Raw genomic sequence first — 103,234 nt, forward strand, 5'->3', positions numbered from 1 at the left:
TATGAGGCGCAGCTTCAATGAATGGCCTATTTTGTAATTTTTTTCATACATTGGGCGCACCGCTTTATAAGACGCAATCTACAATGCATCCATTAGATGGAGCTATGCTCAAGGAAACACCAACAGAACGATCAGATGTCAGTAAAACTTATTTAATAAAGCAGCGACACAGTTCACTTAACCAAGAGCAAGTTATAACATTGACTTGTTAACGTTGAACTCTCTTGCCGCTACTCTATTTCCATGTTCTGCGTAACCGATCGCCTTCAATTTGAACTCTGCGTTGTCAGCATGTCTCGAGCAAGGAGCCATTTTGGGGTCGAAAAATTACCGTAATGACTACACACAAGGCGCGTCGGATTTTAAGGAGCGCTGTGAGCTTTTAAGAAAATGGAAGGCTTTTACGTCCGCTTTTTAATGTGTAAAATACAGTATTTAAATCGCTGCAAAGTCAAATATCTTACAGGAATCAGGCCTTTAACGAATGTGGATATAAATCATATCACGTATCGAATATGTTCCAATGAGAGTGCGGCGTAAATCGACAGAAGGGTGATAATAGTTTGAGAGTTTTCATTAAAATGTGCTCCAAATGTGCTCCATACGAGGTGGCTTCATCGTAAAAATAAGAAAGATAGCAAAAGAACGATGGTGTCATATGGATGTGATCCGCCTTTATATTAATAAGGGGAAGAGTCAGGCTCAAGCCAAACCAAACTCTACTTGACATTTTATTTTTGTATTACTGTTTACTGAATGTGCACCTTTGTTGTCAAGATTCAAAGGGAGCCCTATTTTCTGACATGCTTAGCAGAGGAAAACGAAATCCTTCGCGGGTGCTGTGCAGACTCCGCTCGCTGACCTACTACACACGGCATCCCAGCAAGGCAGGAAATAGCCAGCATTTCTGCAAGGTTTGAACAAAGAAACCAGTGTCAGAGTTGACCTTGGTCCCTCCCTCCAACACCGCTATTTCAAGAAGAGAGTGAAAGGACTAGCTTGGAAAGAGAAACATCAGGATAGCGTGAAATGGCACCACAAAGTGTTTAAGGTCAGCTTGTGGAGGATGTGTTAAGATGGTTGGCGGTTGTACAACATCGCACACATTTAAGAGAGGTCCACAATGGCTCCGGAGGATGTTATATGGCGCTATATGTCAATCGAATAGCTAGCAAGCGAAGACACACACATACACACTATTATGGCTTGAGATGATGTTTCTGTGCTCATAGTCCAAGCTGCATGGACACGTCATTCATTCGTCTATCATACCCTTGAAGGAAATGTTCAGCTCTTCTTCGTTGAAGTGCACTACATACAATGTGAAGTAAAATCTTGTGTATTTGTAACATTCTCAAGAAAATATAATCACATGTAGTGGTTCACATATGTACACATATGATTGTCCTTGCAAGGGACAGGTGATGAGTCCAGGGTGTAGTGCACGGGATATGCGTCCCCTTTTGTGGGATTTTATGCAAAAAGCATTACACTGCAATTTTTGTATTTTGAGGTCAGGTTTCAAAAATACTGAGTGTGTTTTCCATGCTAATTATTATTATTGTTATTTTTGCTAATGAAAGAACATGGCTTTTTGGATAAATACTATTTAATTCTTGTATACAGCTTGGGACCACTATTTTTATCTTACAGTACCAACGTATAGAGAACACTTTTCCATTTAGTGACATATTACTGACAAATATTACTGTTATGTCACCGTACAACTGTTTGTATTTAAAATTTAAATGTTTTGAACATTTTGTCATTTTGCCCTTCCTTCATTATCCAGTTACTGCAAGCGAGATGGGATGTTATTCTCCAAACTTCACAGAGAGGAATATTATTCCCAAAGATTCATCTGTTGAGTAGATACAGGCAGTATTTGTTGACATATTTCTACTTGAATACAAAGATAGGCGCAATGGAAGAAAGCCAAAGTGAGCGGGGAGGGGAAACATAAGCTTTAAAGCAACAGAAGTGCAAAAAGGTACAAAATAACATTTTTCCAAAATTGTATCGTGGGGGCGGGGCAAGTTTATGATGATCCGCAATGGCTGACCGACATCTGGCCGCGCTGCACCGGTTAACATTGCACCACGACGGCTCTGAATGTTGTTACTTGATATGAATGAACCGAGACCTTTGAGGACAGACGTCTGAGTGGTGGTAAAGTGATCTCTCTTGATACTGCATGTCTGATCACGGATATTTAACAGCTGCACGTCTGTAGCTGCTTCAAACGGGGTCGGGTGATATCTTCTATAAACCCTGGAGAGATGGGGCGAGATAAATTTCGTTGGTTTCATTTGTGCGGGATCTAATAGTAACTTAACATACACACATTTTGGGATAATAATAAAGCTGTCGTCCGACACCCGGTCAGCTGAGGCTGCGCGTTGCCACTTTATCAGGTGAGATCATGTCTAGACCACATGTCAGACGCAAGACCACCAGAGCTTGGGAGAAGATATGCATGCACTCTGTGGCAAGTTCTCAAAGTGCACCATCCATGAAAGTGCAGAGCACTTGTAGCGAGACAACAAAAAGCTCATGTTCCAAAGTGCACTACAGACATCTCAATAGACCAAGACAACAAGAAAGAAAACTTAAACATCATTGCACTGATCTCCATGTTGCTACCTTACTTGTTTGTTTACGTGGCAACGGCATTTTGGAAACACGAATGTATAAATATATGTATAAAAAAAAACAGTTTGACATGGTGTGGCTATTTTATGGATTTGCACCTGTGTGCGGGTGCGTCTGGCAACGTCCTCCCTGCAATAAGTAGGCATTCATTTGTATCTGCACTGCCTGCATTCAGCTGACTGAATGATTTAATGGTTAATATACACAGTAGCTTCTGGCTGTGATGGATATTCATAATTCATTCCCACATCCCATGCATGTAAATCTTGATGACATGAACACATGATCCAAATAAATAAAATGACAAGCTCCTAAAGACCGTTTGTGCGTGGCTCACGCAGGGAGCTCGCACCTTCACAAATGATTCTGTCATTTGTATGCAGCTGCGACATTTTTCCTTTTGCCTGGAACCACAATTGAAACCAGAGCTCCACTGTCTCTGAGTTGCCTGTCACCGCTGCCTGACGCCCCTCCAGACAGACGACCCCACCCGCCCCCTCCTGACCAAAGCGCCCCCCCCCCACACTGACCCTTGCTCACCTCTGACTCTCAGCGAATCAATGCCCTGAGTGAAGAAAGCAGCTAGAGGCAGCTCCAGTGTCTCATTCCCTGCTGAGGTGAACCGTGGCGGCACAAGCAGCCCTTTAAAAAGATACCTTGAACCTATAAAATATGGCTTTGCTTTCTAATCTCGTTATGTTTGTCTTCTGAATCCGAAGCTATATGGCATAAGAACCAAGTATGGCCACAATCTGGAATAAGATTGACCACTGAGCTGGATGTCATCCATCCAAAGAATAAAGCGCTTTCTGCCTTGAACGTTGCCCTTCCACTGACTTCATTTTTACAAACACACACTCAAGGCTAAGTGTTTTTTTAAGCATTTTACAAAACGCTGGCAGTCCGATGCCGTGAGACGGCTCGTTCATGCTCTCCAGCCAGAGAGGAAGGACGTAAATCTCCAGATTTATTCCCAAAGTGGACAGGCTTAAATAATAAATACTGTCGGGCTAAATTAAGTGCACCTCTCAGGACCTGTCATATGCGGATAAAAGCTTTGTGAATCTTTTTTCTAAAACACACACACACACACACACACGATCACTTAGTGTAACTGAAGATGGCTGAGAGCTTATAAAACTGTTACTCCCCCCCACCCCCAAAAAGAGGAGTGGTAGGCCCGGTGGGGGACAGAAACACTGTCTGGACAGAACCGTACCAATAGATCGTGTGCAGGTGGAGCTGCAAATAACTGTTATGAGTATAGTACACGGTATGATCGTGATGCTTTTGTGACATTTTATTTTCTCATTATTTTATATGGTACAAAACATGTATTGATAATATAATTAAATCGAATGGAAAGAATTGAACAGAGTGTGCGTCACGATTAATTTATTCGGCCCAGCCCCTGGTGAATGGCGAATGAATATTTACTGACGCCGAGAATTAGTACCTGTCTCACAGTATCAGACAAAATACAGTCTTATCTATTTTATAAAGTCTTATATTGATCTGAGGAGATCTTACAGACGTGCCTAATGTAAAGTACATGCCGTGCATTATAATATCATCGATGAGAATGATAAGTTGGTAAGTTGACATAAATTTTACAGGTAAAGAAGACGGCAAATGGGGAAGAATACTCAAGTCTCTTGTGTCGCCACCCTCACACCTCAAGAGTGTCAGTGGCCTGGCTCAGGTGTCACCTCTCGGTTGACAGGTAAAGTGCTGTGATTAGTTCTGCTTGGGGAGACAAAAAGAGAGGAGGAGCTTTGTACGACTGAGGGGCAGGTTTGTGTGTGTGTGTGTGTGTGTGTGTGTGTGTGTGTGTGTGTTTGTGGAGAACTATTAGAATGTATAACATGACGAACATGGAGAAAGCTCAACATCGTGGATGTTGCACTGTTTTGGTCTTAGGTAAGAGGTGGAGCAACAATGTCCTCCACTTCAAAAGTGGAACTCAATGACATCATCATCCAAAAAAGATGCTGAGGGATAATGAGAAAGTCAAATGAAAACATTGAGCGCATACTCTTGGCATCCTTGCGTTGTAATGGGTAGAGTATTGCCAATTAGCGGCTTTTTAGCTTAAAAACAAGAAGAGAACATAACCATTACATAATCATTACATTTCCATAACCATTTCAAAAGATGGGGAAATGTACTGTAAAATGTAATGCATAAAACATAAGCACATCCATCATTTTCTGATCCGCTGATCCTCACAAGGGTCGCGGGGCGTGTTGGAGCCTATCCCAGCTGTATTCGGGCAGTAGACAGAGGGACACCCTGAACCGGTTGCCAGCCAATCGCAGGGCACAAATTGATGAGCAACCATCCACGCTCACACTCACGCCTCGGGACAATTTTAATATATCTATAACATAATTATATTCATGTATTCCATTCACCTACCATGCATGTTTTTGAAATGTGGGAGGAAACCGGAGTACCCGGAGAAAACCCACGCAGGCACGGGAAGAACATGCAAACCCCACACAGGAAGGCTGCAGTCAGAATCGAACCCTGCACCCGCTGCACTGTGAGGCGTCTGTGCTAACCAGTCCACCACCAGGCCGCCCACATAAGCACATATAAACACAAATTTTATATAAACATTTCAAAAAAATAAGTGTAGACAATTATAAAATACAAAGAGAACTAAAGATTTAATATTCACTAGTTATAGTTTTGTAATATTTGCAAGATTCAAAGGATTATGTATGTATATGTCCCACTCCATTATAGTCCCTAAAATAAAATGTTTGCAAAAGTCATTAGTTGGCACTAGGGTGTAGCTACATACTGAAACCCGATGTCTCCTCACACATTGGTAAGTGATGCATTGAAAAAGTCAACTTGCATTGCTGCTGCGTTGGTCTTCCCGTTAGAAAGCAGTGACAAGCATTGCGCCGTGATGGGCGTGGCCAGTGAGGTCATCCTTCCGCCTTGGCGGCCCTACAAAGGTGAATCATGCGAATGACGTTGGCCGACTGCCGCGGGCCTTGTTAGCAAACTCCGCGGTGGCAATCCGATGCCTCTGAAAGCCTCCTACACACATTCCAGCCATCCACAGCACCACCGGGGGTACAAATGAGCAGAAGATGGAGTGCGGCGGTTATGTTTTAAGATGACATTTGATATGCACCTAACGTACCTCATACGCATTCATACTGTGCTCTCGTGGCACTCATTCAAGCTTGTCGAACATCGTGGCTCAGGAACTGGAGGGTGGCCGACTCCAGTCCCTCAAGGGGTCTCATAAATGTTCTTGTTATGAATGCTTTCACAGCAACGAAGCCTGAAGGTTTTGTCCTAACACTGACTCCTATTTGTAACAGTTCATAATTTCTTCAAGCTTGACTAGGCCTCTGTTTCACCGTACCATACGCCATACAAAGTTTTCTCATATGTGATTGGGAGATCGCGTTATGGTCAAGATCAAGAAAAGCCTACTAGAACCACTAGAATTTATTTGAGCTTCATCAGAGAGACTATAAAGGTGCCAGGTGTGTGTTGACTCCTGTTTTACGTGAGTTTGAATGTGATTAGTTAATTTCTGAACAAAAGAAGAGCTCTACATGAACAAAGTTTTGAAAGGCTCGAGATTGGGCTCATATTTTTTAACATCACAAAAATCTTAACCGGGGTGTGTAGACTTTTGTTTCCATAGGTATGGGCGATTCAAATCTATAGTCCAGATTTTCCCTTTTGTGTTTTAACACTTGGAATACCATCAAATTCACTAAAAGAACCAAATACGCCAGGCTATTTTTGTTTAGGTTTCTCATCCTGAACATAATCGGAATGTTGGACTTCTCAAAAACGGAATCACTTTTAAGGAAGACACACAGGGCCTATAGAAATGCTTCTCAGCGATATAACTGTGGAAATAATAATGATTCTGAGGGATTTAAATTTGTAACTTTCCATGGTCTTTAAAATATCCACAGTCTGACTCAGGTTCTGGCCTCCTCACACAACCTGACTGTTTTCTTTAACTGGTCTCTACGATACAACCAAGCTCTTTTCCACAAGTGGATTTCAATCCAAAGTCCGTAACCTCCCGCTGGAAAAGGTTAGCGAGCCGGTGGATTTTTTAGCTATTACAGTATTTTTTTTTTCCAAGCGTTCCCTGGAACCTCCGGGACACGATGGAGGGTCAATAGGTGTCAAGGCAATTCCAAGTCTCAAGCATTTTTTGGCCATGATATAAAGTCAGCCCTCAAGTGTTACCTGCTAAACATCTCCACATAGGCCTATAAAACGGCCCCATGAGTCTTGCTCCAATAATCCAATAAAATCAAAACGGCAGACATATAACAAGAAGGTAGCTAGCTTTGGCACGGGAAGGTGTCGGGGCACAGCTCGGGTTCGGGTCAGCGAGGACACGGATGAGGTTCTGAAAGCACTCACAGATCCGAGTGCAGCTCCCCTGCTACGACTCGGCCGCCGTTCTGTCTGAGGCTGCTGTAAAGATGTCACCGCAGCTTTTATTCTTACGGTCACCTTCCCAAAGGCGCTGGGCCACATCTGCACGGCTGGACTCTCCACGGAGGCAAACTCTGCGGCTGAGATTTGTTCTGGATGGTGACACAGGGATGTGGGAGGTCGGGAAATGCAGCGGAAAATGAGGGACTAGTCAGCAATCCTTGATCTGTGTTCTTGTTGATTTCTTTTCTTTTTTTTTTTAGAATTAATTTTGTTTCAGTTTGTGCCACCTTTTTTTGTGCAACCTTTTCATCTCCGCCTGTACTTGTTTCAATCAATCAGCTTCCTCCAGCTACTTATGTTTTTTTTCTGGGTGTGCCTCGTTGTCTCGTCAATGAGCTTATATTTCGTGTTGTGCTGTCTTTTATATCATGTAGCCTTTGTCAACATGTTTTCCCAGTTGGCCTCAGTGTTGAAGGTTAATTTCTCCCATATTTCTTTTAATCATTGTGTGATTATTATTATTTTTCTTTCTTTTTTTTTAAAATCATGCTGTCGTCTTTTGTTTTGCCTTCTTCAACCTTCCCGTGCTTGGGTTTCCCACATCAAAACCACGAAAACCCAAATCCATGCCATTACTCAACTACTTCCTCCTGTGATAACAGAACTAATTACAACTATGAGAACAGCAAACTCGAAAGTCATTCCTCATGTCACAGCTCCAAACACAAAATACAGTATTTGCATTCTCACATTCACTCCCAGATGGCTGCAATTTGCCGTGCGAGGTGATGAGCTGACTATGGGGAGCCATTGAGGCTTATAGTCTCTGGCCTCAGGGCACTTTGACAAATTACGTGAGGAATTGTTTATGTCAGTGATTTATCAACAACGAAAAAGAACCGAGCCCCAGTTTTTCCTTTTGAAGTAATCCCCTAAAGTCTAACTCAGTAGCTTAGCATTCGCTGTCTCATCTGAAAGGGTGGGCGGGTGGAGGGCGGCGCTCACATGTTTCTATTGTGTTATAGTGAGGGTGGTGTCCATCTCAACGTTCCTTGCCCTAAAAAGTTATGTCAATAAAGTATATTTTATGTTACACAAAGGCTCAAAAGAAGCATTTTGGAGTTTACATTTTGGTCAGGTTCTTGCAAATGTGATGGCTGAGGAAATGAACCGAAGCTTAGACATGTTGAACGCACGCAAGAATGAATCGCGAAAAGTGAAATCTTATTCACTACTTCACCCGTTGAATTTACACACCAAAGAGTCTGAACTGAATAATTTGATGAATTGTGGAATTGTCAGTCAATCCTCTCCTGAAAACAAAAGCAGTTCCAGGTTGGCATGCAACGTTTCTTCAGCCCTGACCAAGTGACGTATTTTTCAGTGCATGAGTGAACACTGTCTTAAATCCATATTTGACTTTGCAGCTCGTGACTTGTTTGCCGTGCGCTAAAAGCGCAACAATGTCGCACAATATGCAATATATTCAAACTTCTCGATGTGACCAATAACTATGGCATCTCTAAATTAGACTGAAGACACCTTGCGGCTCCATCTGACAAAGAGGCTCCAGCCTTGCTGTGACGTGGCCTCACTAATGGTGTTATCAGGTTTCTGTTGACTACAAAATTTGTCCGCCAGATAAAGGAACAAAGAACACCGGGAGCTTTGAAGTGGCCAAATGGTGCCAAGTGTGGTGAGAAGAGTGTCTCCCGGTGACCAGTTGTTGCTGCGAGGCCACCAAAAGGTACGAGCAAAGTCCTCCTCTGCAGAATCACACTGCAGTTCTCCTCAGCGATCTTTTGACTTGTTCCTAACCTTGCAGGGGTGCCATTGAGTGAGTTTTGAGGAGGTGGTATTCCAAACCCCGAAAACACAAACATTTGCATGAGGGTGTGGGTTCTTGAAACAAATAGTCGGTTTTAGGTTACGTTGAGTTCCCCGACAAAGTAGACGAAAACAACCAGAAGCGTGTTGAGATACAAGTTAAATTTGTTTCGTGGCCAAACTCAAAACGCTTGTATCTCAAATCATCTTTTCCCATTGAAATAAATGAAAATGCCCTTATTCCGTTCCGTAAGGGATTTGGCGCCTTGCTCCATGGCAGCAATACGTGTTTTTTCTGTCCCATGACTGGTCTCTACCATGTCTTTTATGGACTGCTGCTGCGTAATATCAAAAGATCATGTTGCAGTCAAACATGGGGATCCAAAAAGTACACTAAATCGTGATTACCCGACCCATCGATTCATATTCTGTCCTGCATATCTCATTGTGGTATCAGGTAAGATGGAGCCTATTCTGACTAAACTTGGGTACAGCAAGGATTGTTCACCAGCCAATCATAGGGCGCAATTTCACATTCACACCTATGGACAATTTCGGAAACCTAACATTCATGTTTTTGGAATGTGAGAAGAAGGCAGAGTATTCATGAAAAACCCACACAAGCATCATGATGCAAACTTCACTCAGCAGTGCTCAGATTCAAACCCAGAACCCGTAGACTGTCAAATAGACTTGCTAACCCCTACACTGTCCTGCCTGTGATTACCCTCTGGAAGAGCAATTCAACATTGGTTATTTTTTTTTTTTACTAAGAAGTAGTAAGACATTGACTTGAAGACCAAATGAGCCAATGTGGACGACATTGTGTGATTCTTCTTGACATATTTTTATTGATTCGATTGTGTTCCTGTTAAAATGTTTCGAAACCGTGGCGGCCGAGGCCCGGACATGTGTAGCCGTTAAATCAGCTTTGTCATAACAGTTACGTATCAGCCAGGTTACCACCTTTCACTGACGCGCAACTGTCTGCCCTTATCGCAGTTCCTCAGAAATTCTGTGGTCATGAGTGACGTGCTACCACCATAACGGACGCCATCAAAACAAAGAGCAAGGGAGAGGAAGTGAAAAAAAAAGCGAAGTAAAGATGTAATCAAACCGCATGAATTTCCCCATTTTCTGTTCTGCTTGACAATCAAGATGTAGCTATTATGACCTATGCATCATATTGCGGCTTTAGCGCCACATCTGGCTTGAGTGCACAAATCAGACATAAATAAAGACATTTTAAGGAGGTTATCGGGGGTATTTGGCTTGATGATGATCCGTGCGCCTCCAGGTGGGACTGCAGCATGTGACATCACTCCGTCTGCATGCTTGAGCAGATTACAAATCCTATGAGGTGCAAAAAGATCTGTATCAGCGGTGGCTTTCAGGGATTCGGGTTTCAGACGTGCCCGAGCGCCGGGAGACACGCCGCCACGCTGCATTGGCTGCGATGTGGGAAATGGGTTGCAGCTTGGAAATTCAGGGGGGTTGAAAAAGAGAGCGGGGATGACATACAGTCAATGCACTACTGTACTGTCCTGCTGCAGTGACAAAATACTCTTAAAGCTTTCTTTTTTTGGAAGTGCTTGCATTTAGATGATTTTTTTTCTTTTTCAAGTGGACCTAAAAAATGACTGGCAATGAGGTATAGGACAGTTTTCCCAGTCTTTATTCAACCTGTTTTAAATAGAGAAAAGTCTCATGGCACACCACCTAACAAAAAAATGCACCCACGCCGTGTAAAATCTAAGATAAGATAAGATATCCTTTATTTGTCCCACACTGGGGAAATGTACAAAATTTAAAGTACAAAATAGGCCTGATTAATTAAGCACAAAGCTGATATTATCGCAGGGGATCATCATTTGTTTGGTTGTCTGAATCATAACAGCATTGATAGTAAAGCTTCAACCATTTAAGAATGTTTACAGCAGGGGTCTCCAATTTGCGGCCTAGGGCCTCTTTGCGGCCTGAAGGATGGTATTTTGTGGCCCCACATTTTTTGGTTTTTGCTGTGTGATTATCCTGAATGTTTTGTGTGTGTGTGTGTAGCCCAGGCTCATGACAGCTGTGGTTAAAACGTAATTCTGAAGTGACCCCAAGTGCAAGGAAAGGGTTTGACAGTAATTATTCTGCGTGTCGCAATCTTTAAAGATAGCAGCTATTGATAAATTTACAGGCGAACTCGCCATGTTGACGTGCTACCACAAACCCCTCAAGCATGGAAAAATGACCAAAATATGTAATAAACTCAACTCAACTCAACTGTATTTATAGAGAACTTTCAAACAGCCATCGCTGCATACAAAGTGCTGTACATGGAGCAATTAACATATACAAAAAACAGCAAAGCAAATCAGTAATAAAGACGGTAGAAAGCACCGAACAGCAAAACCATGAACAAATCTAAGTCATGCTGAGTCAAATGCCAAAGAATACAAGTGAGTATAATGTATAATTTATAATAAAGTATAAATTCCATTCATTGGGTCGAATGTATTTATCATAGGGGGGGGGGGGGGGGGGCTTTACATTTGAAATGCTTAAATTGTGGCTGACTTTTATGACCAACAGACTTCTTCCCAGGCAGATTTGTGCTCCTTGAGGGGAGTTCCAGTCTTTCATGCAACATTAATTTACTTATCTAGTGATGTTTTTGCAACCTACCATGTCATCTTTTAAGTCTGACTATGTGAGGACTCACAGAGAGAAGAATGAAATGTCATAGTCACCCTCCGAAGTTCTCTCCACCCATTCGCCTCACTGCGTTGTGATGCAGCGCAGACTCACTGTACACGGCACTGCACTGTGCCGACAGGAAATCTCCCCACACTCATACGAGCCTGGACAAGAACATAAGAGTCATTCATTGGGTAATATGTGAGCAAGAAAAATAAAACAAAATGTGACCGGCGGCTGTTGGAAACTCATTGCGTTGTTTACCTCGCGCCAGTCTGGTCATACGTTGTAATGTTGGAAGTATGACACCAGAAAAGCTCAGCTTGCAATGTCAAGACATAAACCCCATCGAGCATTCATTTTACCTGCAAAAGAGGAAACTGAAAGGTGTCACCCCCGGAAACAAACAAATGAAGGAGGTTGCAGTGCGAAGCCTAGGTTGAAATGTTTCGCAAAAAAATACAAAAGGTTAGTGACGTTAAGTGTCCCACAAATTCTATGCAGTTTTGCAAGAAAATGATTAAGAAATTAAATATTCAGGATCTGTCACTTTAGTATGCTTTAAGTATGTGTGCTCAACATACAACAACAAGCTCAATGCTCAACTAAAAATCAATTCCAGATGAAATTATAATGGTTTGTTGCCATATGAAATGATATAAAGCAAACATAAAACATATGATTATACAGTACTGTATATAGCCTGTAAATTTAAAATATGTTTTTGTCTCTGCTCTGGTCCAGATCCACAGGCACACACTCGGCACTCAACCTCAAATTATGCAACACGCGTTTAGAAGTAATTGTTTATTCAGAGACATGAACATGAAATTGCCTCAAACTCTCAGAGGAGTTTGTTGGATGCTTATCTAATAACATATGAAAGATCTGTTTTATCAAGTGATTCAAAACAGAGGAGCAGATTCAATATGCGCATGTTTAATTTCCAAAACATATTTCATAAGCAAACACCAGGAATGGAGGATATTGCTGAGCAACACAGGAAATGCCGCCTGAGTCAGAACCATTTCCTGCACGTTGATCCTGATGATCAACACCTCAAGGGACCCAAAGCAAAACTCTGTTTGCTTAGTGTAGCACCCCCTCTGCTGGACGCATGTGACAATGACATCAAGAACAAAGAATTACGCTTTTGAAACGACTATGAGGATCCAGGTTTGTGGTGCAATGCAGCAGATGCACTGTCAAATGCAAATAGGCCTCCATTCCCACCGTGTCAACAACTCCAACCTAGCATTTTTTGTGCATTTGACAAAAGTTAGTGCAGGTCTGCTTACCTTTTTGCATTGATGTCGTGTTTCTCCTTGCATCCATTGTAAAAATGAATGGTGATTGCGCTAAACCACGAGTGGAGATAGCAGGTAACAAAATGGACTTGTTTGTTCAATTTCACACTTGATGGATGGACAGAAACTCCCAACTATACATAGTTTGTACATACAAACAATTAAAGAGCACGCGTTCCAAAATATATCCTCTTTAGGTCATATATGGAGTATTGAAACATATACTGAATTGCAAAATCTTTTGTAGCTGTTCCAAACAAAACAAAACAAAAAATTTGTGTTACACATTACAACTAAAACCACATCTGACCACCTTTGGCCATCAGGACCTGCTCATTCAAAAGGTGAACAACACACACAGACACACACACACACAAATGCAGTAACGCACGACAGATCATGATTTTTGCGGGTATTAAAGGAAGATGTGTTCTTTGACGTTTCCGTGGTAACAAACAACAATGAACTGATTGTCATCAGCGGCAAACAACAGTCTCAGTCAGGTAAAGGTTCAAAATAAAGACGCTCAAGCGGCAAGAGGACTCATCGATGAATTTAAGATGACTCATTGTGAAATATTCAAGAAGAAAAAGTGAAATGAGGAAAAGAACAAAATCAGGAAAATGTTGCTGCTCACCAGATTGACGAAAACTGTGAGGGTAATTGTATTACCCCTGGCAAGGGTGAAAGTGCAAGTTGCATTGCTTTCCTTATAAAGCGAGGACTCCTTGTACAGTCCGCATGCATCGGGGCCAAATGCTGTTGTGTGTGTGTGTGTGTGTGTGTGTGTGTGTGTGTGTGCATGCGTGTATATGATTTTCACAGTCATGGCCCAACCTGAAAATGAATTTGACACCAACCAGTGTGCATGTTTTGGGGGATATGGGATGAAATTGGAATATGTCAGAAATCAGGTCTGCCCATAAATCGCACGTTTTTTTCAAAGTTTTTGCCAGACCCACTTTTAGGTCCAGGATTTCTGGTAAACTTACACAAGAACCAGGGTCCCACACAAAAAAGTAAAAAAAAAAACAAAAAAAAAACAACAACAAAAAACAGCACTACTTAGGGGAACTGATTTTCGGCCATTTCAATCGGTCTGCCTTGCAGACACTAAAACTAATATTATTATATAAAAACTGCCCATATGGGTCATCAATGCTACAGCAGTTCAGGCAAAAACAAAAACAACTCAACACAGAGTAGTAGTCCTTGTCACAGGCTACCTCACCATCGTCCCATATGTTTAACAATCATCATACATGCTTCAAACACACCATGATGGCCAAACAATCACTCAAGATGCAGTCTTCAGCAATGTGCTAGTGTCACCGCTGCAGTATGTCCAAATGAGTGACACGCTCAGAAGGGGGTGGTGGGTGTGGTAGGTTGAGGATGTGTGTGTGTGTGGGTGTGTTTAAGAAGACCCGTCGCTCCAGTGTGTGGTCCATTCCTTTTTATGAACGCCAGATTTCTCTGTCTGGAACTGTGGCCGCTCCTGGCGAGGGATCTTCACCGCGTGGTACTGAGGCAGTTTGTCTTTGAGATGGGCCCGTTGGAAGAAACCACACTGGGGACACAGTCACAAAGGAAACAGGATGAAATACACACAATTAACAGACTCAATAATAATAATAATAATAATGCATTTTATTTAAAAGCGCCTTTCATGCCACCCAAGGACACTGTACAGACAATAAGAAAATACAATGTAAAAATTAGTAAACGAGATATTATATAAAAACAGGACATAAAATCATAAAATCATAAAAACATAGGAAATGGAAGAGCTATGTGTTGTAGGCAATCCTGAACAGGTGTGTTTTTAGACGGGACTTGAAAGTGGAAAGAGGTGTGCAGTTTTGGAGGTCCGGAGGTAGGTTGTTCCAGAGCTTTGGAGCAGCGTGACTGAAGGCTCTGGCTCCCATGGTGCTCAGTCGGGCAGGGGGCACTGACAGGCGGAGGGAGGACGAGGATCTGAGGGAGCGAGAGGGGATATGCACCTGGAGAAGGTCGGATAGGTAAGGAGGGGCCAGGTTGTGGATGGCCATATATGTATATAGAAGCAGTTTGTAATTGATGCGATGTTGAACAGGGAGCCAGTGAAGCTGTTGGAGAACGGGGGTGATGTGCTGCTGGGAAGATGTTTTTGTGATGATGCGAGCAGAGGCGTTTTGGACCAGCTGGATTTTATGAAGGGACTTTTGAGGTAGGCCGAAGAGGAGAGCGTTGCAGTAATCAAGGCGGGATGTGACAAGACTGTGGACAAGAATAGCAGTGGTGCGGGGGGTGAGGGAAGGGCGAAGTCTGGTAATATTGCGGAGGTGGAAATAAGCAGTGCGGGTGATGGTGTTGATATGCGAGTGGAAGGTGAGCATGCTATCCAGGATGACACCCAGACTCTTAACCTGGGGGGAGAGGGACACTAGGGAGCTGTCAATGTTGAAGGAAAAACTGTTTACTTTGGATAAAGTGGATTTGGTGCCAAGAAGGAGGACTTCAGTTTTATTAGTATTTAATTTAAGAAAGTTTGTTGTGAACCATGTTTTGAGTTCGGAGAGGCAAGAGGTGAGGGAGGGGGGTGGGAGTATGGAGTTTGGCTTGCAGGAGAGGTAGAGCTGGGTGTCATCAGCAAAGCAGTGAAAGTGGATATTAAATTTGCGGAGGATATGGCCAAGAGGCAGGAGGTAGATGATGAAGAGAAGGGGACCTAGGACAGATCCCTGTGGTACACCTGTGGTGACTGGGGAGGGCTTTGAGGTGAAGGATTTGAGCTGGACAAACTGAGTGCGGCCAGTGAGGTAGGAGTGGAACCAACTGAGAGGAGTGTGGGAGAGACCAATGGAGGAGAGTCTATTGAGGAGGATAGGGTGAGAGATTGTGTCAAAGGCAGCGCTCAAGTCTAAGAGGATGAGGATGGAGACTAAACCGGAATCAGATGCTATGAGGAGATCATTCACAATACGGATTAGGGCAGTCTCTGTGCTGTGGCGGGGGCGGAAACCGTCAATGAGCTGACGTGTTATTTCGCAGAGTGGCAGTTAAGGGAAGTTGGTTTTCCACGTCATTTAAAAAAATCTCCATTCCGAACGAGCCACACTGACCAACAATGGAAGAGAATTAAATTTTACTCTGGTGGAAATGGCAAATAGCATTTTTTTTTAATTAGCAGAGAGGTGATGATTGTGGAGTATAATACTGCAGCGTCCAATGTACGGTATCCTGAGCATGTGTGTTTATATACGGTACAATACAACAGCGTTCAGAGAAAAGTCAAAGCAAGTGTGCAAGCTTGCATTAGCATGTGTTTGTCATTTCGAGCTGCTAATCCTTTAATCTTACATGGAGACACGAAAACAGACTGCTGCAGCAAAGTGGAGACTATGGAGCACAACACTGCAGTGTCTGGCATGCTGTGCATCACTCCACATGTTGCCTATTTACAAATCACACACCTCCATCTTCCTCTTCCCTTACTCGACCACCTCACTGTATTTCCTCCTGCCAGAGCACCCCCTACAGGCCCCTGCTATCACTGCCACAGTCCCCCTCCTGCTGTCATCTACCCCATTCAATCCATCATCAAAGCCAGACTCCTCCGCCTCTACAATATCCATCTATCCATTTTCTAATCCGCTTATCCTCACAAGGGTCGCGGGAATGCTGTAGCCTATCCCAGCTGACTTCAGGCAGTAGGCGGCATACAACCTAAACAGATTGCCAGTCAATCATAGGGCATATTATTATTATTTTCCTAAAGCAACAGTGGAAGTTGGCTTCTCTGTTTATTTTTGTCCTCTGTCTCATGTTAAAATAATGTGATGGCAAGCAACCAGACTCTTGCAGCAAAGTTGAGACTGTGGAGTATAATACTGCAGTGACTAGAAAATAAAGGTGTGTTTATTTTTTGTCATTTCTAGACACAACGTGTAAACTTGTAGTCCCCATAGACTAATTTTGGAGGAGTCTGTTTTTCACGCCACATTGTACACATCAGTATGAATGAAAGACATGAACAAAAAACTGAAAATAGAGGAGGCTGTGGGCAGAGAAGACCTGCTGCTTTAAAAACTAGTGACTGTGGCGTATAATACTGCGGCATCCAAGTAACCGCATTAAACGCATCGATTGGAACAAGACAGAATAACAAACAATGACAATGGAGGAGACCGAGGAAAGCAGAATTTCATCCAAGAGGAGACTCTGGGCAGAAAATGGAGAAAATGGAATACTTATTGTTATTCCACACACTAACATGTCAACGTGCTCTGAGGAAACACTCCAAGCACCCGTTGGTTGTGTTACATACCCACACAATGACACGTGGAAGTAAAACAATAATTTAGTTGTGATGCGTGTGTGACAAGCCAAGCAAGTGTGTGGCACAAGTGCAGACAATCCACTGCGACACACAGCATGGCAAGCGTCTCGAAAGCTGGCGGCTGAAGCTGGACGTGTGGTGTTCACAGGATGAAATAAATTTACAGTAAAAAAAAAAAGAAAAAATAGTTAGTCTTTAAGTATTTTTAAATAGGATTCAAATGTGGATTCAAATGCGGATGCATGTATTACATTGTGGATTAACTATTTAAAATGTATTTTAATGTAATTTTATACATATACAAAACGATTAATTGGCAAATTCATACAGTTGAAATAATAACAGTAATATAATGACAGTTTGGGGTTCTTTTTTTCATTTTCATTTCTCCACACCTCATCTGAATAATTGAAGTTATTCAGAAATTTAAAAAAAAGAGGATTAAACTTTCGATTCACATGTGGATCTTTATATTAAATTGTGCACAAATTAAATAATTGTCATATGACCTGAAATAACTTGATTTGTGATTTCTGGTATTTATCAGGGCTCCAGACTGCTCCAGAATGAGAAATTTAAACTTTCATCTAGTCGCGTCTGTTCATGCAGTAAATTTGCTGTTTAAAAAAAAAAAAAGATTTTTTTTTTAACCCTTTCAGGCACAGCGATTACTACAGTGGAAAGTTTATCATGTTTTCAGGTTACATAAAGGGGTTAAAATTTAAGAAACACATTTAATAACTATGAAGTCAATAAGGTCATTGTTTATTGATAGATGCTGCAAAAAATAGGATTATAATTTGAATTCGGCTCCATGTATTAAATTCTGCATTCATTCATGATTGAGAAACAGCACTGCATCAAACCGAGAGCTGTTTCAAATATTTGTCTTACCACAAAGTAAAGAATATACTATTTTAGAGGTGAGAATGTTTGATACATCACTTAATATCTTTATTGATGTCATCCTTGTGAACACCAGGCCACCGTACACGCCGGCGGACGTGAGCTAAAAGCAACCGTGTGGCGGCCATCTTTACCGCTTTGAGGGAGACAGATGGAGGGGAGAGAGCGGACCCGACTGAAATGTATTCTCATTACAGTTCCGAGGCCTGCTTCTCCACCTCCGAGGGCTGGACGCCCAAATGGGCGCGGTAATACTCCGTGTCATAGTGTTGGCGCCTCTCGCTGCGCTTGAAGAAGCCACACTGAGGTTCGAAAGAAGGAGGTGAAAGAGAACAAGGAAAAAGTTCAGCAGTGAAAAGAGGACAAACTGTCACGTTTTCACCAACCAACCAACCAAAATGTTTTGTAACTATCAAAACCATCAAATGATCTTTTGGACACTCTTCAGCTGCAAATTTGATAAAGTGGAATGACGGCTTTGAATAGTTATGAGGGAAGTATATGATGATGTCATTACCCGCCACAGTATGCAGACCAGCAGGGTGAGCAGAAGGATGCCTGCCAGGATGGCGATGAGAATGATCCACCAGGGGATTGAGTATTGATCCACTAGACCGGGCTCGGGATAGATCATCACCGGAACCTATACACAACATAAAGACCAACTCGGATTGGACATCTCGGTCAGAGGTGATAATTCTGAAAAGAGCCAGCAACATCGAAATGGGACACCCTGTGGGTTTTTTTCTTTTTTGGGGGGGTGCTTAAACGTACATAACATTAACCCTTTCATGCACCAATAATGATAACCTGTAACCTTATACATGTGAACATGATAGGCTGTCCACTGGAGTAACCGCTGTCCCTGAAAGGGTTAAGGATTTAAATTAAAGTTTTAATGTGTCATTCACCCCCAAAGACATATTTTCATGTCTCTTCAGAATCCACACATTCTTTCTTTATTTTTTTTGCAAGATCCCCCCCCCCCCCTCCCCACCCATGTCGGTTTGTGTGTACATAAAACTTCTTGGTGCAGTATTTATTTGAACCGATGCATGATTATAGACGTTACCTGTGCTGCAGCATCCCTGAGGAGCAGATGTTTGATGGTGGATTTGACGGTGATTTCTGCTCTGACCAGCAGCTCCAGAGCGCTAACAGTCGGGAACTCCTGCAAACACATGGCAGGTGGGGGGCACTCGTATCATGAAAGAGCGAAGTGCCGAATTGATACGGGTTCTTGGCTGCCAAAACATCCCTGTAACTTGTACCTCGATGAAAGTGCTGTTCCACAGCCTGCCATGGATCTTGAGCACCGCCTGTCCGGAGAACCTGTGGAGGGGGCACTGCAAGAGCACGCAATGTGCTGACCCCAGGAGACAATCCTGTCGCACCAACAAAAAATAAATAAAATCAATAATCGCACGGCGCATTCTACAAACACTTAAAAGTCACCCAAATTGGGGTGAGATAGTCCAAGGTCCAGCATCGTATTTTTTGTGTGCTGTAATGATTTACAGTATTCTTCCTCTCACCAGCTTGAGTGACTTGCGTCTCTCGGAAGCAGCCACAGCCGGAGCGGTTCGTTTCACGCTGCCACTGCTCGTCTCTTGGCCTTCGAGATCCAGGTGGGAGCGGCGAACTCGCCCAGCCTGGTGACAAGCCGAGCAGACAAACAACACGAACACGAAAGCTTTCATGACATGACCAAACCTTTAAGTAGGAGTTTAGTTTGTCCTGTGCAGAAGTCCATTTTAATGAACAGTTTGGCAAATAGTGAGCGAATCTACAAAAAGATGATGCGACCTGTTTATGGAATTGATGTTCTCAGTCAAACTAAACATAAATAAATATAATCATTTTTGGTGCATTTAAATTGAATTTCCCCCTGGCTTAATCCAACATATAATAGAAAACTAGTCACAGTGTTAAAATCTTTTAAGCAATAAATATTTGAACACAAAGGGGAAAATGGCTCAACACAGACAGACAATATCACAATACGCTAAGTCATATATTCTTTATCCCCTGCCAAAAACAACAACATAATATTATTGAAATGTATTAAGCCACGGAGATAACAAGAACATAATGGGGCCGATTCTTGGTTTGACTGTATGACTGTATTTTATTTTCCTGCCACCTGGTGGCTAAGGCGGGCAAAGCAGAAGGAGCCGCACAAAGAATTGAATTGAACTGAGGGATAAAATCATTTTGCACAAATTTGAATTATTAACGTTACATTTTAATGTTATACTTTTGTTCAATGTGTTTTGAAAGTACAACTTTATAAAGAACGCCATCCATTGAACCATTTTCTATTGCGCTTGTCCTCATTAGGATTGTGGGTGAGCTGCAGCCTCGCCCAGTTGGCTTTGTGTGAAAGGTGGGATACACCCCTGAATGGTTGCCAGCCAATCGCGAGGCATGTAATCGCCTCTTTCTCTCTTATCACACTCACCGTTTGATTGACAAGCTGCGCAGGTGAGGGACCATGCAGACTCAAAGGGTTCATCGCTTCCGCCGGAGTACAGTGGGATGCCAAATTGCCATCGAAGTTCATGCTGACTGGGTACAGGAGCCACTTGCCATTGGCTAGCTCATAGGGCCACATAATATTGAGGAAAGCGGAGCCAAGCGTTTGCAGAGCTTGTCCGGGATTGGCCACCTGGTTGAGGGGGGTGGGGGGGGGGGGGGACATGTCATCTCAGCAAATCTTTTAATCACACACCATAGGACAGTAATAGAACTGTTCTGTACATTTGAACTAACTTGTCAAAATTGACATTTTTGAAATCTTTCAAACTGAAATTGCAACGTCGCTGATGTAACAGCCAATCAAAAATGTGCATGAGGTTTCACCCACAATTTTTTTTTCAACTTAAGTGAGCCATTCAAATGCACTACATGCCGTATGCATTACACATAAACACTTTCCCCTTTTGTGGCGACCCTCTTCTTTCTTGACAATCGCACCATGACTTTATGGTTCAATAACAGTAATACAGTAGCCTACAATATACTGTGTGTGAAGCCTGATAACCCGATACACAAAGTCACAGCTTTCACATCATATGCAGATGATTGAAAATCACATCACACCAGCCAGACTTCAGGCGGACGTGGTCTATATTTTCAGACCACGTCTTAAAGTGGAAATGCCGACGTTCCTCACCACAAACTCAAAGTCCACCGGGCTGCCGACGTCCTCCAGACTGCTCATGGCGCTCTCACCCTTAACAGCACCGCTGAAGAATAGCTGGTGAGGACGAGCCAGCCTGCAGTAACACACAATCACATCAGCAGTAGGGACAGCTTGGCACACGCAAACATACCTTGGCATAGCTGAAACATGTTCATTGAGTTTATTTCAGCAAATAATAATGCAATATTCTTTCTCTATGGTTACCTGACACCATTCTACCCACAATATTATCTTTATAAAAGCAGTTGATTTTTGTTCCGTATCATCTCTTGTGTTGGATCTCATGAAACTGAAAGGGTGTACCTAATATTGTAGCCGGTGAGTGGACAGTAAAATGTTACTTACCCACTGACAGACAGAGGGAGCTCTATTACAACTTTGGCCACTGCCGTGATTGGTGCCAGGTCAGGCTGCTCGCTGATGCTGTGGACCAATCATGAATACAAATCATAAAATAATTATCGCCGTCAGTGTACTGTGTCGCCATTTTGAAAACGTATCAAGAGTCCAAAAAAGGTACTTGCGTAGTCAGCTGGAGCTCGGCGGTCAACTCAGTGGTTTCAATGGTGATGTTCGCCGTGCTCAAGTTGATGGTGAATTTTAACTAAAAAAATTATTCGAACAGATGGATTCTTATTAGATGATACATTATTAATACATATTTATTCTACATTAGGAGTTTGTGTGGATATAATGGTATTGTTCTGTTGAATGAGATGTTTTTAAACTCTTTATTATTATTATTATTATTATTATTATTATTACTACAAAAATATTTTTAAATAATATATAATACTCAAAGTGAATATTGCATGTCATCACATTGAAAGACATTTTGGAACAAATCTACAATAAAACCACTATTATACTATTCTAATATACAGTACATTACGACAACAAAAATACAGGGTGTATGTTTATTCCTTTATTTATTTTTATTGCTAGTTAATTAGTCAGTCAGTCATACAGTTAGTTAATTAGTTATTTTACAAAACTGAACTTGAATGATTGAAAGTATTTTCCTTTTTTTCCCTTCCAGCTAACCAGAAATCACTTCAATCATATTGAGCAGTGATTTAAATTTATATATACAGTATATATAGTACTAACTTTTAACCATTTTGCAGAATTTTTCAGCCCCCAAGGGAACACTCATGAAAGACATTAAATTTACTTGTTAATTAAAGACAATCATAATCACATATTCAATCCAAATGGGGGCTCACCTTGGTGTTTCTTTTCACGGGATTCCCCAGGTCACATTCCACGTCGGAGCCATTCTGGTTGGCTTGACACCTCATCTAAAAGCAAGTCAACAAAATCAGCAAAAGTTTGAAAAAATATCGAAACATACCGCATCATGTTGAACGTGTGTTGTGACGGCTGCCCAAAGCACCTGAGCAGGCACCCTGGAGCCAGCGTAGGACAGCGTTTTCGGAAAAGAGACCAGCAGCTGAGCGGCGTGGGCGTCATCGCCGTCCTCCTCGGGGCGTAATGGGTCAGAGGGCATGTTGGTGACGGTGATCTCCAACACCACCACGCGCTGGTCCGACAAGGAGAACACCTGCACGTCGTCCTCGTCCCTGAGACGCACAGTCAGGGTGAAGATTAACGGCAACTTGGACCGAGCAAAGACGGCTCCAGAGTGGCAAGGCCCATTCATATTTGGGCTACCAGTTGCTAGGTAGCAGTCAACACCATCCACACTATCTACTCTCACGCATGCATGTTTTGTACCGACACACTAACCTTGGCAGGGGGGTGAACAGGTCAGAGGTGAGAGGCCGCGTTCCAAAGCGGTAGCTCAGCTTCATGTTGCTCTGGCATATTTTGTCCTGGCCGCATCCCTCGCGCAGGAAGTTCACCTTCAAGTAGGGAAGAAGCCACGGTGGTGAGTAGATAGTGAAAGTGCAAATTCAATAAATCACTCCAGACCTGTACTGCTCCAAGTATGACTTTTAATAGTAAATTGATTGCGTAGAGTGGTCGTAGTAAATTAATAAAGCTGACAGACCTCCGAGTGCAGCGTGTTGGAAGGTGACACGTTGAGCACAGGACCCAGTTTCTCCAGCCTGTTGGCTGAGTGTCTGCGCGGGGGCACGGGTTTGATGGTGTGGGTGATGGCCAATGAGATTGGCCGCAGTTTGTCCCTGATGTTCTCCTGCATGGAGGGAGGAGTTCGTAAATGTTTCGAAATCACAATGACAGCACTAGTGGTCACTGCAAATGTTGCGACGATTATCCGTGTCATCAACTGTCATTGTAACAGGGCCCTTTAGCTTCAATCGTTGACTCGATGACTGATTGAATAAAGGTTGAAATGAAAACCCTTCACACTCCCATTCATACCATTACTGAGTGGGAACTGAACATGGATTAGAAAACTGATGGATGGTTGACTCTTTTCAAATGGCCGACATACACATAATACTATGAAATGTTGCGTTGTGCTAACCAGCATGCCGGTCCTCAAGTTAAATCTTACTGACATGAAGTTGGAAAGTAGCGGTGGTGCATGCCGGGTGTTTCTGACGATGCAGATCCACCTCCTCCGTCTGCATGTACTCTGGCTCCAGGGAGCTCCGGCCCAAGAAGTTTACACGGTGGGGGAGGCCCAGCTTCCTGCGCTCCGAATCGGCTTCAAAGCGTACCACCAGGGCTTGAAGGCGCATGGTGCGCAGCGAGGGGGAGGGATTTACATGCGGTAAGGGTATCAGGATTAACATTATCAGTTAGACACTTGATTTTTTTACTCACTTATATGTGGTGAGTAGTGCACTGGGTGGGCTGCATAGACAAAGCAGGCCTTGACCTCGATGCTAAAATGGAAGAGTGGCAGGGGAGATCAAACAGATCAGCAAACACACGAGAAGCTAAAGTTATATTATTGCTCCGAAATACTCTTACCAAACTCCATCTCGGCCCTTACAGTTAGGCTGGGCCAGATCAATGTATTGTGGGTCAATAGATATTTCCCGAATCACGTGAATGACTGGGTGAGACCTTTGCGGACAAAAAGGAACGATAAGAGGAATGTGAAAAGAAGACTCGCCAAATTCGCTTTTTGTACCTGAAGAGCACCACTGAATTATTAAGCGAGCCCACGGCGAGGTCTGGATAGTGGTTCTCATCCACATCCAAGCCACCTGAGATGGAGTATCCAAAACGCCTCACTTCAAAGTCTCGGCCATCCAGCACCTAAATAGTCACAGGGAATACACAATGACCTGTTTACTTCCACTCCTTAAAAAAAAATTTTTTTTACATCTTTGAAAAAAATAAAATTCTCACCTGAGCGGGTTTGGTTTCAATTCCTGCATCCGAGCCTCGATAGATGAACACCTTGCCGTCCCCGTCGAACGGAGCTCCAACAGCGATGTCTGGACCAGGGTTATAACAGTTATGAGTTTTTCATTCGAGTTATTTTTTTCCTTTCATTTTGACTTTTGCTTTTTAAATTCAGTTGGTTTTATTTAGTTTTTACAGCAGGAGGTTATTTTTGGAACGTAACCCCCGTGATAAATGAGGAACCACGGAATAGCAAAAATTAAATAAATACATTTTAAGCGTGTGTATGATATTAATTGACAAAGATGAACGCCGAGGATATTGTCACTATAATTATATTTAGTTTTGGTTCATTTTATAAACATAGCATGTCATTTCAGATAATTGCATTGTTTTAAAATATTTTTTTGTTTTTATCTTATTTCTTTTTTTTTTAAGTTTAGTTTTTTGTTTTTTTTCTTTGGTTAGCTTACATTGACTAATATTCGTGGTCTGCACTTCCCTTTATGCAAGTCACTGTTTTTCTGGGGATTTTTTTTCAAGTATAAAGATGGGTTCTCAAACTTTTTGGGTTCAGGGAACTTTGCAGGGGGACATTTTTCCAAGGACCCCCTCAGAAATCCAACAGCAATTAAACATAACTACCACATACGACTCCAAAATGCTCTTGTCTGTAAAAAGGGGCCTGTTTTTGAGTAATCGTAATTGTACAATAACAAATTTATAGGTATAGAGAAAAAAAAACTTGTAAAGTTGTAAACATACAGTTATATAGGTTAGGTAGCAGTAATTGTTTTAATATGTTTCACGCAGTTTTGACAAACATTTCACGAAAGGACTCTGGCATGTGTCGCGTCTTGACACAAATAAAAAAGTCAAGCCAGTTAGAAGGAAATTATTGAACGCATACAACTCTTGATTCAGTTTTAAAAGGACACTTGGTCATTTGCAGGAACGCAATGTTTTATGCTGTGATAAAAAAATTTAAAAAACAGTCATGCTTGTCTGAAAATACAAGAGCGTAAATTCAACATAAGACTCTGAATGCATTTCTGCGTACCCCGACGACGTTTGACTCTCACCTCCATATCCGTCCTGGTCCAGATCGCCGATGTTGTTGACCGTCATGCCAAACATGGAGTCATACGTCCCATTGAGACGGATGGGCCGGGCCTGATCGTCCCAGTGACCGAAGGGGTTCAGGTATACGTAGACAGCACCGCCGATCTCTGCCTTACGGTCAAAGAAATTGGGCGCTCCCACAATCAGGTCAGTCCAGCTAAGGAGAGGAACAATTATTAAATAACCCTTCAAGACACGGTTATGGAGTAGCATTGATCACCTAGTTTCCATCAAGGAGTTTGGTTCATTTTGGTTCCATACTTGAATCTCAGTCTGGGTTTGTTTTTCAAGGCTTTTGTGTAGAACCTCACTGTCATATTGTCATGCTATGACACTTTTGTCATGCTTTATTGTTCTCAGATAGTCACCTGTATTTATTTAGCATCAGAGTTTTCCACATCCCAGCCTTAAACTTCCTGAAATGAACCGTCACATTTGGTGGAAATTGAAGTACGGAAGAGACCCGCATCTACTCTCTCTCCTCACCCATCATTGTTGAGATCAGTGGTCGCCACGGAGTAGCCGAAGGAAGATGCCAGCTCCTCTCCCCAGAAAATGTGCTCGGGCACCAGCCGGTAAACGTTGTCCTTGCGTAGCAGCACCACGGCCCCCGTGTGATTTGCCCGTGGTGCACCCGCCACAAAGGTCAACTCCCCAAGGCTCATTATTCCCATGGCCGAGTCGACAGAGAAGCCTGGCCAAGGAGGCGAAAGGGGGGTAGTTAGACTCAGGCCTTAGTAGTATTGACCATGGGGGGGCTGCTCTATTCTCATCTTCTGACTAATGAAATGTATGCCTAAAGTGACTATTGATTTTATGCCCAACCCCAGATGGGGCTTGCAAGTGCTCGTCGGTCCGCCAGTATGTGGGGTGATCTATGGAGCTTTTCAGCTCATGTCTCGTGAGGTCTGCATCGCTTATTTTTAGTGAAGGCATGTAAACCTTGTGACGAGACATTAACCAGATTTACAGCCTTGAGCAAGGATTCCTAAACTGAGGCGAGTACTCTCTGGGGCATTTGTGACATTAATGGTCTAATGATGACACATATGGACCCCCCCCCCCCCCCCGTTGCATGCCCCCCATAATTATGGGCTTTGTTTTGTTGACGGGGTGCTCCAACTTTTGCTCCAACTGTGGCGCACCCACATGGTGGATGGGCTACAGTGACAATACAATAATAACTCAATTAGTTTTGTGTGTGTGTGTGTGTGTGTGTGTGTGTGTGTATACAGTGTAGAAGTACGATTGTAGCAGGTGTCAAAGAGTAAGTGTGGTGTGTTTGGGTCAAAACAACAACAACAACAACAACAAAAACAGATCATTAACTATCTAAACAGAAGCAGGCACATGCATTTGTTGCAACATGCTAGGGGAGTGAGTGACAAAAGTGGGGATGGTCTGCCTCACACTTAACATGTGGTTTAGAAAAACAAAAAAAAGGAGGCGACAAGGCCAGGACAAACATCGAGCAGCTCTAAAGACAGCAGGTGAAGAATGTCTGCAGTGTAAAACATAAAAGCGGGGTCAGAGGGGCCACTTTGGCCACACATAGTGTTTACAAGTTCAAACACAAATTATCGGTAATAGAAACTAGATCCACTTGGGAGACGGTAAGCAATAATAATCAAATAAGATACAAATAAAACATTGTTTCTGATATTTTAGTCAAAGCGGTTTTTCTGAGCATATAGTATTTAATTGCACATATACTGTAATTGTTACATTTCCAAATGATTCACTATATTTTTTTTACAAAAAATGCTTTTTTTTTTTAAATTCCAAACATGTTCAGTTTAGGTCATTTTACTCTCAGAATTGTTTAAAAAAAAACATTCCAATTTATTTAAATTCTTCACGATTAACTTTTCTTACTAAACTCTCCTAAGAACAGACTTTGTTCCTCGGGGATGCAGTTGTGTCATTTCATCTTGTTAGGATCAATGGAGGTCATGTGAGTTATTTAAAAAAAAAAATCAAGGCTAAAATGTCACATGGGAATTAGTGTTGTCAAGGGAACGGCAAAATAAGGAGTGGGGCGAAAGGATGAACAGGCCTGGAAGGTATGTGAATTAAGAGATTTACGGGAGATCCACGCAGTCACTGAGACGAGAGAACGCCGCAATCCAATGTTAACGATGAAAAGGTCCCGTTAAGTCAACAATGGGTCATTAAGCTTAAACACGACATAGGCAAAAAATACCTCAAAAGAAGGTGATGCACTTAAAAAACACCCGATAGATCAACCCTTGTTAGTAAGCACACTAAAAAAAGACAACACAGATTTGGAAAACGCAGACTTGAGATGACAAAGACCTACAGACACAAGAGACAAACTCACTGTGGCTCCAAGAGACAACCACCCAGTGATGGTGGAATGCAGCCAATGCTGTTGAACCCTCCTGATTCAAATGATCAGGATCATGATTAGGCTTCTGCAGAGCTTACTGATGAGCTGATCATTTGAATCAGTTGTGTTGGAGGAAGGAAATATCCAAAACAGGAAAGATGATCGCCCTCGAGAATAGAGTGTTGCCCACACCCGGTGTAGTGGTTCATTCATGTGACTTCAGCATTGAACATGGGCTTCATTTTCTCAACTTCGTCTGGATAGATCGAATCAGACATGATGAGTGGAATAGAAATGAACGAATGGATGGTTACAACTTTGATTTTTTTGGGGGTGGTTGTCTCTTAACAGTAAAAGGGACAAAGTCCAACACAGATCAAAATCCGGACTGCAGAGAGGATTAACACCAAGAAGAAGAAAATTGATTTTAGGGCTACTTCTATGTCAGAAAAGGCCAATCAGGTCCAAAGAACAACACATCACACCTACAAACCTAAGTAGCTATTATGCGTTACATCCTCAAAGGCTGTGGGCTTCTTGGAGGGCTCCAGAGTTTTGTACAGCAGTGCGTCTTCAACTGGGCTAGCCATGAACAAGAGCCCTATGGCCCAAGACAGGAAAGGAAAGGAGGTAGAGGGACCAGTGCAGGTAGGGTGACAGGGTGGTGAAATGTGAGGGAGGTAAGGCGGGTGATGGAGAGGTAGGGTGAAAAAGAAAGGGGGAGAGGAGGGTGCAGGTGAGACAAGCTGTGATCGATTGATGCTGTGTTTGGTGGGTGGGTGGGTGGCAGCAGTTTTCTCTTGCAGAAACCTCCTCGGCTCGAGTGACAGCACTCCGGGTTCAGAGTGTACCCTGACGTCTCAAGGCCGTCATCGGATCATTTGGAACCAAATATAATTTCCAGTCCAGAAATTCCAGACACCAAATCCCAGCCATGAATGAGTTGAAAATCTCAAGGTTTCTGGCCATGAATAACCCCGCAGGAATAGATGGGGTCACTGCTCGAGTTGCAGCCTGGGGCTATATCTGAGAGCTGGTGGGGGTACAGTCTGAGCCCTGGTCGCCGTTCTCCACCAGACCCTCGCTTCCGCTCCAGCAGTGAGCAGGGAGGGCGACTCCTACCCAGGTAACTGTGGTAGGGCACAGGGATGAGCCGGGCATTAAGCTGTTTCTGATCCGCCACCTCGTAGGGTCCGTCATCATAGAAACCAAGGTCGAGCAGCATCTGATTAAGCAGCTGCACGCGCATTTCACCTGAAATGGAAACGTGTGAGGCCACAACATAGCCATAAGAAACATTTGTACCCTCCCAACACACTGGTGGTATAACCATCTTGACGACGACACTTCAGACAAGCACAAAATGGAACATACTTTGACTTGTACTATTCTGCAGTATTCGTCCTCTGTGCTGCTGCTCTGGGTCCAATTATAAGATCGTATCATCAGTCAATTTATTTTTGATCATGTGATTCTGTTAAATAGTGGAAAGCTGACCATAGACTGTGTGTTAGAATGGGGCGTACAGAGAATGATGGCTATCTGGCAACTGGCCATATAGCCAGATGGATATCCAGTCAGAAATTCTGGGGTGATCTTGTAACAGTTCAATCAAAATTACGACTAGATGAAAGTAGCGTATCGGGCGTCTGTCATCATAAGTGCATTGGAATCGGCTCCTGCTCACCTTGTAACCCTGAATATGATAAGTAGTAGAAAAAGGGTGGCTGGATGGATCTGATTCTGAAGACCCTCGTCACAATCAAACTACTGTATATGAGATCACTTCGTAGCTGTGAGGAAAATCATTTGCAGATGGTGTGAGATAGAAAAAGAAATCAGGGACATGGAGAAGACCTCAGAGATGTGCCCTGAGACTTTTTCCTTACCTGCGCAAAGTGAATGCACGTAATGCTAAAATTGCGAGAACGGTCCTTGGATGGAAGACTGAGGACAAGTTTACTTTCCAGTTGGCATTTTGTGGGTCAAGAAAACCCAACCATTTTATATTTACTACAGCAAGAACTTTGGTTTGATGGGAGACTTCTGACATTTCCTCTTTGCAATTGGCAGATGGTTTGTCATCCGCATGACTAATTGTCATCAACATTTATTAACAGCACTGAAAATTTTGAAATAAGTTGTCAGTTTACCATCTTGACCATTTCCTGTAAGTTTTTTTCTCGTGTACATTTACCGACTAAACAAGGAGAAAGAGTCTGCAAAAGTTCAATTTCAACGCGTTCATAGCGGCATCTTCATTCCTACAGGCCACCGTACCTTTCCAGTTGTACGTGCCCGGGGCCCCAAACAGGATGAAGTTGTTGTCTGGGGTGAAACTGACGGAAAGACCCTGCTGACAGAAGCCAAACTGCTCGTGACCCTGCGGCCGACCCTCACAGAACTTCCATTCTCCTCCGTCTAGGTCGTCTCGCTCCGTCAGGTCTTCACTCAGGACGTAGCAGCGTCCAATGGGATCGCGCGTCTCGGAGGGTTGGTGCACACGCTGCCTGAGCTCGTACAGGTGAGCGCAGGTCTGCGGAGAGATAGTAACCAACCTTTGTGCTATGACAGAACATGGTTTTTAAATCAAGAGATCCTGACATGACCTTGCTTATTTGACATTAAAGTTGTACTTGACTTGACTTGACTTACCACCACCTTCCCTCCAATGCCTTGGCTCTTGACAGTAACTCCCAGCCACTGGTTGTCTTTGTTCTCTTTATTTAGACTCACTGAAGGAGAAGAATAGGAAACAAGATGAAAAATGAGTCCCGGATCTGGTCCTAGTGGCAAGGTGGCCCATATGCCTCAAATTTCTAAAACATGCCCCTTTAGGTTAATGGAACCAGGAATGTTATTTGTTACTTTGATATTGTTTCACTCTATCAAATGTGACTCAATGGAATTATGTGCACACTTGAAAATGAATCAAAACTTACCTTCACCATCAATGTCCACCCTCTCACAGTCATATTCCTCAGGCGTGATAGGACACTTGAACAAAGCACCCGGTCGACTACCGCGCAACAAACCCTGGCCGGCAGCCTGTGGCGCCCCCACCAGGATCCTAAAGCAACACAAATTTAAGAGTCACTATGATGGATGATCTCAGGATGAATTGATCCACGTATCGAGGATGAATCCAATCGACAAATGTTGGTCAGTCTACAGATCAGTCATTAGACGTAGCACCACCAGTAAATGTGTGAGATCTAAGGATTATTCAAGGAATCATTGACACTGATATTTTGACCTCTGTTTGATTGTGTACGGTACATTTAATACTCCAATCCCGAACAGAATCACGTCAGTCACAGGACAACATGCAGAAACTAAAAGTGCAACCTGCACTAGTAGGAGATAGAAAACATGGTTTCACATTATCTTGACTGCGGTACAGCTCTGCGTGGGCTCTATCTCGTTTGCTTTGGTTCTCAACACTCGGCCAACACGATGTGAAGGCGAGCAAAAGCCTTTATTCTCACTGAGCTGGGTGCTGATATTTGGGGGGGTGGCAGAGGCGCTGCCCTCTGCCTTATTAGGAGCGCAGATTCTTAGGCTTGCCGGCTATTTTAAAAACTGAATGTTGGGCCACATTCCAGCCAACGCTGTCAGCCATGGCGGATGCATGGAAGCAAGTCGTCAAGACACAGATGGGAAGTGTGGGGGTGGGGGGGGGGGAGTAGGGAAAGTAATGAGGGAAAGTTAAAATAGGACAAGTAAAAATAGTTAGCCTCAAGGATCATCTTTTGTTTTCGGCTTAGTCAAGCATGTGTGACTAAATTGCTCTCTTCGGTCAGAATATGGTTCCGTAGTAAATGAGTAAATTTAAAATGTAACAGTTAATGAACAATTCATTTTGATCTGACATTTCACAAACTACATTTATGTTGAGTTTCCACAGTAATTTGTTACGATGATAGCATTAGCAAGTTAGCCTTTCACGGTAGTTTTGGTAAGCAATAGAGTTTCAGTGGGCTGAACAGTTAACGCTTTAATGTCCATGTGTCCATGTGTCAACAATTGTGTACAACGAATGAAGATCATTGCAGCAGCCGTACTACTTATTTTTTTCCGACCGAATCCGCCTGAAGGAGGCATCTATTTTTATGTGCCTAACATTGATATAATTCCACAATTCCATGTAGGGCAGCCTTTCGCACACCGTTATTCTTCAATGTTCAACTATGAGTTAAAGTCTCGTTGTCATTTTCAATTGCCAGCTCATCTTTCAGCAAACCCACGACATGCACTACGAAGCTTTGTGAGATTTATCTGTGTGTGTGTGTGTGTGTGTGCGCGCGCACATGTGTGTGTATTAGTGGTGTAACATAAATACAATTAACCCCACTCCCACCACCACACACACACACACACACACACATTGTTGACATGGCCACACTGTACTGTAGACTGCCGTCATGAGACCCTGAGATCATATTCGGCAGTTGGGTTTTATTTGGAAAAAACAGCATTAACTGTCCACATTACATAGCAGAAAATTCAGCATATGACAATTAATCCACTAAGGGATTAGATAAATACCTGCGCTAGGTACCCATTCTTATGGAATCGTGCAGACAAGCTGAATGCTCACTCATTTCGCCTGAAAGTAGTTCATGCACAGGTCAAACTAACCAAAAATGGCCATATCCTTTGTCTGCTCACTGACAGAGTGTGATGTGTTCCTTTTTTTTGTTGCCCGGATAACAGCAAAAATGACATTTCTCATCATTTTTCATAATATGACGACTACCAGTATTTTCTACCTAGTCATTAGTAGTTGTTGGTGTTTATAAATAAAAGCTGGTTGGCAATCACCCATTGATAACAGTCCTCTCATTGGCTGAGGTGGGGTTTTTTTCAACATTTTCAAAATAAAACTTCACAATTAAAGTTATGTCCAAACATGAATTATTTTCCATTTACAGAACAGTAATCATTTATTCTACAAAAAAATTGAAATGTGAGAATGCATAATGGCAAATCTAAAATTGTATTTCAAAAAAAATCATGTTGTTTTTTTTTACTGTACGAGAGTAAAGTGTCATTGCACATCCACTACAGTAGGTGACATAAAACAGAACATTTGTGACATCTGGTGTGGCATACACACCGAGTCAACATTGTTGTTATGCTATAGAACAGTACCACAGGTATCAACTGAACAGCTGCTAATAATGCTTTGTTATCATTTACCAGATTGGAAGACAAACACTGTGCACCGATAACAAGATTTGTCACCTAAATTAAATTGGTGTTAAACCGATGAAGACCAGACTATGACCAAACATATTCATTGACCCTAACCCTTACGCACCCAGTGCAGTCCAAGGAGTCACATCTGTGCACACAACAGAGTTCAACATCACTTGCCTTTGCATACATACTCTAAATGTACCTATAATTATGATTTTGCTCAAATGGACGGACACAGGGAATGGTTATATATATCGTAAACATTTAACCCAGGGTCCAATAATAATGAGGGGAGCTCAGAGGTGCCTGTGTTGAGCACATTTGTCCATCGGTGTTAAGTAGCAACCAGTTCTTTCACTAAAAGTCAGCTGGGGATGAGGATAAGTGGCAGAAAATGGCTGGATGGGTACCTTATTTCTATCAGCACAAACTCTCCGATATCTTTTCCAACCATAATATTCCACGATTGAACCGTGGACAACCATCCGATTTTGTGAAACATTAGTTGCACACTCAACATTTTCTCCAGGATTTCAGATTGATGAACCACCAAATCTCTTCTCCCACACTTAACATGTTGGGTGGACAACATACTTTGGAAGGCAGCTTTGGAGAATCAGCAGGGGGGCGAGGGACTCATCCTCTTATTGTCCCGAGCTAAGACTGTGACCTCTGATCTGGATACACAAACACACATTTGCAAAAGGCCAACACGGGCAGCCGCGCAGACATTACTATGTGCCTGAATCTTTCTCCACACGTGTGCATAGCTGACAGCTAAAATCTACCTACCCTAACTGTCTAAACGAGGGCTTAGTATCCGGACCACCGCCTGTCTTTAAAACGATCGTTTTCGGGGAAATCTCGCTATGGAAAGCAACAGCTGAGAATGAGGTGCTCTGAATCATGATTTGTGCCACCATGAGCCAAAGAAGGAGAGCATAGCTAATGCATAAAAAAAAGTGGGGAAAGAGAGTGACAGAGACAGCTGGCAGTCCATGCGAAAACCCCTTCGGGACGCTGCGGTTCAGTGCCAGGGGAGGTGATTCAACACAATGATTTGTTTCAAAGGAAGTTTTAGAAAGAAAAAAAAAAAACAATTGAGCCACCTGCAAAATTCCCTCTGAAATTGTGTCTCATGATCCAGATATTGATTGCAGTACCATTGGGAAACTTTGTTGAGATTTGAAGACAAACAGTTCCAGAAATGATGGATGCCAGCCCTCCATTTTCTAGACTCCTTTACCTGCTCGGAGTTATGGGTGAGCTGGTGTCTATCTAAGCTGTTGGGGCAAAGGTCAAATACCCTGCCTAACCTGGTGGTGTAAAATTCAGAGTGAAAAAATTTGAATCGTTTTGTTTTTAAGTAAATAGGATTTTTTTTTCACTGCATTCACTTTATATTACAGCCCTAATATGTGCCATGCTAAAATCGTTTGCTTTTTTCGGTACCGCATGAGACAAGTGAGCCGTCCTTGTGTCACATACATCTTGAACTAGCCTCTCACCCCTCACCAGCTGGCCCTCTATTGATCAACATGCGAATGACGATTTCCAACGCGCAACTAATTGGCCCTTTAGGAACATATTCACATCTGTTCTGGAAGATCCATTGCCATTCTCCTCCTTATTAATCAATTGATCCATCCATTTACAAGTTTACCTACTGGGACTGTAAAATATACTGGTAGGCAAGTCCTGGGCATACGATGGATGACAGCTATCCATCTATATATTTTTGATCCACAGTAAGAGAAAAAAATTCCAAAAGGAACATTTATTCTTACTTGGACTGCAAGACAAACCCGTCAAATAAAATGGTTTAATATCCTGGTTGATTCGTGACAGCTACTGTATCGAGATGCTATCATCTGATTGATTCAACCGCAAGCATGCGCGCACACACACGCGCGCGCACGCCTTTAATCAAAAGGTGAGGTGGCTTATTCATCCCCACGGCTCCTGTTTGTGTTCGACCCTCCCCCACGTTAGGAGAACATGACTGCCAGGGTCGACCTCTTGCTTTCTCCTCAAACAACCTTCATGACACTTGAATAATTAAACACTAAAAACAAACGTGTCTCGACGTGGAAAGGATGCCGTGTTTTCCTGCTCTCAGTGCGGCTGAAGTTGTGTTTTTCTTGCTGACGGTGCACATTGTCCCCGCTCTCACTCGGCTAATATTCCTGAAAGCTTTCAGGCCTGGCACCAACGCTTCCCGCCGAGCTTTTGTCCGGGTCATGGCAGACCGGTGGATTGCTAAATGGACAGCCAGCGAAGGCTGTTCATGGTGGGAGTCTAATAAATCCTTACTCCTTGTAGGTAAGCAGTGAGAAAAACGGGGGACTTGGATGCGCTGCCAAGGCTTTCACGTGAATGGGCTGCAGGAGATTTAATGACAAGAGTTACTGTAGACAGATCATGAATTGAGTTTGGCGATGGGGGAGAAAGTGGGAGAGGCCATTCTTAACCCATGACGGAGGAAGGCTAAGAGGTGAGGGGCCTTCTTTTATTGTGCCTTTGTGATGCAAATCAACAAGTCCGTTTTGTGTGTGACAGAATGGTGCAGGGACATTGTGACATACATTTAAAGGGATGTCAAACTCATTCTAATCACAGGCCATATTGTAGTTATGGTTTCCTTCGGAGGGCTGTTATGACTCTAACACCATATAAATGTATAATGGCCTCATCAATTGAATATAGAAGTTAATATAGTTTTAATTCCTTCTGTCATTTTTCTCCAACAATTTATAACCCCACTGTCATCCGTCGGGATGATGCCGAGAGTTGGAAATGACTTCCTTGAATACAAAAGCTGACCTAAAGGGTTCAGAGGATAAAGAGGAAGAGCAATAGATGTCTTTGAAGGCCGCATAGGCGAAACAGCACTGATGATTTGTGAGCCGCAGAAAGACACTGCATTACCCGTGCTGGATTTTCAACTAAACACTGAGGCAGGAAAAAGGATGTAGCACTTCCATTGGATTGGGTCCAGCATATAAACTGATGTGGTGGCAGTGCGCCAAACACATCGACGAAGAAGGCTACATGCTTTGGCAACATGGATGGATAACACCAGTAAAACGTGAGTGCTTCATACAGAGTGGAAGTGCTTGATTGCATTAAATGAAAGCAAGACTGCCACACCACTGCAGTTGGAACATTACAGCTACATGACTTTCATCAATTACGTTAAACACAGGGGCAGTTTGGTGGCTTCGTGATTAGCACGTCTGCCGCACAGTTCTGAGATTTGGGCCTTCCGTTGAGGAGTTTGCGTGATTTCACCAAGTACCTGGAGGTGTGAATGGGATGCGGTATCTGCAGACGATGCACCATTTTTATTTTAAATGGAATAAATTATTTATTGGTTACTTTTAATTTATCCAATCTTTATTTTTAATTTTTGCTCTCGTTTTCCTGGACGATCTACAGTACGTCCCTACACTCACCCATAGTCACAAGATGTGGTTCATGACCGATACAAGTGGCTGAAATGAGTTTCCTCCACAGGGTGCCTGGGCACTCCCTGAGAGATACCGGTAGGTTGAGAAGAGTCGAGCCACTGCTCCTCCACATTGAAAAGAGCCACATGAGGAGGCTCAGGCATCTAGTCAGATTGCCTCCTAGATGCTTCTGCACACGTCCGATGGGGAGGACGCCACTGAGAATACTCAAATCACGCTGGCAAATGTCTCCTGGCTGGCCTAGGAAGATCTCGTGATTCCTCAGGAAGAGCTGGATGAAGTGGATGGGGGTAGGGAAGTCTGGGCTATAAAATGTTATCATTTTTTAAATTGTGATTTCTTTTTTTTTCCAATTACAGGTATATATTTTTTCATTTTAAAATATTGTCATTTTTATTTTATATTTAAATATTTATTGTGTATTTTAAAATATGCATTGACGTGATTTTAAGATATGTGTATTTTATTTGTAATTATTTTGATCTTTTGTTTTTTTCATTCATTTTCCATTTTTATTTTAAATTTGAAGTTATAATCAGTATTTTTACTTTAAATTAATTTTTATTTTTATCTGAATATTTTAAAATATATCTTCAACTGTATTTATTTTTATTTTTTGTTTTGTTTATTGTAGTGGCTGTATTTTGTTCACAAATGTTTTCAATTTGATATAGTTCTTCATTTGCAAATATATTTTACTTTATCTTTGTTTTCATTTTTTAAGAAGATGAATTTTATTCCTATTTCCTTAATCGGCACCTTCCTTTGTGAAAATGAGACTCTTGATCCAGTTTGTGTTGAAAATCAGAAAAGGTCCGATGTTGAATTTGCTGTTGTGAGTGACAGCTGGGGGCTTGAACACGAGGAGTTTCCTGTCTTCCCCATGTGCTCAACTATTAGTGGAAGCACTTGTCATTTCAGTATAAATAGCAGATGCACACATAACTCCCACTCGAATGCCCCCGTCGTCTGTCTGACAGTAGTGGCAGCAGCAGCAGATTGTTAAACTGCTTTGAGATGCCAGCAGCCCTCCGCATCCAAGTCCAAGTAACAGAAGCAAGTGCTTGTGCGCACACTGAATAGATTGTGTGTGGCGCGGCACAAAGACACTACAGTAGCTCACTGCACCAACCGCAAGAAGCCGGGCATCAGCGTGGGCTTCAAGATGCCTTCTGCTGATGGCCGTCTTTCACAAAGCTGCTTTGATTTTTAGAAACCGTCTTTGTGCCTCCAATTAATGATGCTCCCGTCTGCACGGAAACTAAGAACACCTTATTTTCACTTCACCAGTGACGGGGTGTGTACACGTGAGGCCACAGCATTTGATGCTTAGGATTTGCAGTTTTATAAGCATATGTGTGCGAACGCCTAATCTAGGAGTTCTGTGTTTTCCAGACTTTTTTCTTCATTGGTGTACAGGATGTATTCAAGGGACTGGCACTATTTCAGGAAATACAGTCTATCTAATAAAGGATTGGTTGGTTTTCTGTGAGGTTGTAAGTTTTTCGTAACTTTGTGTTACTGCTTACATCAGGGCCAAGTAGGTACTGGGAGTTTCTGTGAAAAAAAATCTTGCTATGTGACACTGACTTTTCAATGCTCATTCATGCTATCTGCAAGTCTGGAGTGCAACAGCACTGATCTGGCAGGACTTTTCGAGTGTCAGACAGGAATGTTTCGGGTTGTATTGGATCGTATGAACAGAATGAAGTGTCTGGAACTTCAAAGGAGTTATCATCATATCACAATCAGCAATTGCAATGCAGTGCAGTGTGACCTCAGGCAAGAGTCACACACAAAAAGCTCTGCCGCATTCAAAGAGCAGATGCATCACTATAGCATCTGATTACAACAGTTCGGGGCAAGATGTCTCATCATGGCACATTTTAGAATGCGTCATCTGAACCGCTTAATGGAAATGTATTATTCATACAGGAGAGTCAGTTTCCTTGCATTTGTTTGATGAATAATAAAGGTTGCTTTCAGGATCAAATCTATTCAGCTGATGCTGAGGTTGTGATATTGATATCTTCATTTCTGGGAATTGGACCCATAATGCGGCATGTACCTTTGATATGTTTACTTTTAGGCCATTCTGTTTTGAGATATTGCACCTTTTGTAAACTTTTTCCAACATGCAAATGCCTTATTCCTACTAACCCCACATTTCATTTTAATCATGCATCAAATATTTTTTATGTTTACAGACTAAGTAGGGGAAGGGCGACAATGTGTGTGTTATTATAGCATCCCTCCATTACATTTTTAATGTACTTTTAACTGTACTCACAGTTTAGGAATCCTTGTTTTACTCTAATCATTACACAAGGACTTGGCGATCCCACCAGCAAAACTTAGTAGGAAGTCTCAAACTTGACCTTTCCAACAAAAATGGTGTATGCTGTCTTCTCCACATAATAAATCACGTAACACTTTTAATATATTTGGACGTTATTTAGTCGTAGTAGTAATTAGTAGTGTGCGTGTGTGTGTGTGTGTGTGCCATGCATGTGTGTGTGTGTTTGCCTATGTATGTGTGTGCATGCGTGTATGAATGTACATACAATACATCCTCACTTCTGATTCGAAATTCAAATGATCTCCATCACCTTTTGTCTGTTTTGTAACACTCTCTGACAAATACTATGATCAACCACAAGCTGATTATAATGGTTGCATTTCCATATCTAGCGCTACAATCTATTGGCCATAAGTTAATATTTGTGTTTGTTTGCGTGTTTGTTTTCACTTTCACAGCTAAACAATCACACCAGAATTGGCCGAGACTATTGTCCACCAACTACGATAAAAAATAAATAAATAAAGACAAATTTTAAAATGCCGTAAACGGCGCTGAAATGGTAAATGGCACTTACAAAGTGCTTTCATCTACACCATGTTAAAGAAAGTAAAAGTGGTAGCTGAAATTGAGGTTGATACGGGCAAAGTAAAAAATAAAATTGCTGATTAATTAATTAAGGTATTGATTTATTTTTTTGGGGTTAAACAGAACAATAATTTATAATGCTTACTTTTTGTTGTTGTTTTTATATCTATTATTGTAATAATATTCCACTCCAGGTAAATAGAATTGGATCCATTCATTTGTGTACCAAATATTGTGACCATTGAGAGTAAACATGTAGTCGAGCGTTGCCATCCAACAATATTTAGCTGAAAATATCAGCTAGTCGTCCATACATAGCGATGGAGTGATGTTATGAGCACCCACGTTTCCACACCATCCATGCCATCGCTTTCTTGACTATCTTCAGGTCTCTCCTCAGCGCAGCAATCTGACACTTTTGGCTCAAGTCACTTTTTAAATAAGACAGAGCCATGCTGCTGCACTGTATATGTACAGAATTACTTTTTACACAGTGGCTTTGCAGCTGATGTCACAGCGTTAGTCTGAGCAGGCGGCAGCGTGACTGCGGTGCGGCTAAAGCGGGCAGTTGACAGTTAAAAATGGCGGAATAGTTTTATTAGCGTGGTGCTGTCTACTGTAGAGAGGCCTTTATTTGTTCAGATAAATTCTCTGGACCACATGCGCCCACACTTTTTCAGCATGTGAGCTACTTATAAAATGATCAAGTCCAAATTAACTATCTATCTATCTATCGATCCATCTATTTATTTATTTGTGTATTTATTTGAATTACATTTAAAATTCCTAATATGTGCGGTATATGTTGATGTACCTTGCATAACTGCATGATCCCATACATATACACGGTGACATGCAACAGATGTAAGACTGATTGCTCTGTATGTCAAATTTCACATCGGATGATAGGCGGGAGTCTAACATTTTTTGTTTCCCTTCATGATGCTTCAATAAGAGAAGAATTGCTTTTAGCCATGTCTGTCACCTTTTGTTTTGTTTGTTTTTGACAGTGCATGCTGGTTGTGTAACTCCCTCTTCTCGAATCAAAAAGAAGGAAGAGCACATAAATGGGTACAGTTAGGATCTGCATACTTAAAATCAATACAGCGCTTAATAGCTTGTCATAATCATTTCTCTGCACATATGCGCATAAGTCCCACTCAGTTGCTGCTTGGCAGTGCTTCTAAAGTGAAAAAAAGACCACAGGATGAGATTGTACAAACAGCTGGAGTGGAGTGAGGGCCTGATTTTAGAGAAAGTATACGTCAATTCTTGGATGGAGGAATACTGATGATAATCAATAAACCTGAAAGACGTGTTTAATGAAACGATCTCTAACGTCTGCTGATTCATCACATGCTCCCACCCGCCCTTGACTTCCCGTTCACTCCATTAGCTGAATGCACAGCGTACATTCAAGTCATGCACCCATTTGAATTACGGGTATCCCGACAATCGTTGGGCACAACGATGCGACAACACCAATCCAGTGGCAGAATTTTTATTCTCCACTTGGTGTTGCAGCAACAAAGTATGCAACACGATGTACGAATCTCCCCAGATACAGAGTGTTGGTGAATATTTAAGTTTTTGGGGCCAAGTGGTGAGAGTTCTACATTCCATGGAGAGTAATCAAACATCAAACTTGGCTGCCAAGATCCGCCCAAACTCACAACTTTGGCTCTTAAACAATATCCCTCTTTCGAGTACAGTAGACCCCCTTGGAAAATGCTTAATGATGGTTCATCAGATTTTTCACAACTACTTTTTGAGGGTAATATACAATGCTTTTATAATGGGTGTGCCTAGCCCTTGTGAATAACAGGGGTCCACTGTACAGTGATTGCCAATTACTGTGCACTACCTGGTAAACTATCCAATTTCAATTCATTGTTCTGAAAATTATTGATTCCCTCCAAGTAATGCATCCGTGTTGATTCATCTATGCCAGAGACATACCTGTATAGTGACACAAACTGCGTAACCGCCTGTTGCCATGCATACGTCAGAATGATAGCTTTATGGTTTTCTTAGATTAATACATGAGTAACGTGAGATAAGATCATCTTAAGTCATATACAGTACATAACTTTGTTTTTTTAATGTAAAATATTTTTCCATGGCTTGATTAAACATTGGGAAACACTGGTCTACTCTGCCCAGTGAGGCCTGACTGATTAATCGGCCAGCCTATTTAATCTGCCAATATTATTTTAGTTTTTAAATTTGAAAAGTTTTTATTTTATTTAAAATTAGCAGAAAAATGAAGATTTTTTTGCCTTTTTTTTTTTGCATGTGAACACATGAAACCAGAAGATAAAGATAATCACATGTAAACATTCCACCCACCTCCCAAAAAAATCTGAAAAACATTGGCCATTTTTTGCCGATGTTTCTCTCTGCTCTAAAGTTGAACAAATGCTGAAGGACAAAGTATTGTAAAGCAGTCAAATGTTTTGCCTGTAATTCATATCTTTATTGCTGGCACCAAAAAGTCATTTTATTTATGATATCTTATTAATTAATTAATTAATTAATCATACCATTCATCAGTTATCAGCATTTTATTCTGCCAATTTTTAGCCATAAGGCTAAAAAAAAAAAATCAATTTCAGTCAATCCCTAAAACCCAGTCGTGCACACAGCATGTATTTTTCTTCATTTGATCTTTAGTTTGACAGCATATTTAACTAGGAGTGGCATTAATTATCTTTTTGTCCACTATCAGGAAATGTGCTGAATTCAGTTGGGTTCTTTTTTTTCCACAAGTTAAAGCAAAAAAACAAAAAATAAACAATCAGCCACAAGATGGTGAATATCTCATGAAACTCATGTCACTCAAATTTCAAGGGTCCAATGTACTTTTATAGATTAAATGGATCATGTTTGTGACTGGGGCGGCCCGGCGGTCGACTGGTTCGCACTCGAAAGCAATGGAACACTCTAAATTGTCCCTAGATGTGATTGTGAGCGTGGATGGTTGTTCCTCTATGTGTGCCCTGTGATTGGCTGGCAACCAGTTCAGAGTGTACCCCGCCTATTGCCCGAAGACAGCTGGGATTAGGCTGCAAAATGCATGTGACCCTTGTGAGGATCCACGGATTGGAAAATAGATGGGTTGATGGATATTTGTGACTGTATTTTAACGATGTAAAACACTTTTTGTGATAACTGGTGAAAGGGAAGAGGCAAAAATGTTTCCCTACACGATTGTAACAGGTGCACACAGAAGTTGCAAACTCACCAGCTCTGAGGTTCTGGGGTGAGCTGCTGGTGGAGAGCGAGAGAGAAACCAAAAAAGGTCCCTCGGTCCCCCAGCTTGTGCAGCGTGTGAGTAGTATCCAGGTTGAAAGCCCCCACGTGGTTGAGTAGAGTCAGCAGAGCCCACAGGAGACCCATCCTGGCCCTCAGGTGTCCACCCAGGGCCGCTTCTGCCATGCTGAAGTTTCAAAAGCAGAATTAGAAGAAGATCTCCAAGTGATTCCGAGGAGGAAATCCTGATCTTGCGGCGGGAAATCCTCTTGTTGTGGCTTTTTGGTGCAGTCTGTGAAGCGGGGGGGTGGCAGCCTGGGCTCAATGTGCTCCCGTTGGCTACCAGAGTGCAAGTGTGCAGTCCATGCCTCCTCCCCTCTCCTGCTCCTCTGTGCACCCGGGGGAGACGAGGGACGACAAGTGCCTTGAATAGCCCCACTCACTCCTCCCCCCTCCATCCTTAGACACACACACACACACGCACACACACACGCACGTTCTCAGCTGACAGCAACACTCAAAGGACCGCTGCCAAAATACCAGGCAAGGTTGTCAAGGTACTTGGGAGCTATTGAATAGAGACAGAGTGGGTGAAAAAAAAATAAATATATAAAAATACACCAGACAGTTTTATTTATCTGCTGGGTTCACACAGTCCAAAAGACTTCAGTTTTTAGATGCCACTCATTGAAATGCATGGAAAGATGCAGTTGGACTGTCGGGAAATGTATGTGTACTTGAGGCGTTTTAAAACTTATTTTAATTTGTTTGTTTTTAATTGAAATGTCAAACATTTCTTCGTCATATTTTTTGTAATAGTACCTGTAGGTCAGCAGTGTTTCATGTTTTACTTCTTCATTGCGATAATGACATTTTTATTGTAGTTCCATGCTTGATCACGGCTAGGCTTTAGACTGTATTGTGGCGCTTTTGAGATTTATTCCAGCAACACGCACATTAAAATGAGTGAAAATTTTCACAAGAAAAATAGCACACTCATGAGAAAAATCGCACTATATAATATTAGACTTTATAAAAACATACTGTAACCATATAAATATAATGCCAATAAATCAAACTGTTTTTGATTTAATTAACATTAATCTGTCATGTAACCAACTTTAAAAAGAATGTTTTATTGTTAGCGTGGGTAACAGATTTATTTCATAAAAGAATAATTAAATATAGAATGAAATAAAATACGAAACTTCAAAGCACTTACATTTATTTATTTTTTTCCCGATTCATCCATTTTCCATGCCACTTATTCACTCTAGCCTAACAGTTAAGATGGAGCCTCTATTAGCCTATAATAGATGTGATAATTATTTGTGTTTTAAGTTTGTTCAACATTCGATTCCAAAATGATCCAGGAACAAAACAAACAAAACAGAAAAAGGATACATGAAAACTGCTGGCAACTAAATAATCTGTATCATTTTGACGCAGCATACACACCATGAAACAAGATGGGGATTTTGTTTTAATTGAGATCATTCCTTCACATAATCAGTTGGTGGATTCTATCCAAAATTAACTGGAATGTCCCACCCATCAGCCAAAAAAATATCTATGTTTATACTGTACAGTAACTAAGAAACGGCGAACAGGAAGTAGCGCGCACGCATCCACACACACGCGCACACAATGGAGGGACAATCTGGACTAGATTAGAGAGTCCACATTGAGCCACAAAAAGTTGGACGTTTTGCAGTTTCTGTGAGAAGACAAAACGGTGGGAAAGGTCTATCCACACGTTGTTGACTTTTGAAACTAGTTTACATGCCAGCCGTGTGTTGTCAGCTGCAGTTGGACCACCTGTGTGCAGCTGTCACCTCAACTGTTGCATGCAATAAACCGTCACATTTGTGACATATTAGATGAGGATTAACGTGCTCGTCGCAAGTTACCTTCACACTTTGCGCTGTTCGATGAGACGAAAACAGAGTGATAGCCAGCAGGAGGCTTCAAAAAAATCTAACTTTACTGTTGTATTTTTCTGCAATCATTCTATTTCTGTTTTTTTTTTTTTTTTACTGGTGGGGTGGGTGTACCGGTATATCTTATTCTAACATGTAAAAAAAGTTTAATTTAATTTTTTTTAAAAATCCCCTTTCAGACTGTGTGGGAAAGTTCTGTGTAAGACAACTTGGAGAGAGGGAACCAACGAATCCACTTGGGAGTTTGCTCCCACACACAAACCATGCTTGTGAGATGCGCTGTGGCCCGCGTAAAACATTTTTTCAACAATCCAGATGGTGTTTTACAGGATATTCTTAACTTTCCCAACAATGTTATCGTAAATTTAAATTTGTTCTTTAGTTAGGTTCTCACCTTCACTGAATGTAGAGGGGGAGCAAAGAGAGGGAGGATTAATTGTTGACTTCACGCATCCCAAAAAAGTTGTCTACTCACCATTAATGTGACGTAGCCAGACGCCATGCTTGGGAAGCGACGCTCATCACATTCCAGTCTTCTGCTTTTTATGTGACAATGACTATTTGTCGTTTTCGTCATCTTGTATTGATGGCCACACCAAAGGCCGACTGTTCTATGGTGGTATGATCATATATTTTACCCTCTTTTGCTGTCACTGCTACGTCTCAGATCAGGAATGTCAAAAAAATGAATGCCGTTCTGTGGTTATGAAAACAGCTTTAGTAAAGCTCATTTGTTTATTTTCTAAATAATAGATATTTTTAAAGTATATGCTTTTTTTTAATGGAATAGATTTTTTATATACAGTATATTGTCTAAAAATTCACAGTACAAACAGTACATATTTAATATTTTAAAATTGAAATGTAAATGTAAATTAAGAAGAAAAATAATTTGATTTGTTCAAATGGTCAAATATGTGTTACTTTCCACATTTACTAGTGATACATTGAATGGGAAATTGGCTGTACTGTGTTACATGTTCTTCCAAAAAAAAAAAGATTAAATGCCTGAATATAAACAAAAATAACTACCGGTAATGTTTGTTTTTACATGAACTAAGTAAGCAATGTAAAGTGTAAGTAAAAGCACATACGGTTTAATTAATACATATTTAACAATTATACATTATAGTGCCATTATCTTCCTGATTTCAACGAAGTATTATCGGTTGTGGATTACTCTTTGTAACACGGGTTGAATTATGACTTGGAGGTAACACCACATTTTTTGATGAAAAAGGCCATAGTAGGCCACAGGATAGAACAGAGCAATCTTGGATGTGAGGAAAGACCCGCTCCACATGGCGCATGATAGCAGTATCCTGATGTGAAGGCTCATTAGAAGTCAGAGCATCATCTCAAGGAGAGAGCTTATTTTAGACCTCAAACAGGCAGCACATATGGGCAGGGTCATTTTTCCTGTTTTAGCCAGCCTTCCCATCCATAGTCAGCACTATTACTGTATGGATTTATTGACTCAAAAGGGGTAAGGGTGGGGGCGGGGGGGCTGTAAAAGGGTGTGGTGCTTCGTACTACGGGATTAAATCCAAGTACATCCATGCTGACTCTTTAACGACACTTCCCTGAAGGAGGCTGAGCTGAATGCAGCTGTTTTCCCACACTTGGATGTGCATTTTGGGATGTCGAGGAGGGAGGAAAAGTAGCACGTTAATCATAAGATGTCACCTTGTCAAAATGTGACAACAAAAGTGGATCAAGTCCAAATAAACATCCGAGTGCTCCTCTGCTGTTGACTTGAGGACTTGATGATTTATACTTTGGGAAACAAAAGGGAATGTGACATCATTATTAAATGACTTTCTTTCCTGTATCCGTTTGCATCTTGCAGCCTGTGTGCTCAAAGTTTAAGAACAGTGAGCTCTAGTGGTCAATTGATGTTATTGCAGGCATTTCGAGTCGGCAGGCGGTGTGGAACAAGAAACCCTCTTTCCCATATTTGCAAACATAACATTTTGACCAGCATTTTGTTCTTCTTTAATTGAAGCTTAAACAGTGCATAGTTGCAGAATAAATATTTACACTTGTGTTACGTCATTTTCATAATAGTATGCTTGTAGTTGGATTTTATCAATCTTAACATGTCCACTCTGTCGTGGTAAAATATAAATTACCGGTATGTAAACTTTCATGAATTCCAAATATATTGGGTAAAACGTAGACAGCCAGTTGGCTAGCGGGATTTCCCAAGTATTGTCCTTTGCTTTGGGATGGATGAAACACGTTTAAAGATACATGTAATCTAATTTACGACTGCATTTATTCACAATTGCTTCTCCCGTTTGCTCTGCGTACTTAGCTGCCCCTGGAAATGTATTGCAACACCAAATGATTCCACGTGCTAAAGACAAGCGCGCGCCTTTCCAAGTGTGTGATTTAGGGGTTGAAACCATACGCAGGGTTGTAGGGAGGTTGCGAATGTTCATCTAGATGTGGCGGTGGACCACCTGGAGGGTACGCTGGAGGAGCTAAAACAAATAGATCACATCACATAACATAATGATGAAAATGCAAATCTACAAATCAAGGAAAGGGTGAATATTGGCATTTAAAAATATATATATTACTGCAATAAACTGTGGGAAGGTGTGCATACATTATAATTTCACACATACTAAACATGAACAAACTCCTGATTCATTTTTAACAATTACAAAGAGTACAAAAATATCTTTGTAAAATGAGCCAGAGTCTGAATCACAAAGACATGATTAAAATCTTGTTACAAATCAAAATAAGAACTTACCGGCTTCCATGTATGGCTGCGGGCCCACCGGTGCCGTGGGCATGGCGTGGCCTCCGTAATGAGGCGGGACAGGTACGGGCTGGTAGTTGGGATGGTATGGCGGATGGTGAGGCGGGGAGGCCGGCTGATTGGGTGCGACGATATAGGTAGTTGTCACATCTATCCAAAGTGAGATTAGTTAGTGCACAGATGTCTAACTCAAGGCCCGGGGGCCAGATCCAGCCTGCCAGGTCATTTTATGTGGCCCACGAACGCAAATCGTGTCTGTCAACTTGCTAAAATATGTACCGAAATTTGAAATTGTCATGTGTTAAAAAAAAAAAAAAAAAAAAGACATTGAGGTTTTGCAACAATTTTGTTACCCAGTTTACACTCACTTGAATAATTGAACAAACTATTATAAATGACTTAACTGATTTCGAAACTAATAATCTATTAATTTGTTGTGTACAAGCAATAATTTTGTGGTTTCACTGTCATAACGGCCCTCCGATGGAAGACGTAACTCCAAATTGGCCCGCTACTAAAATGAGTTTGACACCCCTGAGTTAGTGAATGAGTTTTTTTAGTTAGTGGGCGTCATGTGTGCTGTCATGTGGCCATGAAACACAGTGATTCTAAACATGTAAGTGTTCTGCGAAAGCTTGAACAATTTAACCCCGTTTCATTTTGACCCAAACTGCTATTTGCAACAAATAATGTATCTTGGTCAGCGGCATGTAATGGCAGGCAGAATAATGAAAATGCTCTCTCATAAAACAGATTATATGTGAAAAACCCGGTAATTCGATTAGGGGTGTGTAGACTTTTTATGTCCACCTTACATACTTTTTAAGATTTTTTTTGGTGGTGAAATGTGAGCATTTTTTATCGTGTCAAATTGTGTGCCTTTGCTCAATAACGATTGAGGAACAGGAGATAAAGAAAGTGTCTCACTTGGATGCCGCCGTGAGGTGCGTGGTTTCCTGCACTTTTTGTACAGAAAGCAGCATGGAGCCACAAAGCAGGTGATGAGCCCCACGCAGAAGATAATGGGAATGACTGCTCCGAGAATGCTGACCAAAAGTATGGGGGACCTGAAGTGTTTCTCAAAGCGAGGCCTGCGTAGATGAACCAGTAGTAGTCGTCACCAGAAGAATTGTCAGAAACCCTCTGATGTCGAGGTTGCCAGAATGAAGCGATTTTTTTCCCGCTAAAACCATGTTGCTCGGTCAAACTGTCATGCCTCAAAAATCTTTAGTACTGGACACAAACTGTTCTGCCTTTTGTTCAAAGACAGCCGAGATAAAATTCCGCCGATTCTGAAAAGGATACGTGGAAAATGGTCAGAGGGATGGATAAATATCATGTCATATCGCAGAGCCTCCATCAGGATTAACTTAATAATAATCGCGAAAAAGAAATAATAGAATACCGTCATGTTTTTGTTTTTTTTTTGTCCTAATATTCATTCGTAAAAAGGCTAATTCCTTTTTCTTTTTTTTAATGGAGTATTATCAACAGATGGGAGGCGCCATTGCTCTAGTTGGCAGGGTGGATGTCTTGCAGTGGCGCCATATGTCAAGTCAAGTTAAGTGTCTTCATATAGCCCTTCATTACAAAAGAGTATCAAAGGGCTTCACGTGCCCACAGTTGACAAATATTAGCAACATTCTCGGATCTGAACCGCCAGGAGGGCAAGGAAGAGATGAGGATAAGCAGCATAGAAAACAGATTTGTGTATTGAAGCAATATTAAGGCCTTTATTTGGAAAATATTTTGAGAAGATTTCTGGACACCCTGCATACAAGTGTAAAAATACGTTTTTGTTTATTCATCTATTTTCTCCCGCTTATCCTGTTCAAGGTGAGTAGGAAGTCTTCCACTTGACTTTGGGCAAGAACTGGGCACACCCTAGACTAGTCCATGGACAAAAATTTACACCTATGAGCAATTCAGTCTTCACTGAACATAAAGAAAGGAAACAAAACCAACAACAATGAAAAAGCAATACATGCAGAGTTGATCCTTGAACTCTCATCCGCAATTTATGAGGTTTGTTACAATTTTTGACCCGTTTCCCAAAACAAATTTTCACGACTGTCCAACTTTAGAGGTTAAAATACCCAGAGAACAATATATTTTTGGCATTACCTGTCATCGCAGAGCTCTTGACTTAGCTGCCTTGTCTTTTCAGTGCAGCAGTATTTATTGCTGCAGGTTCCACAGCAATAAATGTCGCCGCACTGGAGATCACCACGACGAATGCCACTGTCGTCCCAGTAGCTGGAACAGCCGTCCGCTGTAAGACAAGGCGAGACATATTGGGAGCACAAAATAGCATACTGTTGCTTTCACCTCCATAATGAGACACATATCTGAAAGGCCTCAAGAAATATACACCAAAAAGACACTGTAACTCACCCCACGTAGACGGTAGAAAGATTACACAGGACCCGAAAATTACAATGGACAAAACAGCCGACACCATAACTGCGAAAACACGTAAACTGACTTTTACCACATGTTGTTTGTGTGTGTGTGTGTGTGTGCGCGTGTGTGTGCGCGCGCGTCCCACCCAGCAGCTAAGTCACCCAGCAGCATTCCTGCTGAGAACCTGCTCGGTGCAATTAATGCACTTGTTACATTTATATATTATCAAAATAAAGAGATTGATGATTGTTTCATATGCAGTTTTATGACTCTCATGTCAGGTCTCGCAACAGGACAGGCACCTCAGCCAATTGTGGAGCTTCCCAAGCTAAAGGGAACCATTAGCCCACATCAAAATGACAAAACAGTGGCACTACTTCAGACACAACTACGACAATGTGTCAGATTTTTTTTTACAAGCTCCACTAGCCGTTGCTTGTTGCTAGCCATTGCCGTAGCTGTCTTCTAAAGACATATTTCTTCAATAAGTGATAGGACCTTTTTGTTCTTGGAATGAAAAGGTTCCAATCAGATATCTTCGGCATAGCATAACAGATGTAAAAAGCTCCAGCTAAATGGTTCCCACGGGCTACGGTCTGGCGGCTTAATCTGAAGGAGAATCAATCAAATTGTATGAACTTAAACATGTAAATCGGAGGTTTGGGGATCCTCGTGATATCACGAAAGTCTTCAAACAAATAGAACAGAGTAATATTGCACACATCTTAATTCACAACAGTAGCATGAAAGGTAGGAGACATTCAAATAATACATGCATGCATACAGTACAAGGCGAAGTTCTAATTTATTGAGCTGGCATGTGGTCACATTTGACATGGCACACAAATCACACAGCGTGATGGAATGGGGAACTCCTACTAAAATCTAAATAAAGAGAAGGAAATTGCAAAGCTCTGTGGCGCTTGGGTTACATTGGATTTTGACAAAGGCCCAGCCGGGTTTGCAAAAAGGTCACTTGAGCACAAGTATTTCAAGTCAAAGAGGAAATGAATGAGGCAATTCAATGCAGAGCACAAGAAAGATGTACTGAATCCAGATGGTTAGTTTTATAGCATAGGCTAAACTTATCTTATCAGAAACGCGAAACATAAGGTGTTGAGTCACAAGCAAGTTGCCACAGTCTTGTCTCACCTCGCAGCTGAAATGTTTCGATCTTGACCAAGTTAATGTCACTAAATATTCAAAATATTGTTTTGGATGTTAGGTGGATAAGAAGGCACAGCAGTTGCTAGTCAGTAAATCAAGAAAAAAAAAACTTTGGTTACTTTGCAACTAATGCATTGGTACATTTGCATCCACAGTTGGAACATTTAAAACATCCTACAGTGGCACACACAAAAGAAAGAAAGAACGAAAGAAAGAAAGAAAGAAAGAAAAGCTTATTGAGGACATGAATAGAAATCCAAGTTGTCGAGTCCACACACAATGGCCAGCTTGCTCAGAACAAACATTCCCTTTTAGCCTGGGAGTTCTCACTCCGCAACAAATATTTCCCACCATTGTCCAAATAAAAACAAAAAAATACACTTTGAACTTTTCTCCCACCCCACGATCAACCGAGCACTATTTTTCCAAGAGACACTTCTTTTGGTCGGGTGTGGCAGATTTCAAAGTGTGAGCGCGCTACTTTACTTTAAGGTATACGCAGCAGCTTGAGAAAAATTAAGGGAAGGCTGTTAAGATTAATTTGTTAAAGGCAAAGAGAAAGGATTTTTTTTCGTTCCTACGTTGCGAGGGGAAAATAAATGATATATAAAAAGGACTGAAATACAATGCTTATCTAAACTGGTGTTAATTTGACGCTGGAATTTATGCAGTGGCATTGACAACTCGTTTAGCTAATACGCCATAGAAAGTAACAGAACCAGGATGATGCTCTATAAATTTGCGGCTTGCAGAATGGGATGTGAAAAGTGCGCCCTCAAAATCCCTTTTAGTTTGTGCAAAAATGCAACGACTTGAAATTTCACGCACGCCTTGCGACACGTTTCTAAAAGTTAGGTTTAAGTGTCATTCAGTTTGCAAATATCTCATAATACTGTTTCTTGCTGAGTTATCACACAGCATTTTGAACACCAAGATTTTTACATTTTGTTATACCTTAATGTATGCAACACAATAGTTTTATGTCCTGTAAAGTAAGTCTCACTGTCCCACACTTTGAAAAACCCGCAGAGTGCCAAGGCCATATATGACAACTGCCACAAAAATGCATTACAACAATTACACACACACACACACACACACACACACACACACACACACACACACACACACACACACGCACACACACGCGCGCACACTTAAAGAACTTTATCTGTGGTTACACGTTGTAAAAGTACTGGCAGACGACAGAAGCAGCTAATGATAAGAACGCGAAACAATGCTAAAAGGCAGTAACAACGTCAGCACGAGAGAACACTACAAAAACGTGTCCAATTTTCACACCGAAATAATCAAACGTGGCAGAAGATGGTCGAGATAGTTCAAGCTGCAGTAGCTCACTAAGGGTTTGCGGCAGGTTCAAGGAACGAAGAAAAAAGAATAGGTTCCTGCTTCCTGAGAACTGCAAGGCAAACATCTCTTCACAAAAAAAGCATGCACGGACCTTCTGTGCATTGAGTGTGTATAGAAATGGCCTGGGTGGATGATAAAAAAGCAAGAAAAGAAAAACTCTTTGAAGATGCTGCAGCAAACTGGACGTGCCAGTTATCCCATCTTGGGTGGCGGAGAGACAAAATTTGGGTTGTACGCCGGCTGAGCCAAGTAGTCCATCTGGGCTGCTGGAGCGTTGGCCTGCGGCTGCACGGGGGGTTGCAAAGGGTAGGACGGCTGGCCAGGGGTGAACGCGGCCTGGCTGTAAGGCATCGGGTTGGGAGGGTAGGCCGGGCCGGCTGAATGAAGAGAAAGACAAAAACATCGATTTGTGGCAAATGACACAGAGCATGACACTTGGAGGTTGACTGTTAAGTGACGCAGGACTAAGCAAATGAGTTTAGAAATTGCTGTTGTGAGCTCAGGGCAGCGTGCTGCTGTTAACCGATTAACAGTGAGCCAGTTTGCGTGTTTAATGCCTGGACATCGGTTGTGGCCAAAGCAGCTTGTATATTAATATGTTCACGACGTGTTTATTTTGTTCCCATTTATTCAGTAAATGGATTGAAGTTGCCCTCGCGGCTGCGTCCATCCTTTAAAGCCGATATCCACATCTGTATTAGAATTATTCAAATTATTTGATGGCGTGAGTGCACAAAATTTCCACTCACTGGCTTCCTGATAGGTTGGCGGTGGTCCCGGTGTGTAAGGCTGCCCTGGATGGGGGATAGCGGGCATGGGCTGCGGTGGGTATCCCTGAGGTGGCATGGGCTGGCCTCCATATCCCACCTGCATTGGTACAGGCTGGTAGGCTGGATAAGGGGTCCCCTGGTAGGGCTGTGGTTGCCCGGGCGACGTCGTTGGTTGCTGAGGGTAATGCTGAGGGGTGTTGGTCACAACGGTGGTGTGAGTGCTGGTCGCGATTACCGCTGTGGGGAAATGACAGAAAGAAAAGACTCATTACCAAAACAATGGCAAAAACGTGACGATAAAGCATTATTAACGTGCAACAATCTCACTTTTTACTTAAACCTGAAGTTATTTTGTGTTAAAAAAAAAACGCCCCAAAATAATGGATGAAAATCTACCTCTGCATAAAAATAAGTGTAAAATGGGTGTGTGAATTTATCCCCTCCCCCACACACACACAAGCACAAACGCATACCATTCTTTTTCCTTCCCAAAGCCACCATGACCATTTCCCGTAAATGATGTGGGATAGTCCGTAAGTTCCTCTCACGTGGTTGGCATGGAGACTATGAGTCATATACACATACGCACAGACACAGTAGGTGGAGCTCTGACATTCCCGCTGCACTTCAGCAATCACTCGCTTGCTCAGCAGCAAACTATGTGCAGCTGACAGGAAATGAAAGTGTGGGCAACAAGAGTGAGACACACACACATACACAGTAGTAACGTGTATACATCCATCTTTAAACCTCTCGCCCCCCCCCCCCCCCATAAGTGTTTTGTGAAAGTGTTGCTATATAAATAAAGATGGATTGTATAAATGCTTGTTGGAATTTTCATTATAAGATAAGAAAGATAAGAAAACCTTTATTAGTCTCACAATGGAGAAATTCCCAATTCACAGCAGCAAAGTTATGAAAGGAAGAAGTAGAACAACAAAATATAGGAGCTGCTGGAAAGGCAGCCACTCTCGCGGCGCCAATTTGAAGTCAAAATAACAAAAACAACACAACACAACACATAGGACACAGACAGTCGTGCAATCTTCACCTATGTTGTAATCAATTAAATTTCTACCCAAGTTGATGTGAAACAAATTGTGAAAGTCAGGAAAGGCGTAAATTCCCATTTTTGGAAACACAAATATGAGTGTCATGTGGACGGTGAACCAACAGACCGCTCATGACTCTTCTGATTGCAGTTCTTCAAAAATTTGACAGACCAAGCATGACTCTGAGTCACAATCAGCTGCATGTTTTCACTTGTTCAAAACAACTCGAGAATCCAGCTGACAGAAATGATTTGCAGAAGTGCAGGACCTTTACCTGGTCCTGAGGAACAAAGGTGAGATAAATGAAATGGCTCAAAATACAGTGTGTTTGACAAATTGTTTGGTAACCATCTATTAACTCATCCAGTACCAGCCAATTCTAGACCAAGTCTGAAAAGACGTTTAAAAACGTCTTTGGGAGTGAATGAGTTCAGGTCCAGCGCTATCTTCGATGCAGATATGTGAAATATCCGAGCCATCCCTTTACGACCGATGCATACCATCCTCTGATAACACATTTTGACTTGGCATGTATTGCAAAAATCATTGTTTCAATCAAACATCATGGTTCATCTTTGGAAAGATTATCGAACAGTTTCAATCCGATTTCTATGAGTTACCGAGGCCACCCAAAAGATAATTTTAAAAGCAATTAGCAGTGACGACGGGCAAACGATGGGACTTACGTCGCGGTTTGCGGCACACCTTGTACAGGCAACAGCAGGGACAAACGCAGCAGATGATGAGCACCACGACCACAAAGATGACGCCGCCGATCACGGAACCCAACATGGAGGAGGATTCCATGAAGTCTGATCCTGTATGGTATTCACTAATGAAAGACAAACAAAACGAATGATTAATAGTGCATCTAACATGGAAAGAAAAAATGTCTATGGAAAAAGGTGCACAATTTGGAACTTTTAATGACAAAACAGGTCAAAAGTTGAATCGCATATCTCACAAGACTGCAGGTTAAGTGAGCGTCGAAATGATTAACTGCCTCACTCACGCTACTACCAGAGAACGCCATTTCATAACGGGACACAACAACTTTTCAGCTTACAGTAATGAGTCATGCATGTTGCCAATGATGGTTACACAGCGTAAGAACAGAGATCCACACGCTCGTCCACGCCAAGACCGTTCTTCAAGCTTTGTGTCGGCTAGACTAGCTTAGCTGGTGTCGTAGTTCAGAGCTTCTTTGATCTGTGACATCCGTTGCGTCGGCGCTGTTTGGTTGAAGCCAAAAGACGCGCGTGCATGCATGTTCGCGCTGACGCACGCACAGCAGAGAGCAGCGGACTGTCGACTGCTGAGGCGCGCTTCGCTCGAGTGGCGTCTCTACACCTCAACATGGCTACGCGCAGCAAAGCAAATCAACAAACTCAAACGTGTGTTCCTTCAATGTTGTCAACAAATATTAGGATTAATGTTAGGCAATTTTTCCTCAATTTTCCGGAGGAATTTTCATGAAAATTTGAAAATCTGGAATTCCGTGAAAATCTGGAGGACTTTCATCTCTACATTTATAGAGTAGCTAAAATAATGTCTCCTTTACCAATTTGTTTATGAAAATCCGGAGGACTTTCATCTCTACATTTATAGAGTAGCTAAAATAATGTCTCCTTTACCAATTTGTTTATGAAAAATGGGGTACTTCCAGTGCATTGCAGTTACATTGCACAGTAACACTCGAACCAGGTTCCTGTTATATGTTTACAAGCCTCATGCGAGAACGGAAACAAACGGAAACCGCTGAAGGTTTTTCAGTCACACCGAAAGTCATACAATGTCATGAGGTTCAATTCGGGGTAGGTTGAAAGGGAGTGGGAAAATGTATTACCATGCTTCTTGGCTATCCTCCGTAAAGCGCCAAACACTATCACTACAGCACCGTTTGGAATGGCAGGTACCACAGCAGAATCCTCGGACACATCGCTCATATGGGTGATACTGGCGGAATGAGTCGGTGTAGGCCAAACAGTGTTTATCGTCCGCTGTAATGCATCACAAAAACACAAGCAACAGGTTTCAGTGAATGGGGAGCCTGTACTTCACTTACTAGTACTTATTTATTTACTTCATGTAAATAAAGGTGTGCTCGTTTAAGACACAGGTGGGCAACTTAAATGATGGCAGGGCACACATTTTTTTAGCAGTGCTACTGGGAGGGGTCACACAGGAACACACACTTCCGAACCAGCTCTATGACAAAAATGCCATTTTAAATACGGACATAATACGAGTAGATGCATATGTGCAAAACATGTAGCCTTAATCCATCCATCCATTTTCTAATCCACTTATCCTCACGGGGGAGCAAAGTAAAACTGCTCGTTTCATCGTGTGATCTGGTAGTAAAAAGGTAACCCACACAACCTAGCATAAATTTGTAAAAAAAAACACATACATGTCTGCTTTGCCTATGCAGATAGGTGAAAAAAAGGCCAAATTGTTACTAAATAGCATTCCTTTCAGGGTTGGTGCTGGGTCATGAAATCATTAGCCAATGTGGGGAAACACAAAAAAACTCCTATTAAGTGTAATTAGCCATGACATCAGGTTTATGTTTTGCTGCTGTCTTACGTGCACCACACATGCGTGCACATGTTAGAGACATTGTAGGCCAAATAACACAAAGCACATAAAAATATCAGGGAAGATGTTTTTTGGGGGGATTGTAGGCATAGCTTGATGACAAACTACATGTAGTAGTAGTAGAAATGGGGCAAGTTATCATCAATTAAGAAGCTGCTCCTTGGTTGTCAGCTTGTCTGCTTTTCAGCCCCACTCCAAAAAATATAGATAAGATAAGAAAACCTTTATTAGTCTCGCAATGGAGAAATTCCCAATTAACTGGGAGGGTGAGTTTTACACTCTATCTTGGCAATTCTGTAGTAAACTGTTCCCAGTCTCTCCACCTTTTAAACACTTGTGTTCTAAAATAATGCATTCAAGAAAAAATATAGAGATTTATCTTTGGAGGGTCTTTAATATTTAAGAAGTATTTGATTTTAAAAATGTATTGGAGTCTAATTTTTCTTCAACATTTTTTAAAATAATTTCAACATAATCATGACTACATTGCATTTAATGTACTCTAGCACAGTGATTGATAATGATTGAACTATGTACAATGTTGTAAATGCTTGCAATAAAAAAAAATAAAGGTATATTTTAGGTTTTAAAAAACTGCCTCATTTTTATGAACATTTAGACCCACAATGTTAGAATATTTTCATGATAGTCACTATGGGGTTGTAAAATGTTTTAGGTGGTACTTTCTGGAAAATGTTTTTAGAAACACCGTCTTGAATGAGTGATATTTTTTAAATTTATGCTACCATTATTATAGACATACTTTGGGATGGGGGCGGCACGGTGGCGGCTGGTTAGCACGTCCGCCTCACAGCACAGAAGTCATGGGATCGATTCAGGGCCCTGGACGTCCTGTGTGGAGTGTGCATGCTCTCCCTGTGCCTGCAAGGGTTTTCTCCAAGTACTCTGGTTTCTTCCCACATTCCAAAAACATGTGAGGTAAGTTAATTCAACGCTCTACATTGTCCCGAGATGTGATTGTGAGGGTGTCCTGCGATTTGCTGGCAACCACTTCAGAGTGTACCCCGCCCAGTGCCCGAGGACGGCTAGGAAAGGCTTCAGCATGCCGGCGACCCTCGTGAAGATAAGGTGCTAGGATAATGAATGGGTGGGATGGATTGCGATAGTGCAATATGTCTGCATACAGGTAATTATAAACTTGTACAGTTTCCACATGCAGTTTTATTATATAATAGACAGATTATAATAATCCTGACATTGTGTCCTGATTACTGCATTATTACATACAACTGCAGAATGCCATACAGCATCAACTACCACAAAGTCGTCGATCAATGTGCATAATGAGATTACGTCATGTACATCAGGGATGAGTTTAGATGGGGGAAACGTGTAAAGACAAGAAAAATGTAGCCCGGTAGAAAACACACGTGACAGCATTTGATTATCATTCTTTTTCACTCACACTTTACAGGAAAAAATTATGTTCTCAGAGTGTCGAAGCCAGGAGAGTTTGCAGCCAGACTTGGTCGGACGACTCGTTTCCCGATTAAATGGCTGTTTCTGTTTCATTCTTTTTTTTCCGACGAGGCAGACGGGGATTCAAAAATGTTTTGCGCGATTCGGGCCAGTGACGTTGTTTTTGAGAACAGAAACCAACAAAATCCACTTGTGCGTTATTCTGTTTAGGCTACGGGCAAGCGGACTATCTTGCTAACTCTCCTTAGTAGCAAACACAGACAGGTCTGTGGGTGAAACGACAATGGCAACCACGGAGAATTGCCGATTAGTTGACTTTAATTCCACACTTACAAGACACGCAGATGGGCAGAGCGGCACATAGGGTCAAGAAGACGACACCGGGTAGGCCTGACGCCATGGTTGCTTCTAGTAAAGGATGGAGTCACACACACCACAGGAAGCGAACGTCTCAACCCCAGAGCAAAGATCGTCTATGCACAAATTTACGTGTGTCCTTCTCCGCTGTAGTTCCTCCCTCACTTCCATTTGCTACTTGCACATTTCATAACCAACTACAGTATGACGGATCGCAAACCTGTTTTACAGTGGAAAAATGTCATAGCACACTACCAAACAAAAATGTCAGAAAATGTGTTATGCACAGAAATATTGGTGACCTCTTAATTTCTTTTAAGTTAAGTATGTCCATCATAACGTATCTATCCAGAGAATTTGTACTGTCTGTTAATATTCGGCGCTGGCATCGAAGAACAAAGTTACTCCATCCATGCACAAGAACATGAGAACATATCCTACAAACTACATTACAGGAAAAGCGGAGCACAGATTCAAACCACAAACCTCAGAACTGTGAGGCAGATGTGTTAACAAGTCCATAATAATTTACAGGATGTAAACAGCAGTCACCAAGTGTCATTCTTTAAAACATCTGCAGAGAGCAGCAAAACCTCACTGAGAGAAAATACAAGACCTCTTGAGACAACACTGGGGGGAAGTTACCAAAGCAAAACTCCATGGAAATAAAGGTGTGTTCACTGAAGACACGGATGGGCAACTAAAATGATGGCAGGGCACACAATGTTCCCGCAGTGCTACTTGACCACGCACTTACTAACCAGCTGTATGGACATAATGTATGCGTGTGTGCAAAACGTGTGCTCTTAATATTTTTTTAATACATTTCTTAATGAATGTATGAAAGATCAAGCCTCCAACAAAAAAAGGGTTGAACAATAAAAAATAGCCACATACTGTACTCTGATGGCCCCCCTGTTCTTCCATTGCATAAAAATGAGCAGTTACGGATGTCCCAAAACCACTGAACAGCTAACCAAATTAAGAGCAAGAACTCGTGTTATTTTCCCCCCCAAAAATCAATTTTTAACATTTTTTAGGTAATGTTTGTACCATGTTTGTATCATTCCAAATCAGAAAAAATAGGCCGACTTAAAAAAATGCTGACAAGGCTCCAATATACATTTTCCAAAAAACAGAACTTTGTTCCCAAAACCCCTCCCCCAAAAAACAAAGGGCTAGAAAAAAAATTGAAAAAAGAAAATCAGCGGATAAGTTAATTCACAGATGGCGAGCCGCAAGTACAGTATTGGTCTTAATGTGATTGTGAGTTTCGTGGCCATTCCCTGTTTGAAGCGAAGCAATGGTCAGGTTCATCACTGGTTTCAGAATGTGAACAGTATGAACTGTTTCTATAGCAATTCTAACTGAACCAGGAAATGTATTGGTCCATTCATTAATCAATCAAATGTGAATTTTGCCATTCAGCTCCTTGTCCAAAAACAAAAATAAGCTGTGCAAAAAGCAGCTGGGCATGTGCATTTAATAGTTAGAGAGCTTCAAATTTGGTCATTTGGTTAAGCGGCCAAGCGATTGCATGGATGGATGCAAAGGTTATACTGTAGTCAATTTTAAGTGCAACTCAAATTTCATCCAAAAGCTAAATATACTTTAATTTTTATGAGCAGGGAGCAGCATATACATTTATCTTTATCAAACATTGAAGCCGATAATAAATTAACTTTGCAGGAAACACGGGTCTTATCTACGCACTGAAATTGAAATTACCGTCCCGGAAATTCTTGAATGAGGAAAAAGGAATGACTCACACGCACACGTGCTGAGATCTCGCGAGACTTGTCACGTTAGTCTTGCCCTTAAAGCGCTCTCATAAGCGGCTGGACATCCACGTCCTTCTCGTTCGTCCTCAGTGTAGGATAACGAAGCTGTCACCTTCTGGCTGTCTTCTCTCTCGAGAACTTCACGCTTTCAACATTTCGAGTCGACTTAAAAGACGATCGTTGTCATTTTTTCCTGCGAGACTTATCTTGGTGAGATTTGTAAATTCTGTTTTTCCACGCTTACTCCTTACGGCGCCGCCGCCATCATTCCCAGTCGCTTCTTGTAGCTTCGTGATTAATGTAAGGGTTGCCTAAGACGAAGTCAGGTCAAAACTACAAAAAGCCCTTTTTCTTTTACTCAAGTTCTCGTTAATATTAACATTATTTGTCGATGAGTAGAACAATCAACGGGGCGAAACTATGTTTTTTCCACCGTGCGTTATAATCATGTAGTACCAGGAAGTATTTGAAGGCGACGAAAAGCGAGCTGGCCGTTTTGCTTCCCATTCTCAGTTTCTCTTGACTGTCGAAGTATATTCAGGATTCCATCGACAACATGCTTTTCATTGAGACAGCTGCTGATATTCACGAGTTATAAGAAAGCAACTATTTAACATCAACGTTTGTCCTTCTGGCATGACAATATGAGAACAATTTCTTAATTGTTTCTTCTACTTCAGAACAATCACCATGGATGTCATAGTGCGCCGCTGTCCATTCCTGGCCCGCGTGCCCCAGGCCTTCATGCAACAGCCCAGGAATTCGCTGGTGGTTTACGCTCAGCGATGCCCCATCATGATGGAGCTGGCCTCCAAACCCATGGCGCCGTCTCTGGCGCGGGCTCTCTGCTCGTCCTCTTCCCATCACCAGAGGACAGGGAATAACATCACTGAAGGTATGATAATGATCAAATAAGTGACATGATTACTCTTTGGTGCAATTGCATGATTGAAGTCGGGCCCTTCTTTGAACTTTCAGGCACCACATTGGAGGTGGAGGCCAAGCTGCCCGCTGGCCATTCGACTGTACCATCTTCTGGTCAGGCTGTGGCCTCCAAATGCCCCTTCTTGGCTGCAGAGATGGGCCAGAAGAACAGCAGTGTGGTCCGCCAGGTCGGTATGGAGTTCCAAGAGGATGTTCAGGAAGTCCGCACTGTCCAGAAAGGTGAGATTCACTTTCGAAATGACCTTGGTAGAAAGCTGTAGAAGAAACATGATGATCATCATCCTCCATTATGTTCCTTGTTTTTACCAGAAATGTCTCCTGATCAACTGAAGAAGCCTTCCTTGGCCAGCACCAGTGAAAGTCTCATGAAGACACTACTGAAGCAACGCCCTAAGATGGTATCCCATTTGCTACAGGACAACTTGCCAACCAGCTGTAAGTGTATGCACTGTGGTTTTGTGAGGAAATGAACTAATCATTTTCGTCGCAACTTGTTACCAAACGAGTTCGCATCGTCGCGTTCAAGCGAGTCTTTCTTTTCCCAATAGTGTCCCGCTTTTACTACGACGGCTTTTTCGAAAAGAAGATCGAAGAGAAGAAGAGCGACCACACGTACCGCGTGTTCAAGACGGTGAACCGCCTGGCCAACGAATTCCCCATGGCCGACGACTTCTCGAGCTCCCTGGAGGAGAGGCGGGAAGTGTCGGTGTGGTGCAGCAATGACTACCTTGGCATGAGTCGACATCCTCGGGTCGTTCAGTCAATCATGTGAGTTTAGTCACGTTAAAATGTGTAGTCTCATATTTCTGACAAAGATGCAAAGAATATAATTTGAAAGTTATCTGACACCATTCGCAATCCATCCATTGTTTATGTGACCAAAGTGGTATCTGGTCTTAGTTTACATCAAGTCAAACATAATATATTCCATGATGCTGGGTCAACTGTTGCCGTCATTATGCATTTAACTGTAGTGGCAATTTTCAAACTAATACAATGTTAGAAGACGCCAGAACCATTCCTATATTACTATGTTGGAAACGAAACTGTTTCTACATGAATAAATCGGGACAACAAAACTGACTTAAATGTCACTTCTTTTTCTGGCTTTAACAAACTCACACACGTTTTCAAATGAAATCAACCGTTAATCTGATGAAAATGTTGAAAACTCTTCCATAAACCCTTGATTGAGACAAGGCACCCATTTTACCTTTGGAAAAATGTCATGGCACAAACAAAAATGTCACAAATAGTCTCAAATAAATTATTCTTGAAACAAAAAACTAGCGAATGACACTCATGACAACGTCACGCAATCACTACAGCGAAGCCAACAAAGCAGTGATGTGGGTTTCGTGGGGACGTTTGTGCTGTTGCAACTTTGGACAGCACGAAAGGATTGTTGCGAAATTGGTCTTGCAATTTAATGTGAATTGGAATTAAAAAGCATTGAATTGAACTTGCTTCAAGCTCGAGGGACCCCGTTTAAGACTGAAATAACAATCTTTTCATAAATGAATCACAAATGGGCTTATTCAGTGTGAGGTCTGCACCTCTTGAACACAAAGCTCATATGAACGGTGACAGGTGGATGCAGTTTTTCCTACAATCTGCCATATTCTTCTGCCTGTCACTATTTGCCACAGGTAATTCATATATTTAGGATGTAAGTTATCTTTTTTTTCTCAATGGGAATTTGAATTGTTGCCTCCAGGGAAACACTACGAAAGCACGGCTCTGGGGCAGGAGGCACTCGAAACATCTCTGGGACCAGCAAGTTCCATGTTGAACTTGAACAGGAGCTGGCTGACCTCCACAAAAAGGATGCGGCACTGCTCTTCACTTCCTGCTTTGTGGCCAATGACTCCACCCTGTTTACCCTGGCCAAGATGCTGCCAGGTATTTTGGATTACCCAGTTATTTTGTCACGTAAATCCTTTGTCGTTGGTAATGACTGTATCTCAAAAACTTGGGTTGTCGCAGGTTGTGAAATCTACTCTGACGCGGGCAACCACGCATCGATGATTCAGGGAATCCGGAACAGCGGTGCTAAGAAGTTCATTTTCCGCCACAATGACGTCGCTCACCTCCGAGAGTTGCTGCTCAAGGGAGATCCCAGCAAGCCAAAGATTGTTGCATTTGAAACTGTTCATTCTATGGATGGTCAGTTGTAGATCATCCCTTGTTTTTAAGTGATTCGAAATGTTCAAGAAAATTGTGTAACATTTGCCTCTTTTTTTCCCCCCCTGGCAGGTGCTGTGTGTCCGCTGGAGGAGATGTGCGATGTGGCCCATGAATTTGGCGCAATCACATTTGTCGATGAGGTTCACGCTGTGGGTCTGTATGGTGCCAGGGGAGGCGGCATTGGAGACCGCGATGGCATCATGCACAAGATGGATATCATCTCTGGGACACTAGGTTAGTGTGACATTTTTACTTAGCACTGATTTTCTTCCCCTGAATGCAGGACTGAACAAGTATCTTAAAAAGGTTGGAATACCCTTTTGTTGTTCTATTTGAGAGCAAACCTCGGCCATGTCATCCAATATGCTGGCGGGCTGAAAGGAGGTCCTCGCTGCCCTGCTGTTGCTAAGAGACCGGAGGCTTGAATTGCCCTCTTGTCATTGTCATTTCCATCTGTGCGCTACTCTAGACAAACAAACGCCTTTTCTGGCTGAGAGTCCTATCGAGAGATCGGGAGCAAAAACATGAAGTAGAAACCTACTAAAGTAAAACCTGTCCTACTCAGCTGTATGAAAATACTTCAGCCCAGGCGAAGTCTTTACCGCTGTAAAAAGAGTCTGTTTATATGAAGTAATTTCCATTGTATAGTTTCTTCTTGTGTTCTTCCTCTTAGCACTGTTGCAAAACACAAGTTCAATCATTTGCGTACTGAAATAAGGTTTTGTGACTGCAACTATTCATGCTCTCTATTATTTTTTTTAATGGGCACGACACACTTCATTCCTAAATTATTTGAATCCCCTTGCATGTGACAAAGGAGAGCCACACTTGCTGATGCACTTTACAGCCGTCTGTTCAACATCAGAAGAGTAGAATACAAATACAATGAGCAAACCTCAGCTCACGTACAGACCCTCACACGCAGACTCAGCCTAGCCTGAGCCAACCGGCTAACCTACCTCACTCCATCTTAATGTCAACCAGGCTCCGCCTCTCAAAAGCACATATATAACACACAATATACTGTAAATGGAGGATATATATATTGTATATGGTCAGTCTTTTGCATAGTTTTACGTATCGCAGGTGGGTCTGGAACGTATCCCCAGCAGTATTCGCTGTATTTGCTTGTCCTCTTCCAGGCAAGGCTTTCGGCTGCGTCGGCGGTTACATTGCCAGCACTGCCGCCCTGGTGGACACGGTCCGCTCATACGCTGCCGGCTTCATCTTCACTACCTCTCTGCCGCCGATGTTGCTGTCTGGCGCCCGGCAGTCCATCCAGGTGCTCAAGGGCGAGGAAGGTCAGGCGCTCAGACGTAAGCACCAACGCAACGTCAAGCTGCTCCGGCAGATGTTGATGGACGTCGGACTGCCTGTGGTGCACTGCCCGAGCCACATCATCCCAATCCGGGTAAATCTACGAGACATGCCTTACAATGGCCGAATTGACAAATTTCAACTGAAACTTAAGGCTCTTTCCACACTTCCTAGGTTTCTGACGCCGAGAAGAACACTGAGGTCTGTGACCTCATGATGAGTCGCCACAATATCTACGTGCAGGCCATCAACTATCCCACTGTGGCCAGAGGGGATGAGCTCCTGCGCATTGCTCCAACACCCCACCATACTCCTGAGATGATGAAATATTTTGTTGGTAAGGTGTAGCCCTGGTGTATTTGAACCCGTGTGTTGAAATACAAAGTTTGGTAACCTCTGCGTGCCTATTTTTTTTTATCTCTACACAGAGAGATTGGTGCATTCGTGGAAGGAGGCTGGCCTGGAGCTGAAGCCCTCCTCGTCAGCCGAGTGCTCCTTCTGCCAGCAGCCTCTACACTTTGAGGTGATGAGTGAGAGAGAGAAGTCTTACTTCAACGGCCTCAGTCACCTAATCTCGGCCCGCGCATAACCAACCACCCCCAAAGCTGGCTCCAGACAGCTCATACGTCGACGCCCTTTCTGTGTCGCTTGATTATCTTTGATATGTCCTCTGTAACACATTATTTAAAATACTCTATGGTCAAATATTATATCAACGTAAAAATAAAATATGATATACAAGATGTATGTGGTCTGTTAATTCCATAAGTGTCCCAAAGCAATGAACGTCTACTGCAGATTTTCTTTTTTCTTTTTTTTTTTTAGAATCTGGCTGACTACGAGAATGTTTCGCACATAAGGCTTTTATATCACTCATATTTATACTGTATGCATACAAGCAAAAGATTACATTACCACCAGTGCCACACAAAGGAAATTCAAATTTGTATTGTGATGAACTTGCAATTCTACAAGAACACAAGCCCAATGTCACATGTGACTTGACGAGTCATTTTGGAATGATAAACGTAATTCAATTGTTTCCATTACACTATTGTGTACTACTATGACAGCTGAAGACACTCCCAGATGAATATACTATTAAGATGCCTCCCACTTGTTTGCTGTTTCTTTACAAAACAAAGGGTGAAATTTTACCTGGGAAAAAACAACATGCAACGAGCCTCCAAAGGCGCACCGAAAAGGGTGCCGGAGCACAGCATGATATGACGGCAATTGATTGATTAAATGACATTTACATGCAGCGATTATGGAGACATAACCAGCATGCATGTTTAAACGTCATGGAAAACTATTGAATATGACCATGTATTTTGAACAATTTACTTCCTTTTAAGAAGGGCATCTTAAATCCTGCTTGTCATAGGGACGTATTGTAATGCCATGAAACATTACAAAGGCATCTGAATTTCTGGTTGTACACCAAGTCATAATACATTGTACCGGTACATTTGACCGAACCTACTAACCCACCGTTTTGTGTCAGGTGACATAATCCTTGCTATGTAACATGACACAACCCAGATCCAGAAATGAAAACACCGAAAGAGGTTGAACAAAAACAGACGCAAGATGCGCACTAGATCTAATCATCAGGCTCACTTTCACATGCCTCTCAAAAGGTAACCTACTTATTGAGGGGTCTGTGCATATGGATGTGTGCATTACAAATAGCATGGCACTATCGCAATAGTATTATCTCTTCTATGACAAATGACATTTCAGGTAAGGTTAAAGGAATCCTATCAAATAGTGACACAAGGAAATCATGAAAAACAACTCAGGGCATTCCGAATGTAAATTGACATGTACACATTGCAGTGGATAATAAGGAGTGCCAGTAAAGCTAGTTTGTGCTCTAATCGGGAATCTCGAGGTTTCTTCTGACAAATTATTCGCCTTTTTGAAGGCCTCACCACGCTTGATGACTTTTCAATTTTGCAAACCTTATTTCCTGGTGAAAATCTATGCTTTTCAGGCTCGTGAATAAGGAGTGACCAATTAATCGGCCAGTTGATTACAATAGCTCTGTTAAAATCGGCAAAAGTTGGCTGTTTTTTTCCTGATTTTTGCAGATTGATTTCTACCCCAGACATTAACATATCACAACAAAGATTCAGTCATTCAAAATTTACAACAGAGAGAAAAATGGACTGTTTTTTAATTTAAAAAAATACAGCATATAAAATGCTGTAGGACAAAATTTTATCAAAGTCAAAATGTACCTCCAATTTATATCTTTGATGTTGTAAGCACTATGACATAAAAAAAAAGACACTGCGGGTATTTTATTTCATTCTGTTGTTTTTTTCCCCTGCCAAATACAGGAATCGTCATCAGCCTAAAAAAACAACAAAAATCCACACTATTCAGGCCCTAGTCCTGAACACAATTGGCAAGTTGGCTACTTTGGTCTGAAGCAGCTATTTTGGGGAAAAAACATCATTTGTACTTCAACAACTGTCACTAGGAATTTTGTTTATGGCTCATGCTAAATTTCTAAATTTTTCCTCTTCACCATCTTATGTGGTCAGAGCATGGCATCAAAGTTTGACAATCATTTTGAACATTCACCATGTAGTCGCGGCAGGGGCGGTTCTGGATCAATTTCACTGAGAGGGGCGGGCTGGGGCCAGGGGTTTTGATGGGGGAGGCACATTCAACCCAGGGCTAAAAAGACAGATTCGAAATCTTATTTGACTTTTTATTTCTTCAGACTTTGAAATTGTAGTCATAACATTACAGTGATGAGAAAAAAACAGTATTAGGAGGGCTAAAATGTCTGCAAGCGTAACAATACGTCTGTTGAGAATATTCAAGCCAGGGGATGATATGGTACCAGCCTGCCGGGGACAAAAATTGCAAATACACTGAAGCTAGATGTTTTACATGCATATAATTATCCAAATTTTAAAAGGCAATGTCTTATATATTGATCCTGTTAAATAAAAATTAAAATAAAAAGGGAGACTAAAAAAGTTACACACACACACACACACACACACGCGCGCGCACACACACGCACACGCACACGCGCGCGCACACTCACACACACACGCACGCACACACACAAACACGCACGCACACACACACGCGCGCGCGCACACACACACACGCAAATAGCACTCGTGTCGTGGTAATTTCCTTCTCTGCGGACTGCTTCTCATTTTCCCGCTCATTTTTAAACGGCGCAGCGCACTAAAGGGTCCGTCTAGAATGTTAAATCACGCACTTTGGTTCCACCTTTCGCGTCGGCGACTCGGCACGACTGCGTAATCTGCGCTCGGAGGGGGGGCCACAGGGGGGGCCAGAATCGGTGCTACAGGGGCACTGGCCCCCGTTGCCCCCCCCCCTCCCAGAACCGCCACTGAGTCGCGGGGGGCCCGGCTCATTCATCGCTGCCCACACCTTTAATATCCAGTACAATCACAATATTTTTCACACACACACACACACGCACACGCACACACACGCACACACACACACACACTGCAGCTGGATTGGAAAAACAATGTGTCCTCTATTGGGACTTGAATTGAATTCCGTTTGAAATGACACTTGTTTTATCATGCACTGACTTAGAACCCAGTTGAACTCTTGTGGCGGGATTTACACATATCAGAAGCTTCATTGTTTGGTATTCTACTTACTGTAGATTCCATAAAAGAGTGGTATAAAATTACCGGTAATCTACTTTTATAAGAAAATGAGTTTAGATTGAAACTGTCAGAGAGCAATTACCGTACATACACAAAGATGTTTTTTCCTTTTGGGAAAAGGGGGGCATCTATTCGAACGAGGTGTTTATTTCTCGGACGCACGTTAATAGACAGGTGCAATTCGGCGGCATGATGATAAAGTGCTGCGTTCAGTGTGCAAATACAATCTGTGTCTTTATGGGGGCTCACGTGCACTTCAAAGTTGGCAATCCCTTTTTTTTTTTCTTTTTTTTTTGACGCAGGCTCATCAAGTAGCCACCTCTTAGCTCCACTCCTCATCGTCATTGTAACAAAAGCCATACATGAGGCGGTAGAGCGTGAAGTCAGTGTGGTTCCTGTGAATGAGAAAGGACTGCCACTTCAAACCAAGCTAATTGTAGCACGGGTGAAAATTGTGCTATGACTCATGATACCTGAGGTATTTTGATGCATGGAGAGACTTGAGAACTATTTTTAATAATTGTGGGAAATGCAAAATATGTATCTTTACTGTCCTTCTATCCACTCAAACACAGCTTGACAGTAATCTCGCATTGCGTGCAACCCTACTTCCTGGCCGCACATCTGAGGCCTCCAGGAATGTGACCATGTGACTCTCACTTTGAAATGTGCATTGAATTGCACACAATCATCTTTTGCCTTTCTCCTAACCCCGATAACACTTGTGTCATAAAGTCAATCACTGTTTATGATGCCATTTACAATTTACGCACTCGAGTAAAAAGTCAGCCTTAGTTTTGGCCACACTCACGGTTTTCAAATGAGGAAATTGCACAGTGATTCCTGTTTGTAAAGACAGTGGTAGTGGCTAGAAGGAAAAGCAAGGTTGTATAACTGGCTGTGTTGCAATGGGAAGAGGGAAAAAAAACACTCATGACACGCCTGCTCTTGCTGTACACACGCAGAAGCAACTGGGAAAATAAAAAAGTCCCTACTAGAGAGCAGTAATTAACACTTCCTGTTAAAGTTGATGATAATTCCATTGTCTAACACTGTGTCAAACTCAAGGCCCGGGGGCCAAATCTGGCCCGCCACATTATTATTATGTGGCCCGCAAAAGGCAATCAAGCATGTCAACTTCCATGATGCTTCCTAAAATCTGTACCAAAATTTCAAATGATCATATGTAATAAATGAGAGCTGTTGTCAGCATTTTCTTGCTACCAAATCCCTCATTACAGTCACTTAAATAGTTATTATTCTTGACTTCCTCACATGGTTTCACAGTCAAGATGGCCCTGCAAGGGAAATGGCAACTATAATGTGGCCTGCAACAAAATTGAGTTTGACACCCCTGGTCTAACAGGTCAGGCAAGCATCTTCCTCATACCATCCTATTATGTTTTTTATTTTTAACTACGGAAAGTATGCACTGACGTACATATGGCAAAGCCAGTCACCTCAACAAATTACAGGACGGTACATCTAGTCACAATTTTCGCTTCATGAAGACACAAGTAGAAGTAGTAGGAGACAGAGACAATCAGCAAGTTTAGACATATTAAAGGCAAACAAATGAAAATATTCCTCACTGGCCAAATCAATGACCTGATCTCAACACCACAGAGTATACATTTCACCAACTGAAGACACATGTGAGGGCAGTAAGAGCCACAAAAAATTAGCCATGAAGCCTGGCAATGAACCTCCAGGGAGGCAACTCAGACTTTGGTGATGTTCAAGAGCTGTAGATATACATGCTGTACATGGTAGGAATGTAGAGGCATAGGAAGTAATTAAGAATTATAATCACCATTATGTATTTTGAGCCTTTACAAAATGGCAGTAGTCTACATCTAATATATTCTATTGTGGTTCATGCTATCAAAATGAATCTGTTTTTTTAATGATAAATTAGCACCAATGCACTTTATAGGTTGAATAATTGGGTGGCTTGGGATTTTTTTTTCTTTCACCAAGACCTCGTATTGTGTATCACACAAGATTGACCAGGACTACCTAATATTATGTCTATCTTTATAGGGGAAATGTAGTCACAACTGCCATTGAAAATGTTGGTCAGACATTTACAATTACGCTCTAATATTGCATATTGAATGAACTTGCGTATATGCAGGGTCCTTGAAATTTAGCCACACTGGCCACCCATCAACCTTCACCCCACTCCCACAGTAAGCCCTCCCCGGCACTTGGATCACAACGTCCTTGCTGGTCCCTCACTGACATAAACTGGCCAACTTCCAGACTTCCCAGCTGGACATTCCTCCCCATCTCGGGCCTTTTATGTCCTTGTTTCGAAACACCCACACCAACATGTAATGCTAAGATTTTATTTGATTTGATTTAAAAAAAATTTAATGGTCCATCACTTTTTTGTAAACTTTGAAATTGTACACACAAGAGTGGACAGGAAATATATTACACGCTGGTGTTGTTATGTGACCTTTGTTATTTATTTTGTGTTGTCGCGCGTAACCTTCACTCGAGTATCAAGGCTGTCAGACTTTGCTTGGACTTTTTGTCCATGCATGCTCAAATTCTTATCAGGAACAAGGATGTAGAGAAGGAATAAACATACCTTCGGTAAATGAGGAACTACAGTATCTAAGTCAAAAAACCTTCGTACGGGATGGATGTCATCATTTTGCGAAACGGAGTGCTGCACTTCTTTCACCAGTTTGTCTTGTTGACTCTAAATGAAGAGAAAATTGAACACATTCGTTTCAAAACACACACACACAAATGCGATTCACTTACATTTTTTATACAACGGACCTCTCATGAAACAAAATGTGTTTTCATGACTACAGTCAGAGACTTCATACTTATTTTCTATTGTAATTGTGTATTTTTCGAATCTATTTTTTTTAAAACAGACCACGTTTTACCTTCTTTCCACATATTGTTAAAAGTTAAGAGGAACATGAATATAGGTTGCTGTAAACGTTTTTTTATTCCATCCAATTTGCATACGGCTTATCCTCGTGAGGTTGTTCATTACAAAATCAAACAAAAAAACGGGAGGGACATTCAGGGTCATGTTTTGACTATTGAGTTTACTGATGTTTAGTTTTGTAACAGAAACATTGTGTAGTGCATGGCTCCCAAAGCTGGTGAAAAGACAGGCTGGAGTTTGCTTTGAGTCACAAATGCTTTTTACATCATTTCCTCATGAACAGCATACTACAGTTGGTTTGTTGTGTTGCTAAATATAAACAACTATGTTGCAAAGTGAGCCATTCACTCATTTTGAAAAGTGTGGAATGACAAAGATACTTCCTCTTGGCTCTGACAGCCAGCCGGACTGAAGGTGTGTCTAAAAATTAAACACCACACTAGAGTTCCGTGAAACAAAATTCCAGATTGTTGAGAACTAAAACTCACTCATGAAAACATACATGACACTTCATCAAGCAGAAAAGGGTGTAAAATGATCACCCACTCAAGATAGGAGCCATAGGCGAAGGACTAAAACAATAACATGCTTTAGGTAACATTTTAGGTAACCTATTTTCTCCTCCCTTTGTCAAAAGGCCCAGGGCAAAAACTGTGAACATGTTCAGACACACCCAAGCATATTTTTCACATGAGAGAAGGGTTCAGTTTTTCATTCTATTGCTCCAGTGCACCATTAATTTGTGTAACTAATTATTCAAGGAAAGCCTCTTGGCTCCTGTTCCTTAGGTCCTCCTGGAAACCGGTATTGCTGAAGAGTTAACCAGAGCTAAATATTTAACTTCACAAGATTATCTTAAACCTTGGCATTTTCTAGGAGATACTCAAATCAAATCAAAATCAATGTGATCTAGAATGGATTGGGGGGGAATAAATAATGAATACAATGCTTTTTATACAGCACTTTGTATACAGCGGTGGTTGTTTTAAAGTGCTCTAAAAATGCAGTTGGGTTGAACAAATTTAATTCGATTTTTTTTCAACTTAAGTTTTCAAGTTTCATTTTACACATCGCTGCCTTTGATAAAACATAACAAATGAAAAATTAAATGCAATTTCTTATCTTATCAATGCTATGCCTCAATGTGGTGCGGCACAAGTGGCAAGAACAATTATTTTGACTTCATTTTGTGTTTATAAGTAGTGTAGCAACACGACCTTGACATTCAGGGTTTGAATCTTGGCTCTGGACCATGTCCTCCCTGTTGTTCCCCACTTTCACCTAATTGGTGTGAAAATTATAAATATACTTTTGTTCATCTATCTGTGCCACCGATGTACACTGACAGGCAGAGCAATTAAATGCTCTTTCACTTAAAGGCAAAAAGTGAATCCAGTTGTCATTCATACAACAGAAAGATTCAAACAGAAGAGGTCAGTCAATTTGTAAGTGAATTAAACCATGATTATCATTATTTGAGTTATTGCATACATTTTGATTTTTGGTTTGTGATGTGTGGGAAGTACATGCCTTGGCTAACTATAGATTGAGAAACACTTGTATGAACCGGTTTTTCCTAACCAGGGTTACGTGGAACACGAGTGTGCAGTAGAAAGGGTCAAGGGGGGCCGTGGGAATTCGACAAATTTCACTTATTTATTGATCACAAATATGTTTTTGCTCATCTATCTATGCCAGCTTGTCTTGAAAGACAAAAATATCAAATGCTCTTCCATTTGATGACAGATAAAATAAAGCAATGTACTCTGGCCATTGTTACCACAGATTAAGTCATCTTTCTTCTCAATTTAACAGACCTGGATTCCCTACTGAATGAATACATTTTAAAGTAAATGAAGACAAAAGCATTAACTTTGTTTTTCTACATTTTGGTGCAATATGGATGGGAAGCAAACGCTTGTGTGGACAGCGAATGGATGCTGTACTGTATATGACGCCTTTTAAAGTAGTTAGACAATCGTTTACCATGAAAGACATTTTGTAGCCATGCTTTATGTTTGCTCACCACTGCTTACATCTGGCGGTAGGAAGCCGGCACTGCATTTTGAAACATAGCATCAAAACTTCGTTAAAACCGCTTACCAACTGTTAATTGACTAGGATAATAGCAATAACTCGACTTTAAATTATTTGAGCATTTATTCCGTTTTTTCCCCCTTTCATGACATTTATGCAGCGTCCCCTTTAACAAATCTGACCAGTATCCGGGCGCCCAATAGCGGCGCGTAAACTGAAACTTGCTGTCACAGGCTAGCAGCTAAAGGCGAACAGCTGGCCTTGTTTTCTTTATCTCTCGCTCTAAAAGCAAACCCTGGCTTCTCAAGGAGTACCGTGTCAGTCGTGACAAACAATTTGGAAATTGTCGCGGCATACCGCGTTGTCCCTGAACCACGAAAGATGACTTCTGGACTGGTAAGGGAGTTTATAAAGTCATCTGTTAGCCGCATTAGAGATGTTGTCTGCTCTAAATAGTCACTGACGTGCAACGGACGCGAAGAAATGTGCAGGCTTTATATCTGATGATGTTCTTGTATTTCTATTTCCACGTTTTGAGGGAGTAAAATTTAGGGTCTTTTTTTTCGAGTTGTGAGACACAAGCCAATCTACGCGTGGCGGAAATACGTCACGAGCCAGCTGCGCAGTCTACTCTCATCTTGTAAATGAGACTTATTTCATCACCTGAGAGGAATTTAATATTCATAGTAACAATATTGTACGTGAGAGGAATTTGATATTCAGAGCAAAAATATTCACATATATCATTTGTATTAATAATATAGTACAACCAACAAAGTACAAACAAAACTCAGGACGTAGGTAGTTATTGAAGAGGTATTCAAATTTACATCTAATCTAAACAAACAAAAAACTAAAATATTTAGATGAGGAATGTTAGCATCTTTTAAATACCCTAATACATGTGGAATTATGGTACAGTAAAATTTGTACAAGTAGTAGAAAGTGGGATGTAATATTCAAAGTGTAACGCAATGATGAAGTTTCAAGTTAACGAATCATGTGTTTGTTGATCTAAAATTGAGGTCTGTCTTAACCATTTACATTCCTTGTACATGTACTTTTGGTTTAACTCTTGGTTGAATACTGGTATTTTTATTTTAGTTTCCTGTGAATGAACGCTATCATGCCTGTGTTTGATGTATAATCGTATAAAGGGGTGTCAAGCTTGTTATCATCCCGGTAAATATTTAATCACAAGGGATGCAATGATACACCAAAAATCTTGATTCGATACTTGGTTTTAAGTTCACTGATTGTAGTAAAGAAACAAAATGCTTAACCAAACCAAGATAAGCATCTTGGAAAAAACAGGGACAGTTTAATGGAATTCAAAATTAAGCACCAACACATTTTAAATCATGGATTTGTAGTAAAGTTCAATATCAATCAATCATGTGTCTTTTTGGGATTTCAAAGATGCCGACAATTACATTCTTTTTCTCAGTCATATGTTTGCAAGCGAGAAGCTGATCTGCACTGTGTTTATGGATTTGCCGCATAGCTAGAACGTGAGGGACTACTTTTTGTCTTTTAACTGGGTTGTTCTGTGTGGAGGCCCCCCAATATGTGCCCCATTGTATTACATAATTCCCCCTGCATTTGGGCGTTTGCATTTTCATGGATTGTGTTAGGCCGAAGTCAAGGACACATGTCAAGCTTTTAGGGGTCATATAAAATTGACATGGAGGCCCAGACCTGAGCCACATGCCTTGAGTTCAACAAGGGTTGCAAAATGGTGTAAAATGTCTGTCAAGTTTCCACTAATTTTGGATGTGAAATGAAGATATGGATTTTGGAACTATTTATGGCAGTCTCATGGAAATGTATCATATCCAAGCCTCAATATAAACATTGTTTTGCCAAAAATAGACAGCCGCACAAAATATTGCAGTTAAAAACGTGACAGTACAACAGACTTCTAAGTCGTAAATACATTTGAAATATTTTATTGATCTTTTTTTTTTTTCACCGAAGAACAAAACCATGACGTTGAGCTGCATCCCATCCTTTGTTCAACTCTACATTAGGTAGTTAATAGTTTAAAACGTTAAAAAAACGTATTAAAAAATAAAAACTTGTAACTGATTTTCGTGTTAGCTCTCGACGCCGTATTTGTCAAAATTTCTCATGATGATGCCGAGCTCCAGCTCCACGGTGCCCATGGACGCGGTGTGCAACCTGTATCTGTCCGCCCCGCTGTAGATGAGATCGGGGCTCCTGAGCTGCGGTCCACCGCCGACAAACATTCGCGATAGCTCCTGCTGCCAGGAGCCCAGGGGCCTCCACGTACAGCAGCTGACTCGATGATGTCCAGGACTAGAGGGGACGTGGCAGTAGCCGTAGCCGAACAACTCGCACCGACCGAACGAATCTTGGTGCCACACCTGGAGATGGATCTTGGGCCAACCTTGCAGTCCCTTGGTGGCGTAGTGCAGGTCAACGGGATGGCACCAGTACGCCATGTCGCCCGTCTGGGGGCTGTCCACTTGAGTCTGACCCTGCTTCGAGCCGGAGAGAAGACGCCACCCTCCGCCAGTGTGAACCCCCCATTTGCAAAAGAGACTGTTCCGAGGGAATCCCGTGGCCCCAACCAGCTGACCTATGATGTGCAGCTCGGCCATACCACGAAAAAAAATACACTCTTGCGTGGCAAAAACGAGTCTTTATATCTCCTTCGCACGCGAGCTATGTGGCTGAAAGCGTCAGCGTCTTACGTCTCCTAGACAACGGTGTTCGTTATACGGATACGCGTTGTCCCGCGTTTTGCATGTCAGGCGGGCTAAAAAGCTCCCCTTGCTTTGGGATGCATGACCTGAGTCGTCAACTTTCCATCAAGAATCCGCACAACTGCGCGCAATGCTGCCATGGAGACATAAGGCTGGGCCGAAAAGACAAACGCCAGGGACAAACAAATGTAAAGGACCTACTACTTCTTCGACGCTTGAAAGCAAATCCAATAGGAACAGCGCCATCATGCGGGTATGAGGCTTGCAAACGATTAGCTGCGACGTTCGGTTTTGTTTTGTTTTTTTATTGGGAAGAAATGTCAGATTCAGTGGATACATTTGTGACTTTGTGTGCATGGTTGTAGGTACATTGTTCTCGATGTACCTTTTCATCGGCATATTTGACAAAGTTGTATCCAATCCAATCCAATGTAGATCAGGGATGGGCAATTTAAATGCTGGAGGGGCCATGATTTTTCATCAGTGCTCCTTGGGGGCACAAATTGCTCTTGTGCATACGTGCACAATACGTGCTGTCATTGTATTTCATTTTAAAGGCATGTATTAAAGAGCCATTAACCTAAACCGACAACAAAAGGGTTGAAGCAAACACCATGATACTCACATCCTATAATTATTTTTTCCTATTGCAGAGGGCTTTTGCAGCAAAATCACCATACAAGGAGAACACAAAACTGTTGAACAAGAAAATAAAAGATTAAGTGCAAGGACTCACATTATACTTTTGTGTCCATGAATCTGTATCTTGTGGCAATGGGGCAGTAGGGTTAAGTGCCTTACTCAAGGACACCTAGTCATGAAGCAGACTAGCATATCATCTCTCAAGCAAGCAGTTGCCATTATCGTCTGCACGCAGCAGAACTCAAACTATGATGCTCTGGTTCCAAAGCCTGAGGCATTAGTGATGAGCTACATTCAAAACTGGATCAAAAATGCTATGACACTGCAAACATTCTTAGTTCATGTTTTTTTGTGTACTGCCCACTTTACAGACATGTATGAAGTTTTAAACTTTTGTCTCCCTATCCATATAGCCTGATCCGACCCTTGAGCGTAATTTTAAGGGTCACAAAGATGCTGTGACAAGTGTGGACTTCAGCAGCAACTTGAAACAAATCGGTAAGTGCTCTATACATTTAAAAATCTGTTTTAATTTGACTTGTGTTTTCTGGCAACTTCTTACTTAACTTCATTCACGCCCTGGATCGTCATCCTCCAGCCACAAGCTCCGCGGACTGCAGCGTGATGATCTGGAATATGAAACCTCAGAGGCGTGCATATCGTTTTGACGGACATGAAGACTCCGTCACCTCCATCCAGTTTTCTCCCTCAGGACATCTGGTGGCCTCCTGCTCTAAAGACAAGACTGTGCGCCTTTGGGTTCCCAACATGTAGGTTTTTCTTTTTTTTTTTTCTGCCAGGAGTTTTTATTTCTTCCATGTATGTTAACGTATGGTTCTTTTTATTAGATAATTGTTTGTTTTAACAACTGTTGTTCAACAGAAAACGTTAATGATTAGCACAGTGCAAAGAAGAAAAACAATACCATAATAAGTCTTTTTTAATTAATCTTCACATATTTTGTCATCATAAAATCTATTAGCAATTAATTTGAACTTTCCTAATTGTCATAAAAGTATGAAAGTGCTGAATAATGAAACAAAGTACCGTAAATTAAAACTCTTCACTCTTTGAAGACGAGCTTTGTAATGGAGACGGAAACGTTTGCAGGCAGTACCCATCACCTGGTAGCAGTTTATGGGTATTACTGTAATCAATAAAACCATTTGATGATGTCTAGTTGTATCGCTCATATTGTACTGAGCAGCCAGACCATTGTGTGTGATGTGTACGTTTGTGGGTTTTACAGGAAGGCTCAGTCAACCGTTTTCAAGGCTCACACGGCCACCGTGCGTAGTGTGAATTTTTCCGCGGACGGTCAGAATCTGGTCACAGCGTCCGATGACAAAACGGTCAAGGTGTGGGGAGTCCACCGACAAAAGTTCCTCTTCTCCCTCAGCCAGCATATCAACTGGGTCCGCTGTGCAAGGTATGAGCCGTTTGGCGAACCCAAATATACCTGCAACCTCATTAAATATCTGCATTTCTTACAGGTTTTCTCCAGATAGCCGCTTGGTCATTTCTTCAAGTGATGACAAAACCATTAAGCTGTGGGACAAGAACAGCAGGGAATGTATTCATTCTTTCTGCGAACATGCTGGGTGATTACTTTTTTTTTTTTTTTCTTTTTTTACAAGAATTTGATCAACGCAAAGATGTCTTTCTTCATTCGTCTAAGTTAATTTTTCATCCCTCCATCCTGAAGTTATGCAACCCACGTGGATTTCCACCCCAGTGGAACGTGCATCGCTGCAGCCTGCACTGACAAATCAGTTAAGATTTGGGACATTCGATCCCTTAAAATGCTCCAGCATTACCAAGGTAAAGAGTCAAGACATCTCACCATTATTTGACATAATTACAGTCAGTTAACTTTAAAGCTGCAATTAACAGTGTGTCTGTATTAGTTTGCATTCATGATTTCTTTCATTGCCCTAACATGAAATGAAGGGGTCATTTTGGCTGTCTACTGCCATTGTTTTCATTAGCTCCCCTTAATGGATTTCAGCTGCAAGAGCTAATAATGGATAATGACACTGGTCAGTACCTATCTTCCCTGTCCCTGCCTCTACTTCATTGTGATAATTACGTTTACAAGTTCCCAGACAGATGTCGTAACATTACGGTGTTGATCAAATGTAATTCACTTGGTTTAAGTGGCTTGATCAGTTTGAGTTTTGTTTAGGATGTGTTTGATGTGGCCCCGCTAGCTGTAATATGAATGGATTGTAACCACATACAAGGGGAACGTCCAAAGTCACAACCACTCTTTGATGTCAATTTCTGATCCTGTGTGACTTCAACTCAGCGATGATGCACGGCATTAATGTGTGGTGATCATCATAAACATCCGAAAAACAACTTTTTTTTTTAGGTGGTCCGGGCATGATCAGCAATACAATCGCTTAAAAAAAAAAAGAAATCAGTGGCGGTGGGTATGAAAAGTCTGCACAAAACTGTTTGAATTTTAACAGGGGTGTGTAAACTTTTATAGCAAAACACAGAATTGATCTGACCAGACAAGCTAAAATGGCAATAGTCAAATGTTGAGTAGTTTTACTTTATTTATTTCATTGTGTCTGTGTTATCATGCTGCGGTTAACTCTGTGCGTGTTTTACAGTTAGGTACGGTAAAACGGTATTTAAAATGTCGCCTGTCCATGGTGGCAACTATGTGAGCCTGGAACACATTCATTCATTTTACATTTTGTTTTGGGGAAACTCGAATTTTTAACTATTAATTGGAAGTTAACCAGTATCGTGGAACGGATTGTGTTCCACTTTGGAAGTTTCGCGGTTATATATTATATATATATTTCCCTTTGCCCCTTATGCTCAACCGCTACAAGATTAGGTACACATTCAATGGCATTCAATACAAGCGCTCTCTTAAAAAAGATTTTTTTTTTTCAGTTTTAGAAAGGTAACATTTTAGCACGTGTTTTTTAGTGTGCTTGTAATTTGCATCACACAGACAAGTGAGGAAGTTTTGATGCCGCTCTTGAGGACAGCAATGTCCTCTACACTCTTTCAGCCAAAAGAGGGCGCCTATGGTTTATGGAAAACCTGCTCTGCTCATTTTGTGTCTGTCAAGAATCGAGTTCTTGCAGTGCATGTCGGCATGAATCGAATGATTACCAGTTTGCCACAGACTCGAGCAATTGACTCCATCATTTATGTGAATGTAAACATTATGTGGAGCCACCATGAAGACACAGTTAGCGGAGACGTATAAAATACAGTGGGTGGTAAAATGGTGGAAATGGAGAAAACACGGGCAATTCTGCTGCTATTGATCCTGTACCAAATTGCTTTGAATTATGCAGATAGCTTGATTATGTACAACAGGCCGCTGTGGTACATGTGGTGCCTGGCTGCCCGGCCAATACAACTATACTTAAGGCTAAGCTCCATGTACAGCACTTTGTGTGCAGCGATGGCTGTTTGAAAGTGCTCTGTAAATACAGTTGTGTTGAGTCATAAAAGTTTCACCACACAGTATTTGTCAAGTTGGATAAATATTATGTGTGTGACTTTTGCATTAATTTGTGTTTGTGTGTGTTCTCTCTAGTCCACAATGGCGCAGTGAACAGTTTGTCTTTCCATCCATCTGGTAATTTTCTCCTCACTGCTTCCAACGATTCCACAACCAAGATATTGGACCTTGTGGAGGGAAAACTGTTGTTCACACTGCACGGGCACCAGGTATGAACACGCACACATACACGCCTAAATTCTTTATACCCTGGCCGGGCTTAAGGGTAAGAGATAACCTATTAGTTTAGATCAATTGTCACTGACGTTTTTTGATAGTGAGCAATACTTCCAGTACATGTTTGATGCTCTGGATCGCACATTAAAAAAAAAAAAAAAAAAAAAAATATATATATATATATATATATATATATATATATATATATATACAGTGTGTATATATATATATATATATATATACAATTAGTTAGTTGATAGTCGTCTGCAATATGTGATGAATCACTGATCATGTCAATGCTTCCTGACAATACCCAACAATTATTTGAGGTAGGAAACATAAATATCTATATATCATGTATCATAATATATGCAACACTTTCTATGAATCTCTGGAGTGGTTTACATTTTCAAACAATGACTTCTACAACGTTTCTAGGAAGTCACAATTTCCCATCACGAGTGAGCTACAGCATTAGCAGAGGCCTGCGGGACACTACTCGGATGCGACTTGGTCCCCTCCGGCTTAGGTCGTCATTAACGTTGCTCTCAACTCCCCGCATGGCAACTTTCTTGTTTCCTTCCTTGAAGTGTGTCTACAGAATGTTCATTTACTTTTCCCCCCCATTTCTATATGTGTATACAGTTTATTTTTGTACTTGCCAGGCAAGCAGCCCACTCATAATGACTCATCTCCAAAATAGGACCGTGTTTCTTCCTCTGTTTATGTGTATCCTCTCCTCCTCCTCTTCCGCCACCTCCTTTTCTTCTTCTCCTCTTTGATTCGCTCCTTTCTTTTGTCCAATCTCAGCTCTACTCTGTCTGTTCTCAACAGTTTTGATATTCTCTCTTTAGACCCTACTGGACTGGCAGGCCCAACATCGAAAAGAAGCCTATCGATCTAACACATATATTTTTGTGTCCTGTGTATGATGTCTTTATACCTCACTTCTAACTAGTCCACTCTTAATACAGATTAAAAAAAACACAACAACAAATCAATACATCATATCCCCCTTCTCACACCTCTGAAGTTGTCATCTCTTGCATTGTTCTCTTTGGCTCAGCACTGACTCCAATCTGCTTGGCTAGGAGCTCTCACAGTACAATGTAATCTCTAAATTTGAATGCTACTGATGTATGAGGAAGAAAAATGGGATTCTAAAATCACACAAAAAGCAGAAATCTTTTTTGTTTCTCCTGTGTTTAACTTCTTTTTACACTTAAATGGCAGTTAAGAACAGACCCTCGCCACCCACACCGTATACCTCGCAATTAACAAACACAGCAGCAAGTTGGCTTGGTCTCATGCAGATTAGCCACGTGGTCCTCCTTTTCAGTGCATCAATTTTCTGCCCAGGCTGCTCAGTACAATATGACTAAGTCAACAAGAATAAAAATAAAATTGGCAGAACGGAATGTACCGCGGCTTGCATTCTCCCTCCTCGTAGATTTGCCACCAAAATCATGACGGATTAGAATGACTGTTGAAAACATTGTCTTTAGAGTCAACAAATGTGTTATGGTGGAGACAGTGTGACCCTGGAATGGATTTATTCCATTTCTGTGATATCTTTTGGGAAACTTATTTCAAATCGGAGGTCGGCCAGCATTCTGAAAAAGATCGCGGCGGAGCTGCACGGAGGTTTCACTGTATTATTCACCTCTCCCATCAGTATTTGTGCTGAGGTTAATGAATGTGACTGCTTCCCTAGCACCCCTTTTTGATGGTGCTTCTACAGGTTGAGTACGAAACGCTACATAGTGCGAAGCTCTGTTTTCATTTGTATGCTGCACTCATGTGTCAGAGCACACATACTATGTCATCTATTGTCCTGCCAGTGGTTTTATCACAACATGAAGCTAACGAAAAAGGTGGTGGGAAGCAACCCTCATGAATAATGTCAAGTTGTTTCTGAAATGAATTCATTATAAATAATTTTGGGGTGAAAGGCAAAGTTCGGGCACTGTTTAAATCACGGGATCGAGGCATGTACAGTATGAGTGCCGGTTGGAGTAAAGAGCTGAAGAATGCATAGCATTGAACGTCTAGCACCCAAAAAAAGTACAGTAATGAGTGTTTGTCTAGCCGTGGCAAGTGCCAGCCTGGCAGCAGGCATTAGTCAGAGCAGAAACAGAACATACTGTCTGTCATGTCGTCGTGTTGCTATAGTGACACTGTCTGCTTCGCTCAGGTGCTTCTGGGAAAGGATTCCTCACACAAACTGGCCTGTCTGGGTGCCAGCCACACATAGGACACAGCTCCCTTTTTTATAATTCCCACTTGCCATGTGTGTATCTTTTGTTTCCGTTCCTTTGTCCTGACACCCTCAGGTGATCATTGCTGGCTCTGACCAGAGTTTGACCCGTGCCCACCTGCAGCTCTGTTTTCTTGATTGGTTCCCTGTGCCCCCCGTACATCAATCGTTAGCACAGGAGTCGTCAGGTGAGATAAAGATACAATGTGATCTCGACTCTGTATCTCCACAGGGTCCAGTAAATTGCGTGGCCTTTTCCAGAACAGGAGAGTACTTTTCTTCTGGAGGTTATGACGAACAGGTGATAAGTTAAACTCAGTTCTAGCCTTTTCAGCTGCATTTTCTAGCGAGATATCCCTAAAACCATCCATGCACATGCTGTTTTTGGCAAAAGATGTTATAATTTTACACTGACCCGCAGGTGATGGTGTGGAAGAGCAATTTTGATGAGACCAGTGACACAGCCAGTGACACAGCAAGGGTGCAGCAGTCCACCAGCCCCACCTACCAGGTGCCATATTCCATATTTAATATTCTAAGTCTGACGACATCTTATTTGTTCCCTTTTAAACTTCCACGAGCATAGAAAGGCATATATCCATAATTGTCTGCATGGAAAATGAGCAAGTTTGGGAGAATGCCTGTCGGAATGTTCTGAACTCCTATTTCCACACAAGGTCTAAAAGAATTTAGATCTGATGTCACATTGTCCTTTTAGCTGCAAAGTCGTTGAAACTAAATCAACAGTACTTTTTCTGGTTGCAAGCAAGTAGTGGACTGCACATAGAGGCTCCGTTGTTCTCATTTCGAATGTTTACGTGGTCGATTTCTGTTTTGGTTTTTTGCTTCTTGTTTTATAACTGCCCATTCAGAATGAACTTAAATCAATATATCAGTCAAAAAACAATAACAGTACTCTTGTGAAGTTGCTCTTATCTGTTCGCTGCCATGTTCAGTGTAAGCACTGCATGTCATTGAGTATGCGCTTTGAACTGTGGAATCCGCTTTTTTTCTTGCGCCTTTTCCCACTCAGCTGCAGGCTCGGCCTGTGCCCGCTATCAATTAAAAACAAAATTGGCCTCATGAATAAACTTCAAATAATTGATTAAATTGATTAGTCTTTGTGTGTGTATAATCAGTGTCAACAATAAGTTTTAACTACCGTATTTTCCGCACTATAAGGCGCTTTGGAGTATAAGGGGCACCTTCAATGAATGACCATATTAAAACTGTTTTCACATATTTGGCACATAGCATTATAAGGTGCATAGAATAGAAGCTAAAATTGTGGCTGAGATTACATTAAGCATCCACTAGATAGAGCTGCGCTAAAGGGAATACATTACAATACGTTACAGCTTTATTCATATCCACTTTCATAACTGCTGCAGCTGTACCAACGCGCTTTGCAGAGCATTTACAATACTACATTCAAGAAATCAGAATATTGATCCATATATAAGGCACATCTGGTTTTCTCAGGCGCACAGTCGGTTTTTGAGAAAATTGAATGCTTTTAGGTGCGCCTTATAGTGCGGAAAATACGGCACTTTATGCGCACGAACAACTACTTAGTGCGCACTTTGTACACACATTGTGGTAGTCCATGCGCACGAAGTAATAGGTCATACCCACAAAGGAGTTCCTCGTGCATACATCGTAGTTATAGCAGGTGCACAAATATATACATATTTTCTTTCAAATCTCATGTCTGGAGCGCCGTAGTTTTATTCCTTACTTATAATTCTGAAATGTGATCAAAGCAGAATTGCTGCAACGTTTTGCAAAACAATTTAAAGCTAATAATTTAGAACAAGGGATAGGACTCTCTCATTTCTACTAACTAAAATGTGTTTCTTTTTTCTTTTGATTTTTGGTTTATGTCTTTGTTATGTTCTGTGTTTATATGTTCAATTAATCGATTGATCAGTATGCAGCAAAATGTTCACAGACAACATAAATAGTATGCTTGCTTATTAACATAATCTCACAGGTTCAGCTACAGGTTTATGCAAATATTTACAGCTAGTATAAAAATAAACACATGGCACCCACATGGTACAGATGCCCTAGTGTTTAGTGTTTTCATACGCCTTACCCCTCCAAGCATATTGCAGCCTTTGAAGTCTGGCGTATTTCACGTCTCCGTACCACTTATGTAGGACGACCAATATCTATCTGGTCCTGCACCTTCACTTTGATGTGAAATACTTTCATCCCCATTTCCTGACTTCTTCAAGTAATTTGCATATTAATATAATCTATGTTTATATTGTAACAGCATTCTTTAATGTGATATTCATTTAGACATTCGATTGTTGTAAGCGTCAAGTCATGACAATGCGGCTCCTGAAACACCGTTTTGAGACCTCGACCCAAGGCATTGTATAACAAAATACAGTCACTGTTTGCCTAAAATGAAATTTGTGTTGAAGTTGGTTTGCTTTCATCCACGTAAGATTGATGAAATACTTTCCTTTTAGTGTTTGTTTAATGCTGCACTTGTAATAACACCAAAAGAAAATAACCTTACAAAATCTTGACCAATGGGTTAATTTGACATGTCTGTTGTGTAGATACCACCCAAAACAGCAATAAATGCCATAGTCAATTACGCTTAAAATAACCAGATGCAAAAAGACTTTTAAGCTGTGTGTGTGTGTGTGTGTGTGTGTAGTTTATGTAAGCGAAGCAGTACAACATTAATTTTATTTTTAAAAAAAGTAATTTTGTAGTTGCACAAACGTGTTTTTGCCTGCGGCATTGATTCCAAACAGTTTCTGTGGCAGATGTGTGTAATTATTGCAGGAAAGTGACTGGCTGTGCAAAGACTGCCGGGGAAATTAGCTCAAGAGCACTGCAAACCTTATGTAGAATATTCATCCATCTATTTTCTTGAGTGCTTGTCTTCATTATCGTCAGGGGTGAGCTGGAACCTATCCCAGCTGACATTGGGCAAGACAGAGGGTAGACCCGAGCCGAGATTCAAACCTAGAATCCCTCAAAGGTGAGGCAGATATGTTAACCACTACCTCACTGTGCTGGGTTAAAAGAGACATGCAATTTTTTGTTCAAAATTTAAAACGGTTTCATCTTTGTTAACGGCCCCTTTTTTTAGTCTTACTGAAATATGCTGGTTTGAAGGGGGTGGTCCTGTTTCATGCAAATGAGCTGCTTCTTACCCTGCCGTATGACTTTCATTACCATGACGACCAGGGGCGGAGCTATGGGGGTGGCTTCTTTTTGAGTCCGACAAAAAACCCAACGCAAACTGCAAACCACATGTACAAACAAACAAACAAAAAAAACCCAGATCTGTGTATGCGGTACAGGCAGCTGACTGATCGCCAAAATTTAAAAATTCAACAAAATTCTGAACAGCTTGCTCATAGACACATGCTTTTGGGAATAGGCAGCTCGCAAAAATTGTACCTGGTTGTGTAACTTTACACATGGGTGGGCAGGCACTTCAGAGATTTTTTAGACAAGCAATTAAAAAGCCAATTTTCCATAATATGTCCCTGGACAATTGCAGATTCATAACCCCCTTTTACTTTTCCACTATCTTGTTTTTGTGTTGCTGTTCTGTATAAACCACAACATCAAATGGGGAGATGAGGCTTTTTCCAACTTGGAGGGGTAGTAGAAGATTCATAACAACAAAATGAACGATTAACTATAATGTTCATGGGTATCTATCAAATAAATCTAAATCTCATCTGAATTTAAATGTTTGAAACTCCTTTTTCAACATGGCTGTTGTATTGACAAGTTACTCATTGCATTGTCAAGTTACATGTGGCTCAACCACCCACAGCAGGTGTCACGTTGCTCTTAGTCAGCAAACTAGTCTTGTGATAGCAGCCAAGTAGTGCACTCCAGCTTGCCTCAATGATTTAATAATCATCTCGACGCATTTTACAAGATTCCTAGCAAGCAAATGAATTGATTACTATGGGTCATTTACAATTAGAAATAACTGCAACCAATGAAAGCATTCAGTTGTTGCATTTAGATGCACAGTTGTTATGGAAATGAATATGTTTATGGTATCTAATCACAGTACTTTACTTAAAGCACTTCTCCTGATTTCCCCTCCAAGTTGACATTTAAAGTTGATCCTAGATTGGAAGCTGTGTTTTTAACAGATTTTGCACACTCTCAGAACAAATAATGGAGAGATTGTTTTCTGAAAAGGGTAAACAAGGTCCTCGGGCATTGCGGCTATTAGTTCTCTTTAAATATTAAAATGCTTCGTCAAATATCACTTTCAAACTGAAAAGGGGAAAGTGGTTGCAGGGAGGGGAGGAAACCTCAAAGACGGGTTTAGATTTCAATCTTTTCAACCTGCCACAGTGTTACTTACATCACCAAGGGCAAAGCCAAGGTCCTTGCATGCACAATACTCGGCATCCTCCTTTCTTCTTGCTTGTATTGATCACTGCCCTGCCAACGGACCAGAGCCACACACAGTGATCAGTTTTTGTACTTTCTCATACCCGATTGAGTAGGGTTGGCCGATATGGCTGAAAAATATATCAGGATAAATGTATTTCCTATTGGTCAGTATCGATGATTGTTGATTTAAAAAAAAACTATTAATAAAGACCCAGAGAAAAAAGGGAATTTACGTTATTTCATTTTAACGTATTATTATTTAACCGTGAAAAAGTGATGTAATGCAACTTTAGTGCTTAAGTTAAGATCTGATGGAAGAGCTCAATAGAATCACCCAGCAATTGCATTCAATAATATTTAGCGTCAGGAATGCCATAAGATGAGACTAATCAAAACGGCGACAAAACGAATTGAAACATTTCGAAAAGCTTCAACTTAGGACTTTAAAACCGAGTGTTTCTTTGAGAGAAATACATACATGTAGGCAACATAGTTATTTAGCCTGTGCACATTTTAATTAGGGTTCGTTTCTGGACTTTCATTCATTTCTGTTTTTCTGAATTGTCATCTGCGAGTTGCAACGTTGGCATCGATGCCAGGTGACGCACCAGGAAAGTGCCACTTTCCTAGGTTTTGCTTTTCATGTATTATTTATCCATTCAGAATTCATTATTTATAGCACCTCTTTCATCTGCCACGTGTGTGTCGCCTGAGAGGGAAGGGAAGAAGTGGAAAAAAAAATGTCACCCTCTTGCTTAAACAGTAGCCTGTTAGAAATGGATTTCAAATGCTTTATGGATTTGGGTGTAAACAACCAACACAATAAGCAGAGTTGTTCTAATAACGGGAGGTAAATATTCCTCGCTTAGCAGTGCTTTGAAGTCAAGTGGGATAATGCAGTGAATAGAATCCGTGAAAGTCTTCTATCACCAGAATGAACACAGACAGCTCATCAAAATAATATCCTATTTTTCTAAGCAACGTGTGTACATCGAATGATTTAACTGTCATGAGGCAACTACGCATGTTCAGAAATTCACCAAAATATCACATAGTATGATCCTGAAACATACATTGTATATTCAAATACAATTATTAGTCAGAAATAAGAAAACCTGTTTGGAGACGTTCCAAAGATATTTGTCATACGGCTTTGCACCACACATTCACAATGTGATGGAAAAGGTCCACTTCAGCCACCCTGTTTCTGTGCCCTACAGAGGAGTAAAGTATGACAAACCCCGAAATCAGGACTTTTTTAAAGACCCTCACTCACCAGCAAAATAATAACAGTTCCCCTTTCAAATGCCATATTAAACCCGACTCACCCCTTGCTGTGGGACAGAAAGCCCCTCTGCCCCCCAGAATTTTCAGATTGCATTAGCAGCATTTAAAGGGAATCTAAACCAAAAGATTCTCTCAGAAAGAATATGTTGGACATGCCCGTAGTATTCTAAATACAGCATTGGGATTCATTTTATTTGCTGTCATGGGTCTGCCATTTTGGCCAATTGTGTCCTCTGCTGTTGACAGAAATTGACATCACCTGACGGCTCGCCTGTTTTCTGGGTTTGTTCACGTGACATTGGCAGTGCGAGGCCAGGAGCAGTTGTGATGTCAAATTCACTAAAAGGGGAAATCAGCCCCCAACATGTCATTACAATAAATTTCTTTGCAGCCCTACTTCTGATTAATATTGCGTTTGTGGACTATGAGTTAAGAAGTAAAATCCACCTGTTTTTGTCCATCTCGGTGGGCGGCCATTTTGCCACTTGCTGTCGACAGGTAACTGCCAATCATGGCTCAGCTTCAGAAAACAGGTGAGCTGTGATTGGTCCTGAATAACTGTGACATCATTTTCATTTGACAGAAAATGGCTGGATTTTGGTACTGAACTCATATTGCGCAAACGCAACATTAATCGGATTGTTGTCTTTAGTTGATTGGAGACGCAAAGAACACATTACTGTAAAAAAAATATTTGGTCGACTTCCCCTTTAAGATGCTTAATTCGTATTCCACAAAAGCAGTATTATTCAGAATACCCGATTTTGACTTGCATGGACACATTTAACGTATTCTTTCAAAGAACAGTTTTGCATGTAAGGCCTCCCGTCTGTGTTTTTAAGCCTAACCAAGTTTTGGGAGATCCTTGCCCGCTATGCTTAGCATCCACTCACAGCCCACTACAGCCTAAGGTTACAATTAATTTAATCAGGAAGAGATTGACTAATGAGAGCTATGCATGGAGGGAAAGGCCGCTCACTGTTGCAGCTACCCCCCTTGGACTCAAATCCACAGGGAATTCTAATGTAGCTCATTAGATATGCTGATCTGTTTATGTGGTTGAATGCGAGGCTGCACGATGCTTTCCCAGTCATGGACACGCCACCAGAACCACGCAAACCTGTTTGTTCAGCACAGTAAGTCGGCTTTCAAATGAGCTCTTGCCCAGCTGAAGTCTGAGAATTTGTGTGTTTTCAGCGTTTCTGATTTCCTCAGTGCTCAACACAGCTGATCAAGTCTTTGCTGCTGTGGGAAAATAAGTGTGTGTGTGTGTGTGTGTGCGCGCGTGTGTGTGCGTGCGCCATCCATAGCTGACAGGCAGATCAGCTCTCTTATCACATCGGCCCTAATCTCCCCCGCCTCCCCTCCTCATCTCTAGCTTCACATCTGGGTCTCTCACCCACTCACGTGTACAGGCAGACGAGCTGCACGCTCGCAACAGGCTTCCCTTTACAGCTCAACACACACACACACACACTCACCCTCCACTCCACTGCACTGCACGGCTTAGGATGCGGAGGGACAGAGAAGACTTCCAAAGCATCACAAACTTCTGTTCTCCCTTCGCCATTGTTTTCATTGTGCTGCTGCACAGTACATGCATATGACAACGATTTGCAGTTACTGAAACCAAGTCCCTCAGTTGCTGGTCATTATGAGCGGTCCAAAATCTTCAAACTTTAAAGATGATGTAAATGTAGAGTAGACTGAAGCAATTCTCCACAGATGGTGCTATAGAATCCTACGCATGTGAGACCTCAGTAAACATCTTACTGAGTGGAAGGAGGTATGCAACAGTAATTGTATGTATAGGCCACAACCTTGATTTTCACAAGACGTCACTGAACGATGAAGCTAAACAAACAAAACTAATGTCAGAGAACGGAAAATGCATCTTCCCTGGCACAGTAGTGGTTGAATCCAAGACTCGATGAGAAATTGTATATAGAGAAAAGAGATGCCAAAAACTAGAGAAAAGCAATTTCACATTGCACCAAAAATATCGAAAAAGACCGATAAAGAAATGCATAATAGCAACCAAGCTCGACTAAGAAACTGCTTTCAAAGGATCTTTCATCAATCCAAATGCTGCATCACTCGTGTTAACAGTCAGTCAAAAGCAATTTCAATTTGAAAATGCGTCAAACTCATTTCTGTCGCGGGCCACTGAGGAGTTACGTCTTCCCTTGGTGGGCCGTTATGACAGTGAAACTAAAAAAATGTTTAATCGTCTCATTGCATTATTACTTGTACAGAACATATTAGTGGATTACTAGTTTTGAAATCAATCAAGTCAACTATAATAGTTCAAGTATTGTTCAAGTGAGTATAAACAGGGTAACAAAATGATTGCGAAATCTCAACATTAATTATTGCACACATCAATTTGATATTTCGGCACACATTTCAGCAAACATGATGCAAGTTGACAACCAAGATTTGCTTTCGCCGGCCACATAAAATGATGCAGCAGACCGGATCTGGCCCACAGGCCTTGAGGTTGACACCAGTTGTCTATGCCAACTAAGATTAGTCACATAATGTCGCCGTCGACATGACTTTGACAGCTGCTTGTCCTGCCTCCCTGACAGACCTGCACCGATGGACTGAATCTCGCTTCCGTAAGCGCGCGACTAGTGGATGGGGTCCGATCAGTGACGGATTTGGAGTGTGACATATCGCTCGGTCCAAGACATAGAACGATGTCTATCTGGTAGTCTGACAGGGTCAACGTCGTTTAGTTGGACAAAGACGTTAACCTGCGGAAACATCGCAGCTCTGGTAACTGCAAATCATTGGTTGGTTCCATTGGTGGTGTAGTGTTTCACTAAACTAGTTTGGTATTAAATGCTACTGAGTGCCCCGTTTCCAAGTAACCTGAGCTTGACTGGTAATCAGTTATATGTACGAATTGATGTTTGATAATCATTGATGAAATTGCACTAGTTGCTGGTTTGTTTATTTGTTTGGTGTGTCTCGGGGTACTGGGCAAGGGTTTCTCATCGTAAAAATAATCTCCTGTCTTCAGGTAGCGATGCCCCTTCTGGCATTCCAGTCCGATTAAATTATTAGAAAAAGAATGTAGGTGATTAGGCCTTTAGTAACACATTCTAGCATTTCTGATGTTTGACATGTCTTGGAACATGTGTAACTTATCATGCTAGTGCTAGCTGGGTGAAAGCATGCCAGTGAGACTGGCTGCATGACTTCAGAGCTTTGGCACCTCAATAAAATGCCCCTGTGAATGTTATGAGTAACACCTGGGTTGGAAAGAGCCTCATAGCGTTCAAGAATTTTCACGTTTCAGCATCCTTTTGTGTCAAGTTGTAAAACCCAGCCATGCGCTTGTGTCCCAGCTTGTGTCCGTCTCCTCTCATAAAAAAACGCTCTTCTCTTGTGTGTCAGTATTTGCCTGCGCTTGTGTAGTTTGTACTGCAGCATGCAAGGTCCATTGATGGATGGCTGCTTTCAAACCAAAGTTTCATTTGGGCCTCAGGAAATTTTCCACTGTTGGTTTTCCACTCCAGGTGATTCATTAGTAGGGGTGGTTACTATGTGTGCTGAGTTGGTGTGCGCATACAGTTTGTGTTTACATTTGAGCACATCAGGGTTTTGCTTGACTGCATGTGTAAGGCGACTGTGGTACAAAACGTCGACAACTGGCTGCGTAAAATGTTTGGAAGTGCCCTCCTTTTTAAAAAAAATATTTATCTCTGGATTGCCGAATACAAACTAAACAAGATTGTTTTTTTGTTGTTGTTTTTGGTCTATTTTGAGTTGAAAACGAAAGAGCAGTTGAGTGTTTAAAGTCCTGCGAAAGGAAATCAGTGCTGAAAAATGTAGCAGAAAATGTCTGATTCTTATTTCAGAGGAAGGCGATATAAATCGAATACAGATGTGAAATATTGAGGAGGGGGAATGGAAAACAACTGAATGGTAATAAATCAGAATGTCGCATGCTCTACTGTTAATGCATATGATAATGTGAATCATATGCCAAGGCCTTTGTGTTCACCAGATAATAACAGATTGTACACAAGTGAGGCATAATGGCCCAAGATGTTGAGCTGCACTTTTCACGATCAGCATGTAAACACCACCGGAGGGAACCTGAGGACTTGTTCATCCCTTCGGTGGCGTTAGAAGGAAATGTAGATTTCATCCTGTTTTGTTTTACATAAGCTGTTTTGGTTGGCCTGCCGTGACCCCTTGTAAGCACTGAAGCAGCTGTTGAGATGCAGAACGAACTCGGGGTGCGCCGATACCACTTTTTGTTCAGATTTTTCAAGCATTAGTACTTTAATTTGAGTACTCTTTAGAGAGTCCTGGTGCTTGATAACGACATTGTATCATCTAATTGGGATGAAAATGATTGTCACAAAAGACGAACTTGAACATAACATAAGTTTCACTCAAATCTAACTTTTGAATAACAACTTCTCATAACTGCCCGTTTCATTTCAAATGTGCATGTTTATGTTGTCAGTCTTCTTTTGTGTGAAAAGTGAAAAGCAAAAACCAACCACAATGTTTCCAGGCTGTGTGACTTTTTGTCTAATCATTTCGGCCCAGTACAGATTTCTGCTCCTTTTGGATCACTCCCAATTCTAGGGAAACTAAGCCTGTCACTACCAATGTATATATAGTGCATGTTCGAGCAGGCTCTCTGTGTTTAAGATAATTATTTTGTTTGCTGTGCAAAGTAGTCATTTTGCCACTCACTCAGGGCAGCATACCTCTGCTCTTAGTTTTAGACACTTTGAAATAGCTTACCTCCATGAGTTATCCCTGTACATGTATTTTCCGCACTGTAAGGCACACCTAAAAGCATTCAATTTTCTCAAAAGCCAACAGTGCGCCTTATAATCCAATGCGCCTTCTACATATGGATCAATATTCTGATTTCTTGGACATAATATTTTAAATGTTCTGTAAAGCGCTTTGTTCCAGCGGCAGCGGTTGTGAAAGCTCTATATAAATGAAGCTGTATTTTATTGTATTCCCTTTATAGGCCATTCATTGAAGGTCTGCCTTAGTGCGGAAAATACGGTATTTGGTTGAACCGTCATTTTCTGTTTGGCTTAAACATCAGATTTAGAATTTGGAATCAGCGTTAAACCTCTGTTGTGGTTTGAACTTAAGTTTAGCGCTTCATTTCAAGATTTGACATTTAAATGAGGATTTGAGTTTGAAGTTGAGGTTCAAGCTTAAAGTTAGGCTTTCAAGTTAGAGTCTGGATTTCAATGTAGGATGAAGCTTTTAAAGAGAGTGACTGTGTTTCTGTTGCCCCGATTTTAGGCCTCAGAACCAGCCCAAACAGCTGCCAAAATAGGCCGTCGTCCCAGTGCAGCCATGCATCCCAACACCCACAGAAGTTTGAGCACCAGTTCCACCTCCACCCAGCCAAAGGTCCACGGTGTGGAGCCAAAGGTCCACGGCGTGGAGCCAAAGGTCCACGGCGTGGAGCCAAAGGTCCACGGCGTGGAGCCAAAGGTCCAGGGCCCGGCTCAGCCCTCGCCTCAAGTGTCCCTTGTCTTGGAAGAAAGCGCGCCCCTTGGCCTAACCACCACGCTTGAACACATTATGGGTCAACTGGATATTCTCACGCAGGTAAGTGGACGTCGGGCTCATCTTTCGTGGCATGCACCGCGCCACCCACTCATGCAGTCGAGAACAAAAGCTTCCTTTTACTTCTCAACTTTTAGGCCAGAAATGGTTTCAGCAGCATGGACAGGAAAACGATTACATAACTCCTTCTATGGTGCTTGACACTGAATCCAACTGGTTGATGAATCACATTTCATTCAGTTCAAGCACACATTAGCGCCCCAAAACCTGTGTTTACTTTGGATTTGGTTCTAATTCTCTTTTTTATTTTCATCAGCAGTGCCTCTGTGTTGTTTTACCCATGTTTGATTCATGAATTATGGATCCTCAGATGATGTGAGGAGGTATTCCGAGAGCCCCATATTTGATATCAGTACTTTAGAAAGCTCTCTTCTTATCACTGGGGCATTCCAATTATGTTCTCCAAGGGTGAAAATGTTACCACGTTGCTCTGTCAAGATATCGCAAGACGCACTTCTAAAGAGACGGAATTCAATAAAATGTGGTGTGAAAGTAAAGATTAAACAAATAGGTTGGAAGTGTGGCTATATGGCATATCATATTTGGTGGAGCTTGGGTCGAAAGGGGAAGCGTCACAAATAGAGCATCAAATATATAGGCTGTCTACGAATTCCGAGTTGGGTATTGTTGGATGAGGATATGTTGCAGAGGAATGTTTGCAGTCAAACACATGGATGGTCATGTGTAGAAACCTGCACGGGATTCTGTTAAAAAAAAAAATGCAGCAGCTAGCTCAGCGAGGCAGGCTGCAGCACGCTTTGTCACCCCTTTCACATTTCACCACTAATACGTGATGTTTCCTTCAAGTCTCAAAACTGAACACCTAGAATGACAATGGGAATATATGACATGATGAGCAGTCACGGAATGCACTCTGACCTTTTATGTCAACACGTCAACTCGAGAGGACGGGTTTGGGCCTCACTGGATGGCCTTCATCATGACAATTTCTCTTTACCATTTTACAATACAACAGCCAAGCCAGCAAATAAGGCAAACATGAGCATATTGTAACACCCATGCTATTAGGAAAGCACAAATAACTGCCAATATATACTTTCTTGCTTCACCATTCAGCTCTTTGTACCTCTCACAGTCGAGGAATCTGAGGGACGCGAATGAATTATTCAGCATACGACAGAAGCTTCCAAAGACGTACTTTGCTGTCGTAGCTGTTTTTCACTTGCCCACCCACCACTCCACCCAGTTGTGAGTTGTCCCCCCCCCCCCCCCCCTCAGTACTGTATCTACAGCACTTTACCCTATGTATTTAACTGCTATACATAGACGTTTTCACTCACGCCGGAACACTTTTTGAATGTCGTCCATCATTTGTTTTAATGAGCAATACAGGGAAGTTGGGCTTTGATTTCTCGAAACATGTTCCAATACATTCCAGAGATGTAACAGGACAATAAACCTATTTCTCAGATTAAAGTGTGGAATTTCCTGTTGTAGAAGGAGCCAGTCAAGCGATTAGTTTAAAGATCGACATCAGCCGCCCTCGATTTGTGCGTCTTTAGTCTGACAATTTCGTCATACGTCATGTCATCGTTCTGAATTCTTCGTTCAACCTTGATGACTTTAAATAGTGTTAGCGCTCACTCTCTCCTACTAGATCTTCTTTTTGAATTTGAAGTTATTAGTAAATACAAAAACCAGCCCCGATGTAAATTTCTTTCACCTTGCTTTGTAAATACACTTTAGAAGCTGACCTACATCCTCTCCATGAGGCTTTTGAGCTTAATGTCCTTGAGCTACGCTAACATAAATTGTCAGCAGGGATGTCCAACTCTGTTCCAGCATGTTTTAGCTGTCTCCCTCCTCCAACGTCGTTTTGGATCTTTATTTTTCTACATTCCTACTGAAGCAGTTCGGCATCAACACCAGTCTGTCTTTTGGGTCAGACATAGCGTGGGCCGTACCAAAGCGATGAGACTGTGACACAGGCCGGTAACGCTGAAGGCGATGGGACGCATAATGCATTCTAGAATGAAAAGAGAAACTGTGCTCGCTCCATTTTAGGGGCATAAAGATTTGGTTCCTACCCTAAATGAAAACCATGGAGCGGTATCATGTTGCTGCAGCCTGGGGGACACGTGCACAATCGCACGCATACTCACACAAACAACGTCAGTAAGGCTGAGGACTGACGGGCCATATCAGGTTGGTAAGATAAACAGGGTATTATTGATCTAGAGAACAGAGACCAGGAGAAAGATATACACGCATTTACCCTGCTTGCATGGATTGAATAACCAAAGATGCCTGGTCTAATGACTCAGAAAGAAAACGACCCTCACCTACGCATACCCCACATCTGAAGACCACGACTGCCGACAGCAGTTTCCTCATCATCATTTTTGGCGCGTTTGTTGTTTCTAAGCATGACACCCCATGACTTTTTACAGGCCTGCTATCCGTTGTCGACACATTTTCTCATGGAGTTCAAGGTAACACTGTTTTATTGATCATCGGAAGACAGACTCTATCACAAGGTTTTTCAGCTCTTCACATTGTTGGGTAGAGACTTTATTTTTCCGAAAGGATTGAACGAGATTCTCCTAAAGGTGTAGTGGTGGTCATATACTGTATAGCCATACCTTAAAGTTTGACCACAATCCATTCTGCTCCATGAAGATCATTTATACGGTTGTTCCCTGAAGTATGACGATGTTCAAAGTTTGATTTGGTCGTCTTTCAAAACGGCTTTTCATGTTCAGAACAATTATAATTTTATTAATTGGTTCCATTACGGCGGCCCGGTGATCCAGTGGTTAGCGCGTCGACCACACAGTGCAGAGGTACCGGGTTCAATCCCAGCTCCGGCCTCCCTGTGTGGAGTTTGCATGTTTCCCCGGGCCTGCGTGGGTTTTCTCCGGGTACTCCGGTTTCCTCCCACATTCCAAAAACATCCACTAGGTGTGAGTGTGAGCGCGGATGGTTGTCAGTCTCTGTGTGCCCTGCGATTGGCTGGCAACCGATTCAGGGTGTCCCCCGCCTACTGCCCGAAGACAGTTGGGATAGGCTCCGAACCCCCCGCGACCCTTGTGAGGATAAAGTGGATCGGAAAATGAATGAATGAATGAATGGTTCCATTACGTGTCGCTGATGGTGTAGTGGGTACACTCGTCTGACTTGCGTGCAGGCAGTGTGGGATCGGTTCCCACTCAATGACGGCGTGAATGGGGCTGTGTATGGTTGTTGTCTCTGTATGACTGACTCGCGACCAGTTCAGGGCCGGAAGTCAGCTGGGATAGGCACCAGCCACCCCTTTGACCCTGTTCTGGATAAACGGTGTTGAAAATGGATGGATGATCCCATTACTAATACTGTATCTACAATGACACCTGTATTTTCTATATTTTCACATACAATGTTTGAAATAACACTCTTAACCCTTTCATTACCAATAATGATAATCAGTAACCTGATAACATAATAAGCTGTCCACTGTAGTAACCGTGAAAGGATTAAATGTCATACTAGTGTCACCACAAGTTACCTTACGTACATTCTTCCACAACAAAACACTTTTAAACACTGTCTTAACCATAATGTTTAATAATGAGGAGAAATAAACATCACTAATCTATTATAGAATATTACAGAAACACAAAATCAACTCCGATTGGAATGTCAAAACATAGCAGGACTCTTCAGCCATCTACTCTTTGGAATTCATTTATACTTTGATCAGCGTTCTGTGCTTATCTGTGCAAGAGAGCGCAGCAGTCCAGTGCCCTTTGGACTCGTCAGGAATTCTGATGTTCTGCCAACTGTGTCAAAATTTTTGATTTGTGCAGTTGGACAGAAGAACAAATAGGGTTAGTCCGTGAAGTGTCCAAGTTCATGTTTCTAGTTAAACCTGACACTCTCCAAAACTCAGTTCAGTCTTGCTTTTGGATTTTTTTTTTTTTTCATCATTGGAGCATTACTCGGATCTAATTGCAAAATACAGGCTGCGTTGTCATTCTATTCCACAGAATGAGCAGTAAAAGAGATCTGAGGCCCCCACAAGTCTGACAATAGCCTCGTGGAAAAGCTCTGGTGAATATCAAACCCCTCCAAAAAAAAATCACTGAACAAGAAACTGATTATTATCAGGGCCCACGATATTCATTCAGTGTAGGACAGTTTCATAACACATAATTCCTTTTGCTAACATGTTCCCTTTGCCTCGTGTGGCATAAAAAAAAAACCTTAAGGGCTCCCTTTACTTAATTTGTTCAGTAATGAGGGCAAGTCATTTTTTATCTAACATGTTACCTTAAATAAGTCATTTCATAACCGTTTTCTAATAATTAAATCAACAATGGAGATTTCATGCTAGTAGTTTAAGACTTGACCAAGAACATAATTGACAGTAACACCAATTAACTGCTTTTAACAGATTCACCGCAGTTTCGCCATCTTGCCCACCATTTTAGAGCCTTTCGACTGATCACTCGGCACCCACAGAATATTGCGTTGCGTGACAATGTGAAAACTGCAAAGGAAAGAGTCGACTCTCCTCCTTTAACAACAAAAAGTTGGTTTACCACTTTTTTTCCTGTCGTTGGCCATTCGAACACAGGCTGGTTTCACCTAAAACAAGTGATCAGCAATGCGGCACCTTTGATGCTAGTATTTATTTATTTATGGTTTTTTTTTTTAAACTATGAAGCAACAAAAACAACTCTAGGAAAGGGCTTTTGATGGCAAAATATACATTTTATTTACATATATACAGATGGAAAAGGGCCGCGGGTGACACTCACTCACCGCATGGTCCCAAGTGGAATTCCAGTGGCTTTTTTACATACCGTTGGTCATTCACTCCGTAAACTTTGCTTTTTTACACCAGTCCGAACTATGACAGGACGCAAACCCCCCCACCCACACTTTGGGCGTGGGATGGGGCAGGAGTGAAAATACACTCCGATGCCATCCTCTACACCAAAGAGACAATGTCTCCAAAAACCAGAGGAGTTTCCACTTTGTGAAGATTTTATGAAATACTTTTTCACAGCTAATCCTGCAAACAAGGTCTTTTGTTTGAAGCATTGAACAAGGGAGTTTTGTCGACGTGTTCCTCACTCACTGTATCCAAAGTCATGAGCTTTCTTGCCGCACTGTGTTTGTCACCAGGCAACACAAGGGAGACATTCACAATCATGTTACTGTTTTCAGCCTCCTTGAGATGATCTTTTTCTTTTCTTTTTTTTCACAACTGTTGCCGTAAAAGTGCTGCCTGAATGATTTGTGATCATGATTACATCGCCTGGCTTTGCAATGGGACATCATTGTTTTCTTGTCTTGAATGTCTTCAGGCACTACTCAGAATTCAAATAACAAATCAATCAGTCAGGGGCAAAAACAAAGAAAATCAAATGAAACCAAAGCAAAATAACTGACATACACCCTTTTTGTTGCAGTCACAAATAATTGAATCATGCACCGGCCAAGCCTTGAACTTGCCAGACCATTGGCAGCAGCACCATGTGCTTGGTTGATTAGAGAATGCCTGGACACTTTCCAGTCTGTTTACTGTAGACCGTTGCTTGCCGGAGTGAAAGCATTTGACAGGTGTAACAGAGATGTGCACAAGCCTTATACGCAAACATGGTGGAACTCATCCCTTATTTCGATGCTCAGGCGTCCAGACAATTCTCAAAATACAGTGGAACCAGAAATGTATCCCTGCCTATTTGTGGTTCAGTGCACCCTTTCACCTATTCGAGACCTATTTTCAGATATTTGGTGAAAAAGCCACCCAGTTACGGTTTTTGTGCTCTTTCTATCACCATCCACAAGATGGCAGTAAAGCCTGAGCTAATTGGAAAGTAGAAATAGGTGTCAAGGAAGTATATTGAAGTCATATATCTCAACTGAGAGACAAACATCATTTTATGTCGGTATAACCGGGGTTATGGAGAGTCTTTGCTGCTTCTACATGTACGTGCACACTACTGGTGCATTATTTTTTTAATTAAATAATGTACAGTATAGGCCATTTATTATTTAGTAAGTCTTTGTAAGATGGGTTTGAAAATGATAGTTTTATTATTTTATTATTTTTTTCTGAACAGGTCTCAGTCTCTGGGTGAATTTTACATTCATTACCTGATTGAACTTTATTTCGTGTCATTTTCTAGTTGTTAGCATCTGTTTTGCACCGTTGACCATTATTAATGTCTAAATGTCACTGGAACAAATAAGGATAAGTAAATGTCAATAGTTAATCAAGGATTATGTGATACAATGGCAACTGACATTCTTTCTGATGGGAAGAATTATATTGAGATGAGAACAAGTTGGATTGTGTTTGTCTTTGGAGTTTCCAATGCTGTCTGCTGATGCTGCTGATTGCACTGATACATATTGCATCTATTTTCAAGTGTCTTGTGGCGGGCAGAAGCAGGCCTTTTCCAAGCAATATTGTTTCGCGCTCACGACGCCTCAAAAGTACACAAACTGCCTCATTCCCACTCAGACAATTGCGGCCATTATTTGTCCATCACTGTCACGCTGGCGCTGCGCGTCCTAACGTGCCTCCTCTGTCCTCTGTCTCTCCATCTCCTTCCTTCCCTCTTTGTCTCGCTTCCAATCATCATCCTCCTCCTCTTTGTCCTTCCAGACGGTGTCCATCTTGGAACAGCGGCTGACGCTGACGGAAGACAAGCTGAAGGAGTGTTTACAGAACCAGGTGGCGTCTCACGCGCAAAGCTTTCCAGACGAGGCGAGCTGGACGTCGGCCGCCCCGTACTGAGCCTCGGCGTTTCCCAATCCAACTCGTCCTCGCGGAGACGCTTCAGACGCGGCAGAGACAAATGTTGCAGAGGTGGTTGCTTGCAACAGTGCTGAGAGAGCATCTCTTTTCTGCTGATGAAGCGTGTTTGCTGTAGGCGACATTTTCCCACTTGCCTGTGCGCAGCACGTCTGTCTTTTAGCTGTGTGTTTTGGGCAAACTTGCACAGAATGGCAAGTGCAAGCTGCACTTAATCATCGAAACGCAAACATCAAAATTGCTGTTTCATTCACTTAAAAAAAACAGTGGTGGTCTCATCTCATCTTTCAAAAGTAACCTATTATAGGAAGACCGATTCTGTATCACTCCATATCGTTGGGCGATTATGTCCCAGGGCGCTACGCCATTTATTAGTCCCGTACGGCATTTCGCCATAAGTCATAGTTGCATTTTCAGAATTTGAAAGTTTTCAGGTTTTTTTAATACGATGTGTGTGACCTGCTTTTGTCACCCCCAACACAAAAGATCGAGACTTGTCACCTTTAACACTTGATTTCTTGACTTGCGCCTTAAAAACGGGTTGGCCCTGTCTGACTTTAGGCCTACACCCCGTCCTATATCCTGAAGGCTCATGGCGAGTCCAGATTTTGTTTCTGTGACAACTTGCAAGAGCAGACTCCCATAAAGACAACTCATTATTTTTTATTCGGAGAGGTAGCCTTTCATACACTCCACTGTGTGTATGCAGCTAATGGTACTGCATATGAGCCATTGACCCCAAAAATATATTATTGGCTCATATGAAATAGTTTTGTATGTCCTCTTTAAGTGAAAGTTAATCTTGAGGTGCTTTTTGTATATGTGTATTTGCTTTCTGTACTTTGAAGACAACGTGGATTCTACTGTTGGAGCCCAAACATCTTGTTATTGTTTTGTTTTGTTTTTTTAAATTCCCTCTCCTTAGTTGAAATTAAAGAGACCCCAGATGCTCTTTCATAACTCCTTCAAGTTCATTTGTTGTCATTGTTTTAGCCAGAGCAATGATGTCATCAGCAGTTACGCTTTGAAGGGGACCGTTTCCTCCAGCGACCGGTCCCCCAGTGCCAAAGCGGTTATCCGACACATCGTGACTTTCCTTTGTTTTGTTGTCTTTAGCAGAGATGTGGACAGCGTGAGTCGTGAGTTTTGTCATCCCAAGCGCCTGGTGAGTCACTTTCACCTCCTCCTTTGCCAGATTTTTGGAGCTGTCGTGCGTTAGGCCAGCCTTCCGCCAAGTGGTACGATCCAGCCCGCCGTGTTCGGTTTCCCTTGGGGCGCGGTGTGTAGGCAATGTAATATATCATTCAGGGACACTATGCGCATCACTTGTTATCAAACTTAACAGCGAAGTCAACCTAAAATGTTTCTTCACACTACTATGTTCTATCTGTGCCCACTCGTCTACGCACAGTATTCTGATTAACGTTTTGTTTGTGGAATATGAATTAAGCAGCAAAAGCAGGCCATTTTAAGTCCTAATTTGCTACTTGCTGTTAATTGAAAATGACATCACAGTTGCTCAGAGCTCAGGTAACAACCAATCACAGCTCAGCTTGCAAAGGTCACATGACCAAACTCAGAAAACAAGTGAGCTCCGATTTATCACGACAGGAAGACCAGTTTTTCTCGGATATTGATTTTTAACCACCAAAAAAATAAGCGGGCACGGTGAGATTCAGGTCAGTTCCTCTTTGGCTGTTTGTGCATATCACGTCGCAACGTCAAAAAAGTGTTAACATTTACAATTGGCCGCTCGAAGTTTTCCAAGCAGATTGGGATGAAAACTCATTCCAGACGCACGCAACACCACAGGATAATCAGTTCGGTTAATCTTTTAGAGACATTCGATCAGGCCTTTGTTGACTTTGAACAGAAAAGAGAAAGTTTTCAAATTTGGCCCGATTATGGGCATGCGTATACAGCAACCCTCTTGAGGAACCGCACTGTGATTGGTAGCCTAAGATAAGGTTGTCAAAAAGTAATTTTATAATGTTAATAGAAACACCACAAAATTTGTAGAGGGGAAACCAAAAAACCCAAAGCCTTTGTTTCATTCCGCAATTATAAGCACAACCGGACTGGTTTTGTTCAAATCAGCACTTTTATTTTTAGTAGCCTCACTGGAAATGAGTTTGAGGTTACACTCACAGACACGAACAGTAA

General features: G+C 41.7%; 6 protein-coding genes across 7 annotated transcripts; 2 read left to right on the forward strand and 4 right to left on the reverse strand.

Moving 5' to 3' along the window:
- Positions 1-12,393: 12,393 nt before the first annotated feature.
- Positions 12,394-43,295, reverse strand: itga7 (integrin, alpha 7). Its single transcript, XM_086118518.1, has 25 exons — positions 42,904-43,295; positions 31,043-31,170; positions 30,756-30,835; positions 30,381-30,636; positions 29,223-29,354; positions 26,237-26,444; positions 25,711-25,907; positions 24,632-24,720; positions 24,411-24,538; positions 24,248-24,343; positions 24,098-24,159; positions 23,830-23,999; positions 23,355-23,501; positions 23,090-23,205; positions 22,737-22,923; positions 22,567-22,641; positions 21,865-21,944; positions 21,686-21,763; positions 21,311-21,413; positions 20,597-20,803; positions 19,671-19,787; positions 19,407-19,520; positions 19,208-19,306; positions 18,653-18,778; positions 12,394-14,478 (listed from the first exon to the last, which is right to left on the reverse strand). The coding sequence occupies exons 1-25, from the start codon at positions 43,095-43,097 to the stop codon at positions 14,326-14,328; spliced, it is 3,342 nt and encodes a 1,113-aa protein (XP_085974644.1). The 5' UTR covers positions 43,098-43,295; the 3' UTR covers positions 12,394-14,325.
- Positions 43,296-46,830: 3,535 nt separating this feature from the next.
- On the reverse strand, positions 46,831-50,139 carry LOC147201218 (protein shisa-5-like). Its single transcript, XM_086117898.1, has 5 exons — positions 50,019-50,139; positions 49,749-49,896; positions 48,552-48,715; positions 47,616-47,774; positions 46,831-47,337 (listed from the first exon to the last, which is right to left on the reverse strand). Exons 1-5 carry the CDS (start codon positions 50,083-50,085, stop codon positions 47,246-47,248), a joined length of 630 nt encoding a protein of 209 aa, XP_085974024.1. The 5' UTR covers positions 50,086-50,139; the 3' UTR covers positions 46,831-47,245.
- Positions 50,140-50,808: 669 nt separating this feature from the next.
- On the reverse strand, positions 50,809-58,900 carry LOC147201219 (uncharacterized). Its single transcript, XM_086118575.1, has 5 exons — positions 58,762-58,900; positions 56,234-56,387; positions 55,074-55,219; positions 53,315-53,572; positions 50,809-52,942 (listed from the first exon to the last, which is right to left on the reverse strand). Exons 1-5 carry the CDS (start codon positions 58,826-58,828, stop codon positions 52,758-52,760), a joined length of 810 nt encoding a protein of 269 aa, XP_085974701.1. The 5' UTR covers positions 58,829-58,900; the 3' UTR covers positions 50,809-52,757.
- Positions 58,901-60,606: 1,706 nt separating this feature from the next.
- Positions 60,607-65,758, forward strand: alas1 (aminolevulinate, delta-, synthase 1). The gene is made up of 11 exons (XM_086118397.1): positions 60,607-60,776; positions 61,247-61,461; positions 61,545-61,730; positions 61,821-61,946; positions 62,060-62,279; positions 63,229-63,413; positions 63,498-63,677; positions 63,768-63,932; positions 64,841-65,109; positions 65,190-65,352; positions 65,444-65,758. Exons 2-11 carry the CDS (start codon positions 61,257-61,259, stop codon positions 65,602-65,604), a joined length of 1,860 nt encoding a protein of 619 aa, XP_085974523.1. The 5' UTR covers positions 60,607-60,776; positions 61,247-61,256; the 3' UTR covers positions 65,605-65,758.
- Positions 65,759-73,903: 8,145 nt separating this feature from the next.
- On the forward strand, positions 73,904-102,080 carry poc1a (POC1 centriolar protein A). Of its 2 annotated transcripts, none has more exons than XM_086118771.1 (11): positions 73,904-74,045; positions 77,434-77,518; positions 77,619-77,790; positions 78,270-78,449; positions 78,514-78,621; positions 78,726-78,841; positions 80,592-80,725; positions 83,222-83,290; positions 83,411-83,500; positions 93,973-94,284; positions 100,922-102,078. In XM_086118771.1, the coding sequence occupies exons 1-11, from the start codon at positions 74,031-74,033 to the stop codon at positions 101,051-101,053; spliced, it is 1,413 nt and encodes a 470-aa protein (XP_085974897.1). In that variant the 5' UTR covers positions 73,904-74,030; the 3' UTR covers positions 101,054-102,078. The 2 variants fall into 2 exon arrangements, with proteins under 2 accessions (XP_085974897.1, XP_085974898.1); XM_086118772.1 differs by lacking the exon at positions 73,904-74,045 and adding an exon at positions 76,509-76,631 and having other exon boundaries at positions 100,922-102,080.
- LOC147201222 (B9 domain-containing protein 2) lies at positions 75,579-76,588 on the reverse strand. Its single transcript, XM_086118773.1, has one exon. It carries the CDS (start codon positions 76,271-76,273, stop codon positions 75,746-75,748), a length of 528 nt encoding a protein of 175 aa, XP_085974899.1. The 5' UTR covers positions 76,274-76,588; the 3' UTR covers positions 75,579-75,745.
- Positions 102,081-103,234: the final 1,154 nt, after the last annotated feature.

Source organism: Hippocampus guttulatus, chromosome 8, assembly GCF_054856545.1.
Source record: "Hippocampus guttulatus isolate MCC_2025c chromosome 8, RoL_Hgut_1.0, whole genome shotgun sequence".
NCBI lineage: Eukaryota > Metazoa > Chordata > Actinopteri > Syngnathiformes > Syngnathidae > Hippocampus > Hippocampus guttulatus.

Coding starts and splice junctions, on each gene's coding strand:
- itga7 (XM_086118518.1), bottom strand. CDS start 43,097: ATGGCAGAAGCGGCCCTGGGTGGACACCTGAGGGCCAGGATGGGTCTC. Junction 29,355..30,380: donor GGGCACGTACAACTGGAAAG/GTACGGTGGCCT, acceptor TTTCCATTTCAG/GTGAAATGCGCGTGCAGCTG. Junction 23,502..23,829: donor CCGCTACTTTCCAACTTCAT/GTCAGTAAGATT, acceptor CCCTCCATGCAG/GAGAACATCAGGGACAAACT.
- LOC147201218 (XM_086117898.1), bottom strand. CDS start 50,085: ATGGTGTCGGCTGTTTTGTCCATTGTAATTTTCGGGTCCTGTGTAATC. Junction 48,716..49,748: donor CAAGAGCTCTGCGATGACAG/GTAATGCCAAAA, acceptor TCATCTACGCAG/GCCTCGCTTTGAGAAACACT. Junction 47,775..48,551: donor CACCTCACGGCGGCATCCAA/GTGAGACACTTT, acceptor CACTTTGGATAG/ATGTGACAACTACCTATATC.
- LOC147201219 (XM_086118575.1), bottom strand. CDS start 58,828: ATGGCGTCAGGCCTACCCGGTGTCGTCTTCTTGACCCTATGTGCCGCT. Junction 55,220..56,233: donor GAGGATAGCCAAGAAGCATG/GTAATACATTTT, acceptor GTCTTTCATTAG/TGAATACCATACAGGATCAG. Junction 53,573..55,073: donor GGTGTGCCGCAAACCGCGAC/GTAAGTCCCATC, acceptor ATTTCCCCACAG/CGGTAATCGCGACCAGCACT.
- alas1 (XM_086118397.1), top strand. CDS start 61,257: ATGGATGTCATAGTGCGCCGCTGTCCATTCCTGGCCCGCGTGCCCCAG. Junction 61,731..61,820: donor AGTCCGCACTGTCCAGAAAG/GTGAGATTCACT, acceptor TGTTTTTACCAG/AAATGTCTCCTGATCAACTG. Junction 63,414..63,497: donor CCTGGCCAAGATGCTGCCAG/GTATTTTGGATT, acceptor GGGTTGTCGCAG/GTTGTGAAATCTACTCTGAC.
- LOC147201222 (XM_086118773.1), bottom strand. CDS start 76,273: ATGGCCGAGCTGCACATCATAGGTCAGCTGGTTGGGGCCACGGGATTC.
- poc1a (XM_086118772.1), top strand. CDS start 76,509: ATGCTGCCATGGAGACATAAGGCTGGGCCGAAAAGACAAACGCCAGGG. Junction 78,842..80,591: donor AATGCTCCAGCATTACCAAG/GTAAAGAGTCAA, acceptor TGTTCTCTCTAG/TCCACAATGGCGCAGTGAAC. Junction 83,291..83,410: donor CTGGAGGTTATGACGAACAG/GTGATAAGTTAA, acceptor ACTGACCCGCAG/GTGATGGTGTGGAAGAGCAA.